This window comes from Cavia porcellus, unplaced genomic scaffold (assembly GCF_034190915.1).
Source record: "Cavia porcellus strain 051 isolate PalLab524CR breed Dunkin Hartley unplaced genomic scaffold, mCavPor4.1 scaffold_25, whole genome shotgun sequence".
Lineage (NCBI taxonomy): Eukaryota > Metazoa > Chordata > Mammalia > Rodentia > Caviidae > Cavia > Cavia porcellus.
In genome coordinates this window covers 36,663,528-36,777,380 of record NW_026947508.1, presented here as the reverse complement: position 1 = coordinate 36,777,380, position 113,853 = coordinate 36,663,528, and the positions used below count along the sequence as shown (strand labels likewise).

The 113,853-nt window shown below is 48.5% G+C and overlaps 6 protein-coding genes across 25 annotated transcripts; 5 read left to right on the top strand and 1 right to left on the bottom strand.

Moving 5' to 3' along the window:
- The first annotated feature begins 401 nt into the window (after nucleotides 1-401).
- Ipo13 (importin 13) lies at nucleotides 402-21,565 on the top strand. 5 transcript variants are annotated; one of them, XM_063236285.1, is made up of 20 exons: nucleotides 409-1,277; nucleotides 2,984-3,720; nucleotides 9,890-10,030; nucleotides 10,139-10,280; nucleotides 10,387-10,553; nucleotides 10,760-10,880; nucleotides 10,965-11,112; nucleotides 11,549-11,730; nucleotides 11,810-11,836; nucleotides 12,017-12,151; nucleotides 12,422-12,635; nucleotides 14,070-14,209; nucleotides 14,768-14,905; nucleotides 15,083-15,179; nucleotides 18,205-18,257; nucleotides 20,388-20,454; nucleotides 20,542-20,600; nucleotides 20,746-20,835; nucleotides 21,126-21,307; nucleotides 21,400-21,565. In XM_063236285.1, the coding sequence occupies exons 1-20, from the start codon at nucleotides 1,194-1,196 to the stop codon at nucleotides 21,494-21,496; spliced, it is 3,021 nt and encodes a 1,006-aa protein (XP_063092355.1). In that variant the 5' UTR covers nucleotides 409-1,193; the 3' UTR covers nucleotides 21,497-21,565. The 5 variants fall into 5 exon arrangements, 4 of the variants coding, with proteins under 4 accessions (XP_063092356.1, XP_063092357.1, XP_063092355.1 ...); XM_003461879.5 differs by having other exon boundaries at nucleotides 413-1,277; nucleotides 12,422-12,565; nucleotides 14,129-14,209; XM_063236286.1 differs by lacking the exon at nucleotides 21,126-21,307 and having other exon boundaries at nucleotides 404-1,277.
- A 2,026-nt stretch (nucleotides 21,566-23,591) lies between these two features.
- Dph2 (diphthamide biosynthesis 2) lies at nucleotides 23,592-27,038 on the top strand. 2 transcript variants are annotated; one of them, XM_003461880.5, is made up of 6 exons: nucleotides 23,592-23,930; nucleotides 24,210-24,322; nucleotides 24,555-24,778; nucleotides 24,968-25,651; nucleotides 25,748-25,924; nucleotides 26,007-27,038. In XM_003461880.5, the coding sequence occupies exons 1-6, from the start codon at nucleotides 23,784-23,786 to the stop codon at nucleotides 26,129-26,131; spliced, it is 1,470 nt and encodes a 489-aa protein (XP_003461928.1). In that variant the 5' UTR covers nucleotides 23,592-23,783; the 3' UTR covers nucleotides 26,132-27,038. The 2 variants fall into 2 exon arrangements, with proteins under 2 accessions (XP_003461928.1, XP_063092345.1); XM_063236275.1 differs by lacking the exon at nucleotides 24,555-24,778 and having other exon boundaries at nucleotides 23,909-23,930.
- Nucleotides 27,039-27,875: 837 nt separating this feature from the next.
- Atp6v0b (ATPase H+ transporting V0 subunit b) lies at nucleotides 27,876-31,194 on the top strand. 2 transcript variants are annotated; one of them, XM_003461881.4, is made up of 8 exons: nucleotides 27,876-28,079; nucleotides 28,744-28,792; nucleotides 28,963-29,046; nucleotides 29,172-29,249; nucleotides 29,591-29,660; nucleotides 29,781-29,832; nucleotides 30,045-30,235; nucleotides 30,901-31,194. In XM_003461881.4, the coding sequence occupies exons 1-8, from the start codon at nucleotides 28,013-28,015 to the stop codon at nucleotides 30,925-30,927; spliced, it is 618 nt and encodes a 205-aa protein (XP_003461929.1). In that variant the 5' UTR covers nucleotides 27,876-28,012; the 3' UTR covers nucleotides 30,928-31,194. The 2 variants fall into 2 exon arrangements, with proteins under 2 accessions (XP_003461929.1, XP_063092354.1); XM_063236284.1 differs by lacking the exon at nucleotides 28,744-28,792 and having other exon boundaries at nucleotides 27,923-28,079.
- A 1,065-nt stretch (nucleotides 31,195-32,259) lies between these two features.
- B4galt2 (beta-1,4-galactosyltransferase 2) lies at nucleotides 32,260-42,572 on the top strand. 5 transcript variants are annotated; one of them, XM_063236279.1, is made up of 9 exons: nucleotides 32,267-32,399; nucleotides 33,268-33,466; nucleotides 33,949-34,304; nucleotides 34,511-34,746; nucleotides 37,610-37,800; nucleotides 38,015-38,137; nucleotides 38,254-38,358; nucleotides 39,085-39,230; nucleotides 41,507-42,572. In XM_063236279.1, exons 3-9 carry the CDS (start codon nucleotides 34,001-34,003, stop codon nucleotides 41,533-41,535), a joined length of 1,134 nt encoding a protein of 377 aa, XP_063092349.1. In that variant the 5' UTR covers nucleotides 32,267-32,399; nucleotides 33,268-33,466; nucleotides 33,949-34,000; the 3' UTR covers nucleotides 41,536-42,572. The 5 variants fall into 5 exon arrangements, with proteins under 5 accessions (XP_063092347.1, XP_063092348.1, XP_063092349.1 ...); XM_063236277.1 differs by lacking the exon at nucleotides 33,268-33,466 and having other exon boundaries at nucleotides 32,260-32,399; XM_063236278.1 differs by lacking the exon at nucleotides 33,268-33,466 and having other exon boundaries at nucleotides 32,264-32,399; nucleotides 33,954-34,304.
- Nucleotides 42,573-42,630: 58 nt separating this feature from the next.
- On the top strand, nucleotides 42,631-46,821 carry Ccdc24 (coiled-coil domain containing 24). 6 transcript variants are annotated; one of them, XM_023567019.2, is made up of 9 exons: nucleotides 42,631-42,845; nucleotides 42,964-43,121; nucleotides 43,302-43,459; nucleotides 43,587-43,700; nucleotides 44,651-44,728; nucleotides 45,464-45,518; nucleotides 45,887-45,989; nucleotides 46,094-46,172; nucleotides 46,254-46,821. In XM_023567019.2, the coding sequence occupies exons 1-9, from the start codon at nucleotides 42,764-42,766 to the stop codon at nucleotides 46,474-46,476; spliced, it is 1,050 nt and encodes a 349-aa protein (XP_023422787.1). In that variant the 5' UTR covers nucleotides 42,631-42,763; the 3' UTR covers nucleotides 46,477-46,821. The 6 variants fall into 6 exon arrangements, with proteins under 6 accessions (XP_023422787.1, XP_063092352.1, XP_023422786.1 ...); XM_063236282.1 differs by having other exon boundaries at nucleotides 42,639-42,845; nucleotides 44,654-44,728; XM_023567018.2 differs by having other exon boundaries at nucleotides 42,644-42,845; nucleotides 43,315-43,490.
- Nucleotides 46,778-77,439, bottom strand: Slc6a9 (solute carrier family 6 member 9). Of its 5 annotated transcripts, none has more exons than XM_004999900.4 (14): nucleotides 77,238-77,439; nucleotides 71,576-71,691; nucleotides 60,031-60,187; nucleotides 59,291-59,422; nucleotides 58,662-58,932; nucleotides 52,675-52,807; nucleotides 52,348-52,482; nucleotides 52,165-52,268; nucleotides 51,610-51,847; nucleotides 51,395-51,529; nucleotides 51,191-51,290; nucleotides 51,000-51,100; nucleotides 48,139-48,309; nucleotides 46,778-48,037 (listed from the first exon to the last, which is right to left on the bottom strand). In XM_004999900.4, the coding sequence occupies exons 2-14, from the start codon at nucleotides 71,603-71,605 to the stop codon at nucleotides 47,843-47,845; spliced, it is 1,902 nt and encodes a 633-aa protein (XP_004999957.1). In that variant the 5' UTR covers nucleotides 71,606-71,691; nucleotides 77,238-77,439; the 3' UTR covers nucleotides 46,778-47,842. The 5 variants fall into 5 exon arrangements, with proteins under 5 accessions (XP_004999957.1, XP_004999958.1, XP_003461930.1 ...); XM_004999901.4 differs by lacking the exon at nucleotides 77,238-77,439 and adding an exon at nucleotides 77,029-77,155; XM_003461882.5 differs by lacking the exons at nucleotides 71,576-71,691; nucleotides 77,238-77,439 and adding an exon at nucleotides 66,057-66,249.
- Nucleotides 77,440-113,853: the final 36,414 nt, after the last annotated feature.

Sequence of the window (113,853 nt, the reverse complement as noted above, 5' to 3'; positions counted from 1 at the left end):
CCATTCTCCGGCCGGATCACGTAACCGCAGCGGAGCGTCAGAGTGACTTGGTCTCATCATTTTCTAGTCCTGGCTTCCACTTCCATTCACAAGCCCCGTAAAACACATATTCCCAGAGTTGCGCCGCAGCGCCCCACTCTGGTAGTAGTGGGAGTGCTTGTCGGCCATGGTAGGCCTGTAACCTGTCGGGGTCCAAGGACCCCCAAAACACGTGCTCGGGTCCAAACCCCCTCCAAGCGCCGCCTTTCGGCTCGGCTCATAGTGGACTACGTTTCCCAGGGTGCAAAGCGGCGGGCCCTTGGTTCGGCGAGGGCCTTGGGCAGCGAGCCGCTCCGCCGCCTGTTCGGGGGCACTCAGGCTGGCGCGAGAACAAGGCCAAGGACCCGGAATGAGTTTCCACGTAGTTCCGCTGGGCCTTACTGGGCTGGGACGGGCCGGACCGGGCTTGAACAGGCGGGGTTGGGGACTTGAGCTGATGGTGCCGGGGACAGGCGCTTGGGTCAGCCCGCGCCTTGCCGAGGTCTCCGCCCCGTCCGGGCCAGGCCGGCTTGTCTGTCAGTCACTGGGGTGGAGGCAGCGGCAGTAGGGGGGCCACAGCCTGGCTGTGAGCAGAGCGCGCGGGCCAGGCCGAACGGAGGGGATCTACCACAGCCCTTCATCCTCACGGACTCTTCGCCCCAGACTCGCGAAGCTACAGTCCTGCGCTTCCCTGGATGCCTCCGTAACTCGCGAAGGGCTCTCTCCTCCGTGACCCCCCCAGCCCCGTGACCTCCTTGTAACACCCAAGAGCCCACCTAGACGAAGGTGTTGTCGGTACTGGCGGTCGACCCTGGGACTCCTCACGGGGCAGGCCCTCGGTTTCCCTCGTAGGCCTCCCTTCCCTATGACTTCCTCCTCACATATTCTAGGGATAGAGCCGTGACCTACCACCTAGACCCACGCCTGAGAGTTCTCACTGGCGCCTCCGTCCTCGGTGTCCTAAGTGGGTCTCCTAAGAGCTTCCCTTTTGGTCTCTGGCAAGCCCCCATCTCTAACCGAAGTGGGGAGGCCTCGGCAGCCATGCCTGCGCTGGGCACCCCGTCACCCCAGCACTCCCTGGGCACCCAAGCCGGAGTCTAGCAGGGAACCAGCAGCCAAGGGGCTGGAGCAGGAGTCAGATTGGGGCCCACCTCCCTGTGAGAAAGGGAGCAGAGATGGAGCGGCGGGAAGAGCAGTCGGGGGCTGCAGGGGCTGGAGCAGCACCAGCCCTGGACTTCACTGTGGAGAACGTGGAGAAGGTATGAGGGTTTTGGGTGGGCACTCCAGTGACGGAGCAAAACTTCTGGGGACTGACATTAATGCCGGAGCTCAGGCTTGGGCTAGGTGCCCGCTGGGCTGGTGCCTGCAGAGCACCTGGCATTGGCTGTCTCTGGGCGGGCAGGACAGCAGTGTTGCAGTGCCTAATGAGTTATTTTTGCCTTTCTTTTTAAACACAGGACTCCTGTGGACAGATACTTTAGGGTCTTGGGCTGTTCCCTTCGGGCGCTGATTATCTTAGACTTCTAGCTAGACTGGCTGTTGTTCAGCTCCATGGGAAATGCATGAGCTGTGCCAGAGAAAACTAGACACCTAGGAGACCTGCTAGTCACTCAGCCTCTTTCTCTACCCCCACCCATAAGGATGCTGAAGCATCCTGGACCTGACAGTGTTCAGTCAAGGGCTTACAAGATACCTCGAATTAAAACAACGAGTTATGTTTTCACTCTTCTTTGGAGAAAGGTCCTTCTTTTATTGTCTGGAAACCAAAACTCCTAGGCAGGAGAAACAGGGCTGGCTCCCTTTGTTTTGTGCTGGGCTCAAGGGTGCTGCTAGCAGTCTTACAGGACCCTTCCTTACCTATGTGCCCTCATAGTCCCTGCAGTAGCCCTCCCAGGCTCCTCTACTGTCCATACCATCTTTTCAGAACTGCTTCTCTGGTTCTATACTGAATTCAGCTCCCAGCAGCCTGGAATACAGGAATGCATGCCCCATGGGATGACTGGGAAGATGAGGCTACTTTGCTGGAAAGCAGGGAGTGATTGCAGATGTTCACTTATTATTCTTGAACTCTGTTTGTCATAGTGAATGGTGAGGATGCATCCTTTCTGCCTCCTTTGGCATCTCTGAGAGGCCAAATAAGGGACAGTTGGCCAAGCCTAGTTAGAGTCTTGTTTAGGAGTCAAGTTCCTGGCCTGACTCTCTTAACCCTTTGAGTTGGCCAGTGTTGGCATACTGGCATCTTGTTCTGTGTGCTACCAGGGAGATAAGCCATTATTTTCTTACTGCATGATATCCCATTAGATTTGGGTCCCTGGGGATTCTGCTGTCAGCCAGGCTAGGCATTTGCCAGGGTTGTAGCTATGGCCAGGGCTTCTCTAGATCAGCTGGTTTAACCCTCACATATGCTCTCGGGGGGGGGGGGGGGTGTGTTCTCATCCTCCGTTCCAGTATGTTTCTGCCCCAGGGCTGCCTGGCGTGAATCTTAGACCTGCTCAGATTTCACACTGACTTTGGTGCCACTGTCTGAAGTGACCCAAGAATGATTCTAAGGGAGCAAATGGTTTTGGAGTTGATATGAGCACTTGTGCCTGGGAGGATCAGGGCCTCTCAAGGTGTTCTATGCTCATCTGAAGCTTAGCTTCATGCCCTTGGAATGATTCCTTCTACCTAGGCCTTGCCCTCAAGTGCCTCGTCTTAAAGAGCTCAATCTCTTCTCTTTGCTTTCCTATGAGGATTCCCCTCTCTGAACCCATACTGTTTTGCTCTAAGGAAAAGGGAATATGTTAGAGCATAGGCAAACTCTAAGCTCTCAAGGTATCTACAAGAGTTTGGGCCCAGGAAATATTGAAGGAACCCAAGTTCCCCGTGTGTGCTCAGTATCCTAATTAGGGTATAGGAATAGTGTTGCAGAACCAAGTTCCTCTTTTTCTGGCCAGCACCTGCTCAGTCCAGTGTCTTTCCGCAGGCCCTGCACCAGTTGTACTACGACCCCAACATTGAGAACAAGAACCTGGCTCAGAAGTGGCTGATGCAGGCCCAGGTCTCCCCACAGGCCTGGCACTTCAGCTGGCAGCTGCTACAGCCTGACAAGGTGCCTGAGATCCAGTACTTTGGGGCCAGTGCCCTACACATCAAGATTTCTCGCTATTGGAGTGACATCCCCACTGATCAGTATGAAAGCCTCAAGGCACAGCTCTTCACTCAGATCACCCGCTTTGCCAGTGGCTCCAAGATAGTGCTGACTCGACTGTGTGTGGCGCTGGCCTCATTGGCCCTCAGCATGATGCCTGATGCCTGGCCATGTGCTGTGGCAGATATGGTACGACTCTTCCAGGCTGAGGACTCACCGGTGGATGGCCAGGGCCGCTGCTTAGCCCTGCTAGAGCTGCTAACAGTATTGCCCGAGGAGTTCCAAACCAGCCGCCTACCCCAGTACCGCAAAGGCCTGGTGCGTGCCAGCCTGGCAGTAGAGTGTGGGGCTGTCTTCCCACTGCTGGAACAGCTGCTACAACAGCCCAGCTCACCCAGCTGTGTGCGTCAGAAGGTGCTCAAGTGCTTCTCCAGCTGGGTGCAGCTGGAGGTGCCACTGCAGGACTGTGAGGCGCTCATTCAGGCTGCCTTCACTGCTCTACAGGACTCAGAGCTCTTTGACAGCAGTGTGGAGGCCATTGTCAATGCCATCTCGCAGCCTGATGCCCAGAGGTGAGCTACTATCCACCTGCCCAGAATGTGACAGCCTGTTTGTCCTGCCACACATCCACTTATCCATCTGTTTGGTAAACATTAATGACTTGCCTACTGCATACTTGGTCCTATGCTAGAAATCCAGCAAGGAATCAAATATAATCCAGCAAGGTTCAAAATATGGAACCTGTGCTCATGGTTAAGAGAATGAGACAGACATTAAACAACTAGTCGTCCAGCAAATTATTTAACTGAACTATTTGACTTTTTCTCTCATTCAGTCACTAAGTCCAGCCTGTACTGCTCCTGACCATATTGCATATGTATTCTTTTCAGATTCCGCTGCTACCGCCCTGTTCCAAGCTGTTGTCATCTCCCTCCCCACATTTCAGCAGAGCTTTCTTCCAGTCTTCTGTTTTACTCTTGTACCTTTCATTGTCCTAGCAGCTAGGGTGATTTTTTGAAAATGAGGATCTAATTTTTTTCTTTCTGATCAGAACCATTTAGTGGCTTCTCTCTGCATTGAGGACAAAGTTTAGAATTCTTAAGATGCTACCCAATGTGGCAATGCTGACTTCCTCCTGCCCCAGTCTCCCGAGTGCTGGGATTACAGGCGTGAGCCACCATGCCTGGCTTGCCTTTTAAAGTTTTAAATAAAACAAAGCATCTCATGTCATCCTTATTTCTTGCTACACTCTATCCAGTCTTTTCACTGTTTTTTCTACATATCCCCTACTCCTTCCAGCCCCTGAGCCTCTGCTTCAATGTCAATTTCACTTCCATAGCAAAATCTTCATGGTTTTTTGTTTTTTTTTTTTTTGGTACCAGGGATTGAATTTACAACCTCATGCTTGCCAGGTAGATGCTTAAGCTGCTGAGCTAAATCCCTGGCCCCATTCCTCACAATTTTTAAGACTAAATTTGGTCTTCTCTGTTGTGTTATCTTAGAACTCTTAGTATTTTTCATGTTTTTCCCTTCTTAATCCATAATATGGTTTCATTATAAATCTGTACATCGTCTCATTTGTACCTGGCACATGGTAACATTTGGTGATTTTTTTTAATGGATGAAAATAAAGAGTTGCTTGGTTGGGAGGGAAGGAGGTGAAGATTTGGAGAGAACAAGGAATGTTTCTAGCTTCTGAAACTATACAAGTGCCAAGACCTGAATTGGGCAACACCATAGTACATATATTCAAGGACCCAGAAGAAGGTGAATGTAGTGAAATGTTTGGCAAATTTTTGTTGAGGACCTAGTGTATTAGGCTCTGATTTGAGCACTGGGAAGACATAGCTGAATGCTTAAATTTCTGTGTGTCAGGAGCTAACAATCTGATGGGTATTTGAGTGGGCAAGTCTTATTAATGTAACGAAAGCTGATAGAGAAAGTAGGGGGCTCTAGGAGCCTCGAGGAGGCATTTAACCTTGTTTGAGGGCTGTAAAGGTTTCCCTGAGAAAGTGACACCAAGCTGTGTTGAAAGGTTGTATCAAACCAGGTGGAAGTGATGGAAATGGAGAGGATGCTCCAGATAGATGGAAGAATCACCAGGTATGATTAGACAGCAGGGTATAAGGACCATAGTTTAGGAGATTTAGGCCTAAATCATGTAGACTTTGTGGGCCAGGTTTGTTTGTGATCTTCATCCTGAGGATGATGTGAAGTTATTAAAGGATTTTTAAGCAGATAAAATAGCCTGCTCAGACTTTTGGTATAAGTTGTACTAGAAATGGCAAAACTAGAGATCTGACACTGACATTCCAGAGATAGGATTTTGGGAATCCTTGGCAGAGTTGAAAGATAAAATCACAGACTACAGTTGAAAGATAAAATACATGGAGGAGTGGCCAGTGGCTCAAGCTGCATTAGTTAGTTATGTCTGAGTTTAAATCCCAGATGGTCCACTTACTGAATCAGAGATCTTAGGTCAGCCACTTACCAGCCCCAGTTTCCTCATCAGTAAAATGGAGGTGATCACATCAAACACACAGAGTTACTGTAAAGGTTTAAATAGGATACCTAATATGCAAAGACCAACCACTGGTATTCAGTGAAGAATATATTGATTCCTTAAATAATGGAAGTTCTTTTGTGGCCTCTGCTAGGGGTGGAGGAGTTAGCAGCACTTACGTGTACATATAGATGATTCATATGATACATGTTTTATGTGTGTGCCTGTGTGGTTGTGTTCTCTCTTTCTACCATATGTGGTAAGTTTTTATTCTGGAATTTTCTGTATGTATGTGTGGTGCTGGGGATCAAACCCAAGGCCTCACATATGCTAAGCAAGTGTTCTACCACTAAGCTATATCCTTAGTCAATGTGTTCAGATTAACTTTATGAAGAAGGAGGAGGAAGGAGAAGAGGAGGAGGGAAATACACATAATTATTGTTAAACTCATTAAGCTGTTTTCTTTTAGAATTGGTGATAAGAAGTAGAACCTGAATAATGCTATAGACAGTAGGCCTTGTTAATCAGTGGCAGAAGCACACCCACATACATAGATAATGTGCTTAACCATTGTCTTTAAAAAAAATTTTTTTTTTTTTGTCTTTTTGAGACAGGGTCTCTCCATGCAGTTCAGGCTGGCCTTGAGCTCATTTTGTAGCCCAGGCTGGTCTCAAACTCACAACAATCCTCCTGCCCCAGTCTCCCGAGTGCTGGGATTACAGGCATGAGCCACCATGCCTGGCTTGCCTTTTAAAATTTTAAATGAAACAAAGCATTAGAGTTGCTTTAAAAAAAAAAAAAAGAATATTTTGGGCCAGGACTTAGCTCAGTAGTGTAAGTGCCTGCCTGGCAAGTACAAGGTCATGAGTTTGATCCCTGGTACAAAAAAAAAAAAAATGTATATATATATATATATATATATATATATATATATATATGTATGCATTCATAGATAGATAAGATAATATAGAGATTAAGAGAATGTCTGTAAAGTGTTCAGCATGGTTCCTATGTACTCCATAAGCTTTATTTGTTGCTATTTGGTATAATTGTTACATTGGCAGTTAATACATTTGCTTCCCAGATTTTCCAAGATTTACCAAGTCCCAGGTTAAGGCCTCTCTTGGCTGCGTGAAGCTCAAGTGCTAAGTGGGTTCAGACAGTTGGTGGCTAAGAGGAACTGATCAAAGCACATACCTGGGTGATATGAAATGTCCTTAGATACACTCAAGTTTACCCACCCAGCCCTATCTCAAGGGCTTTGGCAGGTAATTGATGCCCCTTCTCTTCTGAACGAATGAGAGAGCTAGGAGCCAGTGAGGGAACCCACAGTCTCTTGGGCGCCCATTGGCTGCAGCCCCTTGGTTGCTTAGCAACTCTTCCCATTTTTGCAGCTCAGCTCCCAGAGCTCTAATTGCATGTCTGGGCTGAGCTGTGTGTGAGTGGCAGCCAAGGAACCTCCAGCAGCCTTTCCCTGGCTGCTCAAGCTGACCAACAGGAGCCAAGCCTCTTGAACTCAACCTCAGTGATTGTTGTAAAAAAAAATCTTCCCAATCTTGTTCCACCAAACCTAGAAACCTCTGGGGCCCTGGGCTTGCTGTTTTGTCCACTCACAGTTCTCAGGTAGTAGGAAATCTCTGCAGGAGTTTTTCCTATAAATGAGCTGAACTTAGCCCAGAGTCAAAATTTGGGATTTCTTCTATCCAGTTTTGTTTCCTATGTGGACACCTTCAGTGTCTGATTCCTGAGTTATCTGAGCACTACCTGCCCTTGGTGACCTGACATTAGCCTTCTCTCCAGCTGAGCTTGCACTCTGGTCATCCTTTAGCTCCTCCACAGTTGTTGTTGCTTCCTAGCTCTCTCCTTTGAAACATACCTCTTTTTTTCCCTAAAGTATATTTTTAATCCTAGATCAGCTTTTCTCTGGGGAGAAAGGGTAAATTAGGCATTTAAAGACTCCTGTTCTTAGGATTGGACATATAAAGTGAGATCTGCATAGATTCTGTGTGGAAATTTCTTTTGGGGCACTAAAAGGGAAATACACATATAGAAGTTCATCCTAGACTCTGTTTTATCCTAGACCCTGTCTCTAAGTTGTTATTTGACCTTGTGTAATACTCTGAGTCTTTTTGGACTGTGTTGTCCTTGATTTATCCTATTATGAGGCTCAAATGAGACAAACTAAGAACCCTGACTGGATATCTGCTGTCTACAAGACCTTTCGCAGGTAGAAGGAGTCTTGGAATGTAATGGGGATGCTTTAGGGAAAAGAGAACTTCCTTCTAACTCTATCACAGCTACTGGGGAGCTTGTGGGACATAGCTTGACCCTGCCACTGCTCTTTGTGCCAGAGTCTGGCCTGAAGGTGTCCATTGTCTGGTGGTGCTGCCCGTGTCAGGGTCATGAGAGTGAAGCCATCCCAGCTGTCTCCAGGCGGCACCCTCTAGAGCTGTCTCTGAACTGGGAGTATCCTGGTATGGATGGCTTTTCTTACCAGAATGGAGATAGGAGAAGGACACCCACATCACTGAGTGGTTGTCTCTTAATCTTTCTCATTTTCCCACTTAAGATTATGAGGCTGCTGTCTAGAAATGTGCTTGGAGCAAGTTCAGATAGGATTCCTTTTGCATGCTTTAGCCTCTTTTTGCTTCATAGATTGCTGTGGTGACACTATGATTGACAGTATAGAGGGGTCCTAAGCATCTAATTACCTCAGAAAGTATGTGGCTTTCTCTGCTTAATCTGATCCCCACAGGATGGAATGGAGTTAACCTTCTCTGTCTCCTTTGTATTTTTTACTAAGCTTCCTCTGCTCCTCCCTTAGGCATCATTGTGCTTCAGGGCTCTTGACTTGGACTGTCTTCTTTTCTCTTTCATCACTTTTTCCCTGAGCAATTTTTATCTACTTCCATCCATAGGTTCAATTACCAGGTATGAGTTGATGACTATCATGTATGTGCCACTCCTGTGTGTATATTCTTACTCTTTTTCCTTCTCCTCCTTCTCTCTCTTTTTTTTTTTTTTGTACCGGGGATCGAACTCATGACCGTGCGCTTGCAAGGCAGGTGCTTATGCCACTGAGCTAGCCCTTCTTCTCTCTCTATCTCTATTTCTTTCTCTCTATTTCTGTCTGTCTTCTCTCATATTGACTCACATCCCTGTATGTGATAGGCAATTGCTGTACCACTGAGCCATACCAGTCCAGTGGACTTGAGGATTTTATATGCTATCTTTTTAAATACTTCTACCTGCATATCATGACTATACTGAATTTAACACCTATTACCTTAACACCTCCCGTTAAAGGTCTTATGTTGCTCACTTTTGTCCCTTCCAGGTTTCAGTAAGTAGTTCTACCCTTTACTATAGTTGGAATTGGTTGCCTCACAATTGAAGAGGCTCAAAGTCTGAAATCAAGGTGTCAGCAAGGCTGTGCACCTTCTGAAACCTATGGACACTCCTGTCTTGGTTTCTGGCGGGTCTGCTGACAACCTGGCATTTCTTGTGTTGCACTTGCATAACTGCAATCTCTACTTTTGTCCTCACTTGACATTCTCCTTGCATATCTCTGTTTTCACGATTGTCTTCTTACAAGAACACAGTCATATTGCATTGGAAGCTACTTTACTCCAGTATGACCTCACCTACACCCTTTTGCCAAGTAAGTTCACATTTTGAAACAGTGGAGGTTACAACTTGAAAGTATCATTTTTGGGGTGTGTAGTTTGAGGCAGGGTCTCAGTTTTAGTTCAGATTGGCCTACACTCACTAGTTTATGGCTGGCTTGAACTCATCTCAATCCTCTTGCCTCAGCCTACCAAATTCTAGGAATACAGCATGTGCCACCACACCTAACAACATATCTTTTTGATTGTCACACACTATAAGCTATAATGGTTATCTTCCTGGCACCTTGCTCCCCAAATAGATGTTACTCTCATTCATTCATCCTAACCTCCTTAAAAATCTTAACTCATTCTGACATGAACTATCAGTCTTAACTGGAAGACACAATTTAACCTATAATATTAATCTTCTCGTATTTCCTTCCCAGAGTTTCCTGGATGTCTGGGATCTATTGCTCATCCTAACATAAACAACATCAAAGCTACTGTGTATTGCCTGTCCCCTTTTTATTTACCCAGGATTTGATGAAAGATAGGAAGATTGTGCCTTTCTCTCATAGCAGTAGGAGTAGGACAGACAGCTCTGATGGGTCTTCTCATTTTATGCCCTAGGTACGTGAACACACTTCTGAAACTCATCCCGCTGGTACTGGGACTACAGGAACAACTGCGACAGGCAGTGCAGAATGGGGACATGGAGACTTCCCATGGCATCTGTCGCATCGCTGTGGCCCTGGGTGAAAACCATTCTCGGTAGGGAGTGGGGCAGCTGGTGGTGGGATAGCAAAGCCCTCTAATAGGTGGGGTATGAGACTCACCTTCAGGCAGTGGAATAACGTTACTATGTCTCTTCTTCCCCAGGGCCTTGCTGGACCAAGTAGAGCACTGGCAGAGTTTCCTGGCACTTGTCAACATGATCATGTTCTGCACTGGCATCCCTGGCCATTATCCTGTCAATGAGACCACTAGCTCCCTAACTCTCACCTTCTGGTACACACTGCAGGTGTGTCTGGGAGACTCTCAGTAGGACTGGGCCACCATGAAGAGGGTAGACGGTGGGCTTCCATGTCTGATGTATGGTGGTTAACTCTCTTCCTTGGCTCTCTCAGGATGACATTCTGTCCTTCGAGGCGGAGAAGCAGGCTGTGTACCAGCAGGTATACCGCCCTGTCTACTTCCAGCTGGTGGATGTGCTTTTGCACAAGGCCCAGTTTCCTTCTGATGAGGAATATGGATTCTGGTCCTCAGATGAGAAGGAGCAGTTCCGAATTTACAGGTGATAGTAGCAGGCCAACACTAATTATAAAGGGAGTTCTGTAATAACAAAAGCAATAAGAGAAAGGGCCCAAGCTAGGATTTCTAAATTCTGGGGCTCCTTTCTCTGGTCTTGAGGGATCTTTGCAGAGTTGTAAGGGTTTGGGGTGGGCTCTTGGGCTTGAGATCACAATCCAGGCAGTAAAAAGGCCTTCATCTGCTCTTCAGGGTGGACATCTCAGACACACTCATGTATGTCTATGAGATGTTGGGGGCCGAGCTGCTCAGCAACCTCTATGACAAGCTGGGCCGTGTGCTCACCAGCTCAGAAGAGCCTTATTCCTGGCAGGTACATCCCAAAGCTGATTCCCTCAGTTTCCTGACTTATTATACCCTCGTCTTCAGCTAAGCCCCTGGTATCCTCTTTCCCTAGCATACAGAGGCCCTCCTCTATGGCTTCCAATCCATCGCAGAGACCATCGATGTCAACTATTCTGATGTAGTGCCTGGGCTCATTGGTCTCATCCCACGGATCAGCATCAGCAATGTACAGCTGGCAGATACTGTCATGTTCACCATTGGTGAGACCGGGTGTACACCCATGACCACATTCCTAGAGCACAGCACCCATCTCTGCTGGGTCTTATCCAAAAAGAGACATATGCCACCATACATAACAATGCAGTCAACTGCAGGTCCTGGCAAGTCTTGGGGTCCTTCCTACTGTGTACTGAAACGCATTTCTTTTCTTTTTTTTTTTTGAAACGCATTTCAATGAGGCTAGTCCACCGTCAATGGAACAGCAATTCTGCACATCTGAGTGACTCTTTGTTGTTCCTCAGGTGTGAGGTTCATGTTTGCCATGCACAAGCATATTTGTCCATTATGTCCTCTGAACAAGTGCTCCTCTGCAATGGAGCTGCAACTTGAGCCTGCCAAGAGCCCAACTTGCCTCAGGCATGTGGTACATGGCCAGCCTAGCCTGCCTCAGAGATGCTTCCCTTTCTCTTCTTCCAGGAGCTCTGTCTGAATGGCTGGCTGACCACCCTGTTATGATCAACAGTGTCCTGCCCCTCGTGCTGCATGCCCTAGGCAATCCTGAGCTGTCTGTTTCTTCTGTGTCCACCCTCAAGAAGATCTGCCGAGAGTGCAAGTATGATTTGCCACCCTATGCTGCCAACATCGTAGCTGTCTCCCAGGTAAGGGACATTCTCAGTGATGATGGGCCTCAGGCTACCCTGCACTGTCCTAATAGCATGTTCCTTCTTTTATTCCTAGGATGTACTGATGAAACAGATCCACAAGGTATGGCCCAAAAATTTCTAGGGGTTTTCTCCAGGGTCTTACAGGAATCCATTAGGCCCCAAATCCAGTCTTCCTCCTTTGCACCTTATCTCTTATTCTCTCTTTTTGACTTTTTCCCCAAGAGCTTTGTTTTCCTTCCTCCACAACCAGATGTAGTTGTCTGTGTTTTCTGTCCCACAGACAAGCCAATGCATGTGGCTGATGCAGGCGCTGGGCTTTCTGCTGTCAGCCCTGCAGGTGGAGGAGATCCTGAAGAACCTGCACTCACTCATCTCACCCTATATCCAGCAGCTGGAGAAGCTGGCGGAGGAGACAGTGAGTGAGCTCTGGGGCCAGGAGCAGTGTTGGAAGTTGGGCTTCCTCTTGTGAGCTGTGGCTGCTGAGGGGTGGGGTTGGAACTGGCCTTTAGGACTGAGGCTAGGGGGCTGGGGATTTAGCTCAGTGGCATTAGCACCTGCCTTGCAAGCAGGTGGTCATGAGTTCGATCCCTGGTACCAATAAAAATGAAAAAAAGGACTGAGGCTAAGTGATCTGGGGACCAACCGGTAACCAGAAGATCTGAGCTTGCTTTGCTTCTCTCCATAGCCCAATCCCTCCAACAAGTTGGCCATTGTCCACATCTTGGGGCTCCTTTCCAACCTCTTTACAACACTGGACGTCAGTCATCATGAGGACGATCATGAAGGCCCTGAGCTCCGGAAGCTGCCAGTGCCACAGGGACCCAACCCTGTGGGTGACATTGTCTTTGCCATTGCTACTTCCCGCATGAGAATGTCATTTTTACTCCCCAACTCTATGGGTAATGTGGTCATTGCTCCCCTGGCCCCAAAGGGATAATGTATTTGGTCCTCTAACCCTAGGAATGACCTTATCATTTACCACCCCCCCCCAAGTGGTATGAAGCAGTATCGTGTTTCATTCAACCCTCTGAATGATACTTTTCTTGTCCCCAGCCCAACTGGAATGATGTCATTCATGTTTGTTTGCCCCTGAGGGATGGTGACATTATCCTTCAATCCTCAAGAGCTATTCTTACGGGTCTTTGTTCTAACCCCAACTCTACGGGGCCTTCTCTTTAACATTCACTGTGCCCTATAGACACTGAGAATGCTCACTTGCTCCACATGTAATGATTCTGACCTTTGAGTTACTGCAAGTCTAGAGGAAATACATGTAAACAGATTTCTGCAAATCTGTTAATAAGCTTGGGCACAGGAGTAACCCCTTACAAGCTATTTGGCCTGAGGTAAACCTCAGTTTCCCATTCGAACTATGAACCTCAGAATATCTGGCTTGCTCATCTTTTAGGACTGTGCAGATATGGTTTCGAGTGAGAATAGCTTACATATTGTAAAATTCTGTACAAACATGAGGGACTGCTTTGGCCATTGATTCTAGAACTCTGTCCAGGAATTCCCCTGGAGACAAGGAAGCCATGGCATCTTGACCTTGTAGTTCAACTCCCTGCCCCAGTTTCAGTTACCTTGGGCCAGTGTTGGCCCCAAACCAAATGTGGACCAGTGTTGTCAGAGCCCCTGCTTCTGTAGTGGTCATCCTCCTGCCATCTCTTACCTCACTGGCCCACAGTCTGATCTCTTCCTTCATAAACTGTCTGTATCTCTATATCCCTTGGGAGCTCCCATACCCCAGGCCTATTTGGGTGAGACAAAATCTCTGTTACTTTGGTTTTACTGAGCAGAAGTGGATAAGGAGTAGTGTTTGTTTCTTTCTTTTTTTATTGTTGAGACAGGGTCTCACTATGTATTTCAGGCTGGCCTTGAACTCGATATGTCACTGTGTAAGCCGGCTTTGAACTTGTGGTGATTCTCCTGCCCCAGCTGGCTGAGTGCTGGGATTATAGGTGTGCACCACCATGCTCAGTTTCATCAAAAGCTTACAAAGTTGGGCTGGGGATTTAGCTCAGCGGCATAAGCACCTGCCTTGCAAGCAGGCGGTCGTGAGTTCAATCCCTGGTACCGATAAAAAAAGTTAAAAAAAGTTAAAAAAAAAAAAAAAGCTTACAAAGTTGTCATAATATTATGAAGCACTCATGATGTCCCTGCTTTGCAGATTGAAGCTTGCTCTGAGGTAACCCCTGGAATTCAGGATATTCTTCCCTTTTATCCCTGAAGGTTTCAGCAAACTACTCTTTCCCCAGGGGTACCCTGCATTGAGTCCTCAATATGAAGTTGGGGAAAATGGTTTGAACTCCTTGTTTTTTGTCTACCACCAGGTCCCTCTCAGGTGGGAGGCAGTGGTGGTGGGGCACCTCACTTCTCCCTGTGTCTTCAGGTGGTGGTGGTACTGCAGCAGGTCTTCCAGCTTATCCAGAAGGTGCTGAGCAAGTGGTTGAACGATGCCCAGGTGGTTGAGGTGAGCCCTGACCCTTGCTCTCTGCTCCCATGGTGACTGCTGAGGTAGAGCAGGGATAAAATTTGCTGCCCACTTGGGCTTGCTTGTTCCTGTCTCGAGGAGACAGGATAGGGAAATCTCGCCCCACCAATTCAAGGAATCTCTGTTCAACTTCGTGCCCCAGTCTAGAATCCTCTGGTATTCCAAGAGATTTTCAGTGAAAGGACTATGATGTTAGGACTGAGTGGTAGCCAGGCATCTGCTGCAGCATCAGAGACCTGCCTTTGGTGCTTTTTCAATTCTAGTTTTTGTTGGTGCTCCCTGAAAGGAAATGGTGGAGATGTAAGTAACAGGAGTTAAGTGACAAAGGTACAGCCTGTGTCCCTTGTGCCCCTCTATAGAGGGACTTTTTGACCCCTGCCTTTCGGGGTGAAGGTCAGATTGTTTGCCCTTGGTCTGTAGGGCTCAGCCAGACTTCTAGATCAGGATCCTTTCTTAAGCCCCTTTTGTTCCAGGCATTTGTGACCTGCCGACCAGGTCAGAAGCCAAGGGACCAGGGTCCTTTTACTTTCTTCCTAGGCGGTATGCGCTATCTTTGAGAAATCTGTAAAGACACTGCTGGATGACTTTGCCCCCATGGTGCCACAGCTGTGCGAAATGCTGGGTCGGATGTACAGCACTATCCCCCAGGCCTCTGCTCTTGACCTCACTCGACAGGTGAGCCTTTTGGCTTGGACAGCCAGTATTCTAGAGTCCTCCTAGTGAGAGATCTGATCCTGGGTGGAGGTCTGTGAGACAGCTTCTGTGGTTGGGGTCCCCTCCTGTGTTCTAGGAATGTTGACCTGACCTGGTGACATGGGCCTTTGCTGAGCAGCATTCCTTGCTTTGTTGTAGCTGGTCCACATTTTTGCTCATGAGCCTGCCCACTTTCCCCCGATTGAGGCCCTCTTCCTGCTCGTCACCTCCGTCACACTCACTCTCTTCCAGCAAGGTAGGTTCTGACCAGGGTCTCTGCTGCTGCCGCCACTGCCACTGCCTCTGCTTCCCTGACTGGGGAGTCAAAGCTACTCACTCTGTTCTCCTTTGTCCCCTGAATCAAACATGAGACTTGGGAAACTTGTGGGATGAAGTATAGCACAATTGCCACCTAACAAATAGTTGACACTTTAGGTTGAAGTGATGCCTTCTACTGGCCTATTAGGCTCAGGCCAGCCAGGATATGGGGGAAAGTGGGGATGAGCCTCTTTGGGGCTTTGGGCACTAGAATGACTTCTTTCCTCTGGGATATAATAAAAAGTGGGAAGCACATGGACTGTCAAGTCTAGAGTCTAAACTCATTCACCACCAACTAGGTGTGTGACCTTGGGCAAGTCACTTACCTTTGCTGAGCCTCATTTCCAAACCTGTGAAATGCAGTTATTACACACTTGATAGGGTTGTTATAGATACTCAGGTTGCTCCCTGTGGGGCCCTGGCTTGGGGTTTTTGCAAATGAAGTACTCAGAGTGCTGGGAGCACATTGCTCACCACCCCAATCAGAATTTATTCCTTTTACCTAGGTGTGGTGCACATGCCTATAATCCCAGCACTCAGGAGGCAGGAAGATTCAGAGTTCAAGGCTAGCCTGGACTGCTTAGTGAGATGACCTCTCAAAAAACCAAAAGAAGAAAAACTCTAGATCCAAAGCCTAGTACCTTTGGTGATGGTCCAAGCCACCACTCCCTGTGGCCCTCTGCTTTAGGTGAAGAGGTGGGAGCAGGCCTCTAGCCTTTGCTTACTGTCTAATCCAGGCTTCTTACCTGGGAAAGTGACAGCGCTGCTCCACCAGCCTTATGAGTCTTGTTTGGATTTGTGGCCCCATGTTTGAGACCCATCAGGGATCTCGGCTGGAGCCCAGAGTACTGTCTGCTCATATCCTCAGTCTGGTCCTGCTGGCCTGACCTCTCTTTCTGTGGGCAATGATGGGGTATGTTCAAACTGGGGAGAATACTGAGCCAAAAACTCAAGCGTTTCAACTTCACCTTTCCTTTCCTTGTACTGCCTCTAAGACAGTTCCCATGATGGCTGTATTCATTCCTCAGTTGGCCCACTCCTCCTCACCCTCCGTGGCCTGTGCTTCAGGTTAGGGTCTCAGCTGAATTACCTCAACAGCCTTCTGCCTTCACATCTGTCCTCCTCTCCAATTTATTTTGCATAAAGCAATCATAATGTTCTTAATAAAACACAAATCTGAGCATATTTTTCTCCCTGGCTTAAAGTCTTTAATTATGCCTTCAGGTTATTGTCCCATTCCCACCTATATGACAAAGCTCAGGTGTACCTCTGATGTCTTCCCCTGCCAGTAACCTTTTGATTGCAGAATTCATAGCACATTACCTCTTTACTTGCCATGTCCTATTTAAATCTGTGCCTTCTCCTCAGTCTGGACTGCCCTCCACTTACCCTTTACTGGAAGAACTCTTACTCCTTCATGCTTTGGAAGGAAGACTGCCTCAGTCCTTAGAAAAGCACCTCTGAGGCAGAGTTCGGTGCTTTTAATGCTATGCCAAAACTACATCATATATTCCCTGCTGATACAGCACCAGCCACACACAACAGCAGTCATATCTGTCTCTCTTCATAGACTGAACATCTCAAGGTCAAGGTTGAATTTCCTTTCTCTGTATCCCGAGTGTTCATAATGAGGCTAGTGAACAGCAGAACTCAAGTGCTGTTAAATAAAGGAATATGAAGGCTCCCTGCCCATGGAACCTTTCTTCCTCCATGTTTGACCCACCTCAAGGGAGGCCACTTGATCACTGAACCCACTGTTATGAAGTAGGACCCAGGCATGGAACACTTTGGGCCTTTCTGGGACTTGAGCAACTCAGGGTTCAGGGATGAGAGGGACAAGCTTTATTACTGGCTCCTAGTACATTAGAGAAAGAAACAGGGAAGAGATTGTTATCTTTGTTAAGAGGGGAAACTGAGTGTTTGTGGCTTGCGCAAGATCACACAGCTACTTAGTGGTATCTCAGGGAGATGTATTTGCACCCCTTCATCCTGTGAGTAGAGAAGCCTGGGCATGCCTCGTTCTTGCCATGAGTTAGCAGAACTGGAGGTGGAGGTTTCCAACATCACATTGATTGGGGCTGTTGATTGTCTTACTGGGCAGAATGGCCCCCATCCCTATTATGCCATCCCAGTGCTTAGGCTTCCTTGTTTCTGCCTTCCCTCTAGATTATGGGGTGAGACCTGGACAGGTTTCCCTCTTTCTTGGCATTTCCAGGTGTTGGAAGCTGGTCCTCAGCCTTGAGCTTGGCTCTCTGAGAGGTCTCTGTCCTTAATGGAGGGAACTTTGCTTGCATAGGGCTCTCATTTTGAGCCCTATGATGCTGTATATTTCCCTGAGCCCTGCCAGCAACTTGCCTGGCCAGCCCTGTAGCACACAGCACTCAGATATATTCCTACCCAAAAGGAATCCTTTGATTTAAGTGGGCCAAATACAATCGTTTTCTCTGGGCAAGCCAAGAGCCCTAAAGCCATTGAAGTGAGAGGCACTTAGTAAGGCCCTGATGCCCTAGACCATGTGGTTTCAGATGGAGGTGTCGAAGACCCACACAACCAGTCCTGCTATCCTCTTCCATGGCTGTGATGGGGAGGTATACACTAAGAAGCAGTGTAGGGTTATTCCAGCCTGTCAGAAGCCACAGTGAGTGTGGGGACTGTTTCTTTAGCTATGTGGAATTCACAATAGCTCAAGCACCAAGGGATGGGGGGCTGGCCTGAGGAGGAGTGGGAGTAGGTGGAAGGCCCCTTGGGGGGAGCTGGGGCAGGCCCGTCCTTCACTTTGCCGTCTCTTTTTGTTGGGCTTTTCCCAGTTCATGGTTTTTGTATGTTTTGTTTCTTTATCTTGCTTCCTGCTGCTCATGTGCCCCCACGCTGTCTCCCTGCAGGCTCTCAGTCCCACATAACTATATGAGGTTGAGTTGCTGTTTGTATGATTTTTCTTAAGTTCCATCTTTATTATATTTTAGGGCCCAGGGATCATCCTGATATTGTTGATTCATTTATGCAACTCCTGGCACAGGTGTGTTTTAGTTTTATTCATTCACGTTCTGTTCTCTCTCTTTCTCTTTCTCTTATGTTGAAATTCAATTTAAGCCTATTTTTAGCTTTCTGTTGACAAATTTTTTTTTCTGTTCAGTTGAATAGAGTTTCTTCATCTGTTTCCGTGGAAGTTGACAACCCAACATCCTCCTTTAGTGCCCCTTTGCCTCAACTAGTTCAGTTTCCTATAAAGACCAGGGAGAGGCTGGTCCAGAGGGCGGGGGCTGGGCTGGCCTGGAGGGAGTGGGATGGGGGACAGTGACTGTGTCCAGCAGTTGCTGTGTAGCTGGCTTACCCAGGACATTGAGGGCAGGGCTGGAGTTCAAGAGCCTGGGCTTCTCTGTCCCCGTGCTCCTGCCGGGAACTGCCCGCCTCCTTGTTCCCAGTCTGCTCTTGAGAGATGGGCTGGGAGAAGCTCCAAAAGAAGGGTCTACAGGTGAATGTGCATGGTGGAGCCCAGCTCGGCTGATGGAGAGGTTGCGCTGCTACTGGGCAGTGGTTGCAGCCTCCACTGTGAGACTACATTAGGATATGTTTGTGTCTGTGTGTGTCTAAGTGTGTTACATCTTACTTTGTATGTTTTGATTTGGGTTTAGGAAAGGAACAGAAATCACCTGTTGTAAGTAGTTGGGTATTAAATGTGAAATTGAAGCGTGAGTAGATGTTTTGATGCATGTTGTACACTGATGTATGTTGTGTGTTTTGTGTTGTCATTGTGTGAGGCATTGATGAGTGTTGAGGATGGATGTGTGTCGCAGATGTGTGTGGGGACTATGAAATTGTGTTTTTAACAGATGATAGGATTCTACGTTTTGGTGTTGATGCCTCTAGATTAGAGTGAGTAGCTCGGCAGATATGTATATTGGGCTGTGAGAGCATGAGTTAGTGTGATGAAGGGTTCTCTATGGGTTGGGGAGATCCTGTGAGTTGGGATAAATGAAATGTTTTTCTGCTTAATCATTCCATGATATTTATTACGTAATATATGCTTGGTGTTCTGCTAGACCCTGAAGATAAAGTGGTTGTTTCTGTCCTGCAACTTACAGTCTAGCTGGAGGTGGGTGGGAAGAATGAGGAATAGGGAGTACTCTGGGCCTGAATGGAAATGTTTGTGGGTATCTGCAAGGTTGTATCTTTGGTGGAGAGGGTATTTGTGTATTTGCGAGTGTGTTGGGAGAGTGTACATGTGCTGGGGGACACAGGTGTAGACAAACTGGGTGTGGATAGTTTGGGATGTGGGCGAGTTTGGGTGTGTGATTGTGTAGTGGGGATGTGTTGCAGGTGTGGGAAAGTGTGTATGTAAGGGGTATGATAGCAGCTTGTGAACAGAGCATTTCCAGAGAGGGTGCATGTCAGGGTGTGTGCACAATAATAAACATGGATGTAGAAGGTATGTGAGGGGTTGTAGGGTGGGGGCCTGTGTGGTGTAAGCTGGCGGCATTGCTGGGGAACAGCAGTGTTTGAGAACTGCTGGAGCAGTGTCAACCATCTCCTGACTGAGGATGTGCCAGTCATGTCCTGGTACAACTTGTCCTGGTATTTTTACTCTATTCCTCCTCCTTCAGTGGCAGCACTGGCCCCTAGTAGGAGGTGGGTATGGTGGGTATGGCTGAGAAGGCCCTGTACACAGGGTATCCTGGGCAAAAGATGGGGCTGCAGGACGCAGGAGGGGGCCTGTTGAACTGGGGGCTCCATGTCCAGCTGCTGTTTCTTTTTCTTGCTGCCTTGTTCACGAGCCCAGAGGCCTCGATTTCCTCTGTGAATCAAAGTAAAAGTCACTATTGGCAGGAGGACTGGCCCTGATTGAGGAGAGAACTGAAGGTGTTTGCTCAAAGAGTGACTTGGGACTCACATTTTCTACACTGTGATCCCCACCCCTAACCTAAGTCGGGCACACCTATCCATTCATGTACACATACATGCATATAGCATCCTTAGGCTGCTCCTTCCCTGGCCAAATGAATTCTGGGGTGGTCAGGGTCCCCCAGAGATGTCTGAATGGCAGACTCTGCCTGTGATATGTGATGTTAGGAGATGAGGTGGCAGGTGAATGGGGGAGATGATCTCTAGAGCTGGCTGGAGCTGGGCTTACCAGCTCCACCTCCCACAGGCTCTGAAGCGGAAGCCAGATTTGTTCCTGTGTGAACGACTGGATGTCAAAGCTGTGTTCCAGTGTGGTAAGTGGGACCAGGGGGACAAGTGGGCTAGGACTCCCCTGGGAGGCTCTTTGGGTCCCATCTGATCTGTCTCTACCTCTCCTACAGCTGTGCTGGCCCTCAAGTTCCCCGAGGCACCTACTGTCAAGGCCTCCTGTGGCTTCTTTGTGAGTCTTATGCAGATCTCTATCCCCCTGCCCTATCCTGCCCTGCCCTGCCCAGAACTTCAGAGGGTAGGGTGTAGTGCCCAGGTGTCATCCTTAGGGAGAGGTGGGAAGGAGCTGGGGCTGACAGCTTCTCCATCCCCTGCAGACAGAGCTGTTGCCTCGGTGTGGGGAAGTAGAGTCCGTGGGCAAGGTGGTACAAGAGGATGGTCGTATGCTGCTCATAGCAGTGCTGGAGGTGAGCTGGAGCAAGATGGGTGTTGCTGGGGATGGGAGGCCCTTGCTGCTGAGGGAGCTGGCTTTCTGGGAGGCTTGAGCCTTTGGGTGCCTAAGCTCTTGGATTTTATAACTTCCTCAATTAAATAGCAGGATATTAGGGTTGCTCTGAGGATCAGCTGGCACTCAGAAAGCATTGCTCACTTGTATAGTTCAGGTACAGAACTGTCCCAGAGAGCCTGGGGCATGGTTAGGCGTCCTTGATGCAGAAGGGGCAAGGCCTTGGTGTACTAAGAGGCACTCTCCCTCAAGGCCATTGGGGGCCAGGCCTCCCGAAGCCTCATGGACTGCTTTGCTGACATCCTCTTCGCCCTGAACAAACACTGCTTCAGTCTCCTGAGCATGTGGATCAAGGAGGCATTACAACCACCTGGTTTTCCCTCTGCCCGCCTCAGCCCTGAACAGAAGGATACCTTTAGTCAGCAGATCCTTCGGTGAGCAGGGCTGGGCCGGGCCTGGGGGCTGTGGTAGGAAAGAGGTGGAAGTTGGTGGATGATGCTAACCTCTTTTCGCTTCTCTCCTTCAGTGAGCGAATGAACAAGAGGCGGGTGAAGGAGATGGTGAAGGAGTTCACACTTTTGTGTCGGGGGCTACATGGCACAGATTACACAGCTGACTACTGAGGGGCATCCCGTCCCACACCTACTCTCTTCATCATTTCCTATCCACAAAGAGTAAAACCTGGACCCTCACTACGGCCTCTTGTTTCCTTTCTGCTGCTACTATCCCCTAACTGAAAGACTAGGTCCAGAAGCCTGGGGAAAGGATGGGAGGACAGGGCTGGGGATTTAGCTCAGTGGCATAAGCGCCTGCGTGGTGAGCGTGAAAAAAAAAAAAGGATGCTTGGACCTAGGCCTTGGTCAAGAATGGAGGGGATACCCTCTACTTCCTGGGCTGGGAGAAGAACTGCTATAGCTGAGCTGCCTACACTGGAGCCATTTAGAATTTTGCCATTGCCCTTGGGATGGGAGAAAGGATAGGTGGCTGCAGTAGCATTAGCAGTCTCCTGCCCCTGTCAAATTAATCTCAGCATGCGTACCTGTTTACATTGAATCAAGAGAGTTGAGTATTAGTCCTGAGCTCTGTCCTAAAAATAAAGGCTGTCTCGTCGAAAGCTACCAAGCTAATTAGAAGTGGGGAGGAGAGTCTGCATGGAGGAGGGTTTGCTTTTGATGGGAAAAGGAGACATCCTAAACACAGGATGGGGTGTTTAGCTGGGTCCAGCTGGGAGGAAAAAACGACTGAGGCTTTGTGTTCCAGGATGGGTGTCTGATGTGGGGTTTTAAAGCACCCAAACATGCACGTGACTGAGGAAGACTATAAGAAGTACCTGAGGGAAGGAGGTGGGGGGATGGGAGAGAAGGCATTGCAGCACACGGAAGAGGAGGAGAAAGGCAAGACCTTGTGTGGCCTGCATACCCGTCGCCATTTCTAGGCACCTTCCTCACAAACCTCAAAGCTTAGTCAGGACCAGGGACAGCTCCTAGCCTATTCCTCCTCTAGCAGGGTTGCTTACTTTTCGGTCTCCTTAGCCATAATTTCACCCAAAGTGTCTCTCAAGGAGCCTATCCTGAGTAATCCTCTGTAAAAATCTAAATGGCAGGACTGAGTTCTCCCCACTCCCATCCATAATTGATGGGGGAGCTGGTTACATTCACTCGCATATCTTCCGTGTTCTTTTCCCAGCTTTTGCATGAACCTGGGATCTCCTATTTTTCCTCACTCAACCTCCTATGCCAGCTGACATCAGTCCCGTCACCCTGTCCCATGAAAGCCACACCGTCCCCCTACAAGTCCTCAATTCATTCTCACCTTATCATTTTTCACTTCTGGCATATGTGGAGATGTTCCACGTAGTTTAGTCCTTTTTTCCTACCATATGGTGTCTGAATGTGTACCTCCTCCTAGCCCTCCCCCTCCTCTAGCCCTCCCCACAACAAATGTAGTACATATAAGGTAGGAGACTGAGTGCTGATTAGCTTTTTTGATACTGATTGTGCCACTGACCTACTGCATCTTATTAGCTCTTCATACCTCAGTTTCTTTAGTCTTAAAATGAGTTAACTCTTATTCAAAAGACTAACATGGTGCCTGGCAAATAGTAAACATTCAGTGTTCACTGGACTGGCATTTCTGTGAGAATAAAGCAAATGGGATATGAAAGAACAACTTTGTACAGTTTAATAAATTAGTTTGACTTTGCAACAAACCACACTACTATTAAAGCTCCGATTCTGCAGATAAGGAAACAGGGCGCAGAGACATTCCTGAGCTATAGTACTCTGTGACAAGTGGCCAAACACGATATTAAAAATCAAGGTAGTCCAAGACCAGGGATTTAGCTCAGCGGCACAGCACCTGCCTGGCAATCACAAGATCCTGTGTTAAATTCTTATTACCAAAAAGAAAGTCCGCACTGAGTTTAAAATTATCCAATATATACGAAATGTTTAGCGCGATCGGTGGGTAGGAGCTACTCGCACTGCAGTAATGCCTTCGTGAGACGGCTCCTGAAGGCAGACAGCGTAAAGGTAAAACCTCGGAAAGCCCAAAGCGAGCAGAGCCCAGATCCACAACTCCCATAGGGCTCAGCACCTTTGTGTACGAAACTTCCGACCGGCCCCGTACGCGCCAGTCATTGGTTCTCTGTGAGTCATGGAGGCGGGGATTGGAGGGCAGGAGTGGTGCTAGTTTAGGATTGGTAGAGTTGCAATCAGTCTCGCCTCACGTCCGGAAGTAACCTCCGCGGATAGCCGCGTGTATTGTGCGGATGCTGAAGTCTGGAGGGGTTGGAGCATACTGGGTGGCTCGGCGGCGGCGCAAAGCGATTCGGAGCTTTGGAAGACTGCTTCTGAGGACGCGGGGCCCTAAGAGAGCCCCTGCTGCACCGCGCCTCCCAAGTCGTGCCTCATGGAGTCTACATTCAGCAGTCCGGCGGAGGCAGTCCTGCAGCGGGAGGCGGGCTTCCCGGGACTGCTCACTTCTCTCGCTGACCTCGACCGAGTGTACGAGCTGGAGCGAGTTACTGGATTTGTCCGCGACCTACGGTGTCAACGGGTGAGGCAGACTTAGGGAGTGGTGATTCACTTGAGATGGGTGGCCTAGAAGACAGGACTCTAGGAGGATTTCGTAAACACAGAGGAATGGGGGAATCGGAGTCTGTCCGCAAAGGGTGGGCCACCAGCCACGCATTTCGTGGGACAGAGTGCACTCCTGGGACCAGTAAACTTGAAATTGAGTGGAGGCTCCAGGAAAACTTTCCTGTAAGAAGGCCCTCGGCAGGAATAGGGGAGGGGGACGTGAAGCTCTTCCTGACTGCGTGGTTTATGCTTACAGGTGGCCTTGCAGTTCCCTGACCAGCTATTAGGAGACGCAGGGGCCGTGGCTGCACGCCTGGAGGAGACTACAGGGTCGAAGATGTTTATTTTAGGGGACACGGCCTATGGCAGGTGTGACCTCAGGTTTAAGTGGGCTAGGTCTGGAATCCAGGCTGCATGGGGTTTCCCTGCTGTAACAAGTGTTTGTGTTCCTCCATGTTGATAGTAACACCCCTCCTGATGCTAACAACCCTTAGAGATCTCTTTTCATGTCACCATTTTGTTCTGTGAACATGTTTCCCATTGATGACAGTAATTCACTTCCAGATGGGAACTGCTTTCACTGTTGGTATCTCTTCTGCAGCTGCTGTGTGGATGTACTGGGTGCTGAACAGGCTGGAGCCGAGGCCCTTGTTCACTTTGGCACCGCCTGCTTAAGTCCCCCAGCCCGGCCGCTGCCCATCGCTTTCGTTCTTGGCCAACGTTCTGTGGCTTTGGAGCTCTGTGCCAAGGCCTTTGAAGTGCAGAACCCAGACCCTACAGCCCCTGTGGTGCTGCTGAGTGAACCAGCCTGTGCCCATGCTCTGGGTGAGGGGTTATGCCTGAGCAAGAAGGAAGGGTGGGCTATGGCTGTATGGCTTTATTTCCCCATTTTAGCACACTCCTGTAGAGCTCTTTGGCCAGGTCTTTGCTCTTAGGTCACATTTAATCTCCTAGGGATAAGGGAGTGCCTGTTCTGTCAAACCCCAACCCTGACCCCATCTTCTTCTCTTCTAGAGGCCTTGGCCACTGTCCTGCGCCCTAAATATCAGGACCTGCTTGTCTCCAGCCCAGCTCTTCCCTCACCATCAGGGTCCTCCAGCCCAGAGCCTGAGCCACTGGAGCGTTTTGGGCGCTACTTCCCCTTGACCCCAGGGAGGTGCCTGGAAGAATATGGTGCCTTCTATGTGGGGGGCTCTAAGGCTGGTCCTGACTCTGACCTTGACCCAGACCTGACCCGGCTGCTCTTGGGTTGGGCACCAGGGCAGCCTTTCTTCTCCTGCTGCCCAGACACGGGACAGACCCAGGATGAGAGTGTCCGGGCTGGACGCCTAAGGGCACGAAGATGGTATTTGGTAGAGAGGGCCAGAGATGCCCATGTGGTAGGGCTGTTAGTGGGCACACTGGGTGTGGCCCGACACTGTGAGGCACTAGCACACTTGCGGAACTTGTCTCAGGCTGCTGGCAAACGCAGCTATGTGTTGGCTCTGGGGCGGCCCACCCCTGCCAAGCTTGCCAACTTTCCTGAGATGGATGTCTTTGTGCTTTTGGCCTGTCCTCTGGGTGCACTAGCCTTGCAGCCTTCGGGTAACTTCTTCCGGCCTATACTGACACCATGTGAGTTGGAGGCTGCTTGTAACCCTGCCTGGCCGCCTCCAGGCCTGGCTCCCTACCTCACACATTATGCGGACTTGTTGCCTGGTGAGTGGTAGGGTATTGCCTTAGCTGGAAACTTGGGGTAGCTGGAAACTTGGAGTTGGGGGACCAGTATGGATTTCCTTGCTCCCTCCCTTCCAGGGTCTCCCTTCCATGTGCCCCTCCCACCACCTGAGTCAGAGCTGTGGGATACCCCAGATGTGTCACTCATTTCTGGGGAGCTCCGACCCCCACTGGCCCGGGCGCCTCTGACTGATCCTGGATGCTCTGCCTTGACCCCACGGCCCCAGCTGGAACTGACTGAGAGCAGCCCCGCAGGTAAGTATGGAAGTCTCTACCCCTGCTGAAATCTTTCTTTAGCTTCCAGCTCACTTTGCCCAAACTCTCTCTCCCTCTACAGCCTCGTTCCTTAGTTCCCGGAGCTGGAAGGGACTGGAGCCCCGTCTGGGTCAGACACCAGTGACAGAAGCTGTGAGTGGAAGAAGAGGGATTGCTATTGCTTATGAAGATGAGGGAAACAGTTGATGCCTTGTGGGGCCAGAGACACAGAGAGCCTTAGGTGTTGTTGCTAGAACCTTTAGTGCTCCCAGCATCGACTCATATTCCAGCAGGACAAGGAGCCTGAATGGAAAGGGCAGGCCAGGCAGTGCCACATGGAAGATCAGATCCATCCCTGTCCTTGCCCGGCTCTTGACACCAGCCCTACCACATAGTGGCCTAGTAAATGTCTGTTGCTTGACTGATGGAGGAAGCGCTTCATGGACTTTCTTGAGGTTTTCTGAGTATATCTGTCCCTGGAGCAGCCCAGGACCAATAGCCAATTCCAGTTCCTGATCTGCAGTTGAGTTTGCCTTTATTAAAGGTTAGGTGCTAGGGCTGGGGATTTAGCTCAGCGGCATAAGTGCCTGCCTGGGAAGTGTGAGGTCATGAGTTCAATCCCTGGTACCAAAAATAAAGTAAAATAAAATAAAGGTCAGGTGCTAGATCATCCAGACCAGGTTTCTCAAAGTCAGCACAGCTGACATTTGGATCAGATAATCCTTTGTTGTGGAGGCTGACTTGTGTATGGCATGATGTTTAGCAGTGACCCTGGGCTCCACCTGCTAGACATCAGAAATGCCCTCCTTTAGTTGTGACAAACAACATTTTCAGACATTGGCAAATGTCCCCTCTAGGGGCATAACTGCTTCTACTTGGAAACCGATGATCTAGACCTGTACTGTTCAGGACATTAGCAATAGACTTATTTAAATTAATTATATTAAAAGGTCAGTTTTTCAGTCAAACTGATCTCCAGTACCTACATAGGTGCATGAGAAGACAGCTACAAGACGTTTCCAGCACTGCCAAAAGTTCTGTTGGGTAGTGCTGTCTACACTGTTTTGGACTTGTTTCTCAAGATACATTCAAATAAACCAAGTATTTTTTTCTCCTTGTGTTTCTTTGTGTTCATGAAGCACTCAGAAGTGAACTGTGTTTAAACAGATTCCTGTTTTGACACTCAAGTTAGGAAGAGAGACAGTTAAATACATAGTGACCACACAATGAAATGGTGCTCTCTCTGAAGAGGGATGTCCCAGTGGCAGCTGGATCCCACACAGACACCTGATGGGAGGCTACAGTGTTAAACAGAATGGACAAGAAGTCCTTTGAAGAAAGCGAGCAAAGACAAAGGAAGTTATACTGAGCCAGAGAAGCACAAACAAATGTAAGGGAAGTAAGGTGGGATTGTGGCTGCCATGTTCAAGTAACCGTAAGGGTAGTACAGCCAGAGGGAGAAAAGTAGAGAGTTCTCTTCTACAATGGGCAGTAAGGCACGTGGGAGTCACACTGGTATGCCATCGTAGGAATTACTTTATTCTGAGTGAAACAAGAACCACCAGGGCATTTAATCAGGAGAGTGACATGGCCTTACCGAAGTTCTGCAAGAACCAGCGAGCATTGTGGGAGCCCAGAGCGTGCCTGCCACCCTGTCTTTGGTGATAGAAAGGTGTCCTGGAAGAATGACCTCTGAGGACCAAGAGTTGAAACAGGCCTGCTTCACGCCGAGGTAACAGTCTGGCACCTCCCTGGTTGCCAGGGAGAAGCCGACGGATGAGCTCTGATTGGAGGCCCAACACAGGCTCAGGAGGGAGACGGCGGAGAGGTGGTGAGAAGCCAGGTGCGCAGGGAGCCCAGACCAAAGCGCTTTGGAGCCTACCTGAGGCGTGACTACAACTACCAGAATGCTCGGTGTGGCCAGCCGCGCAGCGTAGGGCCTGGCGCGGTGTCACGTGGGATTGGAGCATCACGTGGGCGCGTCAGGTGACGCTGCGGGGCGGGTGGACACACTGCGGGGCGGTCGGTGGACGCAGGGACGCGGTTTAGCTGTGCCCCGCCGATCCCATCCCCGCTGTCGTCGCCGCCATGACGGGGCTAGCGCTGCTGTACTCTGGGGTCTTCGTGGCCTTCTGGGCCTGCGCTGTTGTCGTAGGTGAGGCTGGGCCCGGGCGGGTGGGGGCAGCATCAGGGCCCAAGCTGGCGGGACTGGAACCCTTTGGTGAAAGGAGTACGGGAACCCAGCGCGGACCTCTGCCACGGGCTCGGACTTGCCCCCCGTCTCTTGAAGCCTCTGATTCCGACCGAAGAGGCCAGCGTTCCAGCTGCTTGAGGGGTGCGGGCGGCCGTAGGTGGGGATAGCAGCAGCCGCACTAGCCCCCTTCTTCCTTTACCGCCACCTCCCGCATTTCCCTGCTGTGGTCCCTTTCTTGTTCCCCACCGGCCTGCAGGTCATGAGCAGGCAGCTCCGGTTCCTCTTTCTCGTCGTTTTGCCCTTCCCCATTCACAGCTCGTTGGGTAAACAGCAACTTGGACTGGGCCGGCAGGATCCGGCAGGTCCTGGAAGGAATGCCTGCTCCCTCCCTCTTTTCCTCCTGTGGCGTGCTCTTGGAGGGACTTGGGTCATGGTGTCATTGAGGGGGCAGTGTTACTGAGGGAGTGACAGAAAATGGAAGCCTGAGCAGGGTGGGGGAGAACCTGAGGACTGTCCCTTGACTTGGATGTAGGTGGCCCGTGAGCTAGGCAGCACTTCTCTAGACTGAGAAGCTTCTCGTTATAGAGCAGCCCATGTAACTTTTTTTTCCCCCTCACTGCTGCAGGAATCTGCTACACCATATTTGACTTGGGCTTCCGCTTTGATGTGGCATGGTAAGAGAGCGCCACTAGGAGCTGCCGCTTAGGAGCTGGACATTTGAGCGATACAAAGTCTGTTGTTGCAGCATCTTGAGCTGGTGGGGGTAGGGAGGGTGGGAGGCCAAGGGTTTTATGCCCCCTTTGTGGGCAAAGTTGCATTGCTTTCTTCCCTGTTTCTACACCAGGTTTCTAACTGAGACTTCCCCCTTCATGTGGTCAAACCTGGGCATTGGTCTGGCAATCTCCCTGTCTGTGGTTGGGGCAGCCTGGTGAGTTTTGAGATACTTGGCATGGAGTGGCAAGACTGAGTCATGGCAGGTGGTATCAGTGGGTTTTTAGTCATCCTGGGAGCAGTGACTGGCCTCTGCTTATCAGTTCCCTTTACTTCCACCAGGGGCATCTATATTACAGGCTCCTCCATCATTGGTGGAGGTGTGAAGGCTCCCAGAATCAAGACAAAGAACCTGGTCAGGTAAGTGCATGTGCCTCACCTAGTAGTACAGCTGAGCTTAGTGGCACATGTCTGTAATCCTAGCAGTAGGAAGACAGGAAAATCTCCAAGAGTTCGAGACCAGCCTGAACTACATAGCAAGACCCTGTCTCTCACACACAAACGACCAAACAAATAAAAACCAGCTATAGAGGAGATTGCCTGTGTCTGATGACATGCTGCTTCTATAACCAGCCTTTTGATAGGGGGAGGTGAGAGTTGAGGAAAGGTTGCTGTGGATTCTCTGGGGAGGAAAGTTGGTTTCTATCTCATCTTTTTCTCTTCTCCACCCCTACTCTTATCTCTACCATTATCACTAATAGCATCATTTTCTGTGAGGCTGTTGCCATCTACGGCATCATCATGGCAATTGTGATTAGCAATATGGCTGAGGTAAGGAGAACCTGGGTGCAAGCGTGAATCCATTCCATTGTGTGTACACAATGGTGAGAGACTGGGGGAGGAGAGGCAGGTGCATAATGAATGGTTTCTAATTACTTTTGCCTCCCTCAGCCTTTCAGTGCCACTGACCCCCATGCCATTGGCCATCGAAACTACCATGCAGGTAGGTGGGTATGTGTGTGAATGTGAAAAGTGGGATTTCACACTTTGCCTGCTCCAGCCTCCCAGCTTGGAATTCAAATTTTGCTATTCTTTCAGCTACTTTGGCTTTTGCAGAGTTGGGTTGGGAATCGTCCCCATTAGACCCTGTTGAGGTCATGTCTTCATCACCCTCTGTTCTGGTTTAGTCTCACTGAGCCTCTGTCTGTTTCCCAGGCTACTCCATGTTTGGGGCTGGACTCACAGTGGGTCTGTCTAACCTCTTTTGTGGAGTCTGCGTGGGCATCGTGGGCAGTGGGGCTGCCCTGGCTGATGCTCAGAACCCCAGCCTCTTTGTAAAGATTCTCATCGTGGAGATTTTTGGCAGTGCCATCGGCCTCTTTGGCGTCATCGTTGCAATCCTTCAGGTGCTGGATCCCCCTGGGGAGCCTTTGTGTCCTTGATTCCAACTCATCCTTACTTAATGTCCAGAGGAGCCCAGCTACTCTCCTTCTCTACCCATAACTGTAGAAACCCTGGAAAGTTTCCACTACCTCATTCCCATCTCTTGGTTTCTTCCTTAAGGCTTTCACTTTTTTTTTGTTGTTGTTGCTTTGCTGTTTTATCTGTTATCTTCTTTCTGTTTGCTGTCTCTAGAAATACAGATGATACCTTTGTGATCTGTGCTGGTTTGAGATCTTAACTATATCCATCCGTCTTGATGTGTTTGTCTCTCAAGGCTTATATGTATGACTATGTCCTACTGATAAGAGGGACAGCATGTCTGAATTGCGTGTCTTGTCCACCTGATGCTATGTGGGTTTGTAACTAAAGATCAACCTGAGGATCTGTTATAGTGTGATTGAGGTTCTTGATTGGATTGGTGCTTATTGTCTAGCATAGTCCATATGCCATTTCTCTCCATCTTTTCCTCAGCCTAACTCAGTGGTTCCTGTCTATTTGTGTGTCCTGGTCTGGTTATCTATTATGATATGTGTGTCCAGCAATGGGGTTCAGGGTTTGATCTTGTCATGGTCATTGTCTTGTCTGTTCCTCTGTCCCTGCCTGATTGTCTCCCATTCTTCTTTTTCAGACCTCCAGAGTGAAGATGGGTGACTAGATGATATGTGTGGGTGGGGCCGTGCCCTGCCCTTATTTATTGCTGGTTTTCCTGGGACAGCTGGAGCTGTGCCCCTTAGCCTTTCGGGAGTTTGGTGTTCAGGGTCTCCTGCACTCACCTCTCACTGTCGACTTGGAGGCACTGCAGTCTGGGCTGAATCCTCTGGGTGGGGAACGGGCTGCTGATGGTGACTGTGCAAGCTGTGCACCTGCACTCCAACCCATCCTCCCAGTGTTTGTGAAATAAACGTGGTATTTGTCAGAGTAAGTGCAGCTTCCATTGCCCTTTTGCGCCACCTTTCACAGAGGAAGGGAACAGACAGAGCCTTTGTGCCTCAGCCTCATGCTGAGCCCTTAACCCACTTTGTATCTCTGCATACCTCTGCTCTGGACAGACCTGGCTCCTGGGTTAGGAGGTCTCAGTACTGTGGTATGGACTCTGTAGTCTCTTGACATTTTTTGTAGAAGGGAACAAGGGAAACTCTGACAGAGGTATCTCAGAGTTTATGTCTGGGGTCCTCCTAGCCACATGTCCTCCAGGTCCAGTGGGCCCATATTGAGTGGCAGCTGCTACCTGGCTCTACCCTTAGGCATATCATACCCTGTTCCTGGGGCTTGGAGCCCATCTGTTTCCTCTGCTTCCAAGCCACAATCTGGCACCATCACCCAGAGACCATGGCTGTGGTTCTGTCGTAAGGCCCTGTCAAGTTCTGCCCAGTCCTATCCCGTTTCTGATTGTCTCCAAATCTTATCCAAACACCTGTTCCCTTCAAAGCCCAACCACCTCCAGCTCACACTCAACAGTCCCACCCGACCTGTATTCCCCCGCTGATGCATGGACATGGTTGACCCTGAGGGGCAGATCTTCAATCCTGCTCCCATTAGAGTTGAAAAATCTCTAGCTCCCAGCCAAACCTGGCCTCATCTCCAGGCCCTGTTTCCACTCAGTAAGGGGGTTGGCCAATCTGCACCCTTTTACGGGTTTGATCTCTTAGCTGAGATCGTGGAGGGATCTGACTCTATGCCCCCTGCACCTCTCTGGTTCGTGCCTCCGCTGACGACTGGGCCACTATCGGTCACTGGCAGTAGCAGGCGTCGGAGCGGCGCGCCGCGCGCGTGCAAGCGCACTGGAGGCGGGGACCGCGGGGGCGCGCAAAAGCGGGCGCGCCGGACTGGCCTGCCCCTCCGAGGCGCCGTAGCGCGGGAGGGAGGCGGTGGCGCTGTGGTCCGTCGGTCCGCCGGTCCGTGGGTCTACCCGGCTGCCCGGCCCCGCCCTGCCCCTCCAGGGCGGCTCGGCTCCATGGCCCACGGCAGTGGCGCCGGCAGGAGGCGGCCGGCGGGCTGTGGGGACCACTGACCCTGCAGTGGGAGGCGGCGGGGCCGGGCCATGGGGGACGGAGCCCTCCGAAGCCGCCGGAGCCGGGAACCCTGCCCGAGCTGGAGCGGCGTCCCCTGCTGAGCCCGGAGCGCCGGGTGAGAGGAGGGGGCTTGCGGGGGGGCCCCCCCTTCCACCGTCCAGGTCCCGACCTTCCAGACCGGGCAGCCCGAGCTCTACCCGGTGAGAGGCGCGCGGGCTGCAGCCCCCGGCCTGCCTTCACCTCGCCCCACCCCCATCCCTCGGCTCCCCTTCTGGGCTTCTCCGCCCGCCCCCAGCCAGCCTTGCTCATTGTCCTCGCTCGCCCCGGCCTCGTGGCGGAGTGTGTGTATGAGCGTCTGATCACTTCTCCCCTTTCCCTCGACCCCAGCCCACAGCCTCGCTCACCCCCACGCACCCCCCAGGGTCCATACCCACTGGGTCTCCGATTCCTCCCCCATCCCGGGGTGCCACGTGTTCAGTCTCCCAGCCCCGCCTAGATGCATCCCTTAGCCTGGTGGCCCACTGGACCCAGAACTCCTGACCCAGAACTCCTGACCCGGAGGAAGGGGTCGGAATGCTTGCACGTGAGTCTGGGTGTGAGCTGCCTGGATGTGTGGTTGTGTAAATCCTGGAGCAGGGTTTTGTTGTTTTTTGTGTGTTACTGTCAACCGGGTGTGTCTGTGATTCTGTATGTAGTTGTGTGTGAGTGGGTGACTACTGCTGGGACCAGGGTTGTCAGTGTGATGCTCTGTCTGTGGGAGTGAAACTCACCTTGTCTCTGGAGCACTGGCAGAAGTGGTTGCTGCCCTGTTGAACCGCAGCCTGATCCACGGCCCAGGCAAGCCCCCTCCCTGCTTCTGTGGAAGTGTTCCCTCTAAAGCCCAAACAGATCCTGCTCTGACATTCAGAATCAGCTGGGCTGGCCACGATCCAGATCTGGCTTTAGGGTCTTAAAAGAGGGGTATTTTCTGCCCCACCCTGTAGTTTGACCACTTGCTCCAATGGGAAGGGATCCCACAAATATCCTGACCATATCTGGACCCCTGGATGCTAAGGATCATTTCCCAGCCTGGTCCCAGTTGGCCTGGCTTGCTAGCTGTTGAGACCTGAATGATCAAACCACTTTCCACCATGGCTCCTGGAAAGACTAAATGAAGTCATGAGTACAAAGTGATCCTGCATGGTAGGTACTCAGTAAGTAGTAACTGTCCCCAAGCCATGAGTCCTGGGTTAAGGGTGCTGCCCTGTGGGGTGTCTGTTCTCTAGGACACAAGTACACATAAGAGTGTGTATGGTAAATGTTTTTCTGTGTGTAGGTATGAGCCCATGTGATTAGAGTTCACATGTCTGTGTGCCTGGGACTACATGTGTGTACAGTTGTGTAATAAGTGCGTGTGCCTGAGTATGAATGTGCATGTGTCAGGGATGACAAGGAATGTAAATGTGTGTGGCTTAGTATCGGGTATGCCTGAAGATAGGTGCACAATGAGTTGCAGCAACTCTCTGGGTATGTCTGCAGGTAAAAGGAAATTCCGTGAGTACCGAAGGGCAAGGTAAGAGTGAGAAAGTGGGCCTGTGATGTGAGCTGCTGGGGCAGAGGCAAATAGGCAGCCTTGCCCATCTTACCCTGACCTGCAGGGTTTCTTTTTCTCCCTTCCTGGTTAGGCCAGCAGCCGGATGCCTGGGCCCATTGGGCTGGCCGGTGGCTGCCTGCGGGATGAGCAGGCTGCTGGGGGGGACGCTGGAGCGTGTCTGCAAGGCTGTGCTCCTTCTCTGCCTACTGCACTTCCTCGTGGCTGTTATCCTCTACTTTGATGTCTATGCCCAGCATCTGGCCTTCTTCAGCCGCTTCAGTGCCCGTGGCCCTACCCGCGTCCTCCACCCGGCAGCCAGCAGCAGCACCAACTGCTCTCGGCCCAACGCCACTGCACCCAGCTCTGGGCTCCCTGAGGTCCCCAGTGCCCGGCCTGGCCCTACAGCTCCCATCCTGCCACCCTGTCCTGACTCTCCTCCTGGTCTTGGTGAGCCTGTAGGGTGGGACCTACCTAGGGTGGGAGAACGGTCTGAGCAGTGTGATTGGGGGATTGGAGTCTTGACCCATGGAGGTGCTGAGGACTAGGTCTGTTAAGAGGGCTGACTGTTTCTGGGGTTCCATTGCCCACCTCCTGAGGGCTGGTGTCCTAGGTTCTGGCAAAGGCCCTGATTCCTGACACCATCCTGCCTGCAGTGGGTCGACTGCTCATTGAGTTCACCTCACCCATGCCCCTGGAGCGGGTACAGAGGGAGAACCCAGGCGTGCTCCTGGGTGGCCGCTATACACCACCTGACTGCACCCCAGCCCAGACAGTGGCGGTCATCATCCCCTTTAGACACCGGGAGCATCACCTACGCTACTGGCTCCACTATCTGCATCCCATCTTGAGGCGGCAGCGGCTACGCTATGGCATCTATGTCATCAACCAGGTGTGTGGTCCCTGGCTGGATACTAGCCATCACAAAGCCCACATGCACCAGTGGGTACACCTGTTCGGGGAGTAGGGGCCTATGTGCCTGTTTGTACGTGGGTGGGGTTGAGGGGCATCTGGAGATTCCTGTTTGTCCATGGCTGTATGGGTATGTGAAACCCAGGGGTGTGAAGCATATGTATTTCAGTGTGCACAGGAAAGTTTGTGTGCGTGTGAAGGAGTATGTGAAGTGATTATTGGCATGAATGCTTGCAGTTGTGCATAGCCTCAGAAAGAGTGAACCCTGTTATTTGCATTTGGCAGACCCTGTCCTGTGGTGGTAGAGGCCTAAAGTACACTACTAGGAGTCTGTTGAGGGCTCCGGGAAGACAGTTATTCGTTGAAAGAAGAACGAAGCCTAAAACCCTTAGGGGGCAATGTTGACCACAGCTTAGGCCAGGCTACTCAAAGCAGTATCTTATCCCTGCTGTGGGGCTAGCTAGGGTGGCTAATAGGTCCAGAAAGGTCTGATATACGCTTTGCATTCCCACAAAGTGCCTAGACTCAAAAGTGGATCCCTGTAGACTCTGGTAGAGTGATATATGATTGGAATTGGAGCAGGGAGACATTGGGAGTACAGCGGGGCCCGGTATAGTCCTGGAGTTGGGATGCATTTGTTGAGATGGGTCTTGAGGGATGAATAGGAGGAGCAGGTAGAGGCACAAAAACAGGCAAGCATTCTAGGCAGAGTGACCTGGCAGACCCAGGACTAAGTGGGACAGCTGGCCTTGTGTGTTTGGGAGCTATTAGCAGAGTGGGGGCTGGGTAGCAAAGATTAGGCTGGAGGAATTGGTGGAGATCAAATCAAAAAGGATCTTGGGACACACATTAAACAGTTGAATTATAGCCTGAAGGTGGTAGAACTCCATTGTTTCAAGAAGGGAGTTATGTATGTGGTTGCTTTTCAGGAAGATTGCTGTGGTTGCATATGGAGAATAGATGGAAGGGGAGGCCAAAGGCAGGGTGACCTGTTAGGGAGAGATTGTGATGGCCAGGAAAGAGATGGTAAATGTGTGGTCATTGTGGGGATAAAGGAGAGATGTCACACAGTAATAGGGAAAAGTGAGAGACAATACAAAGGTTTCAGTCCTGGCTGTTTGCTGTGTGGATGAGTAAGACAGGAGCTAGGCCATGTGAGGAAACTCTGGAACCTGTCTTACTTGGGAGAGGTAGAGAGCTTGGGGTAAGTGCAGGGGCATTCTTTAGGCAGTTAGTCGATGATATTGGACTTAGGTCTCTAGTGGAGAGAAAAATTGGGGAGCACCATTTCCCCAACATGCCGATGGAGCTAGATGTGATAGGGAAAAGCCAGTACTGAAGGGGTGTGTGGAAAGGGAGAAGCTTCTGCAGACACCAGGAAAATGACCAAAGGGTGACAAGAGAACCAGCGCAGTGGGTATCCCAGAAGCTCAGCAGTTGGTGTCAGGAAGGAAACATGGCAGCTGCGTTAGCATTGTGGGGGAGTCAAGAGGGATGTGGACCGAGAAGCGTCCAGTGGATTTAGCAACAAGGTGGGCTCAGTGAGAGCCATTTCAGGGGCATGATGGGGGTGGAAACAGATTGCAGTGGGTTGAAGAAGGAATCGGATTTGACAAAATAACTGATTGGAGACAATTCTTTAAAAAAAAAATCTTTGCCAAGAAGGGAAGGCGAAAGGTAGGGCGGTGGCTGGAGGGAGGTCTGTTTTTTCTTTCCAGGGAGAGAATTGAGCATGTTTATGAACCATGTGAGAGAAACCTAGGACTCCTGGCTGGTGAGAGAGGCCAGAAGGAATGCTGATGAGCCAGGAGGAAATGGACAGTCCTTCCAAGGGCTGGTGGAAGCGAAGGTGCAGGAGAGGGAGGGAAGGGCCGGTGGGGCTGCCCAGATCACTTCACAGGGGAGCAGCTCTCACCCATCAGGCTCAGGCTTGGCTGGTGTAGAGGAGGGGCCCACTCGCACACTGCTCTCCAGGACTGTCGGCTTTAGTCTGCATTGGGGCAGGGGTGCAGGTGCTGGCTTCTCGAGTCCTACTGCCTCTGTCCAGGATGTAGTGTGTGGGACTGTACAGCCAGGATCCCCACAGCCTATTTCTTAGCGATCACAGCAGGATGAATTGCCTATAGCCTTCTGCTTGTCATGGTTTCAGAAACTCCCAAGGGATTGGATAGATAGAAATGGGCCAGAGGGGGAAGTGCCTGAGGATGGGTGGCTCAGTCCCCACAGCTTCTACATCATAGACACTGGTCATTTGGGGCATTCATTGTTTGTCTCACTTTGTGACTGTATGCTCAGCAGGAATAGAGTCCAGGGCTGCTCTTCTCTAGAATCCCCACTGGCACAAAGGAGATGCCTGGCACAAAGGAGAAGGCCACAGGGCGTGTTTGAACGGGTGAATGAGATGAGAGCTCTAAATAATGGTTTAAGTGGACCTGGGTATAAACGAAGCCCCTAGAGGCAGTGAGTAATTGTACTGGGACCAGGGAGTTTGAGACTTTTCAGATAGGAGTTCAACAAGCAGAGGCAGGCATTCTAGGCAAGGGGAATTACTTGTCCCAAGGCCTGGAGATGAGAAAGGGCGTGGCATGTTCGGCAGCTTCTAAGGAACAAAGTGTGGTTGGGCAGTAGGGTCAGAGGCGGTAGCCAGAGAGGAAACTGCAAGTTGTTATGCAAAGCCTCTGAAGGCCAGATCTAACTGAGAAACTGGACTTGGATTCTGGAGAATCTAAAGAACCCTGCAGGGAAGGAAGATCTGAGTGGCCTCTGGAGATCACCCTAGGAAGGGGTGAAGTGGCAGGTATTTGCTGGTCATGGGCCCAGAGTGACGCACTCTTCACCTCCAGCATGGTGAGGACACCTTCAACCGGGCCAAGCTGCTCAATGTGGGCTTCCTGGAGGCACTGAAGGAGGATGCTGCCTACGACTGCTTTATCTTCAGTGACGTGGACCTGGTCCCCATGGATGACCGCAATCTATACCGCTGTGGTGATCAGCCCCGACACTTTGCCATTGCCATGGACAAGTTTGGCTTCCGGTGAGGTGCTCCTTTCAGCTAGACCCAGACCTCCATGCCCCTCCTTCACCTGGGTCCTCACTCCTAGCTCTGTGCCCTGCTGCTGGCCCCTGACCATGGCCTGCATCATCCTGGCTAGGACAGGTCCTTTCTGGACTCTTGATTCTGTGTCCTCCCCAAACCCTGACTCTGATCCCTTGCAACTCTTACTGATACCCGCCCTCCCATGCCATAGGCTGCCCTATGCTGGCTACTTTGGAGGTGTGTCAGGCCTGAGTAAGGCCCAGTTTCTGAGAATTAATGGCTTCCCCAATGAGTACTGGGGCTGGGGTGGCGAGGATGACGACATCTTCAACAGGTGAGTAGAGAGGTTTGGGAGAATTCTGGCCCGGGGGCTGAGGGGTGAAGTGCAGACTGCATGGGGCTCCTTGCCCTTTCTGGTGCCTGCTCCAGTCCATCTGTCCCCATCCTCAGGATCTCCCTGACTGGGATGAAGATCTCACGGCCAGACATCCGAATAGGCCGCTACCGCATGATCAAGCACGACCGGGACAAGCATAACGAGCCCAACCCTCAGAGGTGACCCCTCCAGCACCCTGATCCCAGGTGTCCCTTAGCCCTTACTCCCTAGAGCTGACTGCTTAGTACACTGAGTCTTGAGCCCAAGTGTGCTCAATCTCTGATCTTCTAAAAGTGGCTTTGAAGCATCCTTGACACTTAAGAGCTGACCTAGAAGCTACAGATCAGTGACTTCTGATTCTCCAGAACTTCCTGTGCTCCTCCCCTAGATACCTCTCACTCCTGGCCTAATAATTCCTAGAGGTGACCAGAATTCAGAGTCAGGGCTCAGACTGTCATTGAGTAGTTATATTCCCAGCCAACTGTAGTGGTGCACGCCTGCAATCTCAGCACTAAGAAGGCTGAGGCAGGAGAATTGCCACGAGTTCGAGGCTGGCTTGGGCTATATAGTGAGTTCAAGGCCAGCCTGAAGTACACAGTAAGACCCTGTTTTAAAAGGGTTGGTGAAATAGCTCAATGGGTAAAGCACTTGCCAGGATGTACAAGGCCCTAGGTTCAAACCCAAAAACTGAAGGGGGAAAAAAAAAGTAATTACATTCCCACTGGTGCCCTTGAAGATCTCATCTATGCCTCTTGCATGACCTCAGCTTCTCCTGGCCTTATCAGAGAGGATGGGATGAGAGTGTTTGCTGGGCACAGGAAGGACTGGAGAGCCAGTATCAACCGCAGTGAGACCAGAGGAGGCAGTTCCATCTCTAGGGGTGTCCACATTTGCTCTCTGGGCAGGTTGGGAGAAGGGCATGCAAAATACAGACGAGGACTTCCCAACTCGAGGCCTTCTGGGGATGGGAGACCCAGAGCATCCATACCTAGTCTCCACCCTCCGACCCTCGAGGTGCACATTCTAGGCAAAGAGGCAGGCAGAGCACCAGGTAAGGAGAGCAAAATGCTGTCTTGGCAGATGAGGGAGTGAAGGTGGGAGGCTTCCTGGAAGAGGTGAGGGCAGACCGGAGCTTGAAAAGACTCATTTATTCCAAATACTTGTCTCACGCCTACTTTGGCCACAGTGCTGTGTTCACCAAGGCTAAAGGGGGAGGCCACTATAGATGAAGGAAATGTATTTGTAAGAGTTTGGAATGTGAATATGTGTGGAATACACTAAGACTCTTAAAACTTTCTTTTTTTCCGTACTGGTGATTGAACTGAGGGCCTTTATACTGAGCTACATCCCTCACCTTTTCTTTTGAGACAGGGTCCTATTTGCTCTGATTGGGTTCAAACTTATGATCTTCCTGCCTCACAATCTCAGAGTGCTGTATTATAGGCATGTGCCACCATGCTTAGCTTCTTTATGTTTTTTTGAGGTAGAGTCTCATAGAGTCCAAGCTGGCCTCAAACTCAGTCATCTCGCAAGTGCTGGGTTATAAAACCACAATGCTCGGTTTATACGTTTGGTTTTTAGGATAGTAGAAGTCTGGGAGTGACAACAGAAGACAGTGCTGGTGGTTTAGGGTCTTGAGTACAAGACAAGGAGTTTAACCTTTGACCAGAGGGACTGGGAATAACAGAGTAGCTTTAAACAGTGAATGGCAGGATCAGGCTTTTTTTTTTTTTTTTTTTTCTCGGTCTTTTTGAGACAGGATCTTGCTCTGCAGTTCAGACTGGTCTTGAGCTCATTTGGTAGCCCAGGCTGGTCTCAAACTTGCAGCAATCCTCCTGTTTTAGCCTCCCAAGTGCTGGGATTACAGGCATGTACTACCACACCAAGTTTGGAAGGTTCACTCTTAAGAGGTCAAGGAAGGTAAAGGGCTTGCCCAGCAGCTGGGTAGAGCTGGAGAGGATGTACCATAGGCCTGAAGGCACTGATAGAGGCAGTGGGCAAGGACTTATGCTGGGTCCTCCCAAAACTGGCCTAAGATTCCCTCTGTGTCCTCTCAGAATTCACTCTCCAGCACCACAAACAACAAAACAAAAATGGTCAGCAGAGAAGGGTTCTGTCTTGAGGAGGAAGGCTCAGGGAGATTGTGCAGTCCTGGAAGGTCTTGGGAGGGCCTGAGCTGAGCTCAGAAGGACAAGAAGGCTCTGACAGTTGGCGTGAGGGTGGGAGGAGAGCTTCTGTGAGTACATGTCAGAAGCCTTTGTCCCGCTGCACAAATAGCCTCCCTGGGTGTCCTCACAGGAGTGATGTGTGCTTGGGTATGGAAATAGCCAGATAGCAAAAAAGAGCTAGGTGAAGACTAAGTAGGGGTTCTGTCTACCTGGCTGCCTTTTTAAAGTTTTTATTTTTAAAATAAACTTTATCCGAGGTTTATAACATACTGTTATGGGATACATGTTACCTAGTTGCTTTTGGCTCAAGTCTAGTTCTGGATTCCTCTCCTCTGAATCTGCTCACTGAGGTCACCAGCCATCCATCCCCCCTATTTTGAATCCACCTGCTTTCCCACTCCCTATCTTTATCCTACCTGGTCCACCTCTCCAATCTCTGTGGACTGCTGCATGGGTTTCCTTGCTTCTTCCTTGGCCTTCGATAGCCCATGCTCCCGTCCTGCCAAAACTGGCCTAAGATTCCCTCTGTGTCCTCTCAGATAATAAAGCACAAGCTGCTTAGCCTGCTGTAGAGAGCTCTGCTCAAACTTCTCAACTAATCTTCTGTTTCCTCCTTGGCCTATGAAGGTCCAGCAGTGCAGCTGTGCCTAGGGGAAGCATGCACGCTGACCCCTGCCTCAGATGCTCTTGCCCTGCCCTAAGCTCAGTGCCACACATTCCTTCCTGGGCAGCCATCTTGTTCCCTTGCCTGCTTTCTGTTTGTCCTGCTAAAATGGATTTGCTATAAGAGAAAGGGCCTTGTTTGTCCTCACGGCTGCATCCTGGTGCCCAGAGGACAGCCTGACTGATGGAGAAGGAGTGACTAAAGGAGAGAAATGGACGATGACACAGATTGGGGAGTAATAGGGATGCATCTGACACGGGACCGTATTTGAAGTGCCTGATGTCCGAGTCTAAGGCTTAGAGGAGGTCTGTGCTGAGACTTGTGAGGGTATCACATTTCTATTTTCTGAAGGTAGGGGTAAGGTCTCTGATTGGGGGCAGATCCAAGAGTAAAGTGCTCCCTGGAAGGAACAGGAGGGCTTGATCCTTGGCCCCGGAGGTTCCACAGTGAGTCTGGATGTTTGCCCTTATGTGGATCCATTTTCATCCTCTCCAGGTTTACCAAGATTCAAAACACAAAGCTGACCATGAAGCGGGATGGCATTGGGTCAGTGCGGTACCAAGTCTTGGAGGTGTCTCGGCAACCACTCTTCACCAACATCACGGTGGACATTGGGCGGCCCCCATCGTGGCCTCCCCGGGGCTGACACTAACTGACCAAGGTGCTTGGTGCCAAGGACTGCCCACCAGAGGACTGTGTGGCTGGCGCTGTTTTGGTGGGGGAACCCGGAACTGAGACTGTGGGCTGTTTTCTGAGGGTCTTCAATAGACCTGCCCGCTGCACCTAGAGGTTTCAGAACCCACTTTGAGGGGCTTGTGGCCTAGGCAGGCCCCTCAAGTGTGGCCCTCTCTGGGGTCAGCCCTTCTTCTTCCTGCCCTAATTCCCCCAGCCCAGCCCCCTCACTGTCAGGGTCGGGCCAGCCCCTGCACTGCCTCGCCGAGTGGCTTGGACTAGGTCACTCCACCTCTCTGTGCCTCAGTTTCCCCCCTTGAGTCCCCTAGGGCCTGGAAGGGTGGAAGGTATGACGAGGGGGCAGTGTCTCTTCCAGGGGGAATTTTCAGCTGGGAATCCTCCATGCTCCCAGGGGAGGGGAAACCTTTTTCATTCCGCATTGTAGGGGGCAAACTTTGGTGCGACCCCTGCTGAGGAGCAGCCCCAGAAGGGGAGCAGAGCGGGTGCTGTTGCTGCCTGGGATCTTGGGGTTGATCTTTGCATGGGGGGGGGGGGGCTTGGATCAGTCCGAGTCCCATCTCCCTGCCTCAAGAGGCAGGAGCCCCAGGGCCGGCTCGTGTTTGTACGTTGCACAGAAACTCCTCGTGTGGGTGCTTTAGTAAAAAAACGTGAATGGAGCAGCTCCCTTTGTGTGTCTGGGGTGAGGATGGGGTGCCTGAACCTACTTCAAGATGTAGGAGGGCACCTGACCTGACCAGGCCATCCGGGTTTCTCCAGGCGCTGGGGTGACCTGGGGGAAAGTTAATTGTACTTTGCTGCCCCCTGCGGGGGGCCAGTGGAGACAATGAAGTAATAAACCCAGTGGGACCAGGTTTTTGTTTTTCCACCAGCCGAAAGGTGTCCAGGGTTCTTGGGATCAGTGGCTCCTGGTGGGGAGGGCACTCCCAAACACCGTCGCATGCGCAGCCCGCAGGCCACGGGTGCCCCACGCTGGACTGGCGGGGCGGGGCCAGGGCGCGGTCTCCCGGGTGACGCCAAACGGAGGAGGTGGGCTGGGCGGGGTTCCGGCTCCCTGGCTCCATGGCCGGGAGCGGCTGTCCCCGAGCATCTTCCCGGAGCGAAGCTGAAGAGAATGCGCCAGCGGGCTTTGGCGGTGACCTGAGTAATTCCAGCCGTGGGGACCTCGCAGAGCTGGCGAGTCCGTGGGGGCGGGTGGCGTGGTCCTGCCCAAGCGCCACAGGTCTCAGGGGAACCCTGTGCCCGGTTCCACTGTCCCATAGGCCTCAATGAGGGGCTGCGGCGCACCAAAGCTCAGCCTCGGGAGTTTCCATCGCTGTGGGAGACGGTGCAAGAGCAAGTTCCGCTCCCGGAGCGGCCTGAAGTGAAGAGGATTCTGGGGGAGGCTGCGGTGGACCTGAGCCTGGAGCTGCGGGCGGAGGTGGGGAGCGGGGAGGTGGGGGGAGGGAGTCCAGACCTGCTCCAAGACTCGCGGGATTCCTGGCCCAGCTTTATGACTCTGGGGAACTTGGGTCTCACTGTCTTCTGTGCCCTCTCCTGTTTGGTTCCGCCCTATCCTATCACTCCTGTCTTCTCCCTGCTTAGATGCAAGGTGCCCCAGCTCTGCCTTGCAGGTGGCGGCGCTACGGGCACTGCTCCGAGAGGCCTGGTCCACCCAAGTCCCCAGCTCCCACGGCCTCTCCGATCCCTCCTCCCTTCTGGCACCACCACCCCACCTAAGGGACCTTATACGCCAGGAACTCCGGCAGTTGCTCCAAGGTCTCCGCCAAAAGGCCATTCGCGAGGGAAGGTGGGAACCTCAGCCTGGGCCTCCCTGCCTTAGCTCAGGCCAGTCCTGAGGTTTCCTGACAGGAACTCCCATGTCCTTCATGTGCACTTTCTGCAGGGACCAGGCTGAGGCATGGGCCCATTATAGCCCTAGGGTCCTTCACTTTGCCTTGGAGGAGTCCAGGCCGGATTTGCCAGAACAGAGATTCCAGAAGACAGCTGGTGAACCCAGGTGGAGTGGTGGTGGAGGAGGAGGGTTCTATCTCTGTTTCACCCCAGCCAACGGGTGGGTTGTGCCTGTCTGCACAGAGGAAGTTACTCGTTTTTGTTTGATTTTCTTTTTTTCTTTTTGTACCAGGGATCAAACTCGCAACCTTGTGTTTGTTAGGCAGGCACTGGGCTATCTCCTCGGCCCTTTATTTTTTGAGTTAAGATCTTCCTATGTAGTTCAAGTTGGCCTTAAACTCACTATATAGCCTAAACTGGTCTCTAACTTGCAGTGATCCTATTGCCTCAGCCTCCCAGAATTCTAGGATTACAGATATGGCCAACACACCTGGCCCGGGACACTTGTAATAGGGATCTTAACATGAAGACTGCAAAATCCCTCAAGGAGATACATGCATGCCCAGCCTGGAGGCAGTAAGGCTTGCTGGAAGGAGTGATTTAACTTGGGCCTTGAAGTATGAGGAGCAACTTTCAGGCAAATGAAAGAGAGAAAAGCTTTTCCGTAAGTGGGAGAGCAGAAGGCCATATCTAGTGGGCAGATGTTCCTCAGACCGAGGGAACAGAAGTGAGGGTGGGGCTGGAGAGGCAGAGAGAACTGAAGGGAGAGGGCAGCAGGCAGTGTTTGCAGCTAGGGGCTGGCTGAGATAAATGTTCAAGGGCATGTTCGTAAGAAGGGGTGGCAGCAGCATCTTCTAGTCTTCCTACAATTTGATGAAGGTGGGTGACCCCCATTTTGTAGATGGGAAAAAAAGGAGCTCAGAAAGAAAAAGCAGTTTGCCTAAGGTCACTCTCAGTGAAGGGCAGCGAGGCCCATTCGCAAGCCAGCGCTTCCACTGTTGGCACTGTCTTGTGTTGCCTGTGGGAAAAGACACAAAATTATCAAGAAGTGACATCTGTGTCCTGAAGGCCTGGATTGAGAAACATGGGGAGATTGATGTTGATTTCATCTGCCAGCAGCAGTCACTGGGACCTCAGTGTCATTAAGGACCAGCTGCGTGTGTCCCTCATTGACCAAGTTGCTGGACAGCTGAGGTGAGGCTCAGGGGAACCTGAATGTGTGTCGATGGGGGACAGGACAGAAGATGGACTGGATGCTGAGGTGCTGGTACTGAGTGAGAAGAGAGGCAACCTGTGAGGGCTGGGGTGGGGGGAGTGGAAGGCTGGTCGCTGCAGTACTTGGGACCGTCGCCAGGACACAGTCAAATAAGGTAGTGGTGGTGTGCCAGGGTCCTAGGTTCTTCGTTTTGTTTTTCTTTACCTTTCTGGGGATTGAACCCAAAACCTCTGCACTGAGCTACATTCCCAGCCATTTTTATGTTTTATCTTGAGATAGGGTGTCACTAAGTTGCCCAGATGGGTTAGAACTTAAAAATCAAGTTTAGCTTCCCAGAATGCACGGACTGTAGATATACAGTACCACGCCCAGTTTGGGTCATACACTTTTTAACCTGATGCTAGGGTGAGCCAAGGGAAGCAGGGAAAGGGCTGTGACAGGGCAGGAGTCACAGATCCTCTTATACAGTGCAGAAGAGAGGATGGTGCCTGCTGGCTTGGAGCTGCCAGGTGAGCAAGAAGACATTTTCTCCCCAAAGGAGACTGGCAGGGGCCTGAAGTCGAAGCTGGGGCAGCAGCCAGGCTGCAGAGGGAAAAGCCAGCTGAGAAAGGAGGGGCTGGAGGGAGCCTGGTCAGGCTGCAGGCTGAGGCCCAGCTGTAGGTAGGTTCTGACTGGGGCCTGTGGCTCCTGTTCTGGGCTTCCTTGCACCCCAGGGGCCTCCTGGAGGAGGAATGTCGCACCTTGGAGAGGGAGATCTCCAACCTGCAGGTAAGTGTAGCTCTGGGCTTTCCCACAAGCCTCTCTGCCCCTTACCTGGTGCTGAGACCCCTGTGTATATATGTGTCTGAGTATATATGTGCGTGTCAAGGTTGTGTGAGTCTTGCATTCCCTTCTCATCACTTGTGTAGTATATGTGAAGTCCTAGAAGCCCACTTTAGATTAACTTGCTGTATCATCCCAGGTCTTTTACTTCTTTTCCTTACCTGAAGCCAAGTGCAAGGCCAACAGCATTGCCAATCTTGGTCTTCAGCTACACTGGTGTCCTCTCTGGGGGTTGCCCTCCTGGCGGATGGGCTGAGGGGCTGCTTGGACTTGTTGCTGGGCTCTGTACTAGGGATCTTGGTCTCTGCCTTCAGGCTGCTGGGCCACTGACCCTCCTCTTCCTGCAGCACTGCCTAGAAGTGGAGTACACTCAGGCTCCTCAGTCTTCCAAGGCAGCCACTGAGCCCACCCTGGCAGGTGAGGACCCTCAGCAGGCCCCTGAGAACCTGACTCCTGTCCTCACCCCACAATGGGCACATGCTGGGGGAGCCAGGCATTGTCTCAGCCGTGTCCTTCCTCAGAGCTAAAGGAACAAAAGAAAGCCATGGAACAGGAGCTGCAGGCCCCTCTGGGACCTTCCTGTGTCTCCAGCAAACAGAGGTAGAGCAAAGCAGACAGGCAGTGGTTGGGGTGGGCTGCAGGGCCAGGCATAGCCCCTCATAATTACTTCTTCCCATCCAGGCAACAGCCCTTGGATCTTAGACCCTTTCCTTGCCTCCAAGGGGCTGCTGGAACTTGGGCCAGACCTCCCCAAGGCTACCTACCTACACCTCCTTTGGAGAAGCGCCCCCAGCATAGAGGCCGGGCCTCCATCCACTGCTGGGGACGGCAGATTCGGTGCAGCCCCAGGGAAAGGTCAGCTCCCTCAGCAGTGTCCAGTGCTGCACATCAGGCCTCAACCTGAAGTAGGCTTCTGTTTCTGCTGAAACTTGCCTCATCTGCTGCTGCTACCTCTTAGCTGCCATGGCTCTGCCAGCTTCAGGTCCAGTCCGGTGTGAGCTCTCAACAGAACCTAAAGGCTGTTTGGATGTCTGATCCTTGCCCGCCACCTTGTCAGTCCCTCATTCTAGGGCTGAGTGTCCAGATATCTGTCAAAGCCTTCAGCCTTTCTCCTCCCAGCCCACCACAAATGCTTGGCTCACGGAGATCCCATCCCAGTCCTGACTTTTGTCCCCCAGGGGACCCAGACAAAGCACAGCAGCAGCTCAGACAGGAATAGAAATTTCATTAAAATCTATGGACTTTAAAATCCTAGTGGTGCATGGATGGGCAGGGTGGGTGGCGCACCGTTATTGCTACAGAGGATTAGAGGCCACTTGGCCAGTGCTGTCACTGTACAGAGGGCACAGAGGACAGACAGACACTGCAGGGCTTGGGAGATGGAGCTCTGGCTCTGGAGAGGGGCTGGGTCACAAGGCCTGGGGCTGTTTGGCACATGAATGGGTTACATGTCTGGGAACCCAGGATCTTTAGCCTGGCAGAAAGAGGGCAAGGGGTGTCGTGCAGGGTCCCCTTTCTTAGGGTTGTAGGCTCAGACCCCTGCTGAGCAGCCTCCACCCCTCTGGCCTCCTGAAACAAGTGCTTTGGGTAGGCTGCTGAGTCACAGCCTCTGCTGGCTGGGCCTGACAGCCAGGGTTGGAATGAGGGGCAGAGACCTTGGAACAGCCAAGTGAGGTGCAGGCAGGCCTGGAAGACAGATTGGACCCAAGGCCAGGGCAGGCTGGCAACCACAGATAATACAGTTTTTACAAAAATAATCACATAGATAAACAGTGCTTGGTGGGACAGCCTGACAAGTAACACTGGCCTTATCCCCAGCCCTTCACCTGGCCTCAGGGAAGAAGATCCAGATTTTCCTGGGTGGACGCTGGGGTCTGTTCTGGGATCAGGAACACTGGTCATGAGGCTGGAGGCCCATACAGAGAACGGGCAGGGCCTAACCCAGAACCTCAACTCAGGGCAGAGTGCGAGGGTATCAGAGGCCATGGGAAGCCTGGTGACCTCTCAGGACCTGGCCCAAGACCCCTCCAAAGTGCTTTGACCCCCTAGCAATCCTTCCACTGCTTCGCCACCCAGCTGCTGTCTTGGCATCCAAAGGACATGTAAACACTGGGGACACGAGCACAAATAACTGCACTAGCAGTGGTAGCCAGGATGACGGCAGCCATCCTGGCTGGGGTGTAACAGAGGGCAGGCAGCCACCCTTGTCCATTGCCTCCCAGTCTCTGGTGGCAGCATGGGGTGGGGGGCCACTCCCCTGGCAGCTGCGCTCATATCCGGGAGTCCTGGAGGCGGCTGGAGCCATTGCTGCCCACCATGGGGATCTGGGCCTTGTCTGGGTGCAGTGGCTGGACTTCAAAACCATCTTCAGGGGAAGGAGCTATGGTGGGGGCGTAGCGCCCAGTCTGGTGTTCCAGGAGGGCAGGGCCCCAGCCTCTGCTTGGCTTTGTGGCATTTTTCAAACGCTGCGTGAGAAGTAGACATGGTGAGTCAGAGGTGATCCCTGAGGATTGGGTCTCCCCCTCCCTCATTTTGCCTGGTCACTCAGCTGGCTCCCACCCCTCACCTGGAGGAGAGTGTCCCCATCTGTGCGGCAGAGCTGGAACAGAGCATAGAGTGGGATGCAGATGACTGAGGACAAAGCCATGAGGAAGCCGATGGCTACAGCCCAACCTGGATACTGGTAGTGGTTGTAGGTGATTGGCCGGTACTGGATCACCGTGAAGATGAGAATGAACTGCAAAGGGTGGAGAGGAAGTTGGGGATGAGGCCGGCCCAGAACCCCTCCCAGACCCCAGCTCTCTACCTCCTGGTTCCCATTCCTCTCCAGGTTCCCAAGCCAGAAGAGACACTTGGGGCAGGGCACTGGCAGCTGCCAACACCTGGTCAGTGGAAGAAGCAGGTGGAACCAGGGGCACAAGGCACAGTGGGCAGGTACCATGGGAAGGGAGGGGGATGTCAGCCTAGTCCTGAACTGGCCAGAGAGCAACGTAGATGCTGCCACCTTTGGAAGTCAGTCAGTCACAGACTCTATTTGAATGGTGCCCTGCTGCCTACTGGGGCAAAGCCAAATCCTCGGCCTTTGACCTTCACCTTGCAACGTGACCTCAGCATGTCTTGCTGGCTGTGTGACCTTGGCCTCAATGTCTCAGCCACCTGCCTCTCCTCGCTTTCTTCTGAATCTTTCTCTGTCAACCCGGAGTGGATTCCATCTTTAGGAAGCCTGTCCAGGTCTCCTGAAGGCCTCATGGTGGCCTTTTCCATCTGCTCCCTTCAGTACTGTTTTGTGTTTCTCAACAGACCTGGAAACTCCTGGGATGGCATCAGTTCTGGGTCCTCGTGCCTTGCACAGTGCCTGGCACAGACCCATTTGTTGATTTGAGCTGATTTATTCTGAAGAATGGAGGGGGCCAGGGAGGGTAAAGCCCTGCCTGCCTGTGGCTGTGGACGTAGCGACATTCAGCCTAGAAATGGAAAGTTGTGAACTGCAGGTGCACTAGGGAGCCTCTTTGGAAGGAGATGGGTACAACAGGAAGTAAAATCAGTGGCTGCAGCAACATAGGATGTTAAAACTTGGGTAGGTGGCAAGTAGGGTGCTTTGGCCTGCCAGCAGTATCCTCCTGTATCTTGGAGCTCAGGTTAGAACTTCTGGCCTTCCTTGTAACTAAATTCTAAAAGGCAAGAGCCACATTCAAACTAAGAGGCCCTATTGTGACACTGCATGTAATGGGAGTGAATGAGTCTCCTTGAGCCGGGCGTGGTGATTTACACCTGTAATCCTGGCACATGGGAGGCTGAGGCAGGAGGCTACATAGTTCAAAGGCTGTCTGAAAACAGCAAGACCTTATCTTAAAAATCAAAACAAAAATGTCTTTAATGAAACTGGAGCCTTATTTATATGTAGAAAAATTCCTTCACTGAGCTCACAGAACGATGGAGTTTATCAGAAAGAGATTTTCAGAAATAAAGCTCCCAAAGAGGGGATGCCAGCCTGATAAGACACATCCATACAACTTGCAGTCCTCACTTTAAGGTAACAATTGTTGAGTGCTCTGGGTACAGAAAGGTCCCTGCCCAGGCTCAAGGAGATACCAGACCTAGGCCAGAGTTACCATGACAGACCTTTCTAGTATCCAGCTCTTACCTGCCTCCTGCCCTGGCAGGTGCCCGCAGATCTCGCTAGGGCATGAGTCCTGAGAGGCTGAGCTGACATTAGGCAGGCCCTGGGCCTGAGCCTCTGCTATAGCCCCAGCCAACACAGTGCTGGTGTGGTGCCTGGCTTCCCATCCCTGAAAGGAGACTTCTGCCCCACCTGTTTCAGAGCTGGTACCTGTGCCAGGCTTAGGAACCTCCCACCCCCCTGTGGTGGAGGCTCAGCCCTCCAGGAGCCTTTTCTTCAGCCACACCTCCAGAGTATTGTCAGTGCTAAGCTCCCAGCAGCATCCAGGAGTGCAGTGTGATAGGGGTTGATTCAGGACACACCCTTGCCAGTGAGTGACTTTTGACTGTCACTAAGAGGTAGCCCTGCCTCTCCTCTGTCCCTTGCACTGTCAACCCACCCTTAGCCCTGGCTTTCCATCTGGAACAGAAGACTTAAAACAAGACAGATTTTTAGCTCATGGGCCATTCCTCCTAAATATACCATTGTGTCTATGTCACACTGGTATAGCAGGCAGGCTCTACACTATTGCTCTCCTTATTAGCTGTGTGACTCAGGGCATTACTTAGCATCCCTGTGTCTTAGTTTCTTTATCTGTAAAATGGGGGAAACAATGCTAGCCTGGAGAGTTGTGGTACACAAGTTAATATGTGAACAATGGCAGAAAGCACCTTGCTGTGGGGGGAGGGTCCCTCCACCACTCAGCTCTCTGATTGGAGTTTCCATTGTGGAAATGGGGACTTCCCCCAACAAGCCAGCACACTGACCTCAAAACTGCAGGAGTGCAGAGCTGCTATCCCTAAGCCTGAGCCTGCAGGTTTTGGGGCTTCTGGAACACCGGATCCCAAATTTATATGCATATGCACATTCACATGCACAGTCTCTCCGTGAGCATCCCTCTAAGAGGGATTGGGAGCTCAAAGCAGTGATGGACAGTGACTCCTGAGGTCCAGGGTAGGGGCTGGACTGCCAGGAAGGTGGGCTGACTCCCCGCAGTTGCTAGCAGCCCCTGGGCAGCTCCAGCTTGGGCAGTGTCTTCAACCAAGTTAGAGCTTAACATTCGTTTCTGAACCTGTCACCTGGACCTGGTAGCTCTTGAGTACACAATCTGATCTGACCGTATGGCATCTTCCTCCCACCCTGCTGGAAGGCCGCTAGAGTCGGGGGTATGGTGCTTTGGCCAGGTGGATGGGCTCCTGCTCGCCCTCTGTTGTTTCCCAGAGAAAAACACTGGGCCCTGAAGAGGGAAGGCCTCGGGGAAAACTTACAAAGATGATGGCGGGAGAGACAAAACGCCAGCAGATCTGGAAGAAGAGGGGTGGGGGGAACCCCAGCATCATCTGGATATCCTGGAAGTAGTTCCTATGCCCTGGAGAGAATGGGGTCATCAGGCCCAGTAGGACAGAGTAGGCCAACTAGGGACTGGGACAAACCAGGCCATGGAAGCACGAGCACTTACCGTAGATGTACATGATGGACACACACATGATGCAGGAGATGACGACCAAGGAGAAGCTGGCTGCATAGTTGTCCATCAGCAGCAGCCAGTAGATGCCTGCCTGTGGGCCAGTGGCAGCTGAGTCACCTGTGCAGGGCCCAGGCTCCCACCCTTCCCTGTGGACCCTGCAGCAGCAGCCCAGTCTTCCTCCTACCGGCTTCTCACCTGGCTGGTCAGGGGGATGCCCAGCAGAAAGCCAGCCACAGCCACGGCCAAGGTCACATAGGTCTTTTTCTGCAGGATCCACTCATTCCCCACCTCATCCACAATGGCTGTGACCAGTGTCTCTAGGAGACAGAACTGCAAGGCCCAGCCCTCAGAGCAAGGGACTGACCACTCCTCTGTCCTGCCTCCCCAGAGCTCCCCAAAGCAGCTCATACCTGAGTGCCCAGCCCCAGCAAGATGAGCATGAAGAAGAAGAGCAGGGACCACAGTGGAGAGATGGGCAGCAGTGTGAGGGCCTCTGGGTAAGCCACAAAGGCCAGGCCGGGGCCGTGGTCTGCCACGCGGGACACATCCACACCCAGATGTTTAGCCATGAAGCCAAGGATGGAGAAGATGACGAATCCAGCGTAGACGCTGGTGGCACAGTTGGTAATGCTGATGATGACACTGTCCCTGCAGGGGAGGAAAACCATGCTAGAAGACCCACGCCTTCCTGCTCCCAAATTTGGGCCAAGAAAAAGACATGGAGATATGGAAAGTTCTAGAAACAAAGGTGTCTCCAAATCCTTCTCAAGTGAGCCTGGGCTCTCAATTCTTCACAGACTCAGGGCTATCACAGTCCCCATTACTCCAGTCTCTGCCAAATCTTCTCCCCCATTCTTGGGAGTGGAGTGAGCCTCCTGCCCCAGAGCCTGGGGTCTGTGGGGAGCTGTGCTGGGGCTGCACAGAAGGCAGGACGGGCTGGTGCGGGGCTGGCTTGGCCTTCTCACCGGTAACAGTTGTTGTGGAACTTGTTGTAGGATGCCATGGTGATGAGGCCACCCCAGGCGCAGCCCAGTGAGTAGAAGATCTGGGAGGCGGCGTCCCCCCACACCTGCAGGGAGGGCAGGCCAGTGAGCGCTGTGCTGAGGGGCATCCCTGCTGGGGCCCCTCAGGCGCCCTCCAAATCCCACCTTGGCCTCCAGGATCTTGTCCCACTGTGGGGTCAGGTAGTACATGATGCCCGTGAAGGCTCCTTCTAGGGTCACTCCGCGGACGAACAGGATGGTCAGCACCACATAGGGGAACGTGGCCGTGAAGTATACCACCTGTGGCAGGACGGCTCCATGAATGCCTGTGGCTCTCCCATCCCAGCACCCCCTCCCTGGCCCCAGCCAGCCACTGGCCCGCTAGTCCCTTCCCCCTCCCTTGGCCCTTTCTCATGCTCAATGATCCCACAGCTACTAGGGGAGGTAGGGTCTCGGGATGGGGACAGACCCTGCCTGGGCAGGGGTACTTGCTTTCCCTGAAGACTTGACCCCTCGGATGAGGCAGAGGAAAACGACCACCCAGGAGACACCAAGGCAGCCGAGGAGGGACAGCCGCACTTCCCCGAAGTTTCCGATGTCATCTGACAGCTTCAGTACATAGAGCCTGGGGAAGGGGCACCGTCACAGAGGGCCAGACTCTGCTGTCCAGAAACCAAGCCCGAGACCGGCTGACTGTGCTCTCCTGTTATAAGGGCCCAGCAGCAGCTCCTGTGAGATGGGAGCCACTTTGGGGGCCCCAGCCAGCCCAGACCCCTCAGCCTGTAGCCTCTTCTGGGAGCTGCAAAGGCCACCCCCAGGCCTGGACCAGCCTCCTCTCCTGGAGCACAAAGGTCTCCAGCCCCATATTAGCCCACTGGTCAGCCCCTCAGACTGTCTCAGGAAGATTTATGAGAGCACCCCACCCTCCATCTCTGAGAAAGAAGCACTGAGAAAGGCAGCACTGTAAGTGGCTCTGAACACCTCTCCAGGTGTGGCACCATCCGGCAACCCCTGGCCCACCAGCTGGACGCTTATGTGCCAGGCCCTGGGTAGGTGCTGAGCACCCAGACCTGCAGAAGGCATCTTCCCAGCATTCAGAGAAGGCAGAGGAAAGCAGGCAGGACTGCTCTGGTGGTGGATGAGGGCAGGTACAGCGCAAGGGGCCGCAGGCCCTGAGTGATGTCTCCTCTCGGGGGCAGAAGCTGGGTGGAAGATTCCCCGGAGGAGGCAGGCGGAGCTACAGTGAGAGGGACGGGGAGGAGATGGAAGGAGAGAAGATGGCCGGGGATGGGGCGGGCAGGACACGACAGGACGTGCAGGCTGAGGGAACAGTGTATGCCAGGGAGACCTAGACAAGCATCGCAGCACGGGCATGCTGAGAAGCCCAATAAGCCTGGGAGGGCAGAGCATGAGAAGAGAGAAAGGGACAGGAAGGGACCAGATTGTGAGGTGGCGTGAAGGCAAGGTTAACTTGGATTTGTCCTGAGGGCAGTGGAGGGTTTTTCTGAGCATGCTCTGAGGGCCTTTCCTTGCTCCCAGCCTTGCAGGGGCTCCCATCTCCCACTGCAGGGAAGATAAAAACTTCACGGTGGCTGCAGACACTACAGGGTTCACTGGCCTGCCCTGCCTTCTCCAACTGCCTCTCCGCTTACTCTTGTCCTGCTCACGGCCCTGCTAGACTGGGCCCTTGTTACTTAAGCCAAGCGTGTCCCTTACGTACCTCAGGGCCTCTGCACATGCTGACACCTGTCTTCAGTGCGCTTCCTGAAATACCCACATGCACACGTTTACAGTCGCACGGTGCCTTGTGCTTAAAAGGCCTGGTGTTGGCTTGCTTTCTTTCTTTCCTTCTTGCTTTTGATACCAGGATTGAACTCATGACCTCACGCTTGGCAGGCAGGCACTTATGCCCCTGACTAAACCCCCGGCGGTGCTTGGTTTCTTGATGTTCCTAACACATCTGAACAGACGTCTCACATTTCCACTGGGCCCTTACACTTTCTGCACCTGGGCTCCCCTCCTCCCCTTCTTTAGGTTTTCACTCAAGTGCCCTCCTCCCCAAGGGGCCTCTCTGCCACCACCCAGCACCTCACACACCTTCGCTGCTGTTTTTTCCCACAGCACATTGTCCTTCCGTCATACTGTACACTTTACTGTTGGTTTTTTGGTCATTTGTCTCCTATGGGGCAGCAGTTTGTTCACTGCTGTGAGCCCAGTGCCTGGCCCAAAGAGGTGCTCAGTAAGTCGTTGGTCATGAATGAATGAGACATATGGTGAAAGTGGGAGGAGAGAGGGAGATGCTGGCTGGTGACCAGTGTGGCTCCTATAGTTATTTAAGTTGCCAGTGAGGAGCCATTCTTGAACCTCAGTCTCCTCACTGTAAAATGGGGATGATACTACCAGCCCGAGCGTAATTTGTACATAAATGTAAATTAAATACAGGTCTCCTTTCCCTCTGGGACAGCAGGACCTCTCAGTGTGGCCAATTCCATGGCTCTCCTCCAGTTTTCTTGGCTATGTTCTTACCTACACATCAATTCTCAAACCTCCTGCAAATAGCTGAGGTACCCTGGGGTGTGATGTCATTACCCTGGGTGCTCACTCGTGTGATGATGCTGCCAGGGCTGGCATTCGGTGTTTGCTCGGGCCCCCTGCTTTGCCTGGCCTCCCATCTTCGGTTCAGGTCCATGCTGTGACAGCATGGACTACCCACTCTGTCCCCTCTTGCACAGCTCCCCAGACTGCAAGGAGCAGTGCAGAATCCTCTCCAGGTTCTCAAAGGACAGGGGACAAACGACACAGAGGACAAGATTCAAGAGCAGAGGGAGCGCTGAGGTTCCTGGCTTCAACAGCACATTCCTGTCTTTTGTCCTCTAAGGCATGCACAGAAAAATATATCTACAGGCAGCTGGGCTGGGGCTCCAGGGAGCCAGGCCTTGCCTACCTGGCAGCTCCTACCTGGCATATCAGTGCTGGGAAGCTCTGCCCCTCAGCAGCCACAGGCTCCTACGACTACTGTCGAAAGGCACTTTCCCGCAGGGCCGGTCGGTGCTCAAGTGAAGAGGCCATTACTTGTTTAAAGGACTTTTATAACTCTAATTATGCATGCTAAACCACTACTAGTATTTAGAGTTATTTTTTATTATAAGAGCATAGCATTAAAGTACTAGGAATTAGAGTGTTTAGAAGCCTAGCCGACTTGGAAACGAAAGAATGAATTCTAGCTTTATTTCAGATGGCTTCATAAGTTAGTTTTTTGTTTTGTTTTGGACCATGTGCTTTGGAGATCAAACAATTAACCTAAGAACTTTGGAACTCAACATATTTACAAACTGGCTCTTGATATATGATCTCTCTGGAATTATTCTACCTTGCTTTCTCCCTCTCTCCCTTCCTATCTCTATGTATATCTATCTATCATCTATCTGTCTATCTTTTATGTTTTCAGTCAGATCCCAAATGATCCCCAGCTTGGATGATCTAAGCGATCTCTTCGTGAGCCCGGCACTGGCTCACACAGCACCTGGCGCTGTGCTTGGTGATTCGTGCTGCATCCTTTCATTTCCCCTGTGTAACAATGCTGTAGGAACTGTAACTGCTCTGACTTAGGGACAAACAACCAAGACTTTAGAGAGGTTTGGTGAGCTTCCAGGCCACACAGAGGGGAAGTAGCACAACTAGGATTCGAGAGACGTCAGCGACTGCCAAGCTGCCAGAAGACACGGGGGTGGGGGACGGGCATGGAGTCCACCGAGTGTCAGTGCTGGGTGCCACGGAGGCAGTGGGCTGGGACAGCCTGGTCACGAGTTTGGGGCTTGCTAGCAGCACTCAGACCAGCACAGATGGCTGTGAAGCAAGATTGAGAGGAGGTGTTGCGGGAGAAGAGAGCTGGGTGTGAGAAAGGAGGATAAGCAGGAGGAGATGTGGCCCAGAAACCCGCCCTTGAGCTTCCCTCACATTAGGTGTCTCTTCTCCTCCTCTTTGGCCTGCTTTACTCATAAAACAGAAACTTTGGGGCTGGGGATTTAGCTCAGTGGCATAAGCACCTGCCTTGCAAGCAGGTGGTCATGAGTTCAATCTCCGGTACCGATAAAAATGAAAAAGACAAAAAAAAAAAAAAAATTAAAAAAAAATAAAACAGAAACTTTAAAATAATGTCTGCACAATTTACACAATATTGAATTCAAACAGTATCACACCAGCTGGGCGTAGTGACGCCTGCAGTCCCGGCACTCTGGGAGGCTGAGGCAAGAGTATCACAAATTGGAGCCCAGTCATTTAGAGACCCCATCTCAAAACATGTAAAGTGTTAGAGATATATCTTAGTGTAAATGTCCTGGATTCAATCCCCAGGATGGCATTAATTAGTCGACTAATGTTAAATGACATTCTGCCACTCTTCCGAGGTGCTGGAGAGGGGCGAAGTCTCCTTGTGTAGTACTAGGCACTAGTGGGGCCTGATGAGCCCAGTGCATACAGCCTGGCATGGCCACTGCTACCCAGCTTAATCTTTGAATTTCAGTCTTTAAATCTGAAGATAGGGGTAATGGTATCTACTGAGATAAAAGTGGGTGCTCAAGAAATAGGGGGTGCTAGGTCTCCTCCCTCCTTGCTGAACGAAGCAGCAACAGCTCCCTTATTGGTCACTTCCAAAAATTTCCAGGAGGGGGCAGCAGAGAGCTGTATTGTCCGAAAAAAGTCCGGCCCGGGACAGCGTTCTTCAGGTAGGCCCCGCAGTTTCAGCTGGGGAGCACAGTTCAGCTGGCCATCCAGTGGGCTCTCCAGCTGGACCTCTCCGCATATTATTTCCTTTTTTTTTTTTTTTTTTTTTTTTTGTCTTTTTCATTTTTATCGGTACCGGGGATCGAACTCACGACCGCCTGCTTGCAAGGCAGGTGCTTACGCCGCTGAACTAAATCCCCAGCCCCTATTAGCTTTGTCCCTGGTGGTCCAGCCACACTAGGGGTTCCTGGTAGACCGCTCTTAGGATAGGTACTCCTGGAACATCTGCTGGGAGGGCAGTAGCGGGGGCGTGGCTTGGTGCTTTCTGGAAGGTCCATCAGCCTTAGTCTAGATGGCGCTGTACGTGGGCACTATGTCTCCAGTGGAGTAAGACACCTAATGGGAATTACGTGCTTGGTCCTTCCATTCAATGTAAACTCCGAGAAGGCCGTGGCTGCATGTGTCATCTCTCTGAAATGCCCTCTCCTATGACTGAGTGAGCCTGCTTCTCCCTCACCAGGAAGCAGCAGCTGGGAGTCCTGAGGGCAGTGACCCCGGCTTTCCTGCCTCTGAGAGTGTCTAGCCCACCTAGAGGCTGCCTCAGGGAAGCTGGTCTAGGTTTGAGCACTCAGAGGACCTGCTGCGACCACAGGTTCCATGGAGGCACGTACTCCTCACTTAAATGGCTCTTCACACTTCCGAGAAAGCCTCATCCTGGCATGGGAGCCTGTACCATATGATGCCCGATGGCCTTTTGTCTCATTAGTGTCCCATCTGTCCCCAACCCCAGCTTCAGTTTGCTTCCTCCTGCCCTCTGCTCACCTGCTCATTCTCTGCCAACTTTCTATTGCCTTCTTTCCCTCTTATGGGTAGCCCTGACTACTTCTTGTCCGCTCCTTAGGTCTAACCACTACCCCCGTGGTGACCTACCATGGTCTGCATGTGTCTGTATTCAGGCTCTTACCCCTAATGATCAGCTGCTTGTCTCCCCACTGGACTGTGAACTCCTCAGGGCAGGGGCCTGAATGCTCACAGCAGCATGGGCTACAAGTGAAGGTTTATGGAATGCATGGAGGTCTCCCCCACAGCCCTGGGCCTGGGGCTCCCAACAGGACATGAAGAATTCCCTCACAGGTTGTCCTGCTGTGTCCTCCACCTACCCTCTGAGGCAAGGGGTTCCAGAGCACCTCCAGCAGCAGCTTCTCTTCAGCTGGCCCTGAGACCCTGAGACGTCAGTCTGTTACCACTGAACAGTGTGCTGGACTGTCTTGATCACGGGACCCCTGGCTTAGTGAACTTCCATGGGTCCTTTTGCTCTGAAGCATTAGGTCTAAACCTGATTCTTTTACATTCTGTATAAAGGCAGTGACTGCTCTGGGGCCGCCTCAAGGCCCACGAGAGTCCCCCACATCTGTTAGACTCAGCAGTCAAGTAGGCTTCCTCAGCATGAGGACCAGTCTCTGCTCATCTGACACCCAGGGCCTTTACACATGCTTTCTTCTCACCAGCATGCACCACTTTTGCCCTGACTCTCTTCTGAAGACTTGCCAGATTTCTGGAGTCCTTCCTCACTGCTACTTAGCTGAGCTTCTCCAACCTTCTGTCTTCCAGGTGCCCCGTATGCCAGTCTCTTTTCCCATGACTCTTTATCTACCTCTGGCCCCCAACCTAGCCTGCACCTATGTTCTTGATGGGAAGAGGGAAGGCTGAGGGTTACCACTATGTTCACCCTGGCCTATGTCCACCTGGGTCCTCACCTCCAGTACTCCTCACTGGGGCTGGTCCTCTTCAGGGTGTGGTTCAACAGGTGGGAAAAGTTGCCGGACAAGTCGTTTGGCCGGGAGCCATTGGTGAGGTTGGAGGCGTCCAGCACCCCGGCACAGTCAGGAGTGTTCCAAGGGTTATTGCAGTAGGCCCAGGGCAGCACAGGTGTCATGGATGAGAAGAAGTAGTAGAAGGCGATGGAGATGACCACATTGTAATAGATGCCGATATACGTGGACACCACCATCATGCCATAGCCTACACCTGGGGAGGGAAGGAAGGGGCCACTGTGAGCTGCTGGGGAGGAACTTCACACATCCGGTGGAGGGAGGTGAGGTTGACAATTTCTAAGGCCTGTGGGGCAGGCTTTGATGGAAGGCCATGTAAGGGACAGGTCAAGCCCTTGATAGGGGCAAGTAGGGGCCAACGGAGTTTTGTGTACACACCTGGCAGGAGGGGAGGCTTCAGGCCAAGTAAACATGGATCCCAGCATGGGTTTGACCATTGATGTGGAGCTTCGGGTCAGCACCCAGGCTCCGCAGGGGATGACGGTGTTTATACAGATGGTCTCTAGAGGCTCGTGTGCATGCGTGTGTGTGAAAGTACACCCCCTAGGCCTCACCTTTGAACATGGGACTGATCTTCCAGACTCCCAGGCAGCCCTGGCTTGCAAACTGGCCGAAGGAGAGCTCCATGAAGAAGAGTGGGATCCCACAGAATACCAGCATGATGAAGTAGGGGAACATGAAGGCTCCTGGTGGAGGGAGAAGCCAGGCTCAGGAAAGGCACGGGAATCCCGCCTTGGGCTCCTGCTCAGAATCCAAGGGCAACACTTTTGTGATTGGGTTGGGTTAGAATGGGGCCATGCCAGCGTTGAGCAGAGCCTGGGTTTGAGGCACACACCTTAATCTATTTTTGAACCTGACAGAAGTCCTCAGGTAGTCTGCTCTGAGCCAAATCCAGCCCCAGAGCTAGAGGGTAAGATTTGATAATTTAACTGATTGATTGCACAAGCATAAGTCATTGGGATCATTAAATATCTTTGAAGCATTTTGAGAACAGGCTGTTAAAATATGGGGCGAACATGAGGGAATGCTGGGAAGCTGGGGTGCTTTTCTCTATCTCTTCTCACACCAAGGAAGCAGGCTGGCAGGGACAGGCCCAAACACCAGGCTGCCGGGGTGAGAGAACATTGTCTGCACCTTAGGCAAAGGTGCCTATGCCAGTGATGGGGCGAGGAAGACCAGGGCCAGAGGCCAGCCTCTGTCTACAACAGGGTCTGTGCCAGGGAAAGAGTGGTCAGGGCCCTGATGGGTGGGCTCTACTCAAGTGGGTGGTCCCTGCCCTGTGCCCGCTGGGTACCTCCCCCGTTGCGATAGCAGAGGTATGGAAAGCGCCAGACATTGCCCAGGCCTACGGCATAGCCCACGCTCGTCAGTACAAACTCGATCTGGTTGCCCCAGTTGCCCCGTGTGAGTTTCTGGTCCCTCTTGGTGGCCTCGCTGGGCACAGCACCATTCTGTAGGGACAGGAGAGAAGCTACCATCAGCAAGGCATTAGTGTTTAGTGTCTGACCCTCTGAACCTCCCCAGCAGGGACCCCACGGGCCCTCCAAATCCCCCTCCTAGGACTTGTCCTCTGCTGGCAACAGCTGCAGACAGGCCTGGCAGAAGAGGGGAGAAGGGAGGAGCAGCTGCCAGAGGGTGCCAAGCAGAACCTCCTGCACTGGCCCCCAGCATGCTGTGCCAGGTGTATCAGCCCACCTGAAGAGCTGCTGCCAACATCCGGAGGGAGAGCACTGAAGAGGGAATTAGAGTGGAGAGCCCCCAGCTCCTCTAAAATCTCCCTTCTCCCCTCAGGGTAAGGATCTGGGAGCAGCTGAGCCTCATACCAAGCAGCCAAGTCAGGCTGGGCACAAAGGGGCCTGTGTCCAGACAGCCCCCCCCACCCGCTGCCTACCACATCGCCAGGCTGAGCACGCTGCCCATGGGCAAGCAGTGGCTAGACCCTTCCTCCAGCTGAAGGCTTCTTCCTGGGGCACAGGGTGGGCAGCGCTGGGGGGACAGGGTGGGTGAGCAGCTGAGCCGGGCCAGACCTGGGGAGGGCATTGTGGGACTCAGGAAGAGAGCCCAGTGGAGCTGCTATATTGCTCATGACTGCAGAGGGAGTCCTGGAGAAGCTGGCTTGGGGTGCTGGGCCATGAGTTGATTGAGGAGGCCAGAGCTGTAGGTACCATGCTAGACTTTGAGGACAAACCCTGCTGGGGAGCCAGAGGGAATAGTTCCAGAGAAAGGTGGCAGGGCAAAGGGTCTCTGAACTATGAGAGGGATCAAGATGTCTGCAGAAGGCAGGGTATACAGGTCGAAGGTGGAGGTCACAGGGACTGAGGCGGACAGCCCCATCTGGAGTCCTAACCTCAGAGTTTGACCTGGCTCTGTAGGTCCCTTAATAAGTGTGACCATAGCCTTTTCTGAGGCCCTCCCTTCCCCTTCCATAGTAAAGAGGAAATAAGAGACCCTAAGTCAGAGCCGGAGGGACCCAGGAATTTTACTAAGGAGATACAGGGAAACTGAGAGCCATCAGCAGAGAAATACACTCAGAAAGCACTACAGGGCCAGAAACAGCCTCCCAGAGATGGGCTGTGCCCTAAGAGGAATGGGAAAGGGGGTCTAGGAAGACACTGGATCAGGGATACAGTGAGGTAGCCTCTGATAGACCACAGCAACTCTCAGCACTGCCAGGCTCTGACACTGACAATATGACTGAGCTCACTGATCTCCAGCATCTTCTGGAAAGATCCATTTAGGAACAGACCCCTAATGCCGGGCAGATGGGTGCTGCAGCACAGACATCTTTGTGGATTACCATCCTGTGCCCTTGATCCAGCACTTCCCTGACAGCCCGGCTGTCATCTTGTCTGCACATACCCAGGGCAAACTGGCACGCGGCAGATGTCTGCATTCAACATTCATCCAGCAGCAGAGATTTACAAACTTCCTACTATGTGCCGGGCAGTAGCAATTCAGCCAGTAACAAAGCAGAGAGCACCTGACTGTTTGAAGCTAGACGTCTAGTGGCAGAGAAAGCCATCAATAGAGAAAACACAAATAATTTTATATGTAACCATAAAGGGGATTTCCTCAAGGTCACAAGAGTATGAACAGAGAATGAAGTGGGAGGGCAGGGCAAGGTGAAGAGACTCGGTACTGTGGTTCTGAGAGGCCTCTGTGACATGCATGCCACTCCAGGATCTTGCCTGGGTACGTTGCCACCCCCAGGACCTTCCTTACATTGGAAGTAACAATACCACAGGGCCAGGGGACTATTTTGCAGAAGATGTGAGGCCTGCTTAGGGTGGTTTACCCATTCCCAAACAAATATCAGCCAAATAGGGCTCCTATATGTTGGCCTTACAATAACACTTCTATTCTGTCCCTGGCTTGTTTACTGAGGGGCACAATGCGGGATTGTAGTAGCCCTAGAGTAGGGTCACAGGGCAGTGGTTACAGCTGTAAAGGGACAACAGAGGATCTAGGATGGCTCCATGGTCAGTGAGAGCAGGCCCCTGGAGAAACCCAGCTGGGCGAAGTTTAATATGCAAGCCTCTCTCCTGGCCCGGCTGCAGGAAGGACAGATCCTATGCTCACCAACCAAGTGCAGGAGGACTAGACTTGGATCTTTGAGGTTCACTCTTCCTGATATGGAGGGGAGCAGAGGGTGGTGATTCTCCAAGCCACGTGCCATAGGCAGTTGCCTGTCAGTTCTTGAGAGCCAGCCACTGCCCTGCTAATGTGCAGCACACCGCTGAGCTGTGTGCTAAGTGGTTCGGCTACACACAGTGCAAGAAGAAAGTTGGGTACCCAGGACAAGAGCTGCAATGGGTGGGTGACTAGGCTGGCCGTGGGCTCAGCGACCAGGCTTTGGCAGGAAGTTCCTTATCGTATCAGAGGTTTGCTGAATGCAAGAACCCCTGTAGAAGCCTCGTTCATCTTCTACCAGGCCCTGAATCTTCGCACTGAGTTGCCCTGACTGTGGAACCCTGCTATGTCTTCCATTTTGGTGAAACATATTCAGACTCCTTGGCTGGCGGTCTTGGCTCTCAGTGGTGGATAGAGCAAGTCCACCTTCCTCTCGGCAAACAAGAGGAAAGAATCTCCGAAGTGCTTCTTTCTGCAGAGCCTCCCCGCCCCTTTTTTGAGACAGGGTCTTTTCATGTAATTGAGGCTAGCCTCAAATGTGTGGCAATGTGTTTTACTCTCCTAAGTGCCAGGATTACAGGTGTGCCCTACCATGTCTGATTGGATGTTCTGATTATCTTCCTTGTCTAGTTCTCTGGGGATTCTTTCTTCCCTGGGCAGCTAAACCTTATTCAATGCTGTATAGCTTTTTACCCCCCTTGTACCATCATTCCTATTCTAGCATTCATTTTTCCTGATCTGTTAGGTAGACAGCTGTGTCACTGATTTAACTCTCCCTGAAATGTGCATCAGCTTTGAAAGGCCTGCAAGAGGAACCCTTTGTGCTGAGCTCAAGGCTTCTCTCATCCACTGTTACCCTGTCTGTCCTCTTCTAATTTCTCTCACTCACCTGCTCTTAATTTGATGGGAACAAAACCATTATGGCTGATTCTCTCTAGGTTGACTTCCTCTTCACCAGGTATTCTGATTCCCTTGTCTGTGCCCCTCTGCACACCCCAAGCCACCCCGAGAGACCACAGCTGGCACAAAGCAGCCCCCACTCAGAACTGCCATGGGCCTGATGGGCGGGATGGTTCTGCCCAGACTGAGCATCACAGAGGTGGAGCCCCCCTTCTGCAGCTGAGAGAGGAGAGCTCCTATCCACCCCTGCCATGTTCCTTGACCCTTGACGCCATGAAGGCCTCAGCATCTACTCCTGCACCAGGACTGTGGTCTTTCTGGGGTTAAACAGCACCCCCCTCACTGCCCAACTCCTGGTCTCTTTTCGGCTGGATGAACCAGACTGAGCAGAGTCACTTACATAATTCCTTTACATAGCCCTCTGTTGGGCTTATTTGCTGCCCTGGATGAGCTTCTGGAATTAAGGCTGTTTAGCTCAGAACACAGAATCTGAATCCCCCACTGCTGTGCCCTGGGTGTGGCTGAGGTAGGATGGTCGGGGCAGAAGGTTAGAGCCCAGGTGTCCCCAGAGCCTGCTCCTCTATTAGTCTGGGGAGAATCATGGCACTATGGGTACCCCAACATCTCTACCTAGAAACCAGGGCACAGACAAGATGCCCACCACAGACCTGGTAGACTCAGGGCTAGGCAGCCTTCCAGGCCTACCAGTATGCCTGCAATTCCCAACTTCAGAATTTCCCGTGTTTCTTATTAGTTCCCACTAGCTTTCTAGATTATTTTTCAGAAATTGTGCTTTTTTTCTAATTATAAAAGTATAACAAGCTTATCACAAAGAAGATTTTGGAGGGCTGGGGGTATAGCTAGTGGCATGGAGCCTGCCCGGCAAGCACAAGGTCCTGAGTTTGATTTCTGCTAACAACAACAACAAAACAAACAAAGATTTTGGGAAGTACAGAAAAACATAAAGAGAGTCCCATGGCCAGGTTTGTAATGAAAACTAGCAAGAGGAGGACACTCACTTCTCTCCACGCCGCGGACGCAGAGGCACAGCCTTCTACGCTGGACTGAGGATTCCCGCCCTCCTAGGTCAGCATACTGGGGATATTTTGTGAATTGCAACTTCCTCCTCTGCTCTCAGCAGAAGAGAAGGAGGAATCCTGGAGCCGCCCTGGTGGAGTGGCCCCTCTGGGATCAGCAGGCTTCCTTTTTTATTTTATTTTATTTTTTAGGCTTCTTGTTTGGGACTCTCCAGTCTCTTAGATTGCTCATGGGATAAAGCTTTGTCCAAGACAAACTTCATGGAGGAGAATGGGCGAGACCTCACATCCCATGCTGACTCTGAGTCAAATCAGATCACAGGCAACTTTTTCTGAGCACCAGTGGGGACCTCAGGCAGAACAGCCATTACAGTTCCTCCTGCTGCCTCAGAAGACCCCGTGGTCACCCCATGATAGCAGCCTTTTGGTTCTTGTTCCCCCAAGTTCTCTTCCTTCAGGCCAGGGGCCAGGCTGGGCCACAGGCAGCTCCTGTGTAACAATGAGAGAGCCTTCTTTCCTTCACCCGTGTGACACTGAGTGGGGCCAGAAAGACTCAGGCTTAGCCCCAATTTCTGACCTCAGTCATCTGGACACAGGACAGTCTAGGGCTAGGGCTGGAGCAAAGCTACCCGTGGTTGGTACAGTTCCTAGGACTCTAAGTACCCAAGGAAAAACTCAGAGGCACTCTGGGCCCCTCCTGGGTTCCAGGTACCTGCAGAGTCCAGGCCTTCATGTGGCAGGTAGAACAACAGAGGATGTTCCTTGTGCTAGTTTGTCACAGTGCATTGACCAGAAGAGAGAGTGACCTGCTAATTTTGTGGGCAGCAGACACAAGGTTGACCCCCTGGGCACAGCAAGTTCCAGTCCAGATCCTGGGGAGAGGGGTGGGCCCAGTGCACAGCCTCACCTTCCGCCCACAGATGCCTAGCAGCCTGAGAGACTTCAGGAACAGCTCTGCTCTACACAGAGACAGCTGTGGGTGGCCTCTGCCCCTGTCAGTTGGCTTCAAGTGGCATTGACCCTAGCAGTCCTGACCTTTGAGGTCACTTTTCCCAAACCCAACCCATATTACTTTGGAGGACATTCCCCCTCTTGCTTTTGGGAGGTCAAGCCAGGGCATTGTACAGGTGACAAGAGTGATCTTTGCAGTCCTTCACTCTCACTGCTGGCAGCACATTGTGCCTGACACCCCTGCCCATCCTCGACTTCCAGGATGAGGACACTCAGCTCCCACTCGCTGAAGCATTTGCTCTGGACACTGACACTGACAAACCTTCCACGGGGTCTCCTCCCAGTGGAGGTTCTTGCCCCATCCTCTTCCCCCACCCCTCCCAGAGTCCATGTGCCACACTCCCTGCCCCTCACCCATCCTCCCCATAGGAGTAACTGCCGTGGCACAGACAATGAGGCTGTATTGATTAGTACAATTCCTGGGCACCTCCGGCCCGTCTCCCCGGGAGCTGCGACAATGCAGCTTTGATACTCAGAGCAGATTCTCAGCAGGTCTTTGGGCTGGGGGAGTCCTCACAGCCTCCCTTGCCTCCCCCGCACCCCACCACACAGCTAACTCTTCCTGCACTCCTTTGCACAGTGACAACTTTCTGGGTCACTTTTGCTGGTGTCTGTCTCAAGTGCTGGCTCTGCCTGCCCCTCCCTGGCACAGACCACTGTAGCCCCTCTCCTCAAAGCCAGCCCAGCCTCCACGCCCGCCTGGCACCAGAGAGAGGGCTCAGCCTTCTAGAAGGTGACTGACCTGTTCTGGGGAAGAAGGGGCCACAGGTCCGCGAGCCGCCGCCATCCCTGGGCAAGCCCTCAGAGCAAGCGCAGCTCATTCACACCTCTGCCAGCTCCAGAGCGACACTGACACATCCCCTGCCTCTCCCACTGCCCGGCTGGGCAGCATCAATTACTTTCACCTCATCTCCTCCCCAAGCTCTGCCTTCCCCTCCCTGACCCTCCCCCTCCGGCCAGTCCCCATGCAGCCCAGCGTGTGTGCGCGCTCCAGAGCTGGAGAATGAGGCATGGGGTTTGTTGTAGTTTTCCCTTGTTCCCAGCAAGTTACTACAACACAACACACACACACACACACACACACACACACACACACACACACACAGAGTGGGGCAGAGCACCGGAATGAGTAAGAGATGGCTCGTGCACCTTCCAGAGCTGGCTTCAGGGCATGGATGCTACTGAACCTGAGGCACTGGGTAGGCACCTGGGTGACAGGCTTTGTCCCATCTGGCCCTGGAGATGGGGTAGGAAGACAGAAGGCATGGTCCATAGGGCACTACCAAAGATTCTCAGACTACCTAGGGCAGTATTGGCTTAGAAACATGGGTCCTCGGGCTGCCTTTGTCCTTGAGGAGTCAGGAACCCCCGCAACCCTCCAAAATGACCAGGTGTCCTTAAGGATAAGTCTGACCATGCAAGAAAGCTCTGACATAGAGAACTGCCCTGCTGCCTGTCTGAAGGAAGATAGCATTAGCTGAGATACACCAGAATCCAGACAAATGGGGGGGGGCACAAAATAAGGACCACTGGAGATGTATACTGAGGAACTCGGGGAGCACAGGTGGGGAGTGCTGCATGTGCTGGGAGACCCTGGCAGCATCTTATGGAAGATGGGCTGTCAGTTGGGCCCATCCACATCTTCTCTGAGGCCACACTCCCTGGGAAGACCTTAGTTGGCACCTAAGCACCATAATCAGAGGTTAGGAAGGTGGGTATTAGATTTTTGGTCCCAGAAAGAAGCAGCTCTCTGGAAACGGATAAGAAGCTAGAAGCTGTGATACAGAGCAGGATCTTAGCAAATATCTGTCAAGCAGAGGTATACATAAATTCTAGTATAAGGATAACTTTCCTGTGAGTTTGAAAGTGTGGCTCCTTAGGAAATATCGTCTAAGGCAAGGTGTCATTTAAAAAAATGCCACAGGTTTTGGAGTCAGACAGGTCTGTGTTCAAACCCCAGCTCTGCCAGTCTTTTACCGTATATAATCTTAGGTATGTCTTCCACTATATATAATCTTAACTATCTGGTCTCAGTTTCTATACCTCTAAAATGGGAATAACATCCACCAGTCTGAATGTTGTGAGAGTTAGTAATAATACTGGTAGACAATAGATACTAAGTGTTTCCTGTGGGCCAGGTTCTGTCCTAAGCACTTCACACGCATGACCTCACCGAGCCCTTCCAACAGCCTCAGAGGTGGGTTGGTGGGGGTGGGCCTTGGCTCAGCAGTTTCCTAAGCATGGCTCAGACCCCACCGACTCAGCTGCTCACCAGGCCAGCCTCACGCAATCGGGTCTCCAGACATACTCCCCTGACTTCCTGTGCCACAGACTGCTCCAAGAAGGTTGGGTCACCCATGATGCCAAATGCTCTCTTCCACCCAGGGTGGGCTCTGGGCTCTGGCTGCCATGGCCTGGGCTGAGTGCCCAGAACAGGCAGCCCTGGCTGGATGGCTTTCCCTGGCTCTGGCTATGGGGACAGGAGGCGGCAGCATCCCAGCTGGGCCCTGGCCGTAATGAGGCCTCATTAGTGGGATCCAGCTGCTCCAGCCCCACTTAGAGGTGGACCCCCCGGTTCCAGCCGCTGACTTTTCTTAATAAGAGTGGGCAAGCTTCCAGAAGGACCAGAAGTCTAGGGACTTTATTGTCCCCTGTGGCTCAAGAGGGAAGGTCCTGCTGAGCTAGAACTGAAGAGTGCTGGGGACAGGAGAGGGCTAGGGGAAGCTGGGTATGGGATGGCAGCTGCAGGGCTGAGCAGGTAGGCCAGTGAAAAGACAGGATTCTAGGGCCAGAGAAGAAGCCTGAGGGACATGGACTTTTTCTCTGGATCTCAATATTCTACTTCATGAGTGAAGTGCATCTGCATGGCTAGGACCCACATAAGCCTACTGCCTAGGCTGCCCTGGCCAGGAGAGCACATTTTTTGCATCGGCCTTATACAAGTGTGTGCCCACAGTTCACTGGTCCTGGAGAGAACCTACTGTGTCAAACCCTGTATCAGGACCTAAGGTAGCAGAGCACTCGCTATGTGGCCAGTTTGATGCTGGAAGAACACATACTATGTGCCAGGTCTGTGATAAGAGAGTGCACACTGTGTGAAGTCCAAAGCTAAAAGAGCTCTCACTGCATGTCAACCTCATACCAAATGAACCCGTGGGGTACACCGGATCCCATACTAGGTGAGTGCCCTGTCTATTTTAAATTCCGTGCCAGGAAAGGACCCAAGGCATCCTATCTTGAGCTAGCACCATGCTGGATGAATGCCCACTGGGTGGCAGCTCTATACTAAGGGAGTGCCCAACACATGCCAAGTCTGTACTAGCTGAGCATTTGCCACCTGCTGAGACTTGTGCTGAGTGCCCAGGGCCAACGGGTCCTTTACCAAGGGAGTGCCAAACCCTGTGCTTGGTGACATCCCAATGTGTGCCAAGCCACTACTAGTTGAGTACTTGCTACATGCCAAGACTGGATTGAGTGAGCACCCACTGTGTGCCAGGTCCTGAGACAAGAGGGATCCAAATCCTCAAGTCAAAGCATAAAAGACAGGTTAGGGCAGGGCAGGGCAGGCCCAGGTGCCTGCAGATGCTTCTGGGATTTAGATGCTTGGGCACCCCAGGACCTTGGTGCCAGAGTGACTCTGCTTTTATTCATCACAAAGCTTCCTAGTAGCAGAAGCAATCAATATGTTCAAAGGCCAAAAAGGAGACCGAAGAGACTCACCATGAGGAAGGACCTAGAAAAGCCCAGGCTGGGAACTTGGTGTGAGGTGACAGGGTTAGAGCTGAGCCAGTGCGAGCTCTCATGCCTCCTGCCCTGGGTTGCCCTCCTCTAGCTCCTGTCCTTTGAGATTGAGGCAGCCCCATTTTACATGTGTTCAGAGGCTTTCGGTCTCCACGGAAGGACCATTCTACCCACCCCTGGTGCCCCCAAGCATCCCAGCTGCTCCCAGGCTTGGAGGTACCCTGGCCAGCTGGGTTCTTGCATGGCCCTGTCCTAGGAGCTGCTGAGGCGTGAGGGAGGCAGCTGAGCTGGCCTGGCAGCGACCATCTGGGCTGGGAGTGGGGGGAGGGACACGTGCGGCAAGCATGTGGGCCTGGGCACGTGCTGGGAAGTGGCTTGCTTTTCCGCAGGCATCTATGAGACAGCCCCACAGAAGCTCCAAGGACGACATGGAATGTCGGTTGACATTGAAGAGACCTGCTGGCACATGCCCTCACACCCAAACCTCGGATAGAGAGCTGCAGAAATGAAGACCCCATGCTAAAGGGCAGCTCCCACCTCTACATATCAGCGCAACAACAGAACCACGGAAGCCACAGAACACTGGGAAGATCCAGGTCACCAGTTTACAGGCACATCCCTCCTTGTCCTCTCTTTTGACCTACCATGGTATCCAAAGAAGGAGCATATCAGAAAGGAAAATTGCCTCAGTCCCTTCCCCTTAGGAAGACACAAAAATCCTTAAATGCTGACTTAGCTCCTGGGGTAGTGAGCAGAGATGGGGCTTGGCAGGGGCTTCCTGTCTGTTGCCCCTCAGAGGCTGTATCCTAGAGACAAGCTTTGAATGGAGGCGGTTCAGCTCAAAACTGCGACCCAAGAATAGCGTAGCTCAAGGTCATCAGCAAAACTGAAAAAGAGGCAGGAATAGAATCTCCAAGCAACCACTGGGGGTGCCCATGGGACAGATGCTTTGAGCCTCAAATGCAGCAGTGGGCAGAAGCCAAAGGGCAGAGAGCAGAGAGGAAAGCCAGCCCCAGCTATCTTTAGGCACTCTCTGATGCTGGGAATGGGAGTCCCAAGGCAGTGCTGCCTTCGCCAGATAGGCCGGCCAGCTGGGCCAGCAGAGCTCCTTCCAGGCTGGGACCCTTAGCTGCAGCAGGGATTGTGGGACCTTGTGACTCATGCTCACCATGTGGCCACGTGGGTCCCCATCTCTTCTGTCTCCCTGCCCCAGCTCCTCCAAGGTCACTTCAGAGAAAAGCAGCCATGAAGTACTAAAGGATCTATTGGGTTTCACAGGCCCAGAATCTCCATGGTAGGAAAGGGCAGAGCCATACCCCACTTCCTTCTCAGGCCCATGGCAATTTTAAGACTTCTCAGGGAAAGTTGGGGCCCTGTTTGAGTGCTAACACAGGATCTGCTGCAGCCAGTGGTCAGGCCTGAGACCTCCACCTGTACCCGTTTCTGTACTCTCAGATTTCAAGGTGACCCAGGAACATTTTCAGAAGCTTGGTTTATCCAGACCTGTCCCCAGTAGGAGGCGCCACTCCCCAGCAGGCCTGATGAATTGACCCTGAGGTCAATTCATTAGGCATGGAGGACCTAAACCCAAAAGAGAACTCCCCAGTGTCTTTCCTGATACCATTCCTCTAGCTCAGGTATGTGGAAATCTTTGGTGGGAGATAGGGTGAGCTTTAGGGAGGGTTCAGCAGAGGCCTGAGCCAATCAGCCCCTAATTGAAGGAAGAAAAATAGAAGGTATAGATGGGGGGAAACTGCGGAGGAAGGGGTTGTCTTCAGTCTCTGGCTTCCTCCCTTGGCAGCTTCCCAGGTTGGATTGTCGTCTAGGCAAGATCCCAAGAGAAAAAAAGATAACCACAGCCTTTAGGGTAGGATCTCCTGGTTCCTGTGGGATTAACCTCCATTAATGAGTTTTGCTCCCTCAAAAACCTTAATCAGACATTTGTTTTTCAAAGGACCTTACCACTATGTTTGCTGTGCTCTGAATCAGGGGTAAAGGAAGGGCCAGGCTGGAGAAGGGGAGGAGGGAGGTTTTCTTGGAGGCCTCAGGAGAGGATTTGAACAAAATGTTGTGTTATTCTTTGGAGCAAGAAGGAGCCAGAGAAGTAGAGAAAAACAAGACAAGGCAGTAGACTGGGGGCTCTGGAGTCCCAGCATGTAATGAACGTGTCCTGTGGCGCAGCGCCTGGTGGGTATAGGGGACCAAGGTGTGCATGTGTCACAACCCAGCAGGATAAGATATGTCCTCTCCAAGGGACTTCTTGTGACCTCCTGTCCATCGACAGGCTTTCACCAAGTCTGTGGGAGACCCTTGCCAGCTGTGGCACTGTCTAAGCAGCTGGGTGAGGAGCTGCCTGCCTGAGCCTGGTGTACCCCTGGTCCTTGGGAGCCCCGGGAGAGCTGACACCTGTCCCCATGGAGCCCTCTAGGCCCTCTTGTCATAGTAAGCTCCTAGTAGGAGGTCCCAGGGAACAGCGTGTGTGACACCCCTTTCTCCCTGCAATCTGCCCCCTGTACTCACCAACATCCCTTTGGCACCTTTTCCTACCATGGTGGCAGTAGGTTGGGGGCTCTGGAGTCCCAGAACACACTCACAGGCTCTGCTTCCAGCACCTTTCAGACCACAGACCTCAAGAGCTGTGGAGAGAACAGAGAGTGAGGTGTGGCCTTGATCCGGGAGCCCTGCACCACAAGTTGCAGGCTCTTATACCCTCCCTGGCTCACTAGCCGACCAGGCCATTCGGTATGCTGCTCCTTCTGGATGACCCTGAGGAATAACCCCTTCCTAGCTCTCTCCCAATGCTTCCCCTGGAACTCTTATTCTCCAGGCTTCCTGCCCCAATGGGCAATGGTCTATTTTTGACTCTACAGATGCCCAATCCTATAGAAGATAAAAAATGAACACAGAACTGGGATGGGGTCCAAGACCTTCCTTGTCTGTGTGAATGGCTGCAACCTTTCCCCAGGGGAAATGGACTTGGATCAACTCACTCTCCCACCTCAGCCCAGCCAGGCAGTACCCGCCCACCTGGTACCACTCTGCCTGGGCTCTGGGCCTGCTGCTATGGCCCTCACTGGCCCCAAGCAGCCAGACACAGCAGGTGTCTAGTCATGCCTCCTTGCATTCCTTGTGGCTGCCCGTGGTTTTATGACACTTTCCCTCAAGTGCACAAGATGAAATATAGCAAGTACTCTAGGACTGAGCTTAAATGTCACCTTCCCTCTTTAGGTAACCCTCCTGACACTTACTTTCCCCATCAGAAGGAACTACTTTCTCCTTTCTGGTTCACAGCAGGCTTCACTGGAGCCCTTACCTCATATTACACTTGTTTGCTCTCATCAGGAGCTCCTGAAAGGCTCACAGCTGGGTTTCCTCTACCTCTGTACCCTGCACCTAGCCCAGTGTTGCCCAGTAAGAGGAGTTGGCTGAGTTGAATTGTGGAGAATGGCAGGGGCCAACCTTAGGTTTGAGGTGGGATCTTGTAGGACAAATCTGAGCTATGTGGAGCAGGTGAGCTGGTGGTGTTGGGGGTAGACACGTCCTGCATTGTAGGTTTCATGTCAGATGTGGATAGAAGAGGGTAAGTCTCTGACAGGCCTCGGAGGGGCCTCAACCTTCAGAGAGACTTAAAAAGACTCTTATGGGAGGAAAAGCTTGGGGAAGGTAGATGAGGAAGTTCAACTTAGAGAGGAGGTGGCTCTGTCTCTGAGATCTCCCCTGAATAGGAAGGGGCAGACTCCACTGAGAAGGCTACTGCCTCACCCACAGCCTCCTGTCTGCCCCACCCCACAGCCATAAGGGCTACCTCTCACCTATAGGAAGTCATTGGAAGTGGGGTCACTGGAGGTGAGTGAAGGAATTCTTTGCTTATGCAAATCAGCTCTGCTCTGACTTCCTCATGCCCTTGCACTGACCACCTGGTCTCAGGACAGGGGTAGGGAGGGGAAGCGGCCTTAACTCTTTGCTTTTGTCTCCAACTCAGGCTAGCCTCTGCTGTGTCCTAAAAGGGTGTGGCTCATGGCTTTGGTCTTCTAGTGGCAGTCTGAAGGGGCAGTTATGTCTTTCAGAAAGGGATCACAGCCAGACTTGGTGGTGAACACCTGTATTCCCAGCACTTGGGAGGCTGGCGCAGGACAACCGCTGTGAGTTTGAGACCAGCCTGGGCTACAGAGTGATTCCAAGGCAGCCTGAAACCACACAGTGAGGCCCCATCTCAAAAAACACACAAAAAAAGGGAGAGATAATACCCTTGTCCTCTGTGCTCACACCACCCCTTCTCAGCTATAAACTCCAGACCTGATTTCCATAAAGCTGCCTCTGTTCAGCCAAGGCAAAAAAATAAAAATAGCAATAGTTATAGTAATAACAGCAGGTGGCATTATAAAGCCACTTCACCGCTAAAAATTATCCAGTGAGTAAAATGAGAACACTGTCCTGGGACTTCAGCTACAGAGTGTTCTCACCCAGGCTATCCTAGTTTTTCCCATACCTTCCAGTTGGAGAAGACCAACCCAGAGAAGCCACATGCCTCACCTGTGAGGGCTTAAGTGAGCTTTTTAGGTGGGACATCTCTGACTGCAGGACCCATCTGTATCCATGCAGTCACTGGTGTCTTTTCTGGGCCACAGGTGTAGTCTCTGCCCTCAGGTAGTTTATAGATCATCAGGGGACAGGATTGCCATGTGGCTGGACCAGGAAAATTATGTGTAGAGCCTTGCTATTCCTCCTGCTAAGTGGTCCCATCCATCCATTCAAAAAATATCAGCTGGAGGCTGGGCTTTTACTCAGTGGTAAAGTGCTTGTCTGGAATGCATGAGACCTTGGGTTCAATCTCCACCATCAAAAACCACAAAAATACCAGTGGAGTGCCAGGCCAAGTTCTAGGTGTAACAGGAATAACACCCTAGAGGTCCTAGAGCTGTTTCTAACCCATATATGAGCTGCCATTGACAAGTAGAGGTGGGGGAGTTCGTGGTCAGTTTGGCATATGAAGACCTCAGGCCTTGGACTTGGGAGGCGTGGGCAGGATTTTGGCTTTCCTACTCTCCAGATATGTGTTTCTGAGCATTCTTTGTCTTCTTTGAGTCTCAGCTTTCTCAATTTAGATGATGGGACTAATAATTCCTCATAAATTCTGAAGTTTCTGCCTAATTTTTGTCTCTACTACAAGTCCTCCACATTTTCCTCCTCCCCAATCCATTAATCTTCCCAAAGCCCTAAAGCCCTGATTCTCTTCAATTGTTTTACACAGCCAACAGGATATGACCTAAATTGCTTAACAAGCATTTAAGGCCAGCCACAACTAGATTATTTTAGTCCACAAATATTTATTGCAGGTCTGCTCTGGGCCAAACCTGTGCTAGGAACCAAGAACTCAAAGGTCTCGGCACTCCTGCAGGTGATATAGGTTGGAGAAAAAAGAATGAAACTGATGATTCAAACTAAATAACTATAGAGATAAAGGTGAAGGGAAAAGGTCCCTTGATGAGACTCTACAGCAAGACTGAGAGTCAGGAAAGCTCCGAGGAAGTGATGTTTAGGGGTCAGATGAAGTTAGACAATTTGGCAAAAGTGAGGAAAGGACAGAAAATGCAACAATATTTGGGAAGGCTCTGAGGCTGGAGCTCAGATAGCCAGGGGGAAAACGAAGCAGACACAAGCAGAGCTAGGGTTTTGGGGTCCGGAATTTGGTTTCCATCCTGATGTGACGATGGTTTTCAAGCAGAGATCAACTTGGACGAGGTGATAGCTGGAATGTGTACTTTGAAAGACTCACCCTATACACAGCAGCAGGCCGGAGTGGAAGGGGTTTGGATCAGGAAAGTGATGATGGGCATGGAAAGGTGCACAGATCTGGTGGAACTTGGTGATGAACTGGACTTTTGGAGTGGTAATGAGGGCTAAGAAGGGGTCACTGGTTTCTGCTGGTGGAATGGGAGGAAGCTGGCAGTCCCAGGGACAAGAATGCTGGCGAAACTGCAGCTTTGGAGGTGGGCAGAGAGAGGGTAGGCACTGGGCCCTCCATGTAGTCTCACAGGCTGGTATCTTTCCTTGTCCCTGACAGGCACTGTCGGGTTGTACAATCTTAAGGGCATGTCTGGGTGAATCTCTGTGGTCCTCACTTGGATGATCTTTCTCTCTCTCTTCTTTTTTTTGTACTGAGGGACTGAACTCATGACCTCAGGCTTGCCAGACAGGCTCTTGTGCGCTGAGCTAAATCCCCAACCCCATGTGGTCCTCACTTGGGATGGAAGGTAATAGGCTCCTCCCGGCCCATGTGGGCATCTTATAGTTTGTAGGAAGATACAGCAGGAAGTAGTCTCCACTCGCTGCAATGGAGGGAGGGAACAGGTGGTGGGCACAGGAGAGGATATGTTCTATGAGAGCCTCGGCCAGTTACCTGTGACTACTTGTGCTCTGTGGGACAACTCCGCATTCACAGAGGGCTCCTGCTCTATGGCCTTGCTTTTGAATCGCTCTTGTCCCCATTTCCACCTGTATGCAGCCTACTATATTCCAAAACCTGTCCCAAGGCCATTATTCTCAAGAAACCTTTGTCAGTTCTCCCAGGGCGGTCAACTTTCCCACCATACCCCAAAAGGACACCGCACAATGATTAGTATGCTGGTCACAGGCACTGTCTGGGCATGTTTGCTTGTGTCCAAGTCTGGCTTTCCCACTAACTGGACAGGTCTTCTAGGACAGAGGTGAGATTCTTCTGTGTCCTCCAGCCACGCAGCTGGCTGCCGCAGTCCCGGCTAGGCCTAGTGAGGGGGGCGTTTCTCTGCGGTCCTCAGAAACATTGGGCATGCTCAGTGTTCCCCGTTAGTCTCCAGAACCAGACCCCTCACCCGGTACTCGCTAACCTCCTGTTGCCCCCTCACTTTGAGGATCTTTAACCTTTTAGATTCGTTTCTGCTTCCCGGCTTCTCGCCTCACACCCTTTATCTCCTAGTGGCTGCAACCTCAGGTTTGTGTCATTTAAGACATAAACCCGGCTTTGTAAGGGAGCTGTCAGAGAGCCGGGCCGAGGCTCCTTTAAGAGTGATAGCAGAGGCGTGGCCTGCAGGGAGCTTTTAAGTAAAGGCAGTCGGGCTGCTCTGAGGCCCAGGTCGGTCTACAGGGGTGCGGTCACCTTCAAAGCTGGGCACCGCCTGGGACATCCTCGTTCCTCGAAGCGGGACGCGTACGCTTTAATGGGGGCGCAAGGCCGGGCAGGGGGGGCGTTACATCAGCCACCACCACGTGTGGGCCTCTCGCAGAGGAGGCATCCCCGCCCCGGCCCCTGCCGTGGAAAAGTACCCGGGTGCCGAGAGCCCGCCCCCAGCCCCGCCCCTGGCCGGCCCGGGCCCGCCCGGCCCTCAGGCTCAGCACCCCCATGGGCGCGCCCCGCCTCCAGCCCCCGGCCTGGGCTGCTGGGTGCGGGGCGCCAGCTGGGGTGGGCGCCCTGGGGTCCTGGGCCTCCGGCCTCACCTGCGGCCTCCCGGCGAGCTCCGAAGGAGGGCTGCGGAGGGGAGGGCGCAGATGTCACCGAGGGCGGGATCCCCTAAGAATTCCCTGCCCGCAGCCCCCTTCTCAGAGCCGCAGCCCCGCAAGCCGTGGACAAAGGCGGCCCGAGGGCGCAGAGTCCCCCGCCCACAGGTCCTAGCCACCCGTGGACGCGCGGGAACCCGCAGCCGGCGGCGGGCGAGTGGGCGGGCAGATAACGAGGCCAGCGGCTGCAGCGGCCAGATAGGCACCGGGCCGGAGGCATGAGCGGGCGCACACCCAGCCCCGCAGGCCCCTCGCGGAGCCCCGGGCGCTCAGGCGCATCGCCCCGCACTCTGGTTCCGGCGCTATGCACGCAGCCCTGCGCCCGTTTTCTCCGAAGAACCGGCGTCTGCAAGCAGCTCCCCCATCTCGGAGCGTCCCCCACCTTCGCGCCTGCTTCAGCTCTTGGGTGATAGCGGTGACACCCAGACGCGCGCACCTACCCCGACCGTAGAGGCGAGACAGACAGACATCCCGGTGCGTGTGCCCACACTCTTAGCCACAGATGCCCGCGAGCACGCGCGATCACACACACACACGCCGCACACAGACAAGCATACGCTGGTCCTAGGGCTTAGCCCTGCGGTGCCACCGATGGCTCCAACCGACGGACCCAGGTGCGAGTCGCACGCACCTCCCCTGGCCCTCTTACCATGCTGCAGCCCCCGACCCAGGCGTGCTGGGTCCGCACAGCGGTGCGCCCAGGTGGCTTTCTTAAAGGGAAAGTTGCATCAGCCTCCCGAGGCTTGGTGCCGCCGTGAGCTCGCCCGCCCCTCGGCGCCTCCAGAGCTTGTTGTGTTTTGGTTTCGGGGAGGCGGGGGCTAAGAGTTTGGTGAAAGTTTGGAGAGTGAAGAAGGGTTGGGAGAGCTAGCCAAGCCCCTCCCTTCCTTGAACAACTCTCCTGGCCTCCCTCCCCTCCCTTCTCTTCCCTCCCCCTCCCCCTGTCCCATCCCCTCCCGCGTGCCGACTTCTCAGGCTCCTCCTACCGGGGAATAAAATTACGAGTCGCTCCAGTTTTCAAATCCTTGATCCCGACAAATCTAGAGACTGGAGCTCCGTAATGGAACCCCCTCTCAGCCGGTGGTCCCTGCCTCTCTGCCCTCTGGTTGAGCCCCTTGGAGGGAGTAGACGTTGTCCCCTTGGGCTAGGCTGGAATGAAGCCAAAAGGCCTGGGGAAACTTTGAGGGGTTTTGGCTGCTGTTAACCCGACAGGCCCCTGGCCCCTATCTCGATGCCCTCCGGCTGAGGTCCTTGGAGGGGGCAGATGTTGTCCCTTTGGGCTAGACTGGAATGAAGCCAAACGACTTGGGGAAAGTTTGTGGGGTTGGGGGTGCTGTTAGCCTGCCAGACTTTCAACCTTCTGAGCCTGTGTGTTTCCCCTACAAAGAAGTCAGAGCGAATTGTGCTCCCTTTGGAGCAGCGCTGCTGGAGACCATGGGAACAGCTTGGTAAGGCCTGGGTCCTACTCCTTGGAACTGGAGGACTGGTGACCCCTTTCTCCAGAAACCCTCTTGGGCAAAGGCTTATTCAGCCCTAACCTGGTGATAGTGCTGCGTGTTCGAAGTCTGGTCTCCTCCCTCCCTTGTGCATCATTACCTGGGTTCTAGTCCCACCTGAAGAAGTCTTTGCCCAAAAGTGCTTTGCTGACCTCAGTTTTCTCTCCTGAAAAGTAGACAGAGTGAATTAAAGAAACAATACAAGTGTATATCAAAGGCGTTGATCTAGGTTGGACAGCGATGCTGCCCTTTGGTCCCAAAGTACTGCCTCCCAGGAAAAGCAGAATGGAGGCTATTGGAAGAACTCATTGTTGGCTTACCTTGAGAAAGACCAGCTTTACGGGGAGGGGGTCAGTTAGTACTGTGTGCCAGTACTGAAATGTTGCTGCCTGCCCTGAACAAGACATCTGCTTACAGAAGGAACTAGTCTGGAGAGAGAGAGAGAGAGACTCCACTCTGTACCCTGAGTCCTCATCATTGTCTAGCCAGGAAACCATTTTTATTTTTTCTCCGGAAACAGCCTCCAAGAAGTTGGTACAAATGTGTCAAACTTGCCCAAGACCAATTGATGAGTGAGGTTCCACTTTATTAATTTATAATCAGAGATACTGAACAAGATAACAGGTGTCTGGGGCTGGGGATTTAGCTCAGCGGCATAAGCGCCTGCCTTGCAAGCAGGCAGTCGTGAGTTTGATTCCTGGTACCGATAAAAACGAAAAAGCCAAAAAAAAAAAATAAAAAATAAAAAGATAACAGGTGTCTGGCCCAGACACTTCCTGTGGTGTCTGTCACACACACACACACACACACACACACACACACACACACACACACACACATCCATCCACGGGGCAGGGCCAAACAGAGACTGCCCTCAGAACTCATGGATCTTTTCACACTGGGGACATTATCACAGCCATTCCTTTTTACTTCGTCCCCAAACCTTGCAGACATAGCATGCTTGAGAGTTATATTCTCTTACAAACCAACCGGAGCATTTGTGTGTGTGTGCACATGTGTATGTTCATGTGTACACCCACTTGCACACACCTCTACCTGAGCAGTCTGTTGTGTCTGCACCCTGACTCTGTGCCTGAGTAGGCACTTCTGGAAGAGTGGCCGGACTCCGCAGCAGGCCTGTGGTTGTGTGTGTCCGCAGCTTCTAAGACTGAACAGATCCCTTTGAGTCTCTCCCACTGGGACTTAATGCTCCCCACAAATTATTTCTGGTCTCTTCTTCCCTGCTTACTTCCTAGCTGGTCCAAAAGGACTCCCTCCCAGGAAAAGCAGAATGGAGGCTATTGGAAGAAGCCTCCAGAGGTAGGCGAGAGACAGACAAGAGTGTGAGCGGGGCAGGGAATCTAGAAGGTCAGGGTCTGGGCACTCAGGGTCTCTATCAGAAGGAAAGTTGGGACTCACTTGGGCCTGGAGGCAGCCTGGACTTCAGTCCATGAGGTGGGAAATAGAAGATTGCCTTTGAAGTGTCTGGGGAAGTTGCTGGCACTAACTTTGAAGTTTTTTGCTAGACTAACCATGACATAACACAAATATATTTGTATACACAGATTAGTGGATGTGTGTGCTTTACCCACCTGATTCATAAAGCACTTCAGACAGCCACACTAGGAATCCTGCGAGAGGCTTGTGAGAAAGGTTACGGTCTGAAAAGCCGTCCCCATGAGACAGGAACTAAAGGGCTGTTTTTTTCCAATCAGAACGCTGTCCCAGGGGAGGCAGGTCTGGGCCTAGCCGGGTGCCTGGCTGTGAATTCCCTGCCCAGGGCATTCAGCCCACAGGGTGGGAGGAGCGCAGGGAGGGAGGAGCACGGCAAGCCCTGGTCACTATAGGAGAGGCAGGAGATCAGACCTGGTGGGAACAGACATCCCACTGGCAGTGGCCTTCCTGGAGCTGGGCAACTGGAGGGCAGGCAGCTAGGTAGGCCCCACCTGCTGTGGGCCAGGGCGTGTCTCAGGAGCCTCCAATTACAACGCTATTTCCTGGGATGGCTACACCCAGCACCACATCCCCCAGGGCTGGCTGAGTTCCTCATTTGTCATCATTAGCCAGCGGGATCAAGTCCTCCGTGTTGGGACAGTCAGAGTAAGCTTAGATATGTGTCTGGCGACAAGAGGGAAAGTGCTGGACCCGAACCACTTCTGGAGGGCATTGTAGGAGCTGGGGGCACTGTCCTCTTTGATGGAGGAGAACTAAGCACCAGGCTGAGAAGTTGAGGGAGGGGTAGGCTTTGCTTTGAGTCAGAGCCTGGCCTGAGAAGTGGCCTCCCTCCTCTAGGAGGTCCAGCCTCGGTGGCTGGGAAGCCTCATTAAAGGTGTCTTTCCTGGCTTTTGTGCTCAAATTCTTTCTCTTTTGAACTTCTGGAACCTCGTGGCCAGTGTCTGATACCCTCCTTGTCCTGATCCAATGAAAGGCAGAGGCTTAGGTGAGTTCCAGATCCAAGGGTTGTCCCTGAGGCCCTCCCATGTCACTCTCAGGCCACCATTCTCCCTGCGAGCATAAACCAGTCAAGACTGAACCCCAGAGGCTCCAGATAAAATGTGCCCTGCAGACAGAAAGCACTGATTTTAGCTCTACTTAGGGGGCAGTTCCAATTTTTAGAGTGTCAGTGCCCAGATTCCTAAATACTTTAGAGCTCCCAAAGTCCAGAATTCCCAGTGCCAAGGGTGCCAGAGTTGCCAACACTGTAGAGAACTGAAAGCCCGAGGTTCCGGTACTCAGAGCTCCTAGTGCTCAGTGGCCAGAGGTCCTAATGCTCAGGTTTCTAACATCTGACTTTCAGAGTGCAAGTATACCAAGTCACTGGGAAAGAGGAAGGGATGGGTATGTATGACTGAGACTTCCTCCTTCAGGGACTGGTGTGATGGGTGGACATGACTGGAAGTAACCTGGGATGATGCTGGCAGGCGCAGTAGTTCTTCCATTCTGCTCAGATCCTATCTGAAGAGGTGGTCTGAGGAAGGGTGGCTTGTCCTTTGGGCCCAACCCAGTTGTGTAATTGTTTGTCCATGTACTCACCAAATACCTGTGAGTATCTACTATGTGCTAATATTTGTGCCCCTCTCCAGGAAGTCAACCATGAGAGAGGAGATGCTCCTGCTTTTCCACATGGATTGGTTGGCAGTGTGTCTGTGCTGGAGTGGTGTTTTGGGCATGTGGCCATTTGTGGTCTGTGTGTGGCCAACACCACGGCTATGTGAATGAGTGGCTACTGGGATGTGACAGTTTTGGTTTGAGGCTGTGAGCAGTGTCAGCAAGTTGGATGTGACCATCAGTCTGGCTGGGTCCATTTGTCTGGCTATCCTAACAATCTCTCCCGCCTCACTGCCCCACAAGGGATGGGATGTAAGACACCTCTTCTGCTTGGTCTCCAGCTACCACATTGCTGGTCTCCTTGTGGGGAGGGCAGAGCCACCGATAGTGGTGCCCTGTAGTGGGGTAGAGGTTTTTTCTGCTGTTTCTGCCCCGTTGGACCCAGAGCCTCTTTGAATTGGAAGGACAGGAAGAGGGGTGGCTATAAGTGGAGCAGCCAACACCAAAAATAGCTATCTGGCTTGGGGAGTATCCTGTGACACCACCCCTTGATCCCAGTCCAGCTTCTGACCTGGAGCCTGGTAGGGCTTTTTTCTGGGTCTACTTTCCCAACTCCTGGCTAGACTAGAAAGAGGGACAAAGCAGTGAAGTCACTACAGTAACGACATCATAGCGAGTTATGACATCCCAGGAGAGATGCCCCTGGTCTGGGAGGGAGGATGCTAGTCTGCTACCAGGTAGGTGGGGCTCCATCTGCTGGCAGCTCCCGCAGCTCCCAGCAGCCAGGACGGCAGGGCTGGGTAAGCTCCAAGGGAGGCCTTGCCTTATCTGCTCCCCACACATGTCTGATAAGCCTCTTACTGAGGCCCGGCCCAGGAGCAGGTGGGGAGCAGGCTGGAAGACGGAAGGCCAGCTGGGGCTGGCTGGGCTCCAGGGAGGATAGAGAGTGCTGGCAGAACCCCAAGAAGGGGAGTCAGGTGGAATGGTGCTGGGGTGTTGACCCAGAGCTAGGCTGCCTGCCTTGTTCCTCCAGGTCTCAACACAACACCCATGGAAAGCAGGCCTGGTTCCCTCCGTGTTCCTCACCTTGAGTATGATTAGCAGTGACCATCAATCCTGGTATTGTGTGAGGATTAGAGGATTTAACATGCGTGAAATGGTCACAGAAGGAAGCCTGGGGTAGGGGGAGTGCTCATCCTTGCTCCCAAAGGAGTATCTCCCCCATCACATGCCCGCCATTCCCAGTAGCACCCTGGGGTGGCTTGGAAACTATCTGGGGTTCCAGAGGCTTCCTAGCCTTGGACATATCTCTGTACCTACCCAGTCTGTGTTTGTCCCCGAATGCCCCAGGAATGCTGGCTTTTCCAGAATATTTTCTTCCAGCATCACCAGACACTTTGGAGCCATTAGTGCCCTCTAGTGACCAAAGCTGTATATGGCAGTTACAGCTGCATCCCAGGGCATATTGGGTCAGACAAGGTACGGGTCATGGGTCTGGATATTTTATGTCATCCTTACATCAGTTTTTGAGATCTAAATTTTTTTTTGTCTTTTTCCTTTTTTATCGGTACCGGGGATCGAATTCACGACTGCCTGCTTGCAAGGCAGGCGCTTATGCCGCTGAGCTAAATCCCCAGCCCCCATCCTTACATCAGTTTTACAGCGCAGCAATTATCTCCATTCTCTAAAACTAAGTGCAGGTGGGTTAAATAACTGAACAGCTAATCACCGAAAAAACTTGAACTTGAATGCAGGCTGACTTATCTCTAAAATCTGTACAATTGGCCTTGAGCAATGTGTAGAGACTGCTTAGGGCCACATGTGAATACCCTGTGGCCTGGCCCAGGAGAAGATGTTTTACGTGTGAGCCAGGCTGGTGGTTCAAGTGTTCCTAGGGCCCTTAACATCCTCCACTAAACTATCATATAGTAAGAATTGGTTTAGGGCATGATAGAGTTGAGTGTTGGCGGCTGGAACTTCTTGCATGGCTTTCTGGTTGCACTGCATGAGAGAACACTTCGGTATGGCTGTGCTTGCTGTATTATGTGAGATTAGCCAGAGTGTTAGGCATGTGATGGTTGTGAGGTTCTGTAGCTGGTGAGACTGTTTTGGGAAGGGATGGGAGGCCCTGAGTTCCCAAAAGCACTTGCTTTTTTGGTCTGCTCACCATGACACATATGATGGATGGCTCTGCATGCCTGACGCACTCCCATGGGCCTATCCCCGTCCTCATTCCCCCGCCCCGCCTTTTATTTTTCAAGGAAGTAAAGCAAATAGTACCACAGATGGAGCTGGTCTTCACTTTTTTCCATGAGATATTTGTGAAAGCATTTCACATGCCTTTGAGTGATAGCCAAAAAAAAGTGACACTGAAAAAGAAAAGTAAATATGGTTCTTCTAATTCTTTAATTTGAACATCGGCTTGCAAGATGTTTAAAGATCTCTGCAAGTCAGTAAAACCCTTGTAGGAGAAATCAAGGCAAAAATTATTTTGCTAACAAGGCTAAATTACAATTTGTCATTTTCACTTTGTTGATATTTACACCTGTGACACACGAGTGACAGTAAGAAAAGCTGCCAGTGCCTAAGCAGGAATCAAGGCACACACAACGGAACTGGGAGTCTTTCTACTCCTCTTTACCACTGTGTGTGAACAGCAAAACGACCAAAAGAAAGTCAGTGTTACTTTAAGATGTTTGTCTGATGTAAAATTATTGGCTTTTAAACTCTTTGGTGCTTTAGTTCATGTCTTTACTATTTTGTGTGATAAGATGGGAAGTCTGCTTGAGCTCAAGGGAAAGCATTTACATGATTAAGCATGAACTGAATTCTCCCCAAATCGGTTTTATTTAAAAGAACAAATGATGAATGAGTTATCTAGACTTGGGTGTTTGACATACATTGTCCCGCAAGTGAATGAAGTGAATCTATAAGTTCAAGAAGAAAAGTAGCCAGGGGTGGTGGTGCATGCCTGAAGTCTCAGCTCTTTGGGACGTTGAGGCAGGAGGACAGCAAGTTTGAGTCCAGCTTGGGGAAGTTAGTGACTTAGCAAGTGTCTCAAAATTTAAAAATTGTAAAATACACACACACACACACACACACAGAGACATATGCAAAGAGAAAAGAAAAATATTAGTGTTTGTTGCCAATGGCAAAATTATAACTCTTGAAAGTTTGAATTGGTATAACTTTTATTTACTACTATTAATCTGACGTTTCTCAATATTTATGAGATTGGTAGTGACAGTAATGAATATGCCCATTGTGTTTTTTGGATATTGTATAAGTTATGTCAACATTTGGAAGATCTGCTTATATACTGCGAAAGAGAAATGCCTGAGGAAAAGATCTATTCGAAGTATTAGACAGACCAATGTTTTTTTTTTTTTTTTTAACTGAAATCCCTTTTTTTCCCTGAGAGGTACTGAGAGGGGATGGCACTCAGGATCTCGCACTTGCCAGGCAGGTGTCATGCTGCTGAGCCCTAGATTTTTCTTTCTTTTTTCTTTTTAGTACTGGGAATCAAACTCATGAGCTGGCATTTGCCAGGCAAGCGCTGGCCTGCTAAGCTATACCCCCTACTCTTTTTGAAAAAAACTTTTGAGATCCTCTAGGTGTCACTAAATTACAGGCTGTCCTCCAACTCGTGACCCTCTTGTCTTGGTCTCTTAAGTATCTGGGGAGTGTGCCCCCATACCAGGCTGGATTGCTGGATGGTAATATAACTGAGTATGAAGAGTCCACAATGTTCTGTTCTACTGCAGTGTCTAAGAATAGCTAAAAAGGCTATAAGTGCTTTTCCTTGTTCAGATACACACACGGTGAGTGGAGGTTCCTTTCCATCTTTCAGTTAAAACACATGTCCCAACAACCTAAATGCAAAGGCAGATGTGAAAACTTAGCTAGTTTCTCTCTGAAATTAAAGAGATTCGAAAAGATGTAAAATAATACCATTGTACAATTTTTGTTTTAGAACATTTATGTTCAAAGCTCTGGATTTGATCCCCAATACTAAAAAAATATATTTTATATATATATACACATATAAAGAAAATTATTTAGATTTCTATTTTTAAAAATAAAAAGGGGTCCTGACTAAAAAGGTTTAAGAACCACTGAATTCAAGATTTACTTTTAGAAACTTAACTTTTCTTTTCAAATTAAAACAACACTAAGATTCTATCTCATTCCAGAAAGAATGTCCATCATCAAGAATCAACTAATAACAAATGCTGGCAAGATTATAGGGAAAAAGGAACCCTTCTCCACTGTTGGTGGGAGAGTAAATTGGTACAACTACTATGAAAATCGGTACAGAGATTCCTCAAAAAAACTAAAACCAGAGGAGGTTCCATTTGATCCACCTATTCCTTCTCTAGGTGTCTTCCCAATAGAGGTACAGTCATCATATCACAGTGATACACACATACCCAAGTTTATAGAAGTACAATTTATGATAGCTACATCCTGCTGGGCGTGGTGTCACATACCTGTAGGCCCAGCACTTGGGAGGCTGAGACGGTAGAGTCGCCCTGAAGTTGAGATCAGCTTATACTACTTAAGGGAGTTCAAGCCCAACTTGAACTGCATAGTGAAAACCTGTCTCAAACAAACAAACAAATACCACAACAAAAAAATAGAACAATTCATAAACTATAATAGCTAAATCCTGGAAACAGCCCCTATGCCCATCAACAGATGAATGGATAAAGAAAATGTGGTATTTATATACAATAGAGTACTACTTTGCCACAAAGAAGGAAAAATCTGAGACATTTTTAGGTAAAGGCGTACATTATGAGACTGGAATTTTAAGTGAAATAAACCAGACACACAAGTTTTAATCCTCAAGTTGTTTCTGTTTGAGAAAAAGTGTGAGGTGCATCACGGAGGAGAGATATTAGAAGTAGGAAGAATTTGTTCGGATGGAAGGGGGAACAAGAGGAGGAGGAAGAGCGAGCAAGGAAAACAGATTTTTAAAAAAGAATTGGAGGGAAAAATGGAAACAGCTTTTGAAAATGGGGAGAGGAAGAAGGGCTGAAGGGTGCTGAGGGGAGTGGGGAGGAAAAAATGAACGTACATCACGTATAGGTACCATCTCCCCATCATGAGTGTGGCCACTATGTGTGGCAAATAGGTACTAATAAAATTTTTGATTTTTAAAATATCTTAGACCTTTGTTTATATCAATGTACCAATAAAAAATAACTTCACGTAACTGCTTACATGGCAGTGCAGGTGAGCTATGGGTTTTCAGGAGTTTCCAGTGTGGCTGGCGACATTCCCCGCTCCTAGTGGAGTGTGCTGGCTGTCACCTTCTCCCCCACGGCTCCTTGTTTTATTTCTTAAGAGGAAGAACGTTGACTCTGCATAGGTACTGCCTCCAGGACAGATAACACCAGCTGGATGGGTGCTGGCTGGGTGCCATTCCTGGTGATTTTAATTCTATCTCTCCTATTTCTAAGCCCACTTTTAAAAAGCTATTATTTGTTGAGCACTTTCTGCATTAAGAAATTTACATTCGGGCCAGGGATTTGGCTCAGTGGCAGAAGCGCCTGCCTGGCAATTGCAAGGTTGTGAGTTTGATCCCCGGTAGCCCCTTCCCCTAAAAAAAGAAATTTACATTCATCTTCTCATTTCATCTTTGCAAATGATCTATGTGCTTGATACTCTTATTTCCATTTTATAAGTAAGAAAAACCAACCTCAGAGAGATGAGAACTGACCCCACCCCACCCCACTATACTGGAGATTGAACCCAGGGCCCAGGGCTCCGAGCAAGTGCTGGACCACCAAGCCACACCCCATCCTGAGAACAGACCTTAAATTCTTTTTAATTTATAAGCAAAAATTAAGTGACTTCAGCATTTCATTTATGTATTAACATAAGTTATTCATCTGGAGCTTAGTACTTTCTTCCCTTTGGTGCTGGGGATCCAACCCAGAGCCTGCCTATGCTTGGCAGGTGCCCTATGCTGAGACACATCTCAGCCCCAAGCCCAGTAATTTAATCATTGTTCTTGGTGACAGTTGCCATCCAGGGAGCCACCAGTACAGACCCCAAATCCTTACCTTAGCCCCACTCAGGTCTCTGAATCCTCCTCTGAGGCCTATTGAAGTCCATGTCACATTCAGTGCTCATGAATCTGAGCCCTTGTGTTTGCCTGATTTTTTTTTTTTTTTTTTGTACTAGGGATTGAACTCACAACCTCACACTTACTAGGCAGGCACTTATATCACTGAGCTAAGTCCCTGGCCCCTGTGCCTGATTTTTTTCCAGGACTTTTTTTTTTAAATACCTGGAATGGAACTCACGACCACACGCTTGCAAGGCAGGCACTTATGCCGCTCCTCATTGGACCTCCTTGACCCCTGCCTGAGCTTCCCTCCCTGAGCCATGACCACCCTCACAGAACAGACTCTGTGACTGTCCCTCCTGGGGAGCAGTAGAAGCTGGCAGCTAAGGCTGGGGCAGAGATAGGGCATGAGCTGGGGAGACCAACAGGGAGAACCTGGGCTTCAGCCCCCACCACGTTCCCAGACAGGAAAGTTCCCACGCAGGGCTGACCTCTCACCTCAGCCCGCCTCTGCTGCCCTGTGAGGATGTATTGCCTTAGCCAACCCCACTTCAAGGACCAGCAGCCACCTCTGGAGCCAAGGAGGCGTACCCATGGCAACGCTGTCAGGCCAGCTTGAGGCTGGGACTTCTTAAAGTCTTTATTGTCCCCAAACACAGCCTGATTCTTCTATCCCAGCAACTCCTACAGACTGAATTGTCTAAAAGAGAAGGGATCACTGCCCTCCTCAGTTCAGGGAACTGTATCTCCATGTGGGTACAGTATCTGTCACTTGATTTGGGGAAAATGCTTCTTGGGTCTCAAGTAGATCTTTTCTGGGACATTCTAATAGGAATCTCGACCTCTCTGCCCCTGAACCCCTACCTCCTACCAGCACTGTAGATGCTGGTGAGTATCTCTGACTGCCTCTTGGGATTCTGATAGAGCCAGAGGGGATTCTGGATGGCAAGAGAGGGGTCTGGACTATTCCTCTCTGCACCTGGGCTGTGGGCCTGGAGTGTATCAGGGCTGGGGTTTTGTCCCTTGAGTACCCAATGGAGGAACAGAGGAATGGTTGGGGTGGGTATGGGTGAGGGCTGCTCAGGGTTGGTGACCTGGACAGAGGCCTTGTGTGGGTGATTAGCTGTCACATTGGGTCTAAAGCTCCTTACCCTCAGAATCTAGCTTGCCTACCTCCAGGTTTAATCCAGTGGCCGTGAGGGAGGAGGCCTGAAGGCCCTAGGCAAGGCTTAGGGGCTTGGTGTATTCTCAGTGACCCATTTAGCATAACCAGTGATGGCCATGGTGCCTCTGCCTCTGTGGGTCTCGCCACTCTTATGGAGTTCCCTGCTTGTCCTTGTCTTTGAGTGTGCACATCTGTGTTTTTTTCCTCTCTCCTGGTGTCCGCTGACAGCAGTAACTGACTTTGTGAAGCAATTGTTGTTGGTGATGGGAAGCATAGACACCACTGGATAATGGGTCATACGAGACTCCATGACAGGACTGTGGTTGACAGAGGCCTTGGGGACACAGATTTTGAGGTGATGTGGAATTTTAGACAACAGGAAGCTAGGTAGCAGCCATGTGTTGTAGTTGGCTTGGGATTTGAGGAACATTGGGTTTTTTGTATTTGACACACCGAATGGGTGCCACTGGGTTGTAGTTAATACACAGGATTATCTGGATGACTCAGTGGTAACAATTCCAAAAGAATTTGGAAGGCAGCTGCAGAATGGTAAGGAGGGGTTTTCAAATGTGGTTTTGACCTCTGGCTCTGCAACATTTGGTTATGTCTGAAGACTCTTTTGATTGGAACACTTAAAGGGAAGTTGTGCTACTAGAGTCTAGTGAGCAGGGTTCAGGGATGCCACAGAACATCCTGTAATGCTCCAGATTGGCCCCCATGTCAAAGAATTATCCAGCCCCAATAAGGTGAAAACCTAACCTTTGCATCCTGAGCCCTGGTGTGTTTCCTTATCTCTAAAGGGGAACCCTAGTATCCCTCAAAGTTACTGAGATGACTGGGCCAGTACTTGTGAAGTGCTTAATGTAGTGCTGCCTGTTGATTTGTACCTGAAGAGGTTCAGAGTAGATCTGCTGTCAGGAGACAGACATTCTTGCCTTTTGTAAAACTTCAGACTGGCTTTCTCCACTGCCAAATGCTGCCCAGGCACACCCTGTGCTTCTTTAGGGATGACAGAGGAAGAGATAAGCTTTCCTCTGCTTTGGTACCTATAACTAGGTGGGAACATCTGAGAGGCTGAGCGTGGGTCATGTGATGGCCTGTGGCTCCTCAGGATGCTGAGATCCCAACAGGACTACCTGACTGGAGGAGCGGGATGGTGTTAACCGAAGGATGGGAGGCGGCCGAGAAAAGCAAAGATGATAGATGCCCCTACCCAGAGGCATGCAGCGTCTGATCTGTTAGATTCATGGGTGATGCCATATTGCAGGATAGCTTGGGGGCTAATCTGTCCTCCTCTCAGAAAGACTCAACTCTGGAAAACACTCCCTGCTCCTGAGAACACTCACTGTCTCAGCCTCCTGGAGTGCACAGGTGTGTGCCACCCCCGGCTTCTGTAGCTTTTTTGACAACTCAGTCTCTTGCTTTTCCTTCTTCCCCCATGGCAGTGACTTTGCAGCCTCCTTTCCTGGCTTCTCTTCTACCAAACCTGGAAATGTTGTGTGTTCAAAGTTTAAGCCCAGACTCCCTTCTCCATTTTCTACAAACTTTTCTCAGTGGCTCATTATGATATTATGCTGGGAGCCCTAAAATCATGTGATGAGAGAATTTACCCCATAGAATCTAGAAATGTCCAAGAAAGGCTTTCTTCACTTTTTATTTCCTCAACCAGACAATAGCTAAGCAGTTACTAGTATACTACTGTCCAACACCATGATCATGAAAATTTCATGATCATGAAATTTATTCACATTTCTTACCCAAATTTGCCAATCAAGTCCTTTCTCAATATACTTTTTACACATAACCTCTTGTTCTTCCAAAGTATTTTAGTTTCAGTTTGAACCCCTAGACTTTATGTCTTCTGGCTTTTTACAATCTGTGTTTTTAGACACTGTCATCCACAGCAATACTCAGTACTGAGTAGCTCATCACTGGTTAATGTCATGCATTTTGACATCTCAATGCTGTTTACATAAGTCAATGTCACCCAGTCTTGGCTATATACACAATTTTCTTTCTTTCTTTTTTAATTGGTCTTTTTTTTTTTGGTACCAGGGATGGAACTCATGACCTCATGCTTGCCACACTTACGCCTCTGAGCTAAACCTCCAGCCCTAACAGTGGTTTTTTGGGTCTTTTTTGAGGCAGGATTTCACTATATGGTTCAGGCTGGTCTTGAACTCACTCTGTAGCCCAGGCTGGCCTTGAACTTTCGGTTGAAGACTAGCAAAGAAGGATAATTCTATTCCTGAGTTCCTGTTACAGTTCACAGTCAAAATGAAAGTGTGCTAAAAATTTTGTATAAAATTAACCTTTAGGTGCTGCATGTCAGTTGTACAGGAAACATAAATGAATTTTTTTGTTTGCACTGGGGTTCCATCCCCAATATATCTCATTATGTCTCAGGTTTTTTGGATAAGGGGTACTCAACCTATACTGTCACTTGTTTTAACACTGAAAGAAACTGATGTGGAGAGGTTAAGTAACTTGTTTAAGTTCACATGGTCAGTAAAGAGCAAGCCCAGGATTTCACCTGAGGCACCCTCGCTTAAAATTGTGTACTCTTCATGCTAGGCTACAGTTGCCTCTTTGAATATGTTTATGCTTAGATATTATTTGATTTTTTTTATTTAAAGAGAAAAAAAGAACATAAAAAAACAAAGCAGTAAAAGGGTAAAAGTAATACAGAATTTCAAGAAAAAAAATACAGTAAGAAATCCCCAGTTAATAGGTTACATATTATCTTCCCAGAAACATTTGTCCAAATTGCAAAATTAAAGCATATAAAGTGGACATTCATACAGTGAAATTGGAGACAGTTCCACTCAATGATCCAACAAAAGCTCAGTAATATGGTTTTCCATCCTACACACTTGAACATACCTGCGGTTATATCCCTTAGCCCACCTTCCTTTGCTCTCTTTTTTACAATAACAATTACACTTTTTGGGTTTTATTATTCCCACAGTTCTTATTACTTTTTTTGAAGAGAATGAAACCAAATGTGACTAAGCAAAACAGAGTCAGTTAGAACAGAAGGGTGGGCATAGTACATGATGCAAAAATAGAATACCAGGTCATCAAAAGTGGTTACCATTGTGCCTCTTGCTATTTTTAAACTGAGGTGCCTATATCATCAGGTATAATAGAATTGACCAAAACAGTACAGAACAAGACCAATAAAGCTTACACTGGAGACCTTACAGGTCTTCAAAAAAAGGATAATAGTCAAACCATAATGGGTATTATAGTATAACTTATTGCCTTCAAAGTGGTTGCCTATACCCTCAAACCTGATACTATCAAACAAAATAGAATATAGAATAATCAGACAGAACAAGATGGGGAGAGCAATACTGGGGTTCAAATCAGGTTAATAGGAAAACAAAAAAGTTACTATAATATGTCCCGCTATTTTTAAATTTAGTTTTCGATATTATTTGATTTTAAAATGTGCCACAAGAAGTAACTTACTGGTTAACCAAGCTCTTAGAAATGTTTCCTTACAAAGGGCTGCTCATTTTTGTTTTTCTAAGATAAAGCAGTTGTGCTAATAGCATTAAGCCACTCATTCCTTTCCTCTGAGTGGGCTAAGGAGGGATTAGTGTAGCTTTTGATATAAGACCTTGGAGGGCAGGAACAATAAGAGCGGGTCCTGGGGGAAGGGTGGTGACGTGGGGAGAGAGGAGGGGAAGGAGGACGCGGGAGACCCTAGGAGACAACTAGCTTTAGACAAGACCCAGCCAGATTACGTGACGAGGCTGCCACGGCTGACAAACCGCTAAAGCTTAGGAGAGGACCCAAGACCCAGCTGAGCCCTTGACTTTCCCTGGAGCATTGCCAGGAATCCAGCATGATCGGATCAACTTCACTAATAACACATCTGCCATCGGGCACATCCATCAGGAGGGAAAGAATGCCTGGATCGTGGGAGCATCCTGCCCTGGGAGCCAGGGGGAGAGGACAGGGGAATGGATAGTGTGCTACTTCCTTCCTGATTCATATCACCTATTTCCTTCTTAAGTGGCTGGCATAAGGCATAATTAGGAACACGTGAGTAGAAGAGGAAGCTTTCCTTGGGAATTCACAGGAGCCAGCTACCAACTGGAGTTAGACATGGGAGGGTAGTGCCCTCTCATGGACACTCTGGGAATATACACCATGTCAGTTTCTGGGAAGGACAGATTGGTAGGTTTAACCCATGAAAAGGAAGATTATTTACCAGAGGCCTAGCATTTGGAGTGGAAGAGGTCTGCTTCTCTCTCTTTCCCTCTCCCTCTCCCATGGCCAGGCATATGCTAGGCAAGTGCTCTATCACTAAGCCGTGACTGCAGCCCTAGAGATTTTTTTTAATGATAAATGTTTCCGTTTTAAAATGTGCTTAGAGCTTCAGCTATTCTTTTTTTGTCTTTTTCGTTTTTATCGGTACCAGGGATCAAACTCACAGCCACACACTTGCAAGGCAGGTTTAGCTATTCTTTTATATGATTACATTTAGAGTCAGTTGGATAAAAATTAGTAGTTGTGGAATGAGGAGGTGATTCAGTGATAGAGTGCTCACCTTGTATCTGAGGCATTGATTTGATGGCTAAAACTACAAGCAAAACGAAACAAAACTTAAGAGAGCTTTAGCAAATAGTTTTTACTTAGATGACTTCACCTAAGTACATAAATGAACTGCTTTATTTTTAAATTTCTTTTGAAAAATTACATGTTGGGCCAAGGTGTAAAGTTTGATTTATAAATCACAGTAAGGGTTATCGGCAAGTTAGACATATTAAAAAATTGATTCAATCTGATATGATAAGGAGTTTTTAGTGCTAATAACACATGATTACATTATTTTAGTAAACTTTATTGAAATAAGTAATTCATGGAGAAAAGTACTTTAATCATGGATGTTACGATCATTACAATTTGTGCAAACATAACTACCTTAGCCTGCTGGGGCTTCTGTAACAAAGTATCTGAGGCTTGTTTATTTCTCACTGTTCTGAAACCTGGGAAGTCCAAGATCAAGCTGCTGGCAGGGTTGGGTTCTGGTTCTGGGCTGGGTTCTTGGCTCGCAGATGATTGCCTTCCCATTGTGTCTTCAAATAGCAGATAGAATATGTGAGCAAGCTCTCTGGTCTCTGCTTTTTAGGGAACTAACGCCGTCATGAGTGCCTCACCCTCCTGACCTCACCTAATCCTTAAACACCTTCCACGTCCTTGTCTATGTCCTAACGTGATAACACCTGGGTGAGAGCCTCAACAAGGAACTTTGGGGAGGATGCAGCATGGTTCAGTCTCTAACAATAACCATTCAGGGGCACCTCCCTTGTACCACTCCACACCCCCAAACCTCTAACCTGATTTCTAACCACGTAGACTTTTACCTGTATTTGAACTTCATTACTGTTAGAATTAGTTTCTACTCTTTTGTATTTATGAGATTCACCCATATTGTGAACAGTAGGCATTTTTACATTTCCATCGTGGTATGGTATTCTAGTGTATGAATCTGCTACCATTTATGCATTCATTTGGTTAGTTTATGATTATAACTAATGTATGTCTTTTGGTGTGCTAGGAGTAGAATTAGTTTCCTATCATATGCAAATATTCAACTTTCATAGATATCAAGTGCTTTAAAAAAAGTTTGAATCGATTTATACTCCCATTGATAATGTGTGGCAGTTTCGCCGTGGCAAAAGTATTTGCATCACAGAAATTGGCAACTTCTACAAATTAGTCTTTCTTTCTGAACTAGGTGTTAAATAGTTTCCAGAACACCCTTGCCACAGAAACTCTCACATGCTTTCTAATGCTTGGATGGTGTCTTTTCTCTCCAAGAGACATAATTTAGAAAAGATATTTTTATTTTATTAAGCTCAATGATATGAGTAGTCAAACCTTTTATTTTATAATGTCCTTATACTGTACCTATGTCTATATGTATACAGGCCCCCAAATTAAGAAATGAGAATATAATTTTTTTCAGTCCTTTAAAAATTATGTCTATTTCTTTCATAGTGTACACACTTGACTCCATTCCTTGTCCTGTCCTCTTACAAGACTCAGAATCAAGTGATTCCTGGCCAAAAAAAGCAAAACTGTCCCATTCTGTGATGAATTCAGATGGAAATTAGTAAGAGTCAGGTAAACAGCTCCAAAAGGAAACATTGGAGATGAACTCAGCCAGGTGCATGAGGGACCATGCTGAGAGGTGCATGTATTTATGTTATATTAATGTGGCTGTCATCTTAGCAATGAAAATGTCACTACTATCTGGAACTGCTTATTACGAATATGATTTATCTCATTGTTTTCATATTTTACAGATTGGTGCAGTGATAAATATGTGAAATATGTGAAAACTTTACATGGGAAAAACTTTAAAAAATAAAAATCAGATATTCATCATCAAGGATGAGGAAAAGCTTAAAACCCTTATGTTGCTTGTGAGAATGTAAATTGGTACAACAACTTTGGAAAACTTCTGCAGCATTTACTATAGCTAAACACATGTGTGTTCTATTATTAGCAGTTCTCCTGTTTATGTTCTTAGTATAATGAGTGTTCTGTCCACCAGAAAGCAATGTTCACAGAAGCTTTATTCATGGGAGCCCACAGTGGGGCAACTCATTGTCCATCACCAGCAGAGCATGTAAATACATTGGATGGAATAAAAAAGGGTAGTGAAAGAAGAATGAAGTATTAATAATAGAAAAATATGGGTGAGCCTCCTTTTAAAGAAGTTTTTTGATACAAGGTCTTGCTGTGTAGTCCAATCTGGTCTTGAACTCGCTATGTAGCCCAAGCTGACCCCTAACTCATGATGATCCTCCTGCCTCTGACTCCCGAGTGCTGGAATACCCCACCACAAGGAGCAAACACTTTTTATTAAAAGAAGTCAGACAAAAAAAATACCCATATTCCAGCTGTCTTTCAGACAAAAGACTTATATCTAGTACATATAAAGAGGTGAAAAAGTCAGATCCTCCAAATTCAAAGACCCAGTACAAAAATGAGCATCTGAGATGAACACATCCTTCTCAGGTGAAAAAATACAAACAGCAATGAAATATATGAATAAGTGTGCAACATCACTGGTCATCTGAGAAATGTAAATTAAAGCAACTCTGAGATTTCATCTCATTCTAGAAAGAGTGGCTATCATCAAGATATCAACCAATAACAAATATTGGCCACGCTGTGGGGAAAAAGGACCCCTTCTTTACTGCTGGTAGGAGTGCAGACTGGTGCAACTGCTGTGGAAATCAGCATGGAGATTCCTCAAAAAACTAGGATTAGAGGTTCCATTTGACCCAGCTATTCTCCTTCTGGGTATCTTCCCAGAAGAATTAGAAACATCATACCACAGCAATACATGTGCGCCCATGTTTATAGCAGCACAATTTGTAATAGCTAAATCCTGGAAACAGCACAAATGCCCATCAACCAAGAAATGGATAAAAAAAGATGTATTTTTAACATAATGGAGTATAATGCCATATAAAAGGATAAGCCTGAGATTTTATAGGTAAATGAATGTATCTTGAGACCATATTTATAAATGAAATAAATTGAGCTCGCATATGTAAACATTGTATTGTCTCCCTGGTGTGAGAAACTGAGAGAATAAATAGGATCCAAAATGTACAGTAGATATTGTAAAATGGGAAGAAATTGTTCAAAAGGAAAGCAACTAGTATGGGATAAAGGGGAAAGGAAAGAAGGAAAAAAGAAAAAAGTTAGATTCCTAGTCTCTTGTAGTTCATTGAAAAGAAAGATTTGTGCTAATATCATTTGGAGAATTTTTATGCCCATAATCTTATAATCTGTGTAACTACTTTGAAGATAACAACACACAATGTATTAACTATTGTTATTCTCTGATTATTTTGTTTTGGAATTTTATTTTATTTTTTTCCATAAAAAAGAATATACACGCTACAAAGTTACAATTATATGTACCAGTTGTGGTAGCACATGCCTATAATCCTAGCACTTGGTAGGCTGAAGCAGGAGGATTGAGTTTGAGCACATACTGGGCTACATACTGAGTTCAAGGCCAACCTTGATTATACAGTGAGATATTGCATCAAAAGAAACAGACAAATAAACAAACAAACTCAATTATATGAAATGTGAGACCTGGCACGACTAACCCACAGTGTTAGAGGCTAGTGCCTATGGAATGGCACTAATTTGAAGGGGACAGAAGAGGGCCTGCTGGGGTGCAGGAATTGTCCCACTCTCTCTGAGTAGGGGTACATGGGAGGTATATGTATTTAAATTTCATTTGTATGTTTAGTGCTCTACCCCTGAGCTATATCCCCAGCCCTAGCTGATGCAATTTTAAGAGGAAATGTGCTAACCAGGTATATTTAAGAATAGTTTTATGTTGTTTTAAAGTTAAGAAATGTTTGTAGCCAGGTGTGGTGGTGCACACCTGTAATCTCAGCACTTGGGAGGTTGAGGTAGGAGGATTGTCTTGAGTCTAAAGCCAGCACAGGCTACATAACGAGTTCAAGGAAGTCCAAAGTACATAGCAAGACCTTGTCTCAAACAATAAGAACAAGAATAAGAACAAGAAATGTTCATAACAATTTGAAAAATACAAGTCAAAATACTAGTGATCATATTATATCATAATCGCAGCTTTTTGGAATTGTTCAATATATGCATGTATGCATAGCATTAATAAAAATAGTTTTAATAGCTTTATTCATTTTGTTTATTACACATTAGAAGAAATAAAAATACATGCCATGAGCAGCAGAGAAGATATTTATAGCACATATAACCACCAAAGGATTAATAAGTATTATATATAAATAATACTTGTAAAACTGTAAGAAAAAGAAATAATTTGGTAGACAAGTTGGCAAAAATGAACCTCAAAAAAAAAAAAAAAAGAAAGCAGATGTATGGTCAATAAAATTATGGAAAAGTGTTTAATTTTATTACTAATTGGAAGAATATAAATTAAGAACAGAAAGAAATACCATTTACATACATTGAGCTGTCAAAATATAAGAACTATGATAATGCTTTTTGAAGAAAATATTATTGGCCAGTGATATCTTTAAAAAAATTTTATTTTAAAGAGAATAAAACCAAGCTGGTCGTGGTGGTGCACTCCTGTAATCCCAGCACTTGGGAGGCTGAGGCAGGTGGATTGTGGCAAATTTGAGATCAGCCTGGTCTACAAAGTGAGCCCAAGGCCAGACTGAACCACATAGCGAGATCCTGTCTCCAAAAGACAAACAAAACAAAACAACAATAACAAAAACAAACCCCCCCAAAACAAAAAAATACCCCACAAAACCACAAAGAGAATAAAACCAAACAAAATGAAATCGAATAAAGCCAATCAAAACAAAACAGTGTAAGTGATACAGAACTTCAAAACAAGATAACAGGAAATCAACGATGATTACCATAATGCCTCTTGTCTTCAAAATAACTGCCCATACCTTCAGGCATAGTAAAAAATCAAACAAAACAGAACAGAATAGAACCAATGAAAACAAAACAATAAACACAATAAAGGACTTTAAAACAGGATAATAGTAAATCCTACATGGCTACTATAACTTATCTTTGACATAGTTGCCTATGCTATTGGATATAATAAAATCAAACAAGACAAAATGGAATAAATCCCAGCCCAACAAAACAATGAGAATGATACAGGACTTCAAAACAAGATAATAGGGAATTAACAATGGCTACGACTTTTAGAAGGAGATTCTCCCATAGATGCTACATTGAGTACTGTTATAGTCTGAATAAATGTTCAGACCACCAGCTTGAGGTCTGCAGAGTTGGCACACACTAAACACAAGCACTAAGTTGTATTTTACCTTAATAGCTATCATCTCGCTTATGTTTCTCCAGGTCTGCTGGCCACTTACGGTGGGGTGTGTGTGTTGGCTGTCCTTGTCTTCCAGCCTGTGCACCTAAAGGGGTTGGCCTCTGGTTCTCCTCACAGTGGCCCATACATGGTGCTGACTCACAGGATGAGCTTGATTCTTGTGAACTTCTTGTCCTCTAGCAGTCCACGAGTGGTGCTAACTCATAGGAAAAGGCTGACATATTGTCCTCCCCACAGCGGCCTGTGCATGGGAACAATTCACAGGAAGGGCTTGCTTCTTGGTGGCTTCTTGCTCTCTTTCCCCATAGTGCATGAATCAGTGATATTTTTTCTACATTAATGATGAGTGTGTAAATTGAACACCACTTTGGAAAACAATTTGGCATTTTTATTGTATAATTGAACAGTCACATACCCAGAAATTTGATACTTAGATGTACACCCAAGAGAAATTCTCACACCCATGCATCAGAAGATGTGTCACTTGTTGAAGGAAGGCCACTAGGCTGGGGTGTAGCTCAGTGGCACAGCGCTTGCTTAGCATGCATAAGACCCTGAGTTGATTCCCAGTAATGCACCCTACTCTTCATCAAAAAATGTTGGCAGTAGCACCACTTGGAAAGGGATAAAATGAAAAGGAACAATTCAAATGTCAGTTGACCACACAGGATGAATGGGTTATGGAAGAGAATGCTGCATATCAGTAAAAATGGATGACACACCCTATATACCACAGCATGGAAGGATCTTCATAACATTATTTTGAATGAAAAAGAAAGTCTTCAAACACTATTCAATAAAGATCAAAGCCAGATAATACATCATTCCTAGCCTGTGCAACTTAGTGACTTAACAAAACCCTGTCTCAAAATAAAAATAAAAAAGGGTTGGGGTCGTAGCTCAGTGTGATAGCCCTGGGATTGATCCTCAGTACTTAAAAAATAAAATCTTTATGTAAGGACTATTTATATGATAAAACTTCAGACAGTGGCTACCTCTTAGGGGACATATGGGTAGATCTAAGTTATTGATAATATTTTAGCTCTTGCATTGAACACTGAGCTCATGGAGTGTTAATTGTTATTTAAACAAATAAGCAATGGGTTGCACTGTCTTTTTTTAAAATTAATTTTATTGCTAAAATTTAGATATATATAATGATCATATTCATCTTAGGGAATTTGTATTTGTATAAGATATATTTTGATTCTTCTTCTTTTTCCAATCTCCTCCCTCCCTTCAACCTCTGTTCTCCTCCTTATTTAGAAAGCTTTATTTCCACTTTACCCTTTTTTTTTTTTTTTTTGTCTTTTTGAGACGGGGTCTCGTTATGCAGTTCAGGCTGGCCTTGAGCTCACTTTGTAGCCCAGACTGGTCTGGAACTCGCTACGATCCTCCCACCTCAGCCTCCGGAGTGCTGGGATTACAGGCGTGAGCCACCACGCCCAGCTCCACTTTACCCTTTTTAAAAATTGTTTATTTCCCTTTCCCTTCCCTTCCTTTCCCCTTCCTCATCGATAGTTTCACTATCCTTTCCAACAATTTCTATTTCACAATATCTATTGCACATTTTGAACCTTATTGACTCTTTCAGATTCTCATGCTAGGGAAATAACGTGGCATTTACAATTGTGTATCTGATTTATTTCACTTAAGAGTATGGTCTTAAGTTGCATCTATGTACCTAGAAAAGTCTCAAATTTATCCTTTTTTATGGTTGAATAGTACTCCTTTGAATAAAAAACACAACTTTTTTTTTAATTGTTAAAAACACAACTTTTTATTCATTCCTTTGTTGATGGCTATTTGGGTTGTTTCCAAGTTTTAGCTATTACAATCTGTGCTGCTATAAACATGGGTGCACATATATCACTGTGGTATGTTTTTAATTCTGGGGAAATACTCAGAAGTGGAACAGTTGGGTAGAATGGGACCTCTAATCCTAGTTTTTTGAGGAATCGCCACACTGATTTCCACAGTGATTTCACCAGTCTACACTCTCACCAACAGGGGAGAAGTGTTCATTTTTCCTCACAGCCACTCCAATATTTGTCATTGGTTGATTTCACGATGATAGTCATTCTTTCTGGAGTGAGATGACATCTCAGCATTGTTTTAATTTGCATCTCTTGAATGACCAGTGATATTGGACACTTTTTCAAATGTTTATTATCCATTCATAATTCTTCATCTGAGAATTGTGTATTCAACTCAGATGCCCATTTTTGTATTGGGTCTTTAAATTTGGGGGACTGAAGTTTTTCAATTCTTTATATGTTCTAGATATAAGTCCTTTGTAGGACAACTGGCTAAAATTTTTCCCACTCTGTGGTTTGCACTCTGTTGGTGATTTCGTTTGCTGTGCAAAAGCTTTTTAACAGGATGACATTCCAGCTGTAGATTTGTTTTGCTAGTAGTTCCCATGTGATTGGGAAATCTTAGCCTCTTCCTATGTCTTCAGGAGTCTTTTCTATTCTCTCTTTTGGTACATTTAATGTTCTCGTTTTAATATTTAAGTATTTGATCCAGTTTGATTTTAATTTAGTGCATGGTGATAGACATGGGTCTAGTTTTAGTCTTTGGCATGTTGGAAAGCCAGCTTTTCCAGCACTATTTATTAAAGAGGCTACCTTTCTTCCAATGAATGCCTTCGGTTCTTTAGTCAAAGGTAAGGTAGCTGTGTATTCTTGGAGTTGTCTCTGCATCTTCTGATCTTTTCCAGTGATCCTCAAGTCTGTTTTTCCCCCCCTGTGTTTTTTTTTTCACATTAGCTTTGTAGTATAATTCCAAGTCAGCATTGTGATGTCTTGTGCCTTGCCTTCATTGCCAAGAACTGTTTTTGCTCTTCTAGGTCTCTTGTGGTTCCAAATGAATTTTAGGGATGTTTCTGTAGTTCTTTGAGGTATGCTAATGGTATTTTTGATTGCAGTTGCATAAAATCTGCAAAGCAATTTTGGGAATATGGACATTTCCACTCTGATTGTCTTTCCTATACATGAGCAAGGGATATCTTTCCATTTTCTGACATTGTCTTCATTTTCTTTTTCAGAGTACTGTAATTTTCAACATATAGAGCTTTTCTTCCTTTGCTAGATTGATTCTTAGGTATTTCATTTTTTATACGCTACTGTGAAAAGTGTAGATTCCTTTATTCTCTTTCATTGAGTTTGCTTTTTGTATAAAGGACTGTTCCTGATTTTTTTTTTTTTGTTACTGGTTTTTGAGTATTGATTTTGCATTCATCTATACTGCAGAATTTGGTTGTTAAATCCTCAAGTCTTTTGGTGAAGTTGTTGAGGTCTTCTATATAGACTGTCAAGTCATCTGCAAATAATGCTAATTTAACTTTTTCCTTTCTTACCCTTATTCATTTCATTTCTTTCTCTTGTCTAATTGCTCTGGCTAATGCTTCCAGAACTATACTGAATAGGAGCGGTGATACTGGAAATTCTTGTTTCTGGTTTTACAGTGAAATCTTTGAGTTTTTGTTTATTAGCTGTCAGTTTGTAATAGATGACTTTTATTAGATTGAGGTAAAGATCATCTATTCCAATTTTCTGTATGGCTTTTATCATGAATGGGTGTTGGACTTTGTCAAATGCTTTTTTTGTGTCTACTGAGATGATCATGTGATTTTTGTCTTTGGCTCTGTTGATATGGTTATTATATTTATTGATTTTCATATGTTGAGCCATCCTTGCATTTTTTTTTGTTTGTTTTTTTGGTCTTTTTCATTTTTATTGGTACCAGGGATCGAACTCACGACTGCCTGCTTGCAAGGCAGGTGCTTATGCCGCTGAGCTAAATCCCCAGCGATCCTTGCATTTTTGAGATGAATCCTATTTTGCCATAGTGTATAATATTTTTGATAGTTTTCTGTATTTTGTCAGTATCTTATTGAGGATTTTTGCATCTATATTTAGTAGGGAGATTGGTTTGTAGGGTATGAGGATAATACTTGGTTTTAGCAATCATTTTGAGAGTATTCCTTCCTTCTTAATTTCATTAAAGAGTTTCAGCATTAGTGGTATTAGGTCCTCTCTAAATTTCTTGTAGAATTCAATAACAAATCCATCAGGACCTGGACTATTTTTTTTAGTATGTTAAGTTTTTAATTACATTTTCAATTTCGTTGACTGATATTGGATTATTTTTAAGTTTTGTGTCTTTTTGATTCAGTTTTGGCAGTTTATATGTATCTAGGAATCTGTTCATTTCTTCTGTGTTGTTCATCTTATTAAAGTACAGTTTCTTGAAGTAGGTATTGATGATTTTATGGATTCCCACAAGGTCCATTGTGATTTTAACATTTTTTTGTTCTTAATTGCATGAATTTGAATCTTTTCTTTTTTCTTTTAGATAAGATTGGCTAAAAGTTTCTCAATTTTATTTAATCTTTCAAAGAATCAACTCTGAAATTCATTGATTCTTTGTATTATTTTCTTAGACTTGATTCATTAATTTGTCTTTATCTTTTAAAAAATTATTTTATTTTACTTTAAAGAGGGAAAACCAAACAAAAACAAAAAACAGACAAAAAACCACCAAGAAACAAGAGACAAACAATAAAAACCTCCAAAACAATAATATAAGCTTTCAAAACAAGATGATAGGAACTTAACAAAGGTTGCTATTTTGCAGTTATCTTCAAAAGAGTTACTCAGATTATCAGATATAGCAAAATTGATATAATCATATAAGTATTAACTGTTCTGTTCCAAGAACTAATAGAATCATCTTAGCTATTTTAAACACACACACACACACACACACACACACACACACACACACACACAAATTTATATTTTTTCTTTTCCCTTCCTTCTTTTCTCCTGTTACTTACTGAGTTATTTTTCCCCTTTGTCTCCTCTGATCCTTATAATTTCCTTCCTCATATGAGTTTTGATTTTGATTTGTTCTTTTTCTAGAAGTTTGAGGTTTAACATTAAGTTGTTTATTTGAGCTTGTTCTTTTTTCTTTTTTCTTTTTGATACAGCATCTACTATGACAATCAGGCTGATCTTGAGCTAACTTTGTAGCCAAGGCTGGTCTTAAACTTACAATGATCCTCATGCGTCAGTCTCCAAAGAGCTGGGATTACAGATATGTGCCACTATGCCTGGCTCTGTTCTGTTTTCCTAATGTGAGAATTCATCATTATAAATCTTCTTCATAGGACTGCTATCACTGCATCCCACAAGTTCTGGTATGTTGTGTCAGCATTATCATTTAACTGTAGATAATGTTTAATTTCTTCTTTAACTTCCTCTGTGACACATCGGTTGTTCAGGAGGGTGTTATTTAATTTCCATGTGTTTATGGAATTTAAAAGAAGTTGTTTCTTTTGTCATTGATTTCCATTTTAATTGCACTGCCGTCAGGTAACATACATGGGATAATTTAAATTCCTCTGCATTTACTTAAGCATGAAATATGGGTTAATATGTGATCTATTTTGGAGAACATCCCATGTGCAGTTGAGATGAATGTATGTTCTGATGTTGTGGGTTGAAAAACTCTGTAGACATGTACTAAGTACATTTGTTCACAGGTTTGTTTTAGTTCTGATATTTCTTTATTGATTTTTTTATCTAGTTGATCTATTTGTTTGTGACGGGGGTATTATTACTTCTTTTTAGAGTTTTTCATAGGCAAGTACGAGCGATCTTTGTATTTTTTGAACAGTCTTGGCTTGGAGTTCAAAGTATATGGAAATAGAGTAGTACCCCTGCTTTTCTCTGTTTCCTATTGCATAGAGTATTGCTTTCTATCCTTTGATTTACAGTCTATGAATTTCTTTTTGAGATAAATGTGTTTCTTGTAAGCAGCATATTGTTGAATTTTATTTCTTGACCCATTCTGCTAGTCTGTTTCTTTTGATTGGCTAATTGAGACCATTTACATTGGTGATTAAAACTGATACGTATTGGCTTATCCTTCTCATATTATTTTCCTCTTGTTGGTCCCTGTCTTTCTCCTCTGTTTAACTGCCTGCCCTGACTGGTGGCCTTTTTCTGTTGCTGTTCTTGTAATTGTGGTCTTCATTTTCTCTTTCAAAAATATCCTCCAGAGCATTTTGGAGAGCTGGTTTGGTGGCCATGAATATCTTCGGTTGTTCTTTGCCATGGAAGCATCTTATTTTTCCACTGATTTTGAGAGATAGTGTTGTGGGGTATGTCAGTCTAGCTGAATTTTCTATTAGGGCTTGAAATACTTCACTCCAAACTCTCCTTTATTTCAGGATTTTTTGTTGTTGTTGAAAAGTCTGCTGTGATTCTGATGTGCTATTCTTTATAGGTGACTTGTTTCTTTTTTCTAATTGCTTTTAATATTGTTTTTATGATAAGATTCTGGAATTTAAAAAAAAAATCCCTGGCTCCATGGAATCTTGATTATTGTATGACTTGGTATTGATTTATTTTGGTCATGGGCATTTGGAGTTCTATATACTTCATTTATTTGTATATTAAATTATTTGTTCATTTTTGGAAAGTTTTCTTCCATTACTTCTGTGAAGAGTTTTTTTTTTCAGCATTTACATTTTCTCTAGTTTTCTCATTGACTCCAATCAATAATATGTTTTCATTGGTTCATCTTGTAGCTGTTGGATTGATTTTTTTTAATGATCTTTTGATATTTTTAAATTTTTTTAATTTTAAAGAGAATAAAACAAAACAAAACAGAACAAAGCAAATCAGAACAGAACAATGCAAGCAACATAGGACTTTACAACAAGACAGTAGGAAATCAACAGTGGCTACTATAATGTTTCTTGTTTTCTTTGGAACAGTTGTCCATACCTTCACACACAATACAATCAAACCAACAAAATAGTATAAAACCAATCAAAACAAAAGAATGAAAGCATTATGGGACTTCAAAACAAGACAATAGAAAATGAACAATGGCTACCACAATGTGTCTTATTAAATAGCTGTCCATATCCTTATACACGATGAAATCAATTAATAGAAAACAGACTAAAAGCAATCAAAATAAAAAAATGAAAATATTACAGGACTTCAAAATCAGATAACAAGAAATGAACAGTGGTTACTATAATGTCTCATTATCGTCTCATTATCGTCAAAATAGCTGTCATAACATCATACATGAAAAATAAAAATACATGAAAAAATAAAAACAAAACAGTATAAAGCCAATTAAATAAAAAAAAACAAACAGAAGGAAAGAATTATAGGACTTCAAAACAAGATAATAGGGAACCAACTATGATTCATATCGCATTATGTTCAAAATAGCTACCTATATCATTAGATATAGTAAAATATAACAAAACAAGACGGAGCAGAGCCAAACCTAACAAAATTGTGAAGACATTGCAAGAGTTCAAGGCAAGACAATAACAAATTAACACTGGTCACCACCTTCTCCTCCTAGCTTTTTCCTCCCCTGTTACTTTTATAATATCTATTGTGTTTTTGGATCCTACTAACTTCTTCTGCTTTTTATGCCAAGGTTCACCTATATGAGTTCAAATTGCTTCACCCATGAACATGACCTCCAGTTTCATTCATTTACCTACAAAGCCTTGAGATTATCCTACTTTATAGCTGGGTAGCTTTACATTGTATGAAAATACCATATATATATATATTTTTTTGTTGCTCCCACAGTTCTTATTACTTTTTTGGAAGAGAGTAGAACCAAATGTGACATAACAGAACAGTCAGTCAAATCAAAAGGGTGGACGTAATAGATAATGTAAAAGCATACTACTAGGTGATCAACAATGGTTACCATAATGCCTCCTGCTATCTCTAATAGAATTGCCCATATCATTAGTTATAATAAAATTGAACAAAACAGTAAAGAACAAAACCAACAAAACCAAAACATTGGAGACATTATAGGTCTTCAAAAGCAGATAATAGTCAACCAGAATGGGCGTCATAATGAATCCCACTATCTTCACAGCTGTTGCCTAAACTTTTGAACCTGGTACTATCAAGCAAAACAGAATAGAAGAATATCAGTCAAAACAAGATGGTGAGAGCAATACAGGGCTTTAAATCAAGATAATGGAAAGTCAAAGTGGGTTACTATAATATATCCTGCTATTTTTAATTTATTTTTCCCTTAATTAAAAGGATAAAAAAAGTAAATAATAAAATGGAGATTGAGATAAAAGAGGGCATAACAGCAAATCAGTGCAGATCAAAACATAACCATTTAAGCAAAATAGTGTTTCACCACAAGATTATCCTGACATAAAAGTAGTTACCATATTGTCTCTTTCCTTGAAATCTTTGAGCATAACTTCGTATACTGTAGCATCAAATATATCAAAACAATGTAAAACCATTCAAGGGAATGACAGTATTACAGGGTATTTAGAATCAACTAACAGAAAATAAACAATGGTTTCTGTATAATCTCCTTGTCTATAAAAGGTTTTGCTTATACTATCGTATATAATAAAATCCAATAAGATACCACCTGTTTAGACCATTGGAGACAGAAGAACAAAAGTTTGATGAGACTTCAAAACAAGATGATACTAAATCAGTATTACCTCTTAAGACGTCATTTTCTCCAAAATAGCTGTTCCTATCATCCAATCTTCTCTGCCTCATTTCTGTTGAGCTCTTTTTCTGTCATTAGTTGTCAGTTTGTCTTCTTCATTTTGTTTTCTGCTCCATTCATTGTGGCCTCTCTGCCGCTACTTCTGGACTCTTTGTAGTTTTCTTTTTTAGAATATCCTGCAATACTCTCTGTAGAGTTGAATTGGTGGTTGCATATTCCTCTAGTTCCTCTTTATCCTGGAAGCACCTTGTTTTTCCATCAATTTCCAGGGATAGTTGTGCAGGATATATCAATCTTGGCTGGAGATTATTATCTTTCAAAGCTTGAATTATTTCTCCCCACGCTCTCCGTGATTTGATGGTTTGTGCCGAGAAGTCTGCTGTAATTCTGATGGGTGTTCCCTTGTAAGTGATCTGTTTCTTGTCTCTGACAGCTTTTAGTATTCTGTTCTTGTATTGGATTTCTGGAATTTTAATTATTATATGCCTGGGTGTTGCTCTGTTTGGGTTGTAAGTGGCTGGGGTCCTGTATGCTTCATACAACTGAGTATCTTTACCTTTTGCTAAATTAGGAAAATTCTCCTGGATTATTTCTGTGAGTAGCTTTTGTAGTTCATTTGTTTGTGTCCCTACTTCTTCTTTTATGTTCTTAATTCTTAAGTTATAGATCCTCTTATCATCTTCTAGTCCTTGTATTATTGCTGTTTCTTTGTTATTTTTAAGAAGTTTTTCATTTCATGCTCCCATATTACAAATCTGCCCTCCAGTTCAGATAATCTGTCCTTAGTTTCTTTCAAGCTATTATGCCAGTTTTCAATAGACTTTTTAGTTTCCTGGAAAATACCATATCTTTCTTACCCATTCTGCAGTTGAGGGACAAGTTACCCTTGCTTTTTTCTGGTCTCCTGTTGCATCAAACAATTGTTTTCTCCCCCTTTGATTTTCAGTCCATGAATTTCCTTTCCAGTTAGATGTGTTTCTTGTATACAGTATATTGAAGGATCTTGTTTCTTGATCCACTCTCCCTGTGTTTCTTTTTCTTGCTGACCTGAGGCCATCTACATTAATGGTTACAACCAGCATACATTGGTTTGTCTCTGCCATGCTATCCTCCTGTTGGCCCTCCACTTTCTCCTTTATTCAATTGCCTGTCCTGTGTGGTGATCCTCCTCTGCTGTTATTCCTGGAATCATGGTCATCTTTATCTCTGTCTAGAATATCCTTTAGCACTCCCTGTAGGGTTGGTTTGGTGGTCAAGAATTCCTTCAGTTGTTATTTATCATAGAAGTATCTTATTTTTCCCTCAACTTTGAAAGATAGTTTTTCAGGGTATATCAATCTAGGTTGGAAGTTGTTTTCTTTCAGGATTTGAAACACTACATTCTAAATTCTTCTTGACTTGATGGTTTGGTTGACAAGTCTGCTGTGATTCCGGTGGGTTTTCCTTTATAGGTGATCTGTTTCTTTTCTTTAGCAGCTTTTAATATTCTGTCCTTGTACTGAATTTTTGGAATCTTGATTAATATACGGCTAGATATAGATTTACTTTGGTTATGGCTAGTTGGAGTGCTATATGCCTCACTTATCTGTATACCAGATCCTTTCCCCATGTTTGGGAAGTTTTCCATATCACTTCAGTAAATAGACGTTTTGTTTCATTTGTGTTGACTCCTACTTCTTCATTGATACCTATCACTCTTAAATTATGCTTTTTTGCATTGTCTTGCAGCCATTGAATTGTTATTTCTTGATTCCTTGTTATTTTTAAGAGATATTTCCTATCATGATTGCTAGCTGCAATCCTATCTTTAAAGTTTGAGAGGCTATCTTCAGTCTCTTTCATTGACTTTAGATTGACTTTTTAATTTCCTGGGTATCTTTTTGAATCTGTTTCATGTATTGCAGTTTCTTTCTATATTGTTCATTCAAGGTTTCTATCATTTTCCTATGCTCCTCCTTTTTTAAAATCTATATCTTCTTTAGATATACTGAGAATTCTTTAATTATAATTGTGATTTCTTCTTTTACCTGACACATTATTTCTGAATTGGTTAACTTTGCAACCTCATGATGTAGTTTTTTTTTACTTCAGTTGCTATCCTCTCAGAGATTTGAGGTGTGTGACTTCCATTTTCTTCCTGGTGTGTATCTTCCAGACTTGTTCTGTGTGGCTGGAGGTCTGAGATTGCCTTTTGCTCCCTTGTCTTGACATTTTCCTGGGTTCTTCCCAACAATCATTTTCTTTTCTCTCTCTTTTTAGTTTAATTCCTGAGGTGATGCTTATAAATATCCTATGGTGGGTTGCTTTGTTGCTAGTATTTAGGACCCATAAGTGATGACTACTTTTCTTTTTTATCGGTACCGGGGATCAAACTCATGACCACACACTTGCAAGGTAGGTGCTTATGCCGCTGAGCTAAATCCCTGATGACTACTTTTCTGAGGTATCTTCGAGGTGGAGCTGGTTTTTGAATTTTGAGTCTGCTGGAAAATCTTACCTCTTCAGTTTCTTGAACATGACAAATTGTTTACTTGTTTGGCTTAGTCTCTGGCTGTTTAGCACTGTGCCACAGTATTTTCTGTGAACCTTGGTTAATCTCAATCATGGAATACTGGGATCAACAGCTGTTTAGAACAATTATGTCAATTTTGGCCACAGTGGTACCAGTAGCATCAAACACAGCCTATAAAACAACAAACAGAGCTAACCCTTAATTATCAACTTTTAACTATATGAAATAGATTTGTAATTATGTAACAAAATCTAAAACAAATCAGAGAATTATATACAATGTATAAAGTTCTTAATATGTCAATTTTGTCCTCAGGGGTTAGATTAAGGAGTAAACAGAAAAGTAGAAGAAGAGAAAGAGATTAGAAGTAAGGTTGGAGGACAAGGGAAAATGGGAAATGTGCAAAGGACTGAACAAAATGAGAGATGGGTGATATAAAAGGAAGAACAGAACTGAACCACACCCACAAAGAGGTCAGGAGCCACTTTCACATGCATATAAAAACAGCAAAAGAGGGGTTGGGGATTTAGCTCAGCGGCATAAGCACCTGCCTTGCAAGCAGGCAGTTGTGAGTTTGATCCCCGCTACCGATAAAAAAAAAAAGAGAGAAAGAAAAGAAAAACCAAACAATCAATTTTCAAGAATCTCTCTGGTTTCACTAGAAGACAACCTGTGGAGACAGAGTCCTCAATCATGACAATTTATCCCAGCAAGCCGTTAGTAACTTTTTGGTGGGGTAGTGCATAATCTCAGCAGGTCTGCCCTGAGACAAGACTCATTGATTGAGCTTGCCACAGTCCAAGCAGTTTCCACAGGTCTGAGCCCAGTTAGGAGTTGCTAGAGGTAGCCAGCAACAGTTCTGGGCTCTGAGCTCAGATGGCCTGTCTCCAGACTGGCTTCTGTGTAATCATTCTCTCCTGTGGGAGGACCAAGTCCTCTGCATTCACCACCAGCCAGTGCCGTCCTCTATGTGTGCTGCTCCCCTCTACTCTGCATTTCTCTGCGGAGGCCCAGGGTCCCCAGACATTACCATCGCCAGGCCTCTGTGTCCGCAGGTTTGAACAGCTTCTCTTGCGCAGAGAGTCCTGTCTCAGGGAGAAGGTGCTGCCAGCTCCTACCCTCTTCTTTGCTGAAGTTTTTCTTTTCACTTCAGTCCACTTCAGTCTCTTCCTGGTCCAGGAACCCCACTTCCTCCTTCTTGTCTTCCTCATGATGCTATATTCTAGCATCTGGATGGTGACTCTCAGAAAAGCTGTTTTCTCCTCTACTTACTGCTCCTCCGTCTTCCTGGAAGTCTATCTCTTAAATTTCTGTTTAGATCTGTTTCATGGGCTGTATTTCATTCCTTTATTGAGCATTCATGATTTCATTTTCCTAAGACCCTCTACTTTTTAAAAAAAATTCTGAGTTTGCTTTCATTTTGATTATCATCTCTTTTCTTATCTGAGGTTTTTTTTTTTATAACATCATTCTTTTTTTTTTTTCACTTCTGCTGCTATCATTTCAGAAAGTTCCAGTGGTGGCTTCTGATTGCCCATATCTCACTGTGCTCTGAACTTGAACTAGGTGAGCTGGAGGTCTGGGGTTGCATTTGCTTCTGTGTCTTACCATTTTCTATTTTCAAGTTTTAAATTTTGTCTTCTATGTTAATACTTGTAGATTTCATCTGGTAGATATCTTTATCACCAGTATGGAGGTTTCTCTAGGAAATGACTATCCTTCAGGGATATCTTCTAGGCTTAGGTGGTTCTTGGTCTTTGTGTTTATCCCAAAAAACAATCTATTAAGGACAAGTTGCTGTCTATTTGGCTTAGGACCCAACACTCCCCCCCTTTTTTGAGAAAGGTCTTGCTATATAGCCCAGGCTGGCCTTGAACCCATGGCAATTTTTCTGCCTCAGCCTCCTGAGTTCTGGGATGACTGACATGTGCCACTATGTCTGGCAGCACCCAGTCCTTTGGTACTGCAGTATAGTGATGATTATGATCCAAGACCATCACAGCATTGTCATACAAGGGAGAAAAAGTGATTCTAACAGTTATGACAGCCTGGCTAAGGTAGTACAGCTAGCATTAACGATAGTGTCAAGCACAGCCTAGCAACTAATAAACTGTGGTAATCATTAACCTCATACCTTTAACAATATAAGCATCTAATAAACTATGGTAATCATTAACCTCATACCTTTAACAATATAAGCAACTTCTACAATTGTATAACAAAGTCCAACATACCAAGGACTTGTATGCAGTTATTTCCCCCTTAATACAGTGACTTTATTCTCTACAGGATGATTTAAGAGGGGTGGGGACAAGATAGAGAGAAGAATGGGGCAAATATAGTAGAATCAAGGCTGAAGGGCAAAAAGGATGATTACACAAGTTTTGGAAAACTGGAGAACACAGAAAAAATGAAAGAGAAAGCAAAAGAATATTGAAGTGAACCGGAAAAACAAGGGTCAATGTTCATTCATTTGACAGTATCATAAATTCAAGAGAGATGGTTGATGAAAGAAAGAAAGAATAATAGAGGGGAAAAAAAAGAAAGGCAAGAAACCTAAGTGGTGGTTGGGGCTGGGGATTTAGCTCAGCAGCATAAGTGCCTTCCTTGCAAGTGTGCGGTCGTGAGTTCGACCCCTGGTACCGATAAAAAGGAAAAAGACCAGAAAAAAAAAAAAAGAAAGAAAGAAACCTAAGTGGTTAAAAAAAGAAAAAGAAAAAACCCAACCCCCAACCCAACAGAATAAAAAACTCAAAACAAAGAAACAAAGAAAAAGAAAAATAATAGAATTCCTCTGGTGTCCACAGTTCTGTACTAGTATGCAAGTCAGACCCCAGAAATGTGCTGTGCAGTCCAGCCAAGTTGGTGGTAGGATTTGTGCTTGGGTGAGGGGACGCATTTGGCCTCTGGATGTGGGGGCTGGGACTAGCCATAAGATGACAGCATTGTGGTTGCTCCCTCTCCGTACTGTGACTGTCTCTATGGTGCTCTGCCAGTTGCTGTGGTGCCCTTGGGTAGGAAAAGCCAGGGTTGCTCCCGGACCTCTGTGCAGTTGGCTCCTTGCAAATCGTGCCAGCTTTGCCTGTTTCACACCACTGTCTCCTCTCACATGCTGGTTGTTGGGCAGGAGGGATGCCCTTGTGCCACTGCATTGGGGATGCCCTTGTGCCACTGCATTGTTTGCTTCTGCTGCTTGGCCAAAGTCACTCTGTGGTGTCAAACCAGGGGGACAGTTCCAGTCCTTTGTACTTAGAGATCAGACTGGCTTTTGGTGGTCACTGGAGTGGAATCTAGGAGCCCCAGCTCCTATCTCAGCAGAATTCCCTCTTGTCTGCTCCCACCTGCTGGAATTCTATCATGAATTGATGGCTTTCATCATTCCACTCTGGGACATTGGCAGTGAAGCAACCCAGGACATTTCTGCTACTGGAGTTTGCCCCAAGCCCTTGAAGTAAAATGGTAGCCCTACCTGCCTGCTTCTGTTCTGCATGTCTGTGTGCCAGAGCACAGCACTTGGATCACCTCATCAACTGCTGACTCATATTCTTACTGTTGCTTTGGAATTTTCTGTGCTGTTTGATGGCTGGTTCTACCTGCAGTGTGCACTGGCTGGTCCGCACTGTCTTATCCTCTAATGGTCTTAATGTCTTCATTGCCTTCAGATTCAACCAGGTCAGATCCCATTCCTAAGAGTGCTACTTGGTGCAACCATTTTTAGTGTCAGTTATCATACTGGTTAAGATTCTCAGTTGGAAATAATGGAATCTGCAGTACTCATTTTCCAAGGAAGGAATTTATTGCAAATACTAGGTTCTGGATAAAGCTGAGGTATGAGAGACAATGTAATGTGGCTGTCATGGCATCCTGAGTGGTGCTAGTTTTGAATGGCACAAAGCTTTCTTAGGTCAGGCCCTGTAGGACAGAGTCCAGCTCAGAGAAGCTTCCTTCAGTGATTTATTGAAGCAGCAAAAGAAGTGTGAGGGAAAGCAACATAGGTGGAAGAAGAGAGTTACGGATGATGATGATGATGATGATGATGATGATGATGTGGTCTCACCTGGAGACTACTTTCAGCTGGTTCCATAGGACACTGGAGTATAAATTTACCATAGATTCGGTCCCTGTTGTAGATAAATGAGACAGTGGGGTACATTGCCATTTATCTGAGGAGGTATTATTGTTTGGAAAAGAAACAATCATCTCTCAGAGTCTGGGACTGGGTGCACTGGTCAGGGCAGAGTACAAGTGACTCAGTGCCACTCTGACCTCATGGGAAAGGGTAGCGATGAGCTAAGGGCAGATAGGGTGTAGGCAGTGAAAAGAAAGAAGAGGGCATTGAGTGCTGGCCTGGCATCCTAGAACTCTGGGAGGCTGAGGCAGGAGGACTGCAAGTTTAAGTTAAATTAAGTTAAGTTAAATGCCCTCCTCGGGTATTTTAGCAAGAACTTGTCTCAAAATAAAAAAAGGATCAGAGAAGTTTAGTGTCAAGGCCTTGGGGAGGGAGGGTGGGATGGAGAGAGAGAGAGAGAGAGAGAGAGAGAGAGAGAGAGAGAAGAAAA

Bases quoted from the DNA above. Each gene is read 5' to 3' on its own strand.
- Atp6v0b (XM_003461881.4), top strand. From the start codon at position 28,013: ATGACGGGGCTAGCGCTGCTGTACTCTGGGGTCTTCGTGGCCTTCTGG. The intron at 28,793-28,962 runs GTAAGAGAGCGC...TTTCTACACCAG, and splicing joins TTCCGCTTTGATGTGGCATG to GTTTCTAACTGAGACTTCCC. The intron at 29,661-29,780 runs GTAAGGAGAACC...TGCCTCCCTCAG, and splicing joins TGATTAGCAATATGGCTGAG to CCTTTCAGTGCCACTGACCC.
- Ipo13 (XM_063236285.1), top strand. From the start codon at position 1,194: ATGGAGCGGCGGGAAGAGCAGTCGGGGGCTGCAGGGGCTGGAGCAGCA. The intron at 11,837-12,016 runs GTATGGCCCAAA...TCTGTCCCACAG, and splicing joins TGATGAAACAGATCCACAAG to ACAAGCCAATGCATGTGGCT. The intron at 21,308-21,399 runs GTGAGCAGGGCT...TCTCTCCTTCAG, and splicing joins TTTAGTCAGCAGATCCTTCG to TGAGCGAATGAACAAGAGGC.
- B4galt2 (XM_063236277.1), top strand. From the start codon at position 34,001: ATGAGCAGGCTGCTGGGGGGGACGCTGGAGCGTGTCTGCAAGGCTGTG. The intron at 34,305-34,510 runs GTGAGCCTGTAG...TCCTGCCTGCAG, and splicing joins TGACTCTCCTCCTGGTCTTG to TGGGTCGACTGCTCATTGAG. The intron at 38,138-38,253 runs GTGAGTAGAGAG...CCCCATCCTCAG, and splicing joins GATGACGACATCTTCAACAG to GATCTCCCTGACTGGGATGA.
- Dph2 (XM_003461880.5), top strand. From the start codon at position 23,784: ATGGAGTCTACATTCAGCAGTCCGGCGGAGGCAGTCCTGCAGCGGGAG. The intron at 24,323-24,554 runs GTGTGACCTCAG...TCTCTTCTGCAG, and splicing joins GGGGACACGGCCTATGGCAG to CTGCTGTGTGGATGTACTGG. The intron at 25,925-26,006 runs GTAAGTATGGAA...CTCCCTCTACAG, and splicing joins GACTGAGAGCAGCCCCGCAG to CCTCGTTCCTTAGTTCCCGG.
- Ccdc24 (XM_023567018.2), top strand. From the start codon at position 42,764: ATGGCCGGGAGCGGCTGTCCCCGAGCATCTTCCCGGAGCGAAGCTGAA. The intron at 43,122-43,314 runs GTGGGGAGCGGG...TCTGCCTTGCAG, and splicing joins GCCTGGAGCTGCGGGCGGAG to GTGGCGGCGCTACGGGCACT. The intron at 44,729-45,463 runs GTGAGGCTCAGG...CTTGCACCCCAG, and splicing joins CAAGTTGCTGGACAGCTGAG to GGGCCTCCTGGAGGAGGAAT.
- Slc6a9 (XM_003461882.5), bottom strand. From the start codon at position 66,101: ATGGCGGCGGCTCGCGGACCTGTGGCCCCTTCTTCCCCAGAACAG. The intron at 60,188-66,056 runs GTCAGTCACCTT...CTGTCCCTACAG, and splicing joins CCCCTTCTTCCCCAGAACAG to AATGGTGCTGTGCCCAGCGA. The intron at 52,483-52,674 runs GCAAGTACCCCT...GTCCTGCCACAG, and splicing joins GGGTCAAGTCTTCAGGGAAA to GTGGTATACTTCACGGCCAC.